General features: G+C 41.7%; 2 protein-coding genes across 5 annotated transcripts; one reads left to right on the top strand and one right to left on the bottom strand.

The window, feature by feature from the left end:
- Positions 1–23,834: 23,834 nt before the first annotated feature.
- Positions 23,835–71,932, bottom strand: Wasf1 (WASP family member 1). Of its 4 annotated transcripts, none has more exons than XM_076916982.1 (9): positions 71,816–71,932; positions 41,959–42,119; positions 35,748–35,882; positions 31,617–31,770; positions 30,412–30,529; positions 29,014–29,183; positions 27,641–27,820; positions 25,869–26,497; positions 23,835–24,842 (listed from the first exon to the last, which is right to left on the bottom strand). In XM_076916982.1, the coding sequence occupies exons 2-9, from the start codon at positions 42,089–42,091 to the stop codon at positions 24,685–24,687; spliced, it is 1,677 nt and encodes a 558-aa protein (XP_076773097.1). In that variant the 5' UTR covers positions 42,092–42,119; positions 71,816–71,932; the 3' UTR covers positions 23,835–24,684. The 4 variants fall into 4 exon arrangements, with proteins under 4 accessions (XP_076773097.1, XP_034380727.1, XP_034380728.1 ...); XM_034524836.2 differs by lacking the exon at positions 71,816–71,932 and adding an exon at positions 71,354–71,490 and having other exon boundaries at positions 29,014–29,186; XM_034524837.2 differs by having other exon boundaries at positions 24,544–24,842; positions 29,014–29,186.
- A 318-nt stretch (positions 71,933–72,250) lies between these two features.
- Cdc40 (cell division cycle 40) lies at positions 72,251–121,354 on the top strand. The gene is made up of 15 exons (XM_034524713.2): positions 72,251–72,543; positions 87,088–87,174; positions 93,451–93,580; positions 97,624–97,707; positions 99,082–99,221; positions 100,302–100,398; positions 102,340–102,479; positions 103,156–103,230; positions 105,140–105,185; positions 107,016–107,117; positions 107,788–107,903; positions 108,137–108,270; positions 116,671–116,747; positions 118,666–118,810; positions 119,630–121,354. The coding sequence occupies exons 1-15, from the start codon at positions 72,355–72,357 to the stop codon at positions 119,805–119,807; spliced, it is 1,740 nt and encodes a 579-aa protein (XP_034380604.1). The 5' UTR covers positions 72,251–72,354; the 3' UTR covers positions 119,808–121,354.
- Positions 121,355–131,268: the final 9,914 nt, after the last annotated feature.

The following is a 131,268-nucleotide window of genomic DNA, read 5'->3' on the forward strand; positions in this document are numbered from 1 at the left end:
ATCTTGGAGATTTTGGATGGGAGGAAGCCAGATTAGATTACACTAGAATTATAATGCCTCGATATTGTGCTTTTAAGTTGCAAATAAATTTTGGTCTCTCTGTGTCATTACTGAGGAACTAAAATAAAGAAAATCAGCCTCTGCACTAATTTACAGCACATATTTATAATATTATTCATTGTTACGACTGTATTGGCTACCATAACTTCCTTAGAACGAGTAGAGATATGTGGGTGTTTATGAATTTTACTTCCTGCGCAACTAATCAAAAGCCTTCTATTTTTTTCCGTAAAGGTGTTATTCTGACCTCGTATTAAAGCTAAGATATGACAGAATCATACATTGCTTGCCTTTTTACATGTGAGGTTTTGGCAAGGGGCTGAGGAAGCTGGGCTCTGCAACCTGACACCCACTTTACTCCCTATCACAGGAAGCTGCAATCACAATTAAAACCAGCTCTCTTCATTCTCTCTCTTTTTTTTTTTGAATTTATTTATTTATTTTTGTGTAAGTACACTGTAGCTGTCTTCAGACACCCATATGAGGGCATCAGATCTCATTATGGATGGTTGTGAGCCACCATGTGGTTGCTGGGATTTGAACTCATGACCTCTGGAAGAGCAGTCAGTGCTCTTAACCACTGAGCCATCTCACCAGCCCTCTTCATTCTCTTAAAATGAACTGTGGAGTTAATGTAGATCTGAGGCAAAGTCTCTAACCTAGTTCAAGTAAAAGGGCTACAGTCTCTGTTCATCTCTGTTTGGTTTCACTGTTATAAATTATGATTGGACCACAGTAAAAATTGTACTTTAGTCAAGTATAAAACATTTAGAGGATACCTTCTGCCTTCACTACTTGTCATTATTAGAGCAGTACAAAGCCCAACTACACAGAATTTAGATAATTAGAAAATTAATGCTTTATCTTCTTTTTTTAAAAAAAAGTGGCTTTCACATATTGATACTATCTCTTTACTGTAAGCCATAGCAATTACTATCTGTATTGTTAGCATTTACAGGTATCCATCAAGTGGTGGACCACATGGGTGATCATCCAGCTCCCAATGAAAACATGTATTACTGTGCCAGTTTGAATGGCTTCCAGAGGCTGGTCTACTTGGATGCTTAGTTACCAGGGTCTGGAACTGTTTGAAAGGATTAGAAGGATTGGGAAGTATAACCTCATTGGAGGAAGTGTGTTACTGTGAGTAGGCTTTGAGGTTGCAAAATGCCCAGTATCTGTCCCCCTCTGTCTGTTTCTGTCTCTGTCTCTCTCTCTTGTCTCTGTCTGTGTGTGTCCTTAGATCAGGATGTAAAGCTCTCAGCTACCACTCTAGCACCATGCCTGCCTGCCTGCCTGCCTGCCTGCCTGCCTGCCTGCCTGCCGCCATTCTCTTTGCCTTGATGATAATGGACTAAATCTCTAAACTGAAAGCAAGCCCCACAATTAAGTGTTTTCCCTTATGAGAGTTGCCTTGGTCGTGGTGTCTCTTCACAGTAACAGAACAGTGACTAGGGCAATGACCAACATATGTAAAATCCTTTCAAACAATTTTTTTCCAACTAACAGCAGAAGCCAGGAAACTTTATTATATCATAAACCAGGGAAGGAGCAAAATCATATAATTTTAACTGTATCTCTAATAACTGTGCTCTGGAGATAGTCATGTCCTATATTCATGTGGAGTCATGATATAAAATATCATTATTCCCATGTGATGATACAGTCATTTCCTTAGAAAAATATTATGTACTCAAACTCTCAGCTATCAAGTGCCTTAAATCCCAATAGGCCTTCTCAGTACACATACCTCCAGGCTAATGATATTCACAGCAGAATGGGATTTGGGAAAAGGCGGAGCTCAATGCAAGCTATGCCTAAGAACAATGCCTGAATGTTTGACAAAATGTACACATGTAGGGCTGGCAAAATGGCCCCTCAGGTAAAGTGCCTGCCAGAGCTTGAACAGGAGTTCAGATCCTCAGTGGGTTAGATTCCCAGTGCCACATATATGCTGGATGGAAATACCGGCCTGCTTGTAATCCCAGCGTAAGGAGACAGTGAATCTCCACAGCAAGGTGACTAGCCAGACCTCTGATAAAGGTGGAGAGCATCAAAGGGAGACACTGACAGACATCCACCTCAGGTCTATACACATGAATATGTACATGAACGTGCTTGCACACAAGCACACACACTCCACACTTATACATACACACATGCACATCACACAACCACATACACAAGGAGATGCATGCACACAGGCACACACCATATACACAAATACACATACAAACATACATGCACATCACACAACCACATATACAAGGAGATGCATGCACACAGGCACACACCATATATACACATACACACACACATACACACATGCATATATACATGCATATCACACAACCATATACACAAGGATATGCATGCACACAGGCACACACCACACATACACAGATACACACACATGCATGCATACATGCACATCACACAACCACATACACAAGGAGATGCATGAACACAGGCACACACCATATATACACATACACGCACACACAGATACACATACATGCATATATACATGCATATCACACAACCACATACACAAGGATATACATGCACACAGGCACACACCACACACACAGATACACACACATGCATGCATACATGCACATCACACAACCACACACTCAAGGAGATGCATGCACACAGGCACACACCATATATACACATACATGCACACACATACACACACGTGCATATATACATGCATATCACACAACCACATACACAAGGATATGCATGCACACAGGCACACATCACACACACAGATACACATACATGCATGCATACATGCACATCACACAACCACATACACAAGGAGATGCATGCACACAGGCACACACCATATATACACATACATGCACACACATACACACACGTGCATATATACATGCATATCACACAACCACATACACAAGGAGATGCATGCACACAGGCACACACCACACACACAGATACACATACATGCATACATGCACATCATACAACCACATACACAAGGAGATGCATGCACACAGGCACACACCATATATACACATACACGCACACACATACACACATGCATATATACATGCGTATCACACAACCACATACACAAGGATATGCATGCACACAGGCACACACCACACACACACACAGATACACACACATGCATGCATACATGCACATCACACAACCACATACACAAGGAGATGCATACACACAGGCACACACCATATACACACATACACACATAATATACATATACATATACACACATACACACATAATGCATACATGCCCACCACACATGACCACCCGAACACAGATATGCATGTACATATGTGCTACAGACACGCATCCATATTAAAAATAATTTAAAAGTGCAGATGAAGAATAGCATAAGCTCTGGGTAATAAGTGATACAAGGCAAAAAGCTACTGAGATATTTGAGACAGCTTGGCTCAGTGTCTTTTCATCTATCCTGGGAACTTTTCTGTAAGTCTGAAATTATTCCCAAGGAACATTAAGAAACAAAGTCAGTGCCGAGTGTTTGGAACTGATGGGAAGGGAGACGGCAGAGCATCGAAGCTACAGAAGCTAAATTCCTTAGCCAAGTGCACAGGAGCTTCCTGGGGTCTAGGACAAGTTTCAGTTCTGATATTGGTTGTCCTCTTACATTAACGGTAGGAGGAAAGATTTTATGTGGCCAGTGCATCCAGAGCAGAAAGTGCCACTGTGTTTAGAGACTAGACTTTGGTTCTGAGAGCAAGGCTTCCTACTAATGCACACACAGTATCCAGAGTGCAATGCTACAGAGAGGCTGGGAGCCAAAGGGAGAAGTTGATCCTATCAGATAAATACAGTGCCGGGCAGACCTCAGACAACCGGATCAATGGGATGGCCATAGTTAGATGCAGTCTGTTTAAACGAGCTCCAAAGGCTGAATTCCATGGAGCTGAGAGAAGTCGTGGGACACCTGGGAAGCAAAGGGCTACTTCCACCCAAGCAGCAGCTAGAGTGTCAGATGTTTGTGATGGTGCCCGGAGCTCCAGTAGCTCTACAGGTGGGTGGACAGATACAGATGTGCACATCAGTGTGCTGTGCGCATCAGCAGGCAGTGTCAGAAGAGTGGGGCTCAGGGTCCCTGCTGCTTAGAGCAGGAGATGAGCCAAGTCTTTGCTGAGGCTGGAGGTCTCATCTCTCTCTCCCTCAGGCTACTCACTGTAAAAACATCATTGAAAAGTGACCAGGATGGACAGTGGTCAAGACCCTAAGTCACGGAGGACTCTCTCAGTGAGTCCTTGGTAATGCACGGCTAGCGAGCTGTACCGTGTGGGCCACCAATCATAACCGAAATACTTTTGGGCATGTACCTAACGTGGGCGGGTCACATAGGAAGCAGCAGTTAGGAACAGATGCATGGCTACGCAACATGGCCTCATCAAGGTCTCATTGCTTAAACAGCAGAGGATGCAGGAACAAAGCATCCCTCCCTGAGGAACGTGGGGAGGGCCCTCTTGACTGTTGTCTGCTTTTGTCCCTTCTTCCTTCAAAGTTCTTCCTTTTTTTCTTTTCTTTATCTTTTCTTTTGTGTCCTTTCCAGTAGCGTGCTCCTGGCTGGCTGGGCTGCTGTCTCCTCTCCTTTACATGTTTTCCTGTGCTAAAGTGTGGCCGTTTGCATCTTGCCCTTACTCTTCCATGTGAAGCTTTACCGATAGTTCCAACTTCACATGAAACTTCACGTTCTCAAAAACACAAAGACCCCTTTAAAACACAAGATTAAAAAAGCCAAGCCACATGTTTGAACATAAACGATTCTATTGCATGTCTGTCTGTCTGTCTATCTACCTATCTATCTACTTATCTCCATCCATCCATCCACTGAGTGAGTGCACATGTGTGCAGATCAGAGGATAATCTGGAGGACTCAGCTCTCTCCTCCCATCATATGAGGCCTGGGGATTACACTTAGGTCTTCAGGCTTGGTAGCAGGCACCTTCACCCCCACAACAATTGCACCCAACCAATCTTAACTATTCTGAGTTCTTTATTTGTCCAAACAAATTTTAGGGTCAATCTAACAAACACCATGAATAAAAAATCCTTTCTTAGGATTTTTTTTTTTTTACTGGACTTGCATATGCTGGTTTCTATCTATGCACAGGTTCCACACATAGGGTAAAGCAGCACTGTCTTAGGGAAACATGATGCTGCTATAGAAGTAACCCACCCCAGTGCACACCACGCGAGGGAATGTGACCTGTGGTAGAGGTGATATTGTAATTCAGTGTCGATGAGACAGCTTTTATTCACAAGCTACGAAATTCTATACAGTTAAAGTCTTAACAGACTTGATATGCAAAGCTAAGTTTTAAAGCTTCTCAGAGAAACTGGTTGAAAGCGTCTTTATGACCTGAGGGTAGAAGAGATGCCAAGCACAGGCCTTAAAAAAAAATAACAGTAAATCTGACGATTAGAACTTAATGACAACTCGTCACACTCCAAGTGAAAAGGCTGCAGGCCAGGAGACCACATTTACAGTTTATATCAATGTGCACTATAAATACGGACAAGAAACGCTCTGTAAGAAGACGGCAAAGGATGCTAACAGACAAACACACAGGAAAACTTAGGGGACCAGCAAACATATGGGAAAATGATAACTAAAGAGATGTTATTTCACAGTCAACAAATTTGTAAACATTACCACCAGGCACTGCCTGTATTTATGGGAACTATGATAAAATACATTTAAAGAGAAACGGTCATTTAAAGATATAGTAGAAAAGATAACTGACATGCATGAAGAGAAAGAATCCCAGCAGAGAGAATGAATGAAACACAAACTCTATGAGTGATAAGTCACTCTGTTCAGAGTGAGCAGACTTCTGAACATAGACTTGCTACAGCCGAAAACCAAACAAGTGCAAAGTCTGCAGTAAACTTCAGGGACAGAGTGGAAGACATTATCCCCAACTGAAACAGACAGGCAGACCAGAGCGTCTATGCCTACGACAGCACCAGACTTCAGAGCACACAGACAACTGGGATCCCAGAGGAAAGAAGAGGTTACAAAGGGTCCCACAGGGACCAGGGACCAGAGATTGGATAAGCACTGGGGTAACAGATGGGTGATTCCTCCTCACTCCATAACAATGAAAGCAAACTGAAGCCTGGAGACAGGCCAGTCACTGTACGGAAGGATGAGCTGTAGAGAGGCCAACAGAGATAGGATGCAAAGAAGAGACTGTGTTCAGCGCCAGCAAGCTTCCTCCAGCAACCTTGCAAAAGAGGCACTGCTACACACACTTCGTGAGAAAACATAAGAGACATTATCTCCCGGTCAACAACTCTGTAAAGATTATAATTTGCAAGGAGCTATTTCAGCTCTGCATTCGTTATGTCTGCAGGCATTCTTCTGTCTAGTGTGTTACTAAACACTAGTCGGATGATGGGAAAAGTGAACAAGAAAGCAACATTCAGGCAAAAGGATGGTCAACACCTTCTCATTAATGTCATGCACCGTAATAAGCCACATCTCTTCCTGTTTCTGTATTTTCAGTATCTCCCAGGATTCTGATAACAGCGACACTCATTCATGCATTAAAAAGTTATTTTAGCAGCCAGTTACTGACGGTTTCCTATAACTTCCACCTAGACTGAAGGCCGAGGATACACAAGTTAGTAAGATGTAGCTCCGAAGGTTCTGGGCTGGGGAGATGGCTCAGCTGGTAAGATGGCTGCTGTACATATGTGAAGATTGGATATGGTAGTGTGTATCTGTAGTCCTAGGGCTCTTCCAGGAAGGAAAGGAGGTGGAGACAGGAGAATCCTCCAAATCTGTAGTCCTAGGACTCTTCCAGGAAGGAAAGGAGGTGGAGACAGGAGAATCCTCCAAAGCTTGTGGGCCAGGTAGCCTCATTCACACAGCAGACACACAAGAGACCCTGCCTTACAGAGAATGCCAAGGATGAACACCTAAAGTTGTCCCCTGACTGCCCTGCATGCACGGTGGCACCAATGGCACCAATGGCAGATGCCTGCACTTACATGTACACATATGCAAATTTGTACATGACACACACACACACACACACACACACACACAGATTCTTAGAGTCTACCAGAAAGAGGATAATAAGCAAGTAATTATAAAACAGTCTGACAAATGATACACTAGTATTATTTGAAATGGAAATGAGGTCCACATTACTCCTTAAAAGGTAAACCTACAGTAGCTTCCAGTAATGACAACGATTTTAGACAAGCGGTAGAGTTGGGTGGAGCTGAGTGCAAATCTTGTCCTTAGACCATATGAACAGTAATAAGACCCAGGCCAGAGCAGCTCTGGGCCTGAGCTCCTTCATCCAGGAAATGAGGGGAGGACAATACATGCCCATCTTGTTCTATTATTAGCAAAATCAAGTGAAAGAAATCACACAAACTGTTCAGGACAGTGCCTGCTGCCAAAATAACAGGCAGGAGATGACAGCAGTTATGGCAGTTCACACTTCTTTGTAGAATGTATAATTTTTTAACCCTTTGGAATCTGAAAGGGAGCCATATCTTGAATGGTCTTTTAAAAAAATCTAGAAAACTAATACTTTAACAAATATTTACTAGACCAAGAAGTAGGAGGAGAAGGATAAGGAAGACATGGTTTACCCTGTAGCAGAACTTTGACCAGAGACATCTGTGAGGAGGGCATCTGTAACCAACAAAGACTCCACAGTTATTCAAAGTTAAAATAGCATTGAACTTCAAAACAGGTATCCTACAGACAAGTGCCTCCAGGAACTGATTTATGACAAAGCTGTACAACTCCAGCTGGTGCCCTGTAAAACCTAGACAATCAACTGGCCATCTAAAAGGACCACACAGTCCATTACTTCATTTTTCTCAGCCCTCAAAATATTCCTGGACACACTATCTCCCCCTCTCACGTAAGCTTCTGTATCCATGCTTCTGAACATTTCCCCTTTGCTAGTTAAAAATAGCCTGGAGTATTCACAGTCTCTTTTTTGTTGTTGTTGCTGTTGTTTTGACAGGACTTAAAACACAGCTGCATGTAACAAACAGTTTAATTGCAAGTTTTAAAAACTCGGTTAAAATGTGAAAACTGCGTTTTGGGTTACTCACTCAAGATGAAAAAAGATGGCTATTCATTTTTTGCCTTTGTAAGTAACAGAAATGGACTTTATGTTAATTTTGAGTTTGATTAACTGAGCGGACCCATGTTTTCTGACAATGGAGGGATGGGGACTGCTAATCTCTTGCTATGAACAACTAGAAAAGGTGGACACAAAATTAGAAGCCTATGTGTGAAGTCACCTGGGAGGTAAGATATTGATGAATTATCAGGTCAAGATTTTGGGGTGGAGAGTTGATAACTAATGTTTAAACTCGCCCAGGGGAAGAGTCACTCTATTGTTTCTAGAGGAAACTCTTGAGAAACAAAGCAGATACTTCTGCCAGCCTTGTGGTGCTAGGAGGCCAGGAGCTAGGCTGAGGGAGAAGTCAAGTCAACTTCCTTATTTTAGGACGTGACTCTAAGGGCTGAACCATGGAAATGCCGCTGAACCAAAAGACAGGCCTTGGAAAGACAGCAATTCAACCTTACTGAGTATGGGCCCCAGACAGGGACATGATAAGGCGCACGCTGTAACGTAGCTAGTTTTACAACATTCAACAAAATAAAAAGGAACATTAAAAATGTTGACAGGGAACTGAGACCTTTTAAAAAAAAGATGTATTATACAAACGATAAGCATGGTTGCAGGCTCAAGGAGTCACTGAATTCTGAAGCAGGCAGAAAACCATCTTAAGACAGAACGGGCCAGAGTACAGAAGCTACAGAAGGATGGGCAAGAGAGGAGACAGTGAGAACTTCCAACATGGAGGAAGGTGCCTGCAATTCTGGAGGGACAGAAAGAAAACCAGGCAGAGAATGTTCCAAACTGATTAAAGATACCACAGCATGGATTCAAGTTGCCCTTGGATGCCAAGGACCATAAATGAGATGCAAGTATAATATTAAACAGACTCTGCATTCAAAGATAGTAAGTACATACTAGGATTGATTTATGTCAATAGGTTCAACAGTTTAGGTCAAAAGGACACAACTGAAATATAAATACACAGGGGAGGAAGTGGGATAGCCTGTTTGCAGAGGGGAAACCGGGAAGGGTGATAACATTTGAAATGTAAATAAATAAAATAATCAATAAAAATCAAAATATAAACCAAATTAAAAAAAAAAAGAAATCTAAACAAACAACCTATGTCTATTAACTAAATCAAATCTCTTAGTTACTTTGTTTAAAAATAAAACCCCATGGGAGGTGGGGGAATGTATCAACCCAAGTAAGTTCAAACACATAAAAAAAGGATACAATGCCAATCTTACACACCTTGGGAAAACAGAAGCAAGAACATGCTTAAGAGGACCGTGTAAAACAACAACAACAAAAAAATTGAAAACGAGATATTTTGAAAGGGGGACTAGTATTTTTCCTGATCAGTGGTACAATAATCTCTTAATAAAATGCTAACAAATCAACTCCAACAGCTCATAAAGGAATGCTTATTAAGCAGCTACTTCTAGACAGGCACATTTCATGTTATTAAAATAAAGAGAAAACTACGTCATTGGCTTCAGAGAAAAACTGACACAATTGAAAGTCGTGTCAGGATAAAAACATAGCAAGCAGAGACTGAACGAATAGTCCCTCTGTGGTCACGGGCAGCCATGAAAGCCCTGCAGGCTATACCCTGAGAGGGAAATACGGCTGCTTTCCCACCAGTGACAAGGCCAAAGCATGGACAAACACGTGTGGGTCCTTACCACTCTTCCTCAACAATGCATGGAAGGTCCTCCCTAGGATAACAGAAACAGATACAGATCAAAAGAACTGTAACTGCACCCAGGCAACTGAAGACCTGCTCATTAGAGGCACAGACTTCTTGAGACTGTGTGTTTTAAGGCATGGTCTTGCTACGTAGTCTTGGTACTTGCTTGTGGACCAGCTTGACACAATCTCTGGTCAGTCCTCCTGTTTCAGACTCCGTAGGCTGAGGGTTACAGGTGTGCATGTGCCATCACGCCCAGATCCTAGAAATGAGTGACTGAGCCACTTCTGCAATACCAGAGGCCAACACACAGCACAGAAGGCAGAAACAAAGGCTGCACAATGATCTGGCTATACTGCTTCTGAATGTCTTATCTGTCACCCACTCACTCAACTAAATTTATATAGAAAAGCAAAGCACCAAGATTAGTAAGCACCACCTCACAGAAAAACGAGGGAACTGGGCTTGCATTCTGGTTACTGATCATTAAGTCTGTAATGAAGACTGGTACAGCTCTGAGCCTGTGGGCTATACGTACATAGGTATTCATATGTCTACACTGTCAGCACTACCGTCTATACAGCAGTCAATCTCACAGACCAGAACCTCCATGTGAAATACAAAAATGAACTCTGAAGTGAGCACAGGACAAATACACGGAGTGATAAATTAAGCTTCACTCAAACGAGTAACTTTCCCCCAACAGGCACCACTAAGAATGAGATATACCACAAAAGGAAGACAGTATGGTGAATAGCCACATAAAATCACACGGAGTCATATGGGAAATCAGAGAAAGGAAAGGTAATGAGAATTACAAACACAGTCACAGGTTCCATCCGGTCTGGGCCCAGGAACTGAACAGATCCAAGATGGCAGCTCTGCCCCCAATCACACAGAACCCAGAGGAAGCAGGGCTCCCAGGAACTCTAACCCAGGCAGTATCTTAGGTAAGCAAACAGCAATGTTCACCCCAAACAGGGAGTAACTGGGACCCACAAGGACCCAGGAAGTCACTCCTGGCCTGGAGCACTGGTTCCCTTTGGTCTGGGCCAGAGCACTGAGCAGACTTTTGGTGGCAGCTCTGCCCCCAATCTCTAAGAACCCAGAGGAAACAGGGCTCCCAGGGCTCTAACCTGGGCAGTATCCTGTCTGCACTTGAGCACTGAGCAGATTTTGGGCCCCAGCACTTACCCCAGTAGTTACACCCACCCCACAAAGTTCTGATACAACCAAGATAATAGGAAAGACAGGCTCCAGTCAGGGACAGGGCAGGTAGCACTAAGGAGATACAGATGGCAAAAGGCAAGCGCAAGAACATAAGAATCAGTAACCCAGGGTACTTGGCATCATTAGAACCTAGTTCTCCCACACAAGGAAGTCCTGAATTCCCCATATCACCAGCAAAGCAAGATTCACTTCTTTATGATTTCTTATGATTTAAGATTCACTTAAAATCACTTCTAATGATGATGATAGAGGACTTTAAGAAGGACATAAATAACACTCTCAAAGAATTTGAGGAGAACACAGGTAAACAGGTAGAAGCCCTTAAAGAGGAAACACAAAAATCCCTTAAAGAGTTACAAGAGAACACAACCAAACAGGTGAAGGAATTGAACAAAACCATCCAGGACATAAAAATGGAAGTAGAAACAATAACGAAATCACAAAGGGAGACCACCCTGGAGATAGAAAACCTAGGAAAGAAATCGGGAGTCATAGACATAAGCATCACCAACAGAATACAAGAGATAGAAGAGAGAATCTCAGGTGCAGAAGATACCATAGAAAATATCAACACAACTGTCAAAGAAAATGCAAAATGCAAAAAGTTCTTAACACAAAATATCCAGGAAATCCAGGACACTATAAGGAGACCAAACCTAAAGATAATAGGTATAGATGAGAGTGAAGATTCCCAACTTAAAGGGCCAATAAATATCTTCAACAAAATTATAGAAGAAAACTTCCCTAATCTAAAGAAAGGGATGCCCATAAATACACAAGAAACCTATAGAACACCAAATAGACTAGACCAGAAAAGAAATACCTCCCGTCACATAATAATCAAAACACCAAGTGCACAAAACAAAGAAAGAATATTAAATGCAGTAAGGGAGAAAGGCCAAGTAACATATAAAGGCAGACCTATCAGAATTACACCAGACTTCTCACCAGATACTATAAAAGCAAGAAGATGTTGGACAGATGTCATACAGACCCTAAGAGAACACAAATGCCAGCCCAGGCTACTATACCCAGCAAAACTCTCAATTACCATAGATGGAGAAATCAAGATATTCCATGACAAAACCAAATTTACACAATATCTTTCTACAAACCCGTATTACAAAGGATAATAGCAGGAAAGCTTCAATACAAGGAGGGAAATTATACCCTAGGAAGAGCAAGAAAGTAACCCTCTTCCAACAAATCCAAAAGAAGATAGCCACACAAAGAAAACTTCACCTCTAATAACAAAATAACAGGAGACAACAATCACTGTTCCTTAATATCTCTTAACATCAATAGACTCAGTTCCCCAATTAAAAGACATAGGCTAACGGATTGGACACATAAACAGGACCCAGCATTTTGCTGCATACAGGAAACCCACCTCAGTGCAAAGACAGACTCTACCTTAGAGTAAAAGGCTGGAAAACAATTTTTCAAGCAAATGGTCCTAAGAAACAAGCTGGAATAGCCATTCTAAAATCTGCAGCCCGAGAACACAAAAGGGGGGAGGGGGCTCATGGCTCCACCTGTACAGGTAGTTGAGGGTGGCCTTGCCAGGCATCAGTGGAAGTGGACAGCCTTGGTACCTGAAAGTTTGGATTCCCTAGTGTTGGGGAATTTCAAGACCAGGGAGGTGGGAATGAGAGGATGGTGGGAGCACACCCTCATAGTAATTGGAGGTGGGGAATGGGGTAAGGGGTTAGGCATCAGTGGAAGTGGAGGGCCTTGGTGCCTGAAAGTTTGGATTCCCTGATGTTGGGAAATTTGAGAGCAGGTGGGGGCACACCCTAATAGAAACTCCCAGAATTATATGGATTAGACAGGACAGAGGCAGGCCGCCAGAAGACTAGATTCCAGAATTCAAACAAACAATTATCTTGATACTAAAATTTGTTTTGAGAATTGTATATTGCAGAATACATAGCCTTGGTGTATCTACTCATCAGGCAAGCTGAGCAGACCTGCTCAAACCTCTGATGTCCTGGAATTCCAGCTGGATGCAGTGAAGACACAGTGTCAGAGGCTTATCAATTTACTCTTCCCCCAATCCCTCTTCTAATATCTCAACACCCATAATCAGCTTGAAGAAATTAATGAAGAGTCAGCGCCCCTATTCCCTGGGCTTGGGGACTGAGATGGTTAATATTGGGCTGTCTTTCTAGGGAAAAGTAGTGGTTTTGTTGGAACAGGGAGGATTAGCTAGGATTTATTGCATAGCCATAACCTACTGGTAGAAATATGTATAATTGTTATTAAGATGAAGTTATAATTTCTTAAATGGTACAAAATTTACTTTGATTTCAAATTTAAGGTTTTCATTGGTATGAGCTTCTTATTAATATAAAAGTGAGATGAATATTGTTACTATCATAGGCATTGTGCTTATATAACACATTTAGGAATACAAGTCTTAGACCCAGTCCTTCTTTAACTTTTTTAACTGATTTGAGATGGTTAGCCTGTGAGTTAAGGGCCTATAGCAAATTCATGGCTTTGAGTTTATTGTTAGAGTGTTTTCTATATTTTCTTTAGAAATAGCTGAGAGGAGTTAACAGACAACAGTCCAGATTGCCTTACATAAATAGTTGGTTTTCAAAACATCAGAAATCCACAGAATTGATGTTACAAACATTTCTGTATTAATGTTCATTTTGATTAGAGATCTGTTTGCTCCTGACAGCTTCCTGTCTTGGATTCTAAGAAGAAATTGAGCATCTTTGGCGTTATTCCAATTGTGGTGAGTCAGCCACTAGGCAAGAATTGCCTCTTTCCATCTACAGACAAATCACTGTCCAGAAAAGGACACACTTGCAGAATAGTCGATTGACTATATCTGCCAAGACAGAGTAATTAGCCCTTAATAATTCTGCATCACTAGGTCTGTCAGATGATCCTGGGCCAAAAGGCTGAAGATCAGATGCTCCAACGTTCTGTAGTATAGGGACTGTCCAGGTGTTCAGCGGTCTCTATAAATTGGCTATGTTTTAGAAGCTATGCTTTGTGCTTCCCATAATTTCAGTTAACTCAGTCATTCTGGATTTCTGATGGGGTTGAAAACTTATAGTCTCATAGCCAATCCTTGCTATTTACTTTCAGAGAAAAGAGTTGAGAGGATGGTTTTCAGCTGACGTTCATTCTAAAGCCAAGAAAAAAAAAAAAAAAAAAGCCAGGTTCAGAACTAAGTCTTTTATTTAGGAGAGATGACAGAGGTTCTGCTTAGTCAACAAAATGATGGACTGGGTATTAGGTCTATCTTGTACCTTACTGACATAAATTGGTATAGTTATGCTCTAACTGTATTTTGAGAGAAAAGTTTTATTTTAACAGGAAGGGTGATATGTAGGAGGAGCTAAAGTGGGAGGAGTAAGGAGAGGAGGAGTAAGGAGAGGAGGAGGAGAAGGAGAGGAGAAGCTAGGTGATGAGAGAGGGGGTGGTGCCAGACATGGAGGCAGATGTTCACGTCTCCGCCAGTCAAAGATAGTTGATGTATCTAGGTTGGGTATTGGGTTACACTTCTGATTGATATTGAGCACTACCAAATTTATAAAGCCACTGGTTAACATTAAAAAATGTATAAAAGCAAAAAGGAGAAGGGGGTATGGGATAGGGGTTTTCTAGGGAGGGGAAATGGGATGGCATCTGAAATGTAAATAAAATATCCAATAAAAAAAAAAAGAAAAGAAAAAGCAAACAATAAAACAACAACAACAACAACAAAAAAAACAAACCAAACCAAACCAAACAAACAAAAAAACCCAAGCACAGTCACAGCCACACAAGTAACTAAAATGAAACTATATAATCCTCAAGGCCGAGCAAGGGAATGAAGGGACAGACCCAGGACTGTGGGAGAAGTCAGACCTGTCAGCTGTTCTGGAGAGACTAAAGGGTAAGTGTCCTGTGATGTCCTTCCTCGGATCTGTGGTTCCCAGCATGAGGTTATCAAGAGTAGTGTGGATCAACTGTGACATTTATATGAGGAACTACCATACAGACACAAAACACAGTTACATCTGTTTTAAGATGTCACACACAGCATAACTGTGTGAAACACATGTGCAAATAAATGAAGAGTTCATTTATTTATGTGTGCCTCAAAATTTAGACAACAGAATTTTCATGATTAAATTTTCCTACTGGAAAGGTTTCTAATGTCGATGAAGTTCGCCTTATCACTGTGTGTGTTGTTTACAGGTTTCCCAGGCTAAGGTCAGAGTGGCTGTCCTAGGTCGCCTTCCAGAGGCTGCTGCTTTCATCTCTGACAGCTAACTGTAATCTGATAATCTGAGGCTGGAGTTTGGGAAAAGGTTGCCGTTAGGAGGCATCCTGAATGGCCTTTGGAGTAATGGTAATATTCTACTCTGTGGCCTAATGGGGTGGGGGTGTGGTGGGGGTGGGGTTACTGACAGGTTGTGGAGCTGAAATGTATGTGATTTCCTACAAGTGTTTCTCACAATAAAGTCAAGCACCAAACAGTTAAGGGAGAGACAGCCTTGGGCATCAGAAGGGAGAGAGCCTTGGGCATCAGAAGGGAGAGACAGCCTTGGGCATCAGAAGGGAGAGTCCAGCCTTGGGTATCAGAAGGGAGAGTCCAGCCTTGGGTATCAGAAGGGAGAGTCCAGCCTTGGGTATCAGAAGGGAGAGTCCAGCCTTGGGTATCAGAAGGGAGAGTCCAGCCTTGGGCATCAGAAGGGAGAGTCCAGCCTTGGGCATCAGAAGGCAGGCTTGCTACTGGCCCTGGCTCTGAGCTGTTTTTTTAAGTACTGCTGAGCAGTTTACATGTTCGGCTGCTGCGACTACACCTGACGTTTCCGAAAAGCCTTGCTAGGGTAGAAAGTTTATTGCCAAAGAACTGGAAAAATCAATCAATCCAATAATAAAACTTTGGTCTCATCTCAACATGGTCTAAGAGGTAAAATTAATAGGACCACACATAGTTATTACCTGAGCTAAGGAGTGTGTCTTCAAGGTAAAATAGATTCCTGCCGACAGAGTAAATTGGGTAGACAAGATAACTCAGACACGAAAGAGGTCAAAAGTCAAACCCCAAATGGCTTCCCTTTGCTCCTTCTTTCTTCTGAGTTACATCATCATCCTAGCAGAATCATCTCTGACAGGATGCTTAGAAGGGGGGGATTCTAGACTGGAAAGATGTCCATGGAAGGGGCAGCTATGGTTGTTAATCTGGAAATGAGGGAAATTCTGCAGGAGAGACAGAAAAAGAGGGTCTGCATCACAAATGCAGGTGAGCGGACTTGGGGTGATGACAAATGCGGAGAAGCGTGGTGACGTCTTGCGATGGAAGGTTGATTTACTTGCATGAGCTGACAATTCAGAAGGGCCTGTGGATGTACTGAATGAGAAAAGGAGATCAAACCAGCTGTGTGTGTATGAGTTTCAACTTAGAAATTGAATCATGAAAGTGGGTCAGGCTGCTGGAAAACAAGCAAACCAACTCCTATACAGATTGCATTCCAGAGACATTGTAAGCTCATGGGCGCCAACTCTGATAATTTCTATAAAGCTTATTCGTTCACTCCCAGCCTTAGCGAGTCGTCCTCCCTCCAGCCACACCCTGAGCTACCTGAAACTCCACCCACCACACATCTCTCCAAGCCTGCCTCCCGCTCAATAGTCTGCTATAGCCTGTACCCTAGCAGACATCTTTGACTTGGTTAATAACGCAGTCTAGTTTGTTCACTGCAGCGCTGAAAGCCTAAGTCAGTTGCCTGCATCATGACGTTTAGTGACTGCAATAAAAAGGTAACTAAGACGGAAGCTGGTACCAGGAGTGGGCTATTGCTGTGAGTGGCCTATGTGTGGTTTTTTTTTTTTTTTTTTTTTTGAAAGAACCTGGAAGGCTTTATTCTAGGAAAGCAGTTGAATGCTGAAAGGGGAGGCTCAAAGGGCCATTTTAGTAGAAGCTTGGAAGACAGCAGTGCTCAGGTCAACGTGGACGATGGAGGCCCAGCTCGAGCTGTCGGACAGGAACACCAACAGCAACTGGGCCAGAAACCATTCTTGCTATATTTGGGCAAAGAATGAGGCTACTTTTTGCCTTTGTCCTAAGAACCTGGTTGAGGCTCAATTCAAGAGTTTTAAACTTAGTTGGCAGAAAAGATTTCAAGATAGCTTGATATTGATCCTGTCATTTGGTTATCAGCAATGATCCTCAGGTAGGTGAAAAAGACCAAGCAGGACACAAAGAAGCACAAAATGCACAGCCTGAAGAAAGAACACTGGCAGCTTTAATGCTAAGCTGAGGCTTGTGCTGTAAGAGGAAAGGAGACTTGGGATACAGAAGTGGTGCCTTCAGTGCAAACTCCCATCCAGCTGTTTCCAATGTGCAGAAAGGAAAGCTTTACGCACCAAAGGAAAGCAACAGCAAATCAAAGTTTATGAAACGTAATGCGCAGAAGGTGGGCAGTTTCTACCCCAAGCCAGCAGCCAAACTTGGCACCATCTGCCACGTGGTTCTGACTTTAGACTCATGAAGGGTACAGGAGAAAGGGGGTTGTGAAATCCTCTTCCATTAAGGAACGCCTCTGATGCCAGGCATGTGGCAGGGGAGTCTCTGAGAGGCCATTGCTCAAGCTTTGAGAGAAGCCTGGGTTGCACTGGAGATGTTGGTGATGCCAGAGGTGGGATGCCTGCCAAGAGGAGCTACAGTCCTGACTGCATCCCTGAAGAGGATGCAGCCCGAGAGAAAAGTGTGGAGCAGTCAGCAAACCTGGAAGAGTGGAACCACCCATAACCTGACATCAGACAGAGCGAGAGCATCTGGAGGCTGCCGGCTGGGCTCTGGTCTTGCTTAGGTCCAGTATTTCCTTCCTATGTTCCATTTCTTTCCTTTTGGAATGGTAATGTGTATTCTGTGCCATCGGATGTTGGAAACACGCAATCTGCCTTTTGATTGTACAGGGGGTTACAATTAAGAGACTGCCTCAAGACTCTGAAGAGGCTTTGGATTTTTTTTTTAAACTATATTGAGACAGTGAAAGACTGGGAACTCTGAAGTTGGACTGAGTGCATTTTTGCATTATATGATCATGAGCCTGTAAGGGTCCAGGGAGCGGGATATGATAGTTTGAATGAGAATGCTCATATGAGCCCTTGGGCTCATAAGTGTGGATCTCGGCTTCCCCTTGGTGGAACTGTTTGGGAAGATTAGGTGTGTCTTTGTTGGAGGCGGTGTGTCTCTGGGAATGGGCATTGAGGTTTCAAAAACCCACAACATTGCCTGGCTGCCTGCCTGCCTGCCTGCCTGCCTGCCTCCCTGCCTGCCTGTCTGATGCTTGTTTATCAGGATGTAAGTCCAGCACCACACCCTCTTTACTCCTTTCATGCTCACTGCTATGATGGTCACGGTCTCACCCAAGACTGGAGCCCCCAATAAACTCCTTTGTCTATAAACTGTCTTGATCGTGGTGTTTTGTCACTGCCACAAAATGAAGACAGTCTCTGTACTGTAAACTTCCCTAACATACTGGTCATTATGCTTTGTTAGTTTATCTGTATACTCAGAAAGGAGAGCTCTGTCTATTCACTGTCAGGGCCCCAATACTCAGCACCATCTCAATCTTGAAGGCACTACAAAAAAGCGGCATTCAATAAATAGAATAAAAATAAGTATAAAAATAAAGACAAACCATCTATAATAGATGTACCCCTTTAGAATGGTCCAAGTATTTCCTATATATTTTCATTAAAGTTAGAAATATACTTCATGGCCTTCATGATTACAAATAAAATATACACTAAGGAATACTGGAAGATATTAACATAAAAACATATTGAGATTAAATAACTCTTGTGTCTTTTTTATTGTTTCAGGTCAGAGAGGTAGATGGGGATAGCCACAAAAATATCTGTGTTCCATATCAAAGAAGTAGTATTAAAAAAGTTAGCCTAGAGGCAGGATAGATAAACAAGAAAATTATCAAAAATTCTTTAGGTATAACACACACAGTATCCCACAAGGATATTCATGTTCACACAATAAAATATTTAAAATCATCCAGTTTATAGCAGAGAAGGCATATTCTGGGGGAGAGAGGGGAAGACCTTAATACATGTTCAGCTGTCTATGTGTGGTTTTTCCCCTTATAGGAAAAAAAAGCCAGAACAGCTGGCCTTACAATAATGAGAAAAGGTATTGATAACGAGCCTTAAAAAAAAAAGGGTCTCAAATGCTCATTCAAGGCTGGCATTCATTCTTCACTCAGAGCCTGCCTGTCAGGCTTGAAAAGCAACATAGATTACTAGCACTTTCTACAGTCCAGTCATGGAGAACATAAATAAATGTATTCTTCACACAGCAATGAGTAAATGGGGGAGCATTTTGTGTATTACAAGGGCCCATACACTCTGCTTGGCTTCAGTAAGTTGCCTTTAATTAACTACAACTATTTATATCCAACTTAGAAATTCCCTAATTTGACATTTCATTACATAGAAAACGCTATCTTTAAATCCTGATTTACACAATGAGTTTCTTTTTACTGGTTTATATGCAGTTCTTATTAAGTTTAATAGATAATTGACTCAAAAAGGAGTTTCTTTAACTATTTAGAAGCTTGAAATAATTTATTTTATATTTCACTTTAGGGAGAGTTTTTTTTTGTTGTTGTTGTTTTGTTTTTTTTTGTTGTTTTTTTAAACAACTGATAATAAGAGGAAAATGTAGTGGGGGTTTGAAATGTAGTGGGATGGATGCATGGCTTAGCAGTTTTCGTTACAGACAGCACATGAAGCTTCTTGCAGAAGATTCGAGTTCAGTTCCGAGCACACATAGAGCAGCTCACAACTGTCTGTAACCAGTTCCATGGGATCCGACGACCTCTTCTGGCCTTTGTAGACACCTTGCATGCAAGTCGTGCGTATACAGAACTGCAAGTAGGATACCCATATACATAAAAAAAAAAAATCTTAAAGTAAAATGTAGTGGACTGGAAATAAAAAATATAATCAGCAGTGTCATGTTTACTGAGGGTAAAGTTAAAAGTTCTACTTTGAAAGTAACTCATGAGAATTCCCACTAAAACACAACTAAGTTTGCTTTCTACCCTAAAAAAAAATGACTTCAGAAATATCAATGACTGCCAGCTTTTAGTCAGAAGCCACTCCTATACTTTCCATTTACTGGAACACACACGGACACACACAGGCGCCAGCACACGCACCCCTCCAATGCAAGCACATGAACATGTACCCAGTGATGATACCCAGACTTGTTTCCCATCAACTGTTACTGAGATTAACAGAGAGACATTTTAACAGGAAGGAGTGTTTTAAGAGTCCCAGATGACAGAACAAAAGGGGGGGGCATTTCTGAAATTGTTTATTATAATCATTTGGGAGTTGCTTATTAATGCCTGGCTGTCCTGTGAGTAACCTACTTGGCAAGCTCAAAGAGGTCACAAGTGCAATGCACTGTAGGATGGGTATTTGCTGAGGAAAGCCTGCACTGAAAGAATCAGGAGCTGGGTGGGCAGTGGTGGTGCACGCCTTTAATCCCAGCACTTGGGAGGCAAAGGCAGGCGGATTTCTGAGTTCGAGGCCAGCCTGGTCTACAGAGTGAGTTCCAGGACAGCCAGGGCTATACAGAGAAACCCTGTCTCGGAAAGAAAAAAAAGAAAGAAAGAAAGGAAGGAAGGAAGGAAGGAAGGAAGGATGAATGAATCAGGAAACTGAAAGAGGAATCTAGTTCTAGTTGTGGCACCAGAGAGACTTCATGGGCCTATGATGTAGATGTGCAATTGCAAGAGAGGGAAGGGCTTTCTAAGGTCAGATCACAGGGGGCACGCAGTAACTTATATGCACAACCTACACTAGCACCATTTTGTCTTTTGGATTCATCTCATCTGCTCACATTACTATAAGTGATGGGGAACCACAGTTTAGCATGCCTTACAAGCCTGAAGCTAGCAGATACCCCACACTTAGGGGTAGACATGGAGGAACAACCTCTCCCTCTACAGGCAAAGGCAGCACGTCATCCCAACATCTCTGCTGCAAGGAAATACTTCTTGCCACCTTCTGACGCAGCACTGCTGGAAAGAGGAAGGAGACCACAGACTCAGAAGTGGTGATGAAGGCTTGAAGCAGGTAGAATAAACATAGAAACGGGCCAAGCAACTAACTAAAGTCTGTTTGCTGGCCCACACTCATTCTGATTCTTCTGCTGTGGATGGCCCCGTTGGACATGGAGGAGGCCAAATATCCTACACTAAAAGGTTATTTTGACTCTACATTGAAAATCTGGCTTCTTCAGTCATGTTTTTACCTTCCACAAATATTCTCAAAACCAAAACCAAAAGACTCTATGAACTATGATAATAAACACCTCTGGGATTTACTGATAAACAGATCTACCTTATTATGAGAAAATCTTAACCAGTTTTCTTCTGTGTTTCCCTTAACTGTTCAAACCCCACACCATTAGACTTTGGTTACTTGGTTATAGTTAATTTTTATTTAAACACACACACACACACACACACACACACACACACAGAGAGAGAGAGAGAGAGAGAGAGAGAGAGAGAGAGAGAGAGAGAGAGAGAGGCCTCAGTGGACAATGTGCCTGCCTCATACATCTAAGGACCTGAGTTTGGGGACCAAGAATCCGTATAAACCTCAGTGCAGTGGTGCACATCTGTGATCTTACCACTCCTACATTCAGCTGGGAGGTAGAGGAGAAACTCTGGAAGCTGACAAGCCAGTGAGCCTGGAGCATGCAGTGAGTGGCAAGCAGTAAGTGCAAAACAGGGTGAAAGATGAGGACGGACACCAGAAGCTGTCTTCTGGCCTCCACATGTATACATGGCAGGTGTGCCCCACCCCATACACACATCACATGCACAAACACATATAAAGACTTCTTTAAAAAATGCAGGCTACAAACTTTTTAATTATAAGTACACTGACAGACTTTTTTTTTTTTTTTTTTGGTTTTTCGAGACAGGGTTTCTCTGTGTAGCCCTGGCTGTCCTGGAACTCACTCTGTAGACCAGGCTGGCCTCGAACTCAGAAATCCGCCTGCCTCTGCCTCCCAAGTGCTGGGATTAAAGGCGTGCGCCACCACCGCCCGGCAAGAAGACAGACTTTAAACTGTCATATTTTAAGTCAAATTTGTTACTCTATTTTTCTAAGGCTGGAAAGGAACCTTGAATGGTTATTTAAACTTTTGTTCTAAACCAGTGGTTCTCAACCTGTGGATCAAACAACCCTTTTACAGGGTTGCATATCAGATATTTGCATGATTCCTAAGTTACAAAATTACAGTTTGAAGTATCAATGAAAATAATTTTATGGTTGGGGCCACCAGAACATGAGGAACTGTACGAAAGGATCACAGCATTAGCAAGGATGAGAAACACTGTCCTAAACCAAGCTACCCAAAAGTGAATCAAATCATTTTTGTTAAGCCATTAGGAATTTTTTATACAAAAATTGAATTGCTATGGTTGAACTTAGTTCATTATTTCTACTGTACAGAGATCATAGGTTATCTGCTTAAATTCCTCCCATATTATCGTGTTAGTAGTGACCTTATGAATCAAGCACTCATTTCCCCAACAATGCTTCATGAAATAGCTCACCTCAAACTTAGATGCAAGACAATAAGCACTCATTTTTTTGTTCATGAGCTCATGTGTCTGGGGTCAGGTTTGCTTGTCTGTTTACTATGTCAGGAAGCAGGTGAACCTGGGTTTGGTTGCTTTAACATGCACAGTCTCTTCTTGGTGCCATTCTCAATGAGGGTTCTGATCTGTAGGCCGGCCTGGAGATGTGAAGCGGAGAGGGGAGGGACATCCAGGAGAAGGCCCCCATGTGAGAACTGGTACAACTTCACTTCAGCCACATGCATCAGGTCAAAGGAAATCTTAAAAAGCTCCCAGCTACATGGCTGTGGGAACACAGCACAAATCTTGATCGTGAGAACTGGCAACTGAACTGCAAGCTGTGGGTAAGGACAGGGCTGAGAGTAAGGCCACTCAAAAAAAAACAAAGCAAAACCAACCAGCCAGCCAGCCACCAGTCAGCCAAGCAACCAACCAAGCAACCAGCTAGCTAGCCAGCCACCAGTCAGCCAGTCAACCAAGCAACCAACCAAGCAACCAGCCAGCCAGCCAAGCAACCAACCAACCAACCAGCCAGCCAAGCAAGCAACCAGGGAGCTGCCAGCCAGCCAGGCAGGCAGGCAGGCAGGCAGCCTAACTCCATTTAGTTTAGTTTTTGCTTTGTTCTACTGAAAGCAGACCTTACCATGCACCCCAGACGGACCTCCCAGTCTCCTCCTTGTCAGCCTTCCAAGTGCTGGACTGCACTGCAGGCAAGCCAGTCAAGACTGGCTCCATAGCATCTTTAACACAAGTAATCTGACATTAACGGTGTCTCCCTGTCACCTTGCACCAACGCAACACCAACCACTCGTCATCACACAAGGCCGCAGGAGTGGTGTCCCACTGACATCACGGCAGGTGGAGGGAAAGGGCAAGCTGGAATGTTAAGACCATAGGAATGGAGACATAGAATTTGGTAGCTGCAGAAAAGCATGGCATAAAAGTTCCCTTACATAAGAGACCGTTTGTATTTTAAAACTAAGGAACTGATATAGCTAAAGTCGCTCCCTGGGATCTCTCACACGCTTCCTTATACCAACAGATTCATCCAAAGAGCGACACCCAAGAGCCTTTAAAATGAACCGTTTATTACATCAGATTGTAGTTCTCACATTATGTAAGTTACACATATGCTTATTCTGAGTATTTCACATGGAAAATTTAAACTTCTATAGGCAAGCAAAACCGTACCACACAATATATTGGGAAAGGGGATCTGCTAAACGTTCAAATAAGGCAAGTATTTAAAAACAATAAAATGGTAACAAAAGCTAACCATTCCTTTAAGAGAAGTCAACACTACAAGCTACATGTTCTTTCTGAGTGTATTCATATAATCGAGGCAGTGTTTCTTCATTTAAAACCTCAAGAAACGGAATAAGAGTCACTCACGGACAGAGCTGCCTTCAAGATTCCATTCTCAGCTGCGTTCTTCAAATTTAAAAAAAAAAAAAAAAAACAAAAAAATCACAAAGTGCACAATGAAGGTCTATCAAAAACTGAATCTGCTACCCTAATAACGGCTGTCCATGCTTAATACTTAGTAGTTTATTGGACCAAATTATATTTTTCCTGGGGGGGGGGGGGAAATTAAGATAAGCCACTGTAAAATATTTAGTTTGAAATATATGCTAATACCTTTCATAGAAATCAAAGATTATGGAGGGAAGGGTTATTCATTATGAGGAATAGGAAGCAAACACTAGAATGACCGAACATTTTCAGAGAACAAGCGCCACGGGGGACATGTGCATTCAGCCTTGCAATACAGCGCGATGCGGCCTTCCTATTCCAGCCAGTCTACTTCATCGAACTCCGAGTCATCCTTGCAGTACAGAGCCATGCGGCTTTCCTACTCCAGCCAGTCTACTTCATCGAACTCCGAGTCATCCTTGCAGTACAGAGCCATGCGGCTTTCCTACTCCAGCCAGTCTACTTCATCGAACTCCGAGTCATCTTCCGAGTCACTGTACTCCACAGCAATGCGGCGAGACAGGATGGTGGCAACGTCATTTTCAATCCGCTCATGCTTCGCTTCCTGTTCACGCTGCTCTTCCACTTTGCGAAGCTGAATACCTGATAGAGCAAAGCCAGACCAATCGCTTTAAATCAGATCCCCAAACTGGACACGATCCTGGATTAAAACCAAAAGCATCTGAGTGCCACTAATAGGAAAATAAAGAGCAAACTCCCCTACAAACAGATGTGAGTTATTAGGTCTTCTGTTACGAGGTCATCTGCAGACTGGATACTGACCCCACCCCGCTGAGACAGTCCTATGAATATCTGTACTTACTCACCATGCTCCACCCCAGCTCCCCCAAAGAAGTTAACCAGATGACCCCCGTCTATCTCCTCTGGGGCCAAATAAACACTGATGAATATATAATCCGTGGTCTTCATGTCTTTCTGAACCTGAAGGAAAGGCACTGCTAATTCTCTACACTCTTGACTCCCGCTTAGGAAATGTTGAATTAAGAAACAAATAAACATGGCCGTTCTTGTTTCTAGGAGAAGAAAGAACCTTAATCCTTTAGAGGCATCTGGCAAAACGAAGGTCAGTAATACCCCGAATAAATAGCTTCTACACCGGGAATACCATTTTAAGGAGGTTAATATGGGTATTAGAGAGAATTTTTATTAAATTTTCTGTATTGTAGAAGTCCAACGCTTTAAATTTGTTTTCCAGACAGACTCATGTAGCCTAGGCTGGCATGGGACTGAGCGTAGCCAAGGATCGCCTAGAGCTTCTGATGCCCCTACTGCCTCGACTTCCCCAGGGCTGGGACTACAGTGTTCAGTCTTACGTAGCACTTGGGATCCAGCCCAGGGCCCTGCACATGCTGAGCAGGCACTCTTAACCACTGAGCCACACCCCCAGCCCAGGGCTGTCAACTTCTTATTCATTTTAAGAAGCTCTCCTGCTTAAACATGTTGTTGTTGTTGTCCCCAAAAGTCATTTAAGATGTAAGTTCTCCATAGCCCTGTTTCCTAAACACCACTTGTGCAAACACATGACCACCTAAAAGCTTGTAGGTGTGGACCATGGCACTCTCTTAGGAATTCGGGAGGTTCCCAGCAGGACACTAACAGCGCTCTTACCTTTCCGAATGGCTTCCAGCAGCACGCTCCTTGCGTCACTGATTACAGGCAGGGTGGATGGATGGCGCTTTGGCTCAGAGGCAGGTAGAACTTGTGATGGAGGAGATGGAGGCATTAAGGGGGCATGGGGACCTGGGGCAGGAGATGGAGTTGGATGGAGCCCAGAGGGAGGATGAGCAAGAGCTGCAACTGTGACTGGCGAAGATGGCCGAATGCCAGGGGGAGGTAGAGGAGGTGGAGGTGGGGGTGGAGGCAGCCCCTGCACTTCACCTTGTGGGAGTGGATGAACTGGTACAGTCTCACATACTGGGGCAGCTCGAGCTACTGGGGGAGAGGGCTGTACTAGAGGAGGAGCAATTGGAGGGGGAGCTGGGTGAAGAACCCCAGGGGCGATCTGGAGAGGAGCTGGAGGTGGGGGCACTGCTGGGGCCTGCAAACCAGTGGCGGGAGGAGGAGGCGGGGGAGGGACTGGGGGGGGAGGAGTTGAGGTCATCGAAGCTCTTAGTGAAGAAGTTGACAAGGCAGATGGAAGAGGTGGTGGAGGAGGTGGGGGAGTGGGGCTCACAAACACGGGTGTTCTGCCTGCAGCTGGGGACTGGGGGCGATTCTCTGTCAAACCTGTAGCAGAACTGAAATGATACAGACATCCTAGGCGTTATTAATCAGAAAGCTGAAAAAGGACACGAGTGTAGAAACTGTAAACGACTCTACCACTAGCTCCATGAAAACAAACCCACTGTCATATTCCTATAGAAGCTGGAAACCACTTAACATTATTCCAAAGAATAGGAGCTAAAAAGTGTACAAGCAAATTAATAGGTGATGCTTTGGTTTATAATAATCTAACTTTCTGAACAGTCTCAACTTTGGATGCAACTCTCCCGTCGTCTCCTCAGGAGAATGCTTACTTCAGTAAACAGTGCTCAGCTCTACGCTGTGACGGGGAGGCTGTGGTGACCCCCACCCCCACCCCTACCGCACTGTAGTGTCTGCAGTCACAGAACACCACTTGGCTAACACGATGGTGTTTGTGTAACGAAGCAGTTAAGGCTCATCCTATGTCATGTCAGTGAAGCCAGTGGCAGCTCATTAAAAACCACAAAAGGACATTTACGCCGCTTTCTTCCTAAGGCTGCTACACCAAATAAGCCAGGGGTATGGGGCTTTTGTGGTTTGTCCTATCTTAAACTACAAATGGTAAAGCCAGTCTGTATTTCTCTACTAGAAAACCTCTTTAATATGCTTATGTTAAAAATTTCTAAGTTGGATCACATAACATTTTAAAATAGCCTTACTGAAATACTGCTACAAGCAACTTTCTATTATCTTGAAGTTGCTAATGTATTTTTCTTAATATCAGACTGACATCGTTGACCTCCGTATTTTAGAACTTTGCTAGATTGTAAAAACTCATTTTTTCTTAATAACTGTATATGATAATGCTAGTTAACAAAGCTGTAATTACATACATGAAAACACTAATCCTTAAAGCAATTAGCTAAATGTGCCCAGGAGAATATGCCAGCTCTAATCAGAGGAAAGGAAATACATTTCGTGGCTAACGGTGACTGGCTCCTGCTTCTGTAACCCAAGTTTTACTCTAAGTAGGCATTTATGGACAATCTCCGGCTGCTTCCACACAGAGATGGTAGACTAGAGCCCTTGAGACAGAAAGTATTTATCCAGAAAGCCTAAAATGTTCATTACTGATCCTTCAAAGAAAAAGGTCCCCGACCCCCAAGATAAAGCATTATGACACCGTCCCCATGTACCTGATACAGGTGGGTGTGGGCTTCACATCTCCTGCTCCATGCATTGGTGGAGGTGGAGGTGGCTCATGGGGTCTGACTAAGACCCTTTCCTCAGCTCTGGTTAGAAGTTCACTCATCTGACTGAATGGCAAGGCAGAGAGCGAGTACGACCCATCCATATGATCCACGTATGTCTGTGGCCTTAAAGAAATACAGAGCATCAGTGTATCCGTTGGAACCACTACATCGAGAGTCAATCTTGTGAATGCAGTTGTGTATCTCTGTGTGACTTGTTTTAACCAATGATTGGTAAGTATAATGACCACATGGACATTTTGTTTTCTTAAACTAATGGCTTCCAAAAGTCTTGTAATAAGAGCAAACTCTCCCTGCTTCTACAGCCAGAGAGAGGCAAGAGAGCTCAGAATACAGCCGAGTAACACAGCAACATGAGGTTTAGATAAAGTAAGATTTTGTGTGATCATGTGAAGATTTGTGTTTACTGACTGCAGCACATTCTGGGAGCAGAGCTGGTTTAACAGATGTGTAGAGCATGTCATAAGCTAACCAACTTACACTGCAAACAGGCCAGACTGCACCTATGTCTAACTAACAGAAATGCTTAATACAGTTTGTTTTTTCAATTTCCATTCTTTCAGTTTCTGTAAGTCAGTAGCTAAATAGCACCTCTTAGATATGTACTCTCTTAAAATAGGCCACAATACTTTAGCTGTGCATCCAATACTTTCTATGTGCTTTCAAAAGAAAAAAATTAAGCTATTTTCCAATAAAATCAGTATGATAACATATACATAGATTTTTCCACAGAAGCTTGAAAGGATATCTGTTATGGTAGCAGGGTACTTAGATAGGGCTCCTGGCCACTGAGAAAGGAAGAGGATCTAGCCCACATGTCTGTAAAAGAAAGTAATTCTGTTTGAAATCCCTGACATATCTGAATTTAGGGATGTGGAAAAGAAAGGAAGTCAGGGGACAGAGAAAGAACAGTCAAACCTCAACTCTTGCTTCATATGCAATAAAAATCAATACCTTAAAAATATTCCAGACACACTCTAATATGACATTCTAAAACACTCTACCTGAAATACTAGGAGGTACCTAAGCCTTCTGATAAAAGCTAAAACAAGTCAGAAAAGTATACACTTCAAACTTCTTTTTCTACAAATGACAACACAAAGTTCAAATACGAAAATGACCTGCCCAAGGAAGTTAGAATTCAGCAGGTTCAGTGGTCAGGGCTGAAACAATTTCTGTTGTTAGAGAGCCTTCCAATTCAACACTTCAAAAGGCAAGACTTGGAAGTATAGAGCAGTATTACAGGTAAATCCAATGTTTACCATTCATTAAACAAACAAACAAACAAACAAACAAACCTCGTCTCAAAATGCGAGGCTGGGCCGTTAGCAACTTCAATGTGCTTGTGCAGGAGGTCAGCATCATCCTCGGCCAGCTCTGGACCCTGGGCCAGCTTCTGCCATTCCCGCCGCCTGTCGTGAGGTGCTCTTGGCACTTTCTCTGGTTCATGAGGACGGTCTAGATTTTTCTGCTATAACAGATGTAATAAAACAAAGCCAGGTGGTGAAATGCTAAATCCTCAAAAGGAGGTTATAACAATCAAAATAAAACTCTCAGATCAATACTGAAAATGACAATGTCATCATAATATAGCAAAACAGAGAACCATTTTACTATACATTCAGAGTTAAAATGGATCCAAGGTCGCTGCAATCCCAGTTTTTCACCATGGTTTGGTAACTCAATTTCAAACCGAGAGATTAGATACAAAATAGTGTGCTCCTAGATTTAAGGCAGAAAGTCCTCTGAATGGAAAAAAGTCACTATCACTTACTCTTAAACCTACTTTTAATAAGTATCAATGTTTTACCACGAATGGAACTGTCAACCCCCAATCAAATAACGAAGACAGTAAATTATCTGTATGGGAAACGGCCAGAGATTAAAATCAGGAGAGACAGTATAGAAAGGCCTGGAGAAGGTACAACAAGTATCAAATGTCCAAAGGGACAAAGCAGGTAACATACATGAACAAAGCCTGTCAGGTATAAGATGGGACATGCTACAAAGTTGACAAGCATGGCCATATAAGGAGTTCTCTTCAAGCACAATTTAAAAACCCTTGTGTGTAGCGACCGAAACCTGTGTTCAGGAGCACTCTGGCCTGCCAGTCCCCACTGCAAACCCCAGCCAGAACACAAGGGCACTGTCCAGCACATAAGCATGCAACAAGAGGGCATGATGGGGACTGAGGAAAGCCGAGATCAACAGAAGCATGGTGAAGACAAACTGCCTCTGCTGTGCCCAAATAAAGCTTATTTCTTCCTTCTTTGTGCTTGTAAAGTCATCAGATTTTAAATATGAAATAAAGCAGATTCCAGAAAGTTGTATCAAAGTGGAGAAGTAAAGTGCCACAGACTGGCAACGAGGATTTGGTGAGAATACAATAACCTGCTGAAGACAGCCAGGCCACGTGGTGTTGCACAAGCACAATGGCTTAACTTACCAACTTCACTCACATCTACACGATACTTTCTTGTGATCTGAGTAGTTATAAGGACTTTAACGCATGGACCCAACAAAGCAAGGCTGCCAAAGTGTAGATTAACGTTTCCCAGAAGTGTAGATTAACGTTTCCCAGAAGTGTAGATTAACAACGTTTCCCAGAAGTGTAGATTAACAACGTTTCCCGGGTGCAACAATACATGAATACATAAAAAATAACTTCAAGTGTTTGACTGACTCTCTTGTAATACCTTCTGCTTTCTCTTTTCCTTCCTCTTATCCTCTGTATCTTGCAACATCTTTTCTTTCCACAGATCAAAGAAATATGAAGGGTTGGTGTAAAACTTCAGCCCTTCCTTTCCATCGTCCCTGGAAAACACCCCCAACACAGAGTATTAGATGAGACAGAGCAACAGAGCAACACTTACCACTGAAGTGTGCTTCCCTCCCGTGACAACACATCAGCACAGCGTGTGCACAGTAGTGCCTTGCCAGGCATGGTGCACATCGGTGATCTCAGCACTCAAGGCAAGAGACTAAAAGGTCACAAGTTTGTGGCCACCCCAGATGACATAAGGACATTGTATCTCAAAATAAATAAATATTGCTAAAATTGAGTATTATAGTAATACATTTTTTTAAAATACAAATCAGAAAGGAAACTATGAAAAATGGAAAAGCAGATGCCTTTCAGAGTTGAGTAATAGTTTAAAGCACTGTTGCTCAACTGTAAGGCCCACTTTGGCTGAATACTAAATTTCCAAGCCCTTTGGAAAGTTCAATTAGAAATACTTCTGCCAAATTCCAAGTCTGAAAGCAGGAGCATCGCTTAGAACAGAGAGCCTTCCGTGTTTCCACTAGTGTTCTGTGAACTCACTATCTTACCAAATCTAAAGGGGTTCCTAACTCTCAGCTCACTTACTCACATGCTGAACTACGGCTTCAAATAATCATTTCAAGATTATTATTTTTTTCCTTTTCAGAATATGAGCTTTACATTTTAAACTATCTATTTAACAAACCCTCTGAAAGAATTCCCAACAAACACTGAGTAATTCCAGACTTCACTAGAGTAAGTGGTGGAAAGTATTAAAAGCTACATATTCATTATGCAGAAAGGGCAGATGTACACACTGAGAACAGACAGATTGTAGCGACGATGTCTGTCAGTACTGGGGAATTTCAAGCTTCACTTTCTTAAGGTTAAAATTTAAATCAGGAAGACAATGGCAACTTCCTCCACACAGTTCCGGGAATAGCATTGCTAGTGTCTGTCCATAATCACCACTCGAACAGGCCCTGGCTTTTGTGTGTCAGAGCCTACAAAGTCATCTGTGAATAAAGGTTTTGTCAAAGCATTAAGTAGGAAGGCCATCCTCTGTTGGCTAGACTCAAAAGCAAATAAAACTGTGTGTGAACGAAGCACTTAGGTCTGGACTTGCACTTCTCTGCTGACCTGTAAGGAGTGAGGATATTGAGAGGCGGCGGCTGCTCACACACATCGTATGTCTCCTGCAGCGGGATAGGCAAGGTCTTACGGTGGAAAAGCTGCTGATCCTGAACCGTAGAGCTCCGGAAAGCCTTTCTCATGGTTATATCCTGCAAGGACACTAAAACAAAACCACAATTCCTAAGACAACTCAGCCGGACCACATATTAACACCGCTTGTTTGTTTCAGAGCTAGTATGCCACAAAGGCTGTGTGCCTTAAGTCAGGAGTCATTCTAAATACGGCATCATTGTATTTACCCTACCGTTCTCTGCCTGGCCTTCTCCGTGAGCTTTAGCACATGCTCTCAAGCATCAGGACACACTGCCCACCAATATTTCCTTTTCTTTACTGGCTATTCTTGCCCACTCCACCTTCTGCCATTTTCCCCATCTACCTTTATTCCTTGTTAGCTTGCAGTCAGGAATGCCTGAAGGGACTAATTACTAGTGTGTTGGCTCCTTGCTGAGGATACTATAAATATTACATATGGGTGATCTATATTAGTTTTGATGTTACTCTTCTGTTTGTATATACCAATTTCAACCTAAGCATACATTTTGGAAGACTGAGACTATCTTGTACATTAGTATCTGCAGTAACTGGGAGAGGTCCACCACACTCGTGATGATTTACAGCTAGCTTCATTTACTTATGAGCTCTCCAGCATATTCAAATAAGGTTTACATCACAATTTATCAAAGCAGTGTACTCTTGACATTAAGAGTGATTTTTTTTTCATATTAAAAAACTGGGCAAAGCCAGTATGATGGCTCCCAGCACTTGGGAGGGGAGGGCAAATTTGCTACAAGTTCCAAGATTAATTTATAGTGTCAAAATAAAACCAAAATCAGAAGAAACTTCCTTGCATACTAAATATATATTTGTATTGTAAGTATACAAATACCACATCAATAGCAATGTCAATAATCACTCAGAGTTTTCAATCATTTTCCCTACAATACCCTAACATTTCTTAAGGACAACTCATGGACATGTGAATCTGTATGTCACAAGGGCAGCCATGGCACGGCTCCACAATCATGGTCACAGAAGAGCTACACTTCAGCAGGTCCACACACTTGACACATATGTACAATCATCAGAATACAGTTTAGAGCTTCCCCAACTATCAGCAGAGAGCAGCTTGGGAGATATGTAATGGGTAAATACTGTATGTGATAGGTGCTTTCTCTAATTTTCATGACATTTAACTTTTCAACATTTCAGTGAAAGGGAAACTGCACCTTTAAATACAGGAAAGTTACAAAATGTACACTAGGTTCAACAAGAGGCTAACAGCCTACCAGGCCAGAAAACTCAGATCTGTTCTTGAGGCTACCAGAAGTAGCCTGCGTTTGGAGAAATGAACATGGATCAGTCATTGCCAACCGCCCTCTCTCCTAATCAACCGTGAACCAAAACAGTGCCTGGTGCCAGATGCCCAAAGCCATTTTGGTAAAGGATATAAAACGTATGCAAGAGAGTAAGAATTTTTCTAGCTTCAGCTCCTCAGTATGTCATCTTAGTGATAAAGCAGACATCGTGACAAAAGTCCCTTCCACTCAACATCTCACATTACCTCAATAGGACTATACGCACAGTAAGTATGCTAGCTCAGTGTGTTTGCAAGCAAATTGAATTAAATATAATTGTATACATTTTTATAACATTTTAACACATTTTCTAAATTACATCGGCAGTTTCATGGTTGCTACCACTTAAAGATAATACAAAATACCTTTATTATACTCTGTAGTTTAATTATATGTTCATGTTCCTTTCTTTGAATTCCCTTTAAATTTCAAAACCCAAATTGAATCACAAATCTCCACAATTCTAAAACAAGTAGTCAGCTTTTAGATTTAGAATTTTTCTCCATGTTTCAGATATTTTAAAGAAATAACAGAAAAAAATAAAGCAAGTTACATATAATTCTAAAATATTCATATCTTTACTCATTTACTGGTAACTATATTTTTACTTTGAAGTTTACTGATGCTGTTAAGACTTTTATTATTTATTAAGACACTTAACAGTATGAGAGTAACCAGAATGCAACATATATACATATATGTATATATATATATGTATATACGTATATATGTACATATATACATACATACATATGTATATATACATATATATGTATATATATATGCATGGAACTGTCAAGGAAGAAAATCAATAAATGTGGTATTTTAAAAGTAATAGCATTTTGAAATTAAATGTTCATATGTATATAGATACGAAACTGAATTATACAAGTACTATTACTGGCATACAATTGTAACTAGATATTAAAAAGAAAATGTTGACATAAATTATATTTGAAAGTATTTATGATTATAATGTATTTCTCAGCAGTAACAATTACAGATGTATTTCATAGATTTTAAGGAACGTGATTAATGTATATAAACATACTTCAAAGGAACCTACAGAGGTGAGACAGATGTGTGGCAAACTGTTTGGGCCTAGAACACAAGAAAACTCTCACAATTACACAATAAAAAGAGAATCCCATCCTAAAATGGGCAAACGCACGGGACTTAGAAGGAAAAGCTAGGGGCAGAGAACTGAATGGGTATTTCATCAAGAAAACATATACAGGGCTCTAATGTCATTAGCCATCAGGATCTCATGAATAAAGTGAAAGACGCCCTGGTCACAAGAGACCACTTACTATGTCATTCACCCACAGGACATGTCCAGAACAAGGCAATCAGTGACAGGGAAGATCAGTGGTAAGACACAGGTGTGGTGAGAGAAGAAATGTAGAGTGGAACCTCTTTATGCTGTGCTTTTAGCACACTGACTGTACTTGGTAAATATGCTAAAGCGATCTCACCGAACTGTATCTCAATTGTAACAGATGCGGTAAGTTAAAGAGTAATAAACACTCGTTACATTATGTCAAAAGGATTTTGTTTAAACATAAAGATATTTATTCTAACATTCTACTCTCTGCTTTAAAAATATTCTTTAATGTTTTCATTGTTTAAATTTAGATCTATAACTTGAATTTGTACTAAAGATATTATTCAGAAAAAAAATTGATAAATATATTATGAAAAGTTCACATGAAACAAGTCCCTATAGCAGTGGTTCTCAAGCCGTGGTTGCAACCCCTTTGGCAAATCTGTCTCCAGATGAATGTTATAATTCATAACAGTAGCAAAATTACTGTAATGAAGTAGCAATAAGAATAAGTATGATCTGGGTCACCATAGCATGAGGAACTGTCCTAAAGGGTCACAGCATCTGGAAGGTTGAGAACCTTGTATAGTATAGAAGTGAACGTTATATTCTTAAGTTTCATTTCTTTTTACAGATTAAAAAAAGGAAAGGAATTTGTGAATCATCAATGTCTCAAGGCATTTTTTAAACAAACAAACATTAACATGCAAGGTATGTACAGAGGCATGGAGTCTGCTTTCACTTCTAAAATTTCTACCCTTACTAAACAGCAAACCAACCAACCAAACAACGAAAATAAAACAAAACCCTGGCATTTCTGCCTTACCCTTAGCATAGAACAATTTTTGGGGAAAATGTTCACTTGAAACTGGTAGTAGCAGTTGAATAACTATCAAGGTAATAGTTTAGCAATACTACACAAAGGCTCAGTCAAAGAAATTACATCCAAACCTTAAGATTTCAGATACTTTTCACAAGACTAAGTGAGAAAGAACTAAAGAGTCTAATTAAAATGTCTTTATGACAAAAAATTAAGAGATAGACAGTATACACAAGGATTTTTTTTCTTTTTTATGGAGAAATGGAAAGCTAGGCTGGCGGCTCTTACAGATAATACACAGACTTATTTCTGCACAGTAAAGAGTTTAATTAAAATGTCTTTATGTCAAAAAATTAAGAGAGACAGTATACACAAGAAGGATTTTTTTTTTAATGGAGAAATGGAAAGCCAGGCTGATGGCGCTTACAGATAATACACACTTATTTCTGCACAGTCACAAAAGCACAAAAGGTCAGGGAGCAAGTGTATGTTCACACTTAACACTGTTGGGAAACACGCTCACTCTCATCTCCTGCCTTGGTGCAACATAAAGGAAACTACAGAAAGAGGAAACTTACCTTCTTCCTCTTTAGGATCAAGCTGTGTGACACTAACAGACAATCGGTCCACACGTTCTTGCAGTGAGTTAACTCTGAAGGAAAAACTATGTGCTTCATTGAATAATTCTCCAAATATGTCTTCAGCATACTTACCTAAGCAAAAAACGAAACACGCCATGAATGTCCATGAATCTGACTGTCATCACCATTCACAACAAGCAGTTTAGCAGTTAAAGGCGCTGTTCTGTTGCATCTGGAACTAACTTAACCTTTAAACCCTATCCTAATGTTATCAGCACCGCAGGGGCACGTCGAGGAAAACTGACTGCAAATCCTGCCTTACTACATCTGCTTGGTGACCCGGGTCTGAAATGGGAAGACTATATGTTTTATACTTACCTTCCAGATGAGGGTAGAGAAGATTTGGATGTCCAAATACATACAAATAACACATGCTTTCATGCCGTAATCAGCATTTACACAGACTCTGCGTGAGCTGAGTTTCAAGCTAGGCACAGCAGAATCAAGATGGGCTACTGTCTCAGAAGACATAGAACTAACACTTAGTAGAGATGCACCACCTCCTCATTATAATTCTTTTAAAATCACCCAGAAGCTAAAATTCTTCCATTTTTTTTCTAGTCATGTACATCCTTATTACCAAAAAAGTATAAGCCAAAAGCAACCAGAAATCTTCTAAGGTTCACAAATCTTAAACAAGAATGATGTTTAAATAAATATGGGAAGCAATTTAGAAAGAAGAATAAGTTCAAATCTTTATTTCGTTCACAAACGAGACACTGGGACCAATGCCCTCAACTGTTAAAAGTATTTATCTCAAAAAGCAGTTTTAAGAAAAGAAGACATAAACAACAAAATGTCTGGTAGCAACCTGGTATAAAGTAAGATTCAGCAATAGGCCGTCTTAGTCTGAGCCCAGAAAAGATGGGGGGTGTGGGACATGCTCAGGGTGTTTCCAGATACAGTTTTGGCAGATAAAAGAAGCGTCCCAGGTGGGAGAACATGCAGTTACAAAGCTACCCACTGATTTAAGAAATGGTCTGGGTATAAATGTTAGGGATACAGAGATGAAGAATAATACTCCTTCACCTCTGAGAGAGCTCAAGTTCAAACAAGGAACCTTTTATGCTTTGCACGTGCCTGAAATCAGGAGCAGGGTTTTGGATGCTGCTCTGGCTGCTTTTGTGTTACCTTGACACGAGCTAGTCATTTGGGAAGAGGGTGCCTCAATTAAGAAAATGCCCCCTACCAGACTGTCTTGTCTGCTGGGGGGGGGGGGGAGCATTTTCTTTATTGAAGATTAATAATGGAAGGTCCATATTGTGGGTGCGGCCACCCTTGGGCTGGATGGTCTTGGGTGCTATAAGAAAGCAGACTCAGGAAGCAATGGGAAACAATTCTTCCATGGCTTGAGTCATTGACTGCCTACCCCAGATTCCCTCTGCGATGGATCAAGTGTGATATCAGAGTTTAAGTTTGAAAGAAACCCACTCTTTTCCAAAGCTGCTTATGACCAAGGCATTTTATCACAGCAACAGAAAAATGTAATGATGACAGAGACATTTGTATTTTTCTGGAGAGAGGGTCTATAGCTTGTCAACAGGTTTTAAAAGTCCGTGGCAGTCTCCCCAGTCTCCCCAATAAGTTTAAATGGCAGAACACTTTAGGCAATATTTCGTCTATTGTCTTTGAATTCTTTGTACTTCAAACCTACCCCCTCCCTCTCCGGGGAGAGGCAGTAATGATGTTACAATGTGAAACCAATGTGTTTCTATCTGAAGTTCACTGTGCTTACATTAGACCACCTCTCTCCACTGTCACTGTGAAAGTGAGCATAAAGCCTCTCATCTAACACTCTGTCCTCCACAGCCAGGCCTCGCTGGTGACCAACGCCAAGCCACTCGGTTCTCCTAGTGAACACACCAGTTTTGCTTCCATAACTAGCAAGCATGCCTCAAGTCACAGTCCACCCGTGATTACCTTTTAAGAACAGTTCGTGCAATCTACAGTTCATTCGGATGTTAACTATGTGCCGCATCATTCCTTTCACAATGGTTTCTATACTCATCCTATCGGTGATTCTCCAACTAGGCGATGTGTCATTACAAGAGCCACAAACCTTTAACATTACACAGAATATTCAGCCTCAGCCGTCCAATGCTTGCCTTCTAACTTTTGTCTTGTAAAGCTAGTCCACCTATCCTATCCCTCTCCTACCCGCTACCCTGTCACCTCCCTGGAGGCTATGGATTAGACAGACGGCTCCCCAGGTTTCTGTGCTCAAGTCTGGTCTTCGGTGCAGTGGCACTGAGATGCTGGGGTGCAGTACAAGGTGACTACGTCATGGCGACGTCTCTCAGAGGGCTCTAGTACTGTTCTCACAGACAGATGAGCTAAGCGAGCAGTTATGATAAAGCCACCCTGTGCCATCGACCTCCTCCTCAGCTGCTTCCCTCTGCTTCCCCATCAGACTGTGACCTCATCGATGGCTGTGCAGATAAGGCTGCTCAGACCTAACTGCCAACTTCAAAAGGTATGACCTAAATAGATCTTCTCTCTATAGGAATCCAGCTTCAGGTGCTTTGTTAAACAGGAAATGAAATAATATACTATCCATCAAATGATATACATGTGGGAGGAAAAACTAAACTTTATTAGTTTCTTTCAGCAGTACAAACTGTATTCAACAAGTGAAAAGCACATGAAGAACAGAAAAAGACAATCATTAGGTGGTTAGAACCACGATGGTTAAGAGACAATGAAACAGATAAAATTTACAGAGTGTGAATCTTGTTTTCATCAGTTGTCTCTTAGAAAGCAGAATTATTTTCTAACAGGGAACGCTTGTAAGATGTTTGACTGGGTTATGTTTTTATTAAGAAGCCGCAGGAGACACTGCCCTTTACTTCTCCTGCTGTGCTCACAAGCAGTGTGTGCTCTCAGCGCCTTCAACAGAAAACCCACAAGTGTCCAGAGCTTTTCTACTTGTTTCTTGTTTGGTTGTTTTTTTTTGTTTGTTTTTTTTTTTTTTTTTTTTTTTTTTTTTGCGACAGCCTTAGTCTGTAGCCCAGGCTAGCACCCAAATTGCAGCAACCACCTAGTCTCCTGAATACTGGGATTACAAATGTGAGGCCCAGGACCTGACTATTACACAATCATCTTAGACAGTGCAGTTTTGTAAGAAACTTAAAAATTGTGTTTCAGTTGTTATTTTAATTGCTTTGAGTGGAAACTGGTGTGAAATGTACTCTAAGGCTTCCTTGCCACCTTAAATGGAATATAAAACACCCCACAATGTAAACTTTCTTGCAGCCTTAGCACCGGGAATTAATTCTGAAAGTCAGTGAATTGTCCTAAGCTATAAAAGGCCTTAGAATATATAAGGATATCTGCATTGCCACAGACGGTCTCTAAAGTTTCCGTGTTACGTGCTCAGCCTATCCTTGGTTGTAAGTTATTCATTCTAACTGAACTTCAGTGAGGCCTCTTCTGTCAACCCTTCAAAACATAAACATTTAAGAACTGAAACCATCGAATACACCAACATTATTACAGTAAAAGCAAGCAGGTTCTGAGAGGGGTCAACTGGTCTTCTGTGTGTCTGGTTCTTTAATGTATGGGATTCTTTAAAAGGCCAAGAAGCCATTTAAATTTGGCTTAATTCTAGGTTTTTAATTAGCCAAGTAGGTAAACATGAAAGGTTAATTTCAGGGCAATAAAGTGTTGCTACACCTTGAATCCATGGGATTTTCTCTGATTTACAGTCTCTATGGGTACCTTAGAAATTATCTATCTGGTCTGAATACAAACATTAATTGTAATTATATCTTATGGTGTTTCTATGACTTGGTGCTATAATACAAATTACAATACAATACAGTTAAACCACGTGTTTGTGGTATTTGTGACGGTATTTGTCCTTTCCCAGACTCAAAGATTCTTTACACTCTCATCTTTAGATTATGTAAAAAGTGTTAGTATTTCACCCAAATCATATTAATGCTAAATTCTGTATTTGCCACATACATACCTAAAATACTATGTCTGTTATTAGAGTCAAATTTACTTAAATTTAAGACTGTTTCCCCAAAGTTACTGATGTCATTTCTAAGCTTTCAGCATGCATCTCAGTATTAGTATATGGGTTAGTATTAATATACTAGCACATGCATAAAGTAGATTTGAATATGAAGGTTTATAATATTAAATCAACTAATTTTAGGCCACAGAAAGTCAGTAAATCTTTTAAAAACATGGCTAAATCTATCTGAGACCTTTAAGACTTGTTTTGACTAGTGTTAAAAAAACTCAGATGGGCTTTCCTGTGGAAGAAACAGGTAAACTATGTAATTTTAGTGGTTTCAATAACTGACCTGAGAAAATAGCCACCAACAGGAATAAAGAGTAGAATTAAATTAATTTCAAATAAACAGCCATTTATTTACTCTCACAGCTACTTCAAAGGTGATGTAAGGATTTTATAGTCTCACAAAGAACACTCAAATATAAGATTCTTCAACTTAACAGAAGTCATACTTGGCAACGTGCACCTTGATCTTTTCATGGGCTCTCTTATGATGCTGGGCTGGCAGAGTAGCAAGCAAAGGCAGACTCTTGGCTAACTATGTGACCCTGAGGGTGCAGTCAATAGGCCACTGTGCACTGGGCTGCTAAGCACTGATGCTTAGTGGGTGAGGTGCTTGTATTTATGATGGGTTTGCTGAAAAACAGAAATATGAAAAGTGAGGGTCATCTGTGTAACTTCCAATGCTACCCTAGCTACAGGGGTAAAGACCAAGCTTTTCTACTAAATAAATAAAAATAAAAATTAGATTAACAATTTCTTGAGCCACATGGGGATAGATCTTGTAGTTTTGTATTAGTGAGTTCTGTATTTGTGGATTTAATCTAATTCAATCAATTCTGGTAAGTAACACAGTTAACAATTATGCCGACAGCTCCTAAAGAGAACCAAGAGGAGTCATGAGGAAAGGAGCCAAACCCAACCACTAAGAGAATCTTGGATGATACCCTGATGACAGGGAAAAACCTAGTAGAAACACACTCGGGAATACATCTAGTCAAGAATACCTAATTCACACTTAAAATGAAATACAGATATCTGAATAAAAAGCTCACCCCTTCCATTAAAAGATACACGGTATTTTTAAACTTTAAACTTAAAAAAAAGCTGTATTTTTAAACTTTGTATTATTTAAATGTATTTTTTTTTTAAAGTTAATAATACAAAATAATTTGTGTAATTCCTCAACAAAGCATCTGCATCCTGTTATCTCTCAGGGATGTGTTACTACATGCTCCCTTCTCCTCTATGTGCCCACCCCTGTGTACCATGTGTGTGAGTACATGCATATGCCTGTGAGTATACACGCGCTTGTGTGTGTGTGTGTGTGTGTGTGTGTGTGTGTGTGTATATACATGCCGCATGTGAGACAGGGTTTCTCACTGAACTGGAACTTAGCTGTTTCAGCTAAGGTGCCTGGCCAGTAAGCCACTGGGATCTGCTATCTTTGATCCCCAATACTGGAGTCAGAGGCACATGCAGATATACCCAGCTTTTTATGTAGGTGCTGGGGATTTGAACTTTTGTACCATGGTGACTCACTGTGTCTCTAGGCCTCCTAATTAATGCCTTGTCTCTAGCTGATCTTGCCTGCCAGAAGCTGCGTTCTCTTGCTCTTTTACGGTACAGCGAGTTTCAGACTCCTGGTCCCATGCTCTCACGTCACACAAACTCAGTTAATCCCATCACTAGTGCTGGCCTTACCTTGATCTATACACCTTTGATAATATGAAAATATTCCCTGATAGTAATAAAATATATTTTAAAGAGAACCTAAAGTTCCCAAATACAAAAATAGTTGAATCACGCAAAAAAATAGAAAATGGAGATAACAACCAAGCATCATCCAGCTCTGGCTCTATCCTTTGCAGATCAAATCACATCTTCACATCAGTTTTACTACTTCCAATCAGTGTGATACTGTTGAGAGGTTCTGTTATTTCCTTAATAGGAAGAAATTACTGTTATAACTCATTGATTTGACTTAGTGACTAAATTTTCATAATAACGTTATAATCTTTAGATGAAACATCCCTCCTAAATTAATAACAAGTACATTTTTAAACACTGTAACTCCAAAGCAAATTCTGGTCTGCAATATTTAAAAGTGATATAAATTCTTACTCAGGCTACTCAGCTGTCTAATTATATTTGCCAGGGAAATGTTGGTTACACATTCCAGCTCGTTCTTAATGCCCCTGGGCAGCGCTGTGTGGCACAAGTGCCGAGGGTCAATGTTTCTTTTCACCAACGGCATCTTGAGCTCCGCGGCTGTACCAGCTCACCTGCGAGAAACAGAAAGAGAAACCGCCATTGGTCAGAGAATGACACACCGAAGAAAAAAGGTACATACTGTATGAAGACAAGGCAGAGCCACGTGACCCAAAGAAGCCAACTCCTCTGTTAATTATTTCTTTGCAGTTATTACAACTACACTATTCTTTTAAGCAACTGACCTGTGGAGAATCCGCACCAGTGCTGTTTACATGTGTAGAGATGTGGACTAGCTGGCGTACAAGGGGAATCTGAAGCAGCTGGGGAAGGAGCAGCACACATATTTCTATATGTACCAGCAGTGCCCGAGAGCAACACCCTAGATCTCATCACATGTCTAGTTATCAACAAGTCCTGCCTCTTTGCACTCCAGCCTGTCCTCATCTGGGTGATTCCCGTGTGCACAAACTCAGCAAGCAAGGCTTAGGTAAACAACACAAGTCTCTTAGCGCCACGGTTCAACTTTCTGACCACAGAATAGTAACTATTCATGTATAAACTCCAGCGTCATTCCCAGCAGTCAGGGACACAAATCACTGCTCCTATGAGAGGCATGCCAAGAGAGCAGTGTTGCACGGTGTGTATTATTCAGCCACAGGCAGCAAAGCTTTTAACTATGATGCCTCCTTGCCTGTCATCCTAAACCCACCCAAAGTTTGACAAAAATGGGTAGCTGCAAGAGGAGCTGACAAAGACAAAAGAGCAGCAAAGGATAACAAAAAGGAGATAACGCTGAAATTCAGAAATAATCCAAGGGGACTAAGAGAACCGACAGCTGACTGGAAATGTCACTACTGTCACTGCTCGAGAGACTAGCTATGTGATGGGAAGAACTTGGCGAAGGTCAGCATATGGTCACAAACGAGGAATGTTCTGTACAAAGTAAATACATTTCACAGTCAAGGAAACTTAGCGCTGCACTCGGGGAATAGATAATCCGCTGGGGGCTGATTCAGATGCAGCAGAAAGGAGCTGCGCATGTGCCAAGGCACAGGAAAGACGCCCGTGCTGCTGACGCCGTGCTGCTGACTGCACTATTGTATGCTGTACAAGGCAAACTCTGTTCAAGTGCTCTCAAATTCTTCAGTAAGAAAACACAATTCTTATTGCTTCTAACATTCTAAATTATAGTTTACTTACATCCAGTAAATTTTATTTTTAAAAAATGTCCCTGTACATTTTAAACAGCAAAAGAGGTTTTTTTTTAATGTTTTTTTTTTTTTTTTTTTTGGTTGTTTTAAACTGTGTGTTATGATGTGCAGACACGAACTTGTTTGTGAACCTCTCCCCTGAGCAAGGGCTGCAGGGATCAAAGCCAGGTTCTTTAGGCTTGTAGCAAAGCTGGTAGCAAAGCTGACCTGCCGAGTCATCTTGCCTTCAGCTACTACTTTGGAGAAAACAAACCAAAAAACCCAAGGAACGTTAAAACATCACAATTTCTCCCACAGATTAAGATCATTTTCTGTACTCTCAATGATGTGCGCGCGTGCGTGCGCGTTCATTCAGGACTGAGCCTCAACTCTCCTGCTCCCAGACCCCCTCACTCTCATCTGGTCTTCACATGCACTGTCTAGAATGCCTTTCCTCCTTCCCCTCACAGGGAAGACTAATTGTTGAACCTATACTCAGCATCTCTCCTCTGAAACCTCCCCGGGCTCCCCAGGAAGATGCGCCCACCAGCTTTTCATGTCCTCAACTTTGACTCATGTTTACATTTGACAGAATTCTACCAAGTATATGCTATTGTATTGGACTTGTTTACATATTTAGACTTAAATGAAACGTTTGAGAGAACAAAAACTCTTGTCCTATTCAACTTGCTTTTCTAATATCTAAGTAGGTAGTGATCCGATGATCAATACTTAATCAATATGTAAGTGGAAGAAAAAGTCATGGCACATAAGGGCAAAGGGAATAAAGTTCTTTAGGTCACCGAGAAGGCAGACAAACTAGTTATGACTTAAGGAGTTGAGGGTTTTTATTTGCATAGATACATTGTGAAAAATATATCCTCCAGTTGCACTGCAAAACCAACATTTGCTGGTTTCCTGCAGGGATAAAGCAGGAATACTGAGTTGTCTTTCTGGCATCTTTAGGATCTAGCTCAGAGGCTAACACATACCTTCTGATGCAAAGACTGACTTATGAAGTGGTTTTAAACATTATTCTGATCATAAAAGAAAAACAGCTCTCACTGTGTTTAAAACAGTGACTTTATATACAGTGTGGGGTACCTAAAATAAAGTCTGTCCCTTCCTGCCCTGCAGTTCCCGTGCCACTCAATTTTCATTTCCTGTCTTAAATACAATGCCCATCTAATTCAGCTATCAAAATCTTAGCAATAAAAACTTAAATAAAGGCTCTGAAAGTATCACACTCCTAGTTTTAGAAAACGCTTCATCACTTTTAACATAGCACCTTCTGTCAGATTAAAAAGAGAAAAAAGTAAAATACCCATTAAGACGTGTAAATTAATTACCAAGCAAATAGGAAATCAAATTTATTTCATTATTCTTAATATACTATGACATTTTGTTTAAAAGCAATACAAAATTGTACAGAATGAGCCAGTTATAAATATCTTTTAAATTATCAAGGTTTGACTTGATTCTGAAGGAAAACTTGGTAACAAGAAAGCCAGGTTCTATTGTGCTATAATATAACACAACTCATTTCTGAAACTGTTACTCTGTTCATAGCAACCCCTACTTCCCAACCCTTATAAAATCCGCGGAGTTCTAAAAACAATTGAGTCCGCTGAGATAAAAGAACCTAAAACAATTCTCAGTTTTATACGTATATTTTCACTGTTCTTAGCAATTAAATGATCAATTACTGATGCAAAATTATTTATGCAAACACACGATGTATAACTTAGACAAATTCTTAAAATAATTTTTAAGAAGAATCTTAGCTAAAATTCAAGTAATGTTTTAATTAAAAAAAAAAAAAACCCTTTTGATAGGTATATTTCTAAGTCCTGATGCAGGTTTTAAAACGTTAAATTAGCTACAATAATGTTGAAGATGACAGGTTTACTAAACAAGTAGACTGTGTGTTTCCTTTTAGGAGATCAAAGAAAATATGACTGAAACCCAACTGCAGCAAAACGTCTGACAGCATCCGAAGCTAAAGCTGCACTTTGGTGACTATAGTAACAGTTGTGTAAGTTCTCAAGTGTGTTTTTTGTTGATTTTTAATGAAGCCACCTATGTATAAAAGCATAAAGCAATATATAAGTGTCAAACTATCCCAAGATCAGATGCCACAATGATGTTGAATATTTAGGAGAAAAAAAAAAAATCACAGAAACAAGTTACACAAACTCTCATTTTCAAAACTCAAAGACTAACCTATAAAAATTATCTAAAAATGTTAAAGTACATGTAAATAACACACAAAAAAACCCCACTTTAAGAGATGATAGACAAATAACTGCAGTTTTAGACAGAGAGGGAACCAAATAGAGAGTTTAGACTCAGGGTTTTTATCTTCCCTCCTCTTTGCTTTCTTCTTCTTTCTTTCTTAGATAAAGGGAAGGGGGTTGAAAAGAAAAAAAGGAGATATAGTAATATAAGAAGTTAGACAAATACGAATGGATTATTAAATCTACTTTTAAACAAAGACATATTATAGCCATACTCTTACACTGGTGGAGATCTTCATTTTTTGTTACTCTTGGGTAGGCACTGTGCCTATACAACTCATTTAAGAACACAAGGCTCAGACGCAGTCCTTTGAATAGCTGCTATTACAAACTTTAGAATTAAGTAATGCAAGTTAAGAGTCGGATAGTCAAACTCATAGTCATAATAGAGTCTAAGTTAGCTTATGACAATGCAATGTTTTCAAAGTTATTCAAATAGTAAATAGCTAAAAACCAATCAATGTTTAACAAGTCAGTTATGCTATATCTAGATAGATGGTCTTCAAAAGCATCAGAGATCCAGAGAATATGGCATTTAAGATTATTTCATTATTAAAAGGTCTTTTGACTATGAGACATGTCTGTTCCTAACAGTACCCTCATCCCACTTGAAAGGTAAGGAGCTTCAATACCTCCATGTGAAGATGCTTCAACTGTGGGAAGCGAGCCACTGGGCAAGAAATGCCCTGATTTACCTGCAGGCAGGCAGAATGCTGTCTGAAAAGGACAAACTGATGTAGGATAGTCGACTGTTAAAGTTATCCTGCCACAGCAGGATAAACTAGTCCTTCATAATTCCTCCTTCACTTAGGTCTGTCTGTTCTGGGCCAGAAGGCTGAAGATGGTGCTCCAACATTATAAGAAATGCTGGGAACTGTCCAGACAGTAGCTGTCTCTGCCACTGTTTCAATTTTGGAAGCTGTGTTTCTGTACTTCCTGCATACGCAAATATTTATTCCTTCTTAAATCTCTGACAGGACTGAAGGCTAGATAGTCTCACAATTAAACTGAAGTTGTTTAACACTGAAGATGTTATAGATTTGAAAAGATGATTTTAGGATGGTAATACAAGTTAAAATAAAAGATGATTTAGGTACAAAACTATAAACTCATTAAATTAGGGTAGATGATAAAATACTTTATCTAAATTACCAAATATAATGAACTAGACATTATAAATGTGTATATTTTATAATTTTAATAATTGTTATAACTGTATTCAATTTATATCTGAGAAAAAGGAGCCTTTTATTGGACTAAAAAGGGGAATTGTTGAGGTTTGGTCTTACTGCCTATTGTAATGTTAAGTGTAGGCTCCCAAGACCTAGAGTATGCACATATCCCCAAGTGACCCAAGTTATTTCTGATTGGTCAATAAAAATGCCAACAGCCAATAGCTGGGCAGAAGAGACAATGGGTGGGGTTTAGGATTCCTGGGCTAGGGGTCAAAGGAGAACCATGGAGAAGAAGGTGCAGAAGGAAGAAGGAGAAGCTGCCATGAGTGAGGTAGCCATAAAAACATGGCTCTGAGGGCTGGCCAACTGGAGTTAAGGCAGCCCAGATGAAACACAGTAAGTAATAACTCCGGGTTATCAATAAGAAAGTAGAATCTAATAATAGAGGGTAGGTATCTATCTGCCCAGCTCGTGTGCTTTTTAAGGCTTATTGTAAATATAAAAGTTGAGTGTGTCTTTTATCTGGGAACTAGATGGTTAAAGATGGGCTAAAAACCCCAGGTCGGGAATAAAAATTTCTGTAACAGCTTATAGACTATAAAATAATTATAATCAATATCTATGTTTTAGTTTAAATGTAAAATGTCATCCACACAGTCATGTATTTAAAGGGTCCCTAGCTGATGACAGTATTTGGGAAGCTATAGAACACAACAGGCCCTGCTGGCAGAGGAGGGTCTACTAAGAGTGGGATTTAGAAGGATGTAGCCTGCTTTGTTGTGGTCCTCTCTGCTTCTTAGTCTAGCTGTCATATGAAGCTCTCCACTACATGTCCCTGTAGCCACAAAACTGCTGTCTGTCATCCCTTCTCCATCAGTCACGTAACAACAATGGCAACAAAATAAACAACCAGCCAAACACCTTCTGTAAGTTACTTTGGCCACTACTTTGTCAGAGCAATGAGAAAAGTCACTAATACAACCTGGGGAAAACAATTTCTGAAGGGGCATAAGAATTACTAATACCTTATTATGAGGTCGGCAATAAGTGACTAACTCTTACGACTCATGTCAGTCAAACCATCTATGTTCATTACAAATGGTTTCTTAGTTAAAGGACTTATTTTCACTACTGGATATTTAGTTATTCAATCTAGAGATGTATTATATGATCGATGGAAACAGATTAGTATGAAACAATTATTCAAATAAAAAGTCCCAGTACTTTAAAATTTTTAGGAATTTTGACAGAAAAGTTTTGTGTATGTGGTATACATATGTGTGTGCAGGTGGCCCATGTGTGTGCATACGTGTGCAGAGGCCAACTTTGGGTATCTTCCTATATTGCTTTTCCATTTGCTATTACTATTACTATGTTATTTTTTGTGATTGGGTTGTACATTGAACCTGGAACTTGTCACTGCAGCTAGAATGCTGGTTAGTGACCCCCTAGATCTGCCTATTTCTGCTCTCAGCACTGAGGTGACAGGTGTTTGACAGATGCCACACCCACCTTTTACGGGTGCAGATTTCAACTCAGGTCCCCAAACCCATGCATGCCCATTCACTTACCTGCTGAGCCATCTCCCTGCTTAAGAAAACTACTGTTGAAAGAAATGTCACTACCTTAAGGTTAGAACTGACTTAATTACATGCAATAAACTAATTAAATAATTGGATCATGAAAATTACTCATGAAAATAGCTTTCTTAAAACACAGTATAAACAAGATGTTTTACAGTTATAAAAGGCAAAACTGATTAAGAAAATATAAAAGATTTTAAAAATCATTATATATAACCAATCTAATTTTGAAACACAAATTCAAAATTACGTAAAATCACAGGCCTTCCAACAATAAATTGCTATAAAATATATTATAAAATACACCATTTTAAAAGAGTAATAGAACAGGGTCTTATAGCTTGCTTCTCTTTAAGCCTCAAGTGTTCATATTCTAGACTTTCATTATTGTATATGAAAGACTGGAAGAAAAAAGAAAGCTTAAAAGTGTAATAAAAGAAGCTTGTAGCAAACCATCTCAGGATTATACAAAAATAACACGTTTCCTCTTTGTTGTGAATAGTAAGCTACTCCCTATTCACAAATCTTTAAAATTCTGCATTCAAGATTTAAAAACCCAATATATGAGTATGAAGAGCCTTGAATCACGCTGGGTAACTCCAGGCACCAAACTGCATTGAGATGTGCCGGCCTTTGCTCCAAGAAATTGTTCCAAGAATAATGTTACCTTTACAAAAAAAAAAAACAAAACAAAACCAGGCAATTCTATTTTGTACCTCATGTGACAATACTGAAGTGTTACATTTTGATAGGCTGAGACTGAGAAGGACAAACGGTTATATGAACTAAAGTGAAAGCAAATGAAATAAGCTACAGTAATCCTAACACTGACGCTATTGGCCAACTCAAAGAGGGGTAAAAGACACAGTGTGGACAAGCAGTATCTGATCCATCAGACACCAGCTTATTATGTGATCCCATGTTACTCTTCAAGAAAGCATGTCTTTCTCGGGTTAATAAACCAGCACTGAAACTTCACAAAGCCATTGTATTAGCATACCATTACAGTGCTGTTCTTTTCAATACTCTAAGAGATGCTATTTTGAACTCTGGTGACATTAATCTCTCACTACTTTTGAACAGCTTGGGCTGAGGTGGTCACTCAGTGGGGGAAGCACTTGCTGTGGAGTGTAAGGGCCTGAGTTCCAACCTCCAGAAACCACTTAGAGCTGGTGCTTCTGCAATCCCAGTGCTCCCAAAGTGAGAGAAGGTGAAGGCAGGAGAATGCCCAGAAGCTTGCTGCCTATGTAGAAGCCTCTACAACAAGGCCCTGTGTCAAAGTGGGAGGTGAGGATTGACATCTGAAGCCCTCTGACCTACATGCACACACACAAAGTGCACACACACACACAGTGCACACACCAGTGAGGCCCTCTGACCTACATGTACACACACATATAGAATACACATACCAGTGAGGCCCTCTGTTCTACATGTACACACACACATAAAGTGCACACACCAGTGAGGCCCTCTGACCTACATATACACACTCATTTAAAGTGCATACACCAGTGAGGCCCTCTGACCTATTTGCACACACATACACAGTACACACCAGTGAAACCCTCTGACCTATTTGCACACAAACAGTACACTCACCAGTGAGGCCCTCTGTTCTACATACACACACACACACACACACACACACACACACACACACACACACAGTACACATACCAGTGAGGTCCTCTGACCTACTTGCACACACACCAAAACTTTACTGAAATTTATATTCTCATTCCCTTCACAAACACTGGAAAAACACATTTTAATTCCCACTTTAGAGTCTGTAGGATATATTGTAATTTAACTTTCCTCTAGTGTGGACATTTTTATGACTTTCAAAATCTTTGTAATAATTAAAACTAGGCCAAGTTTTCACTGCAGCCCAGCTGCTATTGGCTTAACTATGAAAAACTCAAGACTTCTGAAACATTTTCAAAATATGTCTCACAGGATAATCAAATTTTCTGTCAGGAGGGGGCATGCGAGAGGAACAGCAAGCAGCCCACAAGTTAGCATAATCATGGCGAGTGTGCCTCAGAGAGGCACAGCCCCAAAGACTACATGCTCTGAAGGCCCATGCCGTAATGGAGCATCGCTTGGCTTCACACAGTGGGAAACAGAAGTGGAAGCCTCTTTGACTTTTTTTTAAAGTGAGAAAATGTGTGGATACTTATCACAGGGCAAAGATGGCTTCCAAACATAACACAAGTGGGTGCCCTCATGGTCAGCAGGTCCCTCGTAATCTATGAGCTGTATGAAAAGTCTATGGAGGTTTCCAGCCCCTCACTGGACAGTGTCACTGGTACTTAAAATAGTGACTCATCTTTTTCATAAATTGCTGCTGAAGCAGATTAATGATTCAACCACCATCATTAGAAAGAATTTAGAGATGTTTTGTTAGTAAAGTTATGTTAAGATGTTTTTGTTAGTGGCTTTGATGAAGAAAAGCCTGAGGAACAATGTAAAGTTCAGAAAGGCACAGTTTTGATAGCTGAGTGAAGAGCTCCTTGAGGGCAGGGAACAAGACCGATGGCAGCCTGGTTACTGCTGGCTGATGATGTGCCTTTCTGGCTAATGATGGGTTGGTAATCAAGGGCAATGATTACTTTCCTGTACCCATGTATGCCCTCAGCTTCCTGGTTCTACGATTTAAGTGTCAATGAGTAGCTGTGGACCCTGAAGATTTAAAGTAGAAATGGCTGACTGTTCTTTATACATAAAAGTTTAGATTTGTGATTCTTTTAAGATTTTTTGTAAGATTACTTTTTGAGATAAACAATAAAATGATTGCTCCTTTCTTTCTAACTACAAAATGCAGCCTGCCAGTAAGAGAACTAGCTGAGAAAATATCTCGCCTCCTTATACTTTGTTAACCTACAACAAGCTTCTTGGAAACAAATGCTGTGTGAGTCCTTGGGAATAACTGGTTTTCACCTGTAATACATATAATGCTTAATTATGTAAGGGTGTTGGGGAACATGCTGTTTTTTTTACTAGTTTCATTGTAATCATTCATTTGAAGAAAAACAATGAAACCACATTGTAATTTTTATATTGCTTGAAAGGTTTCCTTGGGGGATATAAACTGTAGGGGAAAAAACAAAGAAGGATTTGAGCATGCTTCAACAATAACAAGAGGGGTGTGTGTGTCCCCCTTTTGCCAGCCCCAGAGAATTCAGCTTTGCTCCCTCAGAGAAGAAGTCTGCTGTGTGATTAACTGCCGCATCGAAACATCCTCTTCAGTTCCTGATCTGCTGGAGCTGGATTCTGGCCATCTTCAGCCCTCATATGAGGGCATTTTACTATTTTCTCAGCTCTCTAAGAAATCAGGACAGGTTAACTTCTTTGTGCCCCAGTTTCTTATCTTTAAAATGAGGAAAACATTATCTACCTCAAGATATTTGATATGGCAGCTAAAGAGGTTACCCCATGTACAGATTTTAGAAAAGTCCTTAATGCACAATAGGAACACAATAAACAACACTGCTAATTTCTTACCACACTGAACTGGAGATAGAACTGGCAGCTTCAGACTTTTTTTTTTTTAAGTGAGAAAATGTGTGGATAGTTACGTATCACAGGGCAAAGATGGCTTCCAAACATAACACAAGTGGGATGTATATATGGACATAATTCACACTCTTGTATAAGAAGGCACAGATAAAATGGACTTTGAGGACAAATTCCAGGCATGGCAAGGAGACAGAAGGCTAAAATTTGGGGAAAAGGTTGAAAATAACTACATGTTAGGGATATTTGCTGGTCACAGGCAGAAAAGTCTCAAGAATATAGGAAAGAGATTTGGGAAGGCTGGAGAGATCAGTCAAGTAAGGAGTGTTCAAAGGATGGAGCACTCATGAGTGCAGGATAAAGACAAAGGCTGGCTGACTCACAGACAGTGAGATGAGTCACAAGAGAGTTACTTCCAGATCCGTTGAAGCAAAGCAAAAGGATGCTCTGTGTTCCTGTTGGGTCTAAAGGTACAATGAAAGCACACTGAAGTAAGAGCCTTTCTAACTTTACCACATATAAATTATATATTTAATGACTGGCGTTACAGGGGTAGTGTCTGTTACAATCTCCAACTCCGTGTTTACTTCATTTCATTACATCACATTCGCTTTCTCTTAATTCGTGTTTCTGGGTTTGCTAATTACTGGGAATACATAATCACTTAATGTGGTTTATTATTCCTTAGCTTTATTTAGTGCTCAAAGAAACTCTTGCTATTTTCTCAGCTATTTTAAATTCTTGACATAATTTGTCATCTTGGCAGTTTACTGTAAGCACAGAACTCTTTTCTCATTTTAAACCTGGGCACTTCTACATATACTTTCTCTTCCTGGACATCTCCAAAGGAAACACAGAAAGAAAGAAAGAAAGAAAGAAAGAAAGAAAGAAAGAAAGAAAGAAAGAAAGGAAGGAAGGAAGGAAGGAAGGAAGGAAGGAAGGAAGGAAGGAAGGAAGGAAGGACCAAAAACCAAAACAAAGCAAGAACAAAAACACAAACAAACAAAAACCAACGATCAACTATAATCCTCATATTTAATAGCTTTTTAACTCAGAAAAGGCTGTTACTTTCAAGACAAGAAAAAACTAGTCTTTTAAACAAGACTAGTGATTCTCAACCTTCCTAATGCTGTGACCCTTTAATACAGTCTCTCATGTTGTGGTGGTCCCCAACCACAAAATTATTTTTGTACCTACTTCATAGCTGTAATTTTATACTTTTATGAATTATAATATAAATATTTGATATGCAGGATATCTGATATGAAACCCTGGTGAGTCATATGACTCCCCCCAAAGGGGTCTCAACCCATAGGCTGATAACCGCTGAGCTACATAATTACAGCTCATGACTAGATAACTGGTCATGGCTGAAAGAGTTAGCACACTTGCCAAAGTTCATAAAAGGTCCAGCAAGGCTGAGACCAGCTCTCAGGGTTTCACAGTTTACATACACTGCTTATTCTGCTCCTAATCTGCTACTGTTTCAAGTCCACTTTGTATGTCTGACAAAGCCACACACCCTTCCCAATATCATACAACGTTTCATGGTATTCTGAGGATGTAAATAATGCTTTCCAATTTTCAGATGACTACTCCTTTCAATAAATAGCTGCAGATTACACACTAGGATTAAAATATAAATAGTGAAGATGCGAAATAATTAAAATAGCTTTGCCACCTAGAAGCTCACACAACAGGAACAAAGATGTAAAGCTCCACTTTACAAACAGTCAGAACTAACACTTAGCCAAGGTCTAAAGTCGGTCAGACAGAAGTAGCTGAGAAAATGAAATCAAAACCAGTGAGCGGTTAAGGAACCTATTAAATAGACATGTGCTGTTCAAAATATCAACTATTAGTCACGTGACATGTGGCTGAATTTAGATTTAAAGTAATGTCGAGCTCTATTCCACAGCCATACCGATCACCTAGAGCGCTCAATGGCCACCTATGGCTTGTGGCTGCTACTTGTACAGGCTACTGACAGAGCTGTAGAAAGCTCCATGGGACACCACTGATGTGTCCTGACAGATAAAACGGCACAGGTGAAGACATTTCAAATCAAGTATGAGAAAGGTACAACACAGAAACTTGTTTGAAAGAAGCATAGAAGCAGAAGGGAAAATAATGTACTGAAACTATAGACTGCGGACATTAGTTTTCAAGGAAGAACAAATAATCTATAGAAGCGTAAGGTGACAGACATTTGATTTAAAGAGCGTGTCTTATGGAATCAGTGCACAATGAGGAGTCACTGATGTGTCTTATGGAATCCGTGCAGAATGAGGCATGACTCACTGGATCACAGGCTCCGGACACACACACATGCACAGCTCCAGTAAAAACTGCCGGTTTCCCAATTGCTTGAGCTGGCTTATGTCCCTACCAGCACCTCAACAAGTCCACTGACATCCTTGCTAACACCTGATGTTGTATATTAGCAGTCTAGGCAGTCAAGTGTGACCAACGATGCTTTATTATGAAATTTTATCTAGTCTAATTTTAATTTCAGGGAGATGGTTCAGTGATTAAGCAAATGCTTGGATCCCCAGGACACACATAAATAAATGCGGGGTGAGCACTGCTACCTACTCGCAATCCTAGCTTCAGAAGGAAGAGAAAGAGGATCTCCTTAGCAAGAATTAGCCAGAAGAGCAATCAAGGTGGCAGAGGAGAAATGGACAGACAGACACACAGAGTGGGGGCAGGCAGAGACGGACAGAATATGCACAAATTAGGCTGCCAGATCTGACTCTCTCTAATCTTGTCACTGTACTTGGCAGAGCTGCCCAATGAAGATGAGTTCCACTGACACGGGGACAGCTGCAGGACACTGCCACCGGCACGGGGACAGCCACAGGACACTGACACAGGCACGGGGACAGCCGCAGGACACTGACACAGGCACGGGGACAGCCGCAGGACACTGCCAGATCCCAAGGAAAAGACGGCTATCAGTACAGTGCAGCGACATTGCAAGATCCTCTCCACATCTTCAGTTCTGCTGGCACTTGATGAGGGTCTTCAAATATCAATTCCTACTGACACCAGATGGTACCTAGTAGAGCCTGGTATTGGGCCACTGCCAGCAAAGTGAATAAATACCATTATTCATAAGGACACAGACACTTTCGGAAACATCTTTCTCTTTAAATGGCTCACAAATATGGCTTTAGTCATTTAAAAAAAAAAAACTGTTAAAATGTTAACACTGAATTTAAAAATACTATCTTGTCAGTTTTACCTATTTAGAATGCTAAGTTCAATTTAAACATGTCTGTCATGAGAATAACTCCATTTGAAACTAAACATTCTATTGGCTATATTATAGTACTTATGAAATAACAATATTGTAAGAAGAAACATCAATTCGAATCAAGTATATAAGAAAAACTAAAAGCGAAAGAATAAAATAATTTATTATAAGATGAACTAAAGGAAGACTGGATAAAAGACTCTCTTAGGGGCATTTATATTTTATCACTAATAAATTGCTGAGGATATATTAATACTGCCCTTGCACACTTAATTTAATAAAATTCTTTTATTAAAATGCAGTTTTTAAAGTAGAGATTGTGTGGTTTTAAGTTGACACCTGCTTATTACCTGAAGTTTCTAACAGCTACAGTAATTTACTACATAATTTTATCTTGAAAATGTAAAACTGCCCAGCTAGCTTCTAATACAGCTTCATCCCAACAGCAACCCTCAATGTAAGAACAAAAAGAAAAAAAGAAAAAAAAAACCCAGAATGTTACTTTTTTTATTTTCTACTTAGGAATTAAAATACTCTTTGAAAGGATTCTTTGATCTAAAAAAAAAAAAAATATTTGTTTTGTGTGTGTAGTCACACTGGAAAGAGTTCTGGGTACTGAACTCAAGTTGGCAGGCTTGTTCTGCTGTCGCTTGGCCTTCTGAGCCATCTCCTCAGCCTGGTGCTTGACTTTAAAGCTAGTACCGTCTCAGGCATAGATTTCCTTAGCAGTGGTAGCTTCATGTTTCCCTAGCAAAAAAATCTTTAAACTTATGATTTAGTAAGAACAGCATCTATCTAGTCGAGATGGTTTCAGTTTCACCATTAGTTGAACATGATTAAACAGGATTTTATTATATTGATCTTCTAGTTTTCTATTATAATTAAAAGTAGTTACTTGAGCTTAAATTTAGGCTTCATGTTTTATTATTCTGGTTACTCAAAGTGGTGATCACACCACTGAAGAAAACAGCTCCTCCTGCCCCAGCAATCACTAACCACCAACACCCCCCTCAGCCCTTCTCCCATTCGGGATGGAATGTGACAAGTTCAATCCTCTGCAAGTCTTTGTGTAGATGAATCCGGCTGCAGCAACTTCCTGAGAGCAGCAGCCATGTCACGCCCAGGAGACAGTGCTCCCCAGCACTCTTCCCTAGTCTCCAGTTCTAACAAACCATCACACCCACATACAACATTTCAGTCACTATTCAGGTGTTCTCAGCTCCAATCCTTTACCACCTTCTCCCAGAACATATGCCCTCCTTGTTGGTACTACCAAGTAACTCAAGTTAAATTCTTGTAATGATCTATAGGTAACTGCATCATTACTTACATGATTTGCACATGTGTTGAGTGTATCCCTCCATGGTTCATGTGAGACTCAAGGAGGACTGAAACAATGTAGTCACTACATTTAGACCTGGAGTCTTCGAGAGCTGAGTAGGGTTAAGGTCACACCATGTTACTTCTCGTGATCCGTGTAGATGGCCTATGTTATCTTATGACTGTCAGCAAGGGGGCTGTCATCAGATGCAGACTCTCAATAATGGAACAGACCCATGAGCCATTGTTTCCAAGTTTCTTAGCCTAACATATTTATTTATGGTAACAACAAAAAGACCAATCAAACTATTCATTAAAATTGTACAACTTAAAAAGTAAAGTGCCTTAGAAACTCTGATAATTAAAATAGTCACAAATTCTTAGCAAACCTTTAAAAAACTTAAGTTTTTGTGTATGTTCTGCCCTACACCCTCTATGTTAGTCAGTCTTCTATTCTTCTGTTACTGAACTGTATCCAGCATGGACCCTGATTTTATCAGTTCTTATTGTTATGCTACAACACTACAAAATTCATAGTGCAGAATAACAATTGATTTTATGGGCTGGACTAGGTTGGACTCAGTATGACCAGCTGCCAAGTAGCTGATTCATCTACAATGGCCTAGGCAGGATGGCTTCCATCCATTCTCCATGACTGCACATCATCTATTTGGCTGAGACTTGAAACATGTAGAAACATGTAAGGCATAATGCTCACACTAAGAGTCAAAACATAACTTCGACCGAGTCTGCTGGCCAAAGTCCGGTGACAAGGAGGACAGAGACTTAAAAGGACGGAGAAGCAGCGCCATCAAGCTGCTCACTGTGGTTCACAATCTACCACAGACCACTTTATCAAGTACTCTCTACGACATCCCAGTCAGTCTAAGTACTATATTATATATACTATATACACACAGTTATATAATTTTATATATTTAATTATCATACTACATTTATTCATTACACAAAGTTCTCAGGAAAGAAAGACTTCTTTCTTTACATGTAGGGCAATGAAAGTTCCTTTCTCTCCTCTCCCCTCTCTTTTCCTTTCCTCCCCTCTCCTCCCATCCTTTCCTTTCCAATAGAGTTTCTCTGCGTAACAGCCCTGGCTGTCCTGGAACTTGCTATGTAGACCAGGTTGGACTGGAACTCACAGAGATCAGCCTGCCTCTTCATCCCAAGTGCTAGGATGTGGGTCGCTAGGCTGTAAGAAGCAGCTAGGTGCTTGGTCAAGCATAAGCCTGGAACCCCGGACCCTTATTGGACAGCAGGAGTTTGGCCGGGCCCTGGTTCTTTTCATTTAGCTTCAGCCCTTCACAGCCCCTCCCACAGAGAGGTCTATGGCCATCAGTCAGAGGAACAGGCCTCAGGCCCTAGAGAGATTTACATACTAATGAGATTCCTGAAGGCCTGAGGGCGGAGCCAATTATGCATTCTTCCCCAGCCCCTCCCCCTTCTCTCCCTCCCTATTTAACTCAGTTCTGCCCCAAGTTTCAGGGGGGTGTACATACACTCAACTACCATCCGTCATGAAAATAAAGCCTGTAAAACTCATGGACTTTCTTGTGTCATTATGGCTGTGCCGTGAGAAACCGTAGAGAAGGCCTTTAATGAGCCCCTGTGCCTAACTTCCCATCTGGAGGAACTTTCAGCGTTCCCAGTCACCTTACCCACACTAGGACACAAGGTGTGAGCCACTACACCAGGCTGGAAAAAAGACTGCCTGTATAAGATCAGGCTGTAGGCAGGCAAGCCCATAGAGCATTTTTTAAATTACAGACTGAAGAGGGAGTGCCACCTCATTGTGAGTGGTGCCATCCCTGAGATGCTTGTCCTGAGTGCTACAAAGAAAGCAAGCTGAGCAAGCAAGAAGAAGGAAGTCAGTAAGCAGCACTCCTCCATGGCTTCTGTATCAGCTCATGCCTCCAAGTTTACACCCTGGCTTCCCTCAATAGACAATGATTCAAGGTATCTAAGCCACAAACAAACCCCTTCCTCACCAAGTTGCTTCTGTCTCATGTTGTTTTCTTACAGTAAGGGCAAGCCTAGCTAAGATGCCTGTTTAAAAAAAAATCAGTATGGCAGCTTTGGACTGTATGTGTGAATGTAATCCTTTGTTGTTTGTCTTTGTTGTTCCATCTCTAGAGTATAAGTTCTATAAGGGTAGAAACCAAGTTTCATTCATGACTATCCCAACATAGTTAGCAGTGTGTGTGTGTGTGTGTGTGTGTGTGTGTGTGTGTGTGTGAGAGAGAGAGAGAGAGAGAGAGAGAGAGAGAGAGAGAGAGAGAGGCCTTTACCTTCTGTGCAGCACCACATGGTTCATTCTCTAAGAACAGCACAGAGTAAAAGAAAAGAAAACTAAATACCCCAGAGGAAATGGAAAGGAAAGATTTAGATCAAATCCCAACCGAGAAGATATTTATTACCTAAAAGAAAGTACCTGCAGCTGTCAGCTTGGACAATGACTCACTCACCTCAAGCCTTCAGCTTCTACAAGTGGCAGTTTGACCTGAGAAACAAAGGGCTCATCCTATCACTGCCAGTGTGACTTTTCTCACCCTACTTTTCTACAAGACATTAACAGTTAGTTCCAAATCACAGAAATGGGATCAATGCATTCATTAGAAACATAGGACATGGGGGTTCAAGGAGAGAAGCACATCCCATTTCTAGCACAAAAGCAGTAACTATACTCAAACAAAAATTTTAACAATGATTATTACCAGGCAGTAAAAAAGAAGGAAATTTTAAGGTCTATGAAAGACTAGCAAGTCTTTATGACATGAAACTAGTATAATAAAACAAAATAACTAATTCTAAAAATTTACCAAATAGTAATTAGCACAAAACATGGTATTTTTCCTAACTTTATTCAGAAATGATACCTTTTAATCTTAGGGAATATTGACTGCTGTGCATTACATAATCTCTTTTTGGAAATATACATCCACATGTAATAAAAGTAAAAGTCCTCTAATTCCTAGCAACTGGGAGAATAACAGTATACATTTTAGCCAACAAATAAGTGTTTTAAATTGGCTATATTACTATTTAAATATACTTATTTTGTAGGAATCTTGGGGGTTGTTTTAGAGTCTTTTTAACCTTTGATAATTTTATACTGGTATACAACGTATCTTGATGGACATAATGAACTGATTGGATGAGTTTTTAACTTGGAGACTCACGTAGGAAGCTGTCCTGATAGCTAAGACACCATCAGAATTTTGCTACCCCAAACTTCAACCTCTCACCAATCCCACACCTCCCCAACACATCCTACAAATACTTTTTGTGTTTTGTTTTCTTTCAAAGGTATGGTCTCATGTCACCCACAATGGCCTTAAGTTCCTAATTAGACCAGACTGGGCTTGAACTGTGCCCTGTGCAGGCCCCAAGTGCCTCAGTCCTGGGATTACAGTCATATGCTACCATTCCAGGCTACACACAGTGTGAAAGAGCCCAAACTCTCTGAACCCGCCCTGTACCCACTACCAAACCCCAGTATTCTGTTCAGGCTAGTCACCTTTTCATAGAATGAATACGACTCTCACCTCACTTATCCTTAGAGTTGTCGGTTAGAAACTAGTCAGCTGCTTCACTGTAAGATTTCTGTAGGCATTTAATAAAGCCCATTCACAGTCTAGCATATTAGGTGATACGCAAAAAGGCATCATAGGGTTTTGTTTGCTTCAGTGTTAGCATGAGGAGACATGAGAGCATGTGTCCAAAAATAACTTGTATAGGAAAACTAAAAGCAAAAGTCAAAACCTGAAAAAAAATCCAAAGGCCCATAAACAAGTGACTGAATAACAAGAGATATTATTCATTAGAATGGACATGATACAATGGAAGAGTATTCGGCAATATGATAAACTAGTGACATGTAATAACACAGAAACTCTTCCAACTCCCTTAAATGTATGCATACCATTTACGTAAAGCTTTTAAAACGCAATTTAACAGGGAGCAGCAGGAGGGAGTGGGATTGGTGGAAAGTTCAGGGAGAACACAAGGGCTGCAAAATTCTGATGGTGCCTTAGCTTATCAGGACAGCGCCCTGCGTGAATCTCCAAGTTAAAACTCATCCAATCTCATCCAATCAGATCAGTATGTCCATTACATTTCAGTAGAACCCTTAAGACTTCTAACCAAATATAGCCAATCACTATGAGATATTTACTGTTTTCTATTACTTACAAACAAAAACATAAATGATCTAAGATTATCAATATTAGACATCAACTTGACAGTGGATAAGTAGGCATAAGAGTTTCAAAAAATCTCCTAGAAACATGCAGGCAGAACTCTTGGACATAAACAGACTAAAGCAGATCCAGACAAGCACAGAGCAACCAGGGACTCTGCTTTCTACCCTGTGGACATATGACAATCATGTCTCACTTGAAAACATGCGTGGCTGTACAATGGAAAACTGACGTGGCTATGCTAAAGCCTCCGGCACCATCACTAGAGATAATCTACATATAACGTACTAGACACGTTGCCGGGTCTTTCATAATATACTTACACCAAAGTAAAAGCTGCCTCCCTTAGACACCACTTCAGTGGTGAGTCAATCCCAGGACAGTCCCCTAAGCCACTGAAGCAGGAGGGATCTCCTCTGCACCATTCCCCTTTACTGAATCACTGCCATCAGCAAAATGCTAGGTTGTAATTTCCTCCATCTTTAAAAAAAAAAAAAAAAAAAAGGAAAAGAAAGAAAACAAGGTTTCTTCTGGTTTCACACTTCTCCTTAGCCACCTCTCCCCTCTGGTCTCCTTAAACAAGCCACATGACTTCTCCAGCTCTCACTTAATCTGCTCCATTCACTTTCAACCACGGCACCCGGATCAGCTCTGACCAAGTGGATTCAGCTTCTTCTCATTCAGGATACGAGTGGTGGCTCACTACCTCAGAACACATAGTCTGGCTTTCAGGACACTGCACGGTCACAGCTGTCCACCTACCCCAGGCTCCATTCCCATACATAATCTAGGTCGTTATCTTGAGCTATATTCACTTCCTCGGCTTTCTGACAACTAGATACACTTCCGCTAACATTAAAAACTGTCATGCTTCATTCTCAAAAAGCACTTAAAGGTCATTTTAGTAGTATTTGTGAAGCAGATGAAGATGAAAATCAGATACAAACAGAAAAATCAAATTAAGTGTCTTAATTTTCAATGAACCACTGTGGCCTTTAAAGTTTAGCAGGAGGAGTGTGGAGACAGACTTAATACAGCTGTGCTAATGAAATGCAAAGCAAATGCTCTTTACTGGATATTTCATAAAAATATAAGTCTTGCCTGTGGTCCTATTCTGTGGACTTAAAATATAGCAACGGTACCTACTGGATATTGCAAATGTCTTTCTATAACTTTCTCTTTACCACCACAGAATTCTAACGATAGAAACATAAGTAAGTAGTTTTTAAACCAACAGTTTCTGGACCTGACAATTTCTCATAGTATACTAACTGGTTTTGTTGTTTTCAAACAGCGCCCCCTCACACTGTAGTCCAAGCTGGCCCTAAACTTACAGTGACATGCCTGACTGAGCCTCCTCAGTGCTGGGATTACAAGTGCTACATTCACAGGTATGAGGTAGCACAGCAGCCTACAGCAGGCTTTCAGGGAGTGAGTTTACGGAGTGGGCACAGTGGCACACACACACGTGCACCAGCTCAGGGAGCTGAGGGGAGGAGTCAAGGGTGCAGTGCTGGGCTGGCCATACAGCAAGACTTGCAAGTAAAGTTAGGGGACGGGAGAGACGAAGGCACTGGCTGTGCAAGCTCAAGATCATCTTTCTATACTTAACAACACATTTTTTTTTAAAGATTTATTTTAAAAAGTATATGACCTGTAGGAATACGTGCACATGAGTGCAGATGCCCGAGGCTGGAGGCATCGGATCCCACTGGATCTATGGATGCTGGGAGCTCAACTCATGAACTCAGGTCCTCTGCAAGACCTGTACTGCATCACCTTTCCAGCTTGTACAGTTTCTTTTGAATGCTAAGAAGGAACCTAAAGTCTTTAGAAATCTATTGAGAGACATACTCTGGCTCACTTCCTTCTATGACAATAAAATGGTGACTTTTATGATATTTGATTACTGTATATGAAGCACAAGATGGTTAACTATCATAATCAAAGTCTTATTTTTACAAGCAAAGAGAATGTCTTTCTAACAGAGCCTTCGGTAGTGGCACACGATGCATGGCTCGTCTCATGCCTTCGGGGTTCTCATACTTCAACGTGGTTTGCATTATTCACGACTAAAGCACGTCAGAAGCACATGGCCAAGAACAAGTGTGACCCTTATTCCTAGCACTCTAACACTGCAGTTCTACAGACAGAACCAGTGCCCTCCCTCCACTGAGCATGCCAAGAGCCGGAGGACATTCTACAGACAGAACCAGTGCCACCCCCTCCACTGAGCATGCCAAGAGCCGGAGGACATTCCTGAACATTTGTACTTCCACGACTGCATCTTGGGACTCGCCCCTTCTTACCTATAAACACTATGCCTTTATCGTTAAGGATCTGTCTTCCCTATACTCCTTTCATTCTCGTCTCAAAACAGCACAGAGGTGACCTTGCCTCTCCACACTCACTAAGCTTTTTGGGATTTTCTTCAAAAACACAGAGTTGTGGCCTTGGTCTGTGTTTATTGAGAGAGGATCAAAGGTAACATATCATATCCTCTGGAGATTCTCTTCTCTCCTGTTCTTCCCACTCTCTAAACATAAGTCAGAGGCAAATTCTCTTACATGCCAGGTCTTTAAACTCCCCCCTTCTCTTCATAAACCCATCTGTTCCCAGACCTTGAACTACCAACTCTCCATTATTTGTAGAAACCCAAGCGGCTCAAAAAAAGGACATGTCAAGCCAGGCGGTGGTGGCGCACGCCTTTAATCCCAGCACTTGGGAGGCAGAGGCAGGCGGATTTCTGAGTTCGAGGCCAGCCTGGTCTACCAAGTGAGTTCCAGGACAGCCAAGGCTACACAGAGAAACCCTGTCTCGAAAAACAAAACAAAACAAAAAACAAAACAAAAACAAACAAACAAACAAACAAACAAAAAAGGACATGTCACACATCCAAATCAGTCCCCAAATCAACATCCATGACTTTCCACTCTCTCCCCAAAGGGAATTTATTCATTCATTCATTCATTCATTCATTTGAATGAACTATTTCTAGAAACAACACACTATCATTTAGGTTTATGGTTATCTTTAAATTAAAGCGAGTCACTGATTCTCTATTAATCAGTTCACTCAAGCTTTCTGCATATGAAGTGTATGTGAGAGAAATACTGCTGGTGTGTGGAAGTGGGTTCTCTCCTCCCAGTGTAGATTCCATGGATCCGGTCCACGTTGACAGGCTCACAGGCAATCACTTTTACCTACAGAACCATCCCACAGCCAACTCCTGACTGTGGGCAAACTATTGGTACAACAGTTGCACTGTGTTTTTGTGACAATATTTCCTCTAACTATGAAAGGATTACAGCCATCACAAATCAGAGCTGCTCTGATGATGGACAGAACAACTTGGCCCCCAGTCGGGCAACAAAGTAAGAACAATACAGTGATGGCCCATGTGTGCTATGATAAAGACGATGTCACCAGTTGGAGGTGAGGAGGAGAAGCTCAGGAGACCCTCACCTGAGAGATGCCAGTCACCACCTCTTTCTTTCCTAACTGTGTATGTGGTCTTGGTTGTGTGAGTATACAGGAAGTGGAAATCTGACTGGGAGTTGGGACAGTAGATTTCACGACCTGTCATCCACTCTCCAGTAAGTAACTCCAAACAATCAATTTGAACTCTGGAACTAATTCCTCCTAACAACCATCTCCAATATTGCAACTGAGTAAGCAAATTAAAATAATTCTGTTTTCTTCTCAGTATCTACAAAAGGCCTGAGTTAGAAATAGAGATAAGGCCGGGTGGTGGTGTCGCACACCTTTAATCCCAGCACTTGGGAGGCAGAGGCAGGCGGATTACTGAGTTCGAGGCCAGCCTGGTCTACAGAGTGAGTTCCAGGACAGCCAGGGCTATACAGAGAAACCCTGTCTCGGGAAAAAAAAAAAATAGAGATAAGGCATTAATATTTGGCTAGAATTATAAAAATTATGTTATGCGATTTAATTATTTAAAATTTAGCTCTTGCCTGGAAAAGGCATTATACCTTTATCAAAAAGAATTTCAACCAAAATTGAACAGAATTATCCCTTTACACAAAGTCCCTGTGAGGATTATACACACAGCACACATGAAAAAGTCCAAGTCAGTGACACAAAGTTGCTGTGAGGATTACATACAGCAGCACACATGAAAAGTTTCTAAAGTCAGTGATACAAAGTCGCTGAGGATTACATTAACTATGTAAGATAGGCAACACACATGAAAAGTCTCTAAAGTCAATGACAGAAACCAAAGGACAGACCCACAAAGAGCTCCAGACACCAGAAACTTTACTCCTAAGCAGATTATACTCAAACTACAAAAGACAACAGTCAGTTGGGAATGCAGCTCCGTGCTAGAGAACTTACCTACCATGGACAAGGCTTCAGGTGGGATCCCTAGCACTGATTAGCTAATAAAATTACATTACATCTGAAAGGCATGGGGAAAATTCCTTAGAGGAAAACTGTCTCCTTAGAGGAAAAACTTATATAGAGATGGACAAGAATTATACTGAACTCTCATTGGCAGCTGCTAAAATACTGTAGAGTGAGGTACTGCAAGTTTTGAAAGAACAAAGCCACCAACTTAAGACTTTGGATTCAATCATTCTAAACTGTGAACAAATTGCCTTCTCAAACAAATAGAAACCAAGGGAACTTGTCACCAGTAAATATGCCTGTCCAGAAATGACAAAACACTTCTGCAGAGGGAAAGAAAATATTAAAACATGCCAGATCTACATAGAAATATGAAGGACATCAGAGACTAAATAAAGGTGAAATAAAATCTTTATTTAGATAATGTTCATTTAAAATAATACATCAAAGTATTGTGTGATATAATTTTAAAAAATCAATGGCAACAATATTACAAAGGATGGGACATGGGAACATTGTTACAGATATCTAAACTACATGTTAAGTGGCATTAGTATATTTATAGAGATACTGAGATTACCCATAAATGTATCCCAAAAAATCTGGGTAGCCATTAAAAGAAACTGTCAAAATACATAACTGATACGCTAAAAATGGAGAGAAAATGGAGCCATATAAAATATTCAATTAATGTCAGAGAAGATAAAGATTTTTTTAAAAAGCAAAGTATGAAAGCAATGAACATAAGTTAAAAATATGATAGCAATCAATCCAACTATCATAAATTATTTTAAATGTGAATGGATCAAATACACCAATTAAAAGACAGAGAGATATTCAGGAAGTAAAAAGATCCAACTGCATACTATCTATGAGAAATCTATTTTAGAAAGACAGAGTTAAAATAACAGGATGGAGAAAATCTTGGAAGAACAAACATTAACCTAAAGTTTTGTGTTAGACTTTCAGATAACTGGAAATCAGGGGAATTGGTCACTTGTTCTCAAGTGACAGAACAAGTTCTTCAGAAAGAAAGAAACTACAAATGTTAACTATGTCAATATGAACTTAAAGAATGTTTGCCATTTTTTAAAAAAATGTATAAATGCAAAAAGGAAAAGGGGGCATGGGATAGGGGTTTTCTAAGGGGGGGAATGGGGAAAGGGGATGGCATCTGAAGTGTAAATGAAAGATCTAATAAAAAAAATATATATATATAAAAAAAAGAAACTCAAAAAAAAAACAAAAAAAATTTCTTATGAAGGCAATTAATGATATGGAAAAAAAAATGTTTGCAGTAGCCAGTTTTAACAATGGAAACTTCTGCACACAGGGAATTAATGTATGGAATGTAAAAATATACTATAATAAGAAAAAGGGACCTTAACTAAAACAATACAACAATCTCTTTTAATGTACACATTCTTCAGAATAGAACATCAAAATATGTGTGGTAAGACTTGACAAAATGGCAAGAAGCAGCTGCATACACTCACACAGTTGGAGGCTTCAAAATTCCTCATTAGTATTAACAGATCCAATAGGCAGAAAAGAAAGATGTAGTTAAACTGAAGAACACCATCAACCAACTAGATCTAAATGACAGGTATAAAGTACTTTAATCCCAAAACAGACTATATTCTTCTCTACTTCGCATGGACCATTCACTAAGACAGACTACATTTCAGGTCATGAAATACATTGGTGAAAAATGATCAGGAACTATACGATGCATATTCTCAGAGGATAACAGACAATACCAAAATATTAGGAGATTGAATACTATACTTCAAAAGTCTCAAAAGAAATTTTTTGAATATTCAGAACTAAAGGAAAAGTATGTTCTCAAATCTGTGAGGTATCTCAAAACTCAATGATTATTATGGAGAAATAAAAGGAGTCAAGCTTACACCTTTAATTCCAACACCTTAGAAGTGGAGAAAAGAAAACGCCGTCTTCAGGGTTATCCTCAGCTAAAAAGCAGGACTGAAGCTACCCTGAGGTCCATGAAACTCTATCTCAAAATCTGGAAGGAGACGTGATCTTAGCAGAAAGATCTATCTTTTTCGATTCAGCTAACTTCATTTATTCTTCCATAAAATCCTAATGAGACTTGGTACCAATGGTACCGATTTGCTAAAATAAATGTAAGAGATCCTATGAAGTGATCTGCATTTAAAGCAAACATTTAATAGTACTTCCTTTCCTTTTAGAAGAACATGTTATATGCCGTCTCTGAATATCATCAATCTCCGATAAGTCCATTAAAAACCTCCAACATAAGTGACAAACAGCTGTTTCATGAGTCATTTTCTCACAACATGTTCTCCTAGCAGAACTCGCCTGCTATTCTGTACCAACTGCATCCACCCAAAACCCACTTAGCTTAAGCTAAAAATCAGGCACTGGAACATAAAAATGGGGGTGGAAGGACAGACATCCAAAACGCCTCTCTCCTTGAAGCATTTATAATTCATTTTTCACCTGCCTCCAATCCTGCCACACCCAATTGAAGCTACCATACTATTATAATACCATTTACTTGTGCTGAGAGCTTATTTTAAAAACTGTTAAAATTCACAACAACATAAGAACCAAACACCTTGCTTCCAAAAGGAGACATAAGAAAAGTTTAGAACACTCTTTTTGTAAGTACAACTAAAAGGAAAAAGTCTCTGACAAATACATAGGCAGAAATTAGAAAGTATATTATGGATTAAATAGGTTTTTAGTAGGCTGAGTCTAATCATGAAGTATATAGTTTCTGAGAAAATAAGTTCTAAGTCTATGGTGGTTAGTCTTCACTGGAAACTCCAGTGGATGTAGAACCACCCAGGAGACAGCCCTCTGAAGGTTTCCAGATAACTGAGGCCACCCTGAATGCTGATGACTCCATTCTATACACCAGATCCTGGCTAAATAAAACATTTAAATAAAGCATTTATCTCTCTCATTCCTAACTGCAGATGTTTGCAGTCAGTTGCCTCATGGTCTTGCCACTATGCCCCGCCCCGACCCTTTGATGGACAGTATCCCTTCAAACACTAAGTAAACTGAATCATTCTTCCTGTAAGCACTTTTCATTAAATTTTTTAAAATTCTATCTCAGCAATGAGAAAAAGAACTACTGCAAAGTCATACAGCATGATATGATTTTCAAATGTAATAAATAAGTTAAGACCACCAACTTATAAAAATTCAATATTCAAAGTTAAGGGCAGAAAATATAGTGGTAGAGTGTATGGCACACACAAGGCCCTGTATTTTATTCCCAGCATTAAGAAGGAAAGAGAGAGAGAGAGAGAGAGAGACAGAGAGACAGAGAAATTTAAAACTATAGTCTGCATATAGTAAATAAATAAACCACAATTCTTAATTTTACAAAGTTCTACCTTGAGGTGAGTTATTTTTAAAACCTGTTACACAAACAAGCACAAGACTTCATTTAAATACATCGTTTTTATTAAGATCTCACTGGAAAAGTGACGTCACAAAGAAAGATAACTTTGGAAACAGAAGCATTCATGTCTACATTAATGTCCTTCCATTTAGGCTGCCAACGTCTCCTTCCTTCACTGTCCCAGGCTAGCTCAGTAACGTGCGGTGAAAGGATTAAAAGCAGAGGTTCTAAAAACAATCCAAACAGAGCTTTCTCTTTAGAGACGAAGCTGCTCTACTAAATAAAATGTTTGCTGCATCTTGCCTTCGGACCCACTCCTTCTTCACTCCTCTTGTTTGCGGCACACAGATGAACCCTTTGCTATTTATTCAAGGCAATGCCACCATCTTTGGATTTGTGACAGTAAGCCACAGGATAGTTCCTGTCTTCACAGAGCTCAAGAAAAACCAGACATTTTCTTTACACAATTAAAAACAAAAACAAAAAAGGTTAAATTTTAGCTCTTTATATTTAAGAAAACATGATAAAATATACTCAAGATGATTCTTTAAAAAATCAGCTAATCAATGAATTATAAACCCACTTGTAGAGACTTTTCAGCTATATGACTTCCTCCCACAAAATAACCAAAAGTCTAATACTGTAGTAAAGCCTGTAATAACATGCTCTTTCAATAGTAGTTTTTGCTTTGAAAGTAAAGGAGTTAATCTCTTACTAAGAAACCAAATATACTCTCTACTGAAGATCAAGCTTTTGGAAAAGATATTTTAAATTATTCTTAAAATTAAGCAAAAAATTGATATTATACTATACCAATGCTCTGTCTCTCAATATATGGCCATTTAGAAACCCAAGAGATAAAAGCTGACCTACAGTGTATCTTACACGTGATCAGTTATAAATCTATTAACGAAAATTTTTAAATTAAGAGATCTTCAACATTTTCTAGACTTTTCACAAATTTAACTCAATATTCTACTTGTTACCAATTGTATTCATCAGTATTAACTATATAATTACTATATGTAGGCATTAAGTCTAAAATTAAAAAATGAGAAATAAATTCAAGCTAAAGCCGTCTGGCCAAAGCGAACTCAAAGGTAAACCAGCCATTCCCAGGTGCTGTGGAAAGGCATACTGAAGCATCTTCATGATCCATCAATTAAAATGCTTAACGTTAGTTTAAAAGTGCTGCGAAAATATCTTCTCTAGTTTAATGCATACTATCTGTGGCATAAGAGCATTGTTTCCATTTACACGTTAGGAAATCAAGGCAAGAAGGATGTCCATTTTGTAAACTGCAAGGTCTTTCCTAGTCAAATAAATGATTCTACACTATCAACTTATATGTATGCCGGTTACAAATTAAATGATCAATGCACTCTTGCATTGTCTGTGTGCAATTCTGTTCGTATCAAAATGGTTAACAAAACAAGCTTAAACACATAAAGAGAGAAAAGCCAGTACAAAGGAAAAGATGTTTCTAGCGGCTAATATGTTGTTCTTAAATGATATCATTTAAAAACTAAGTAGCTATGTTTGTTTCTTAAGTTTTCAAAATATATTCCATCCTTAAGGTATTCAAAAATGGACCTATTCATCCATGTAGATAAGTTAAGAAAAAAAAAACTATAGCCAACAATAAAATATACTGAAAAATAGCTAAGTGAAAATTAAATCCAAATTAAGTTAGGGAGTTAAGATTCTCCTCTCATATCAAATCCTTCCTTTCATTCAAATGAAAGATGATTAGTAATCAAATATTCAAATATTCTACAAATACAAAGTACAAAACTTTTCTTATTAAAAACGGAAAATTTTGTATTAGATACTTTATTCAAATATTCAAAATAAATAAAAATACTTTCCCTAACAGAAACTTAGATCAAGGATAAACTATTCTCGTGAATTCCAAATGGGACTGCATCTGTAATTGTGTTATGCCGCTCCCAACAATTAGAAAAACGAAAGTTTACCAATTAAAATTTACAAATGTCAATGGATGTTTGTACAACTGAACAACTAGTAAACTAATCACAGCTATTACTGAACATAAAGACTTAGCTACTGTGAACATCAAGAAAAAATGTAAACAGAATCTCGAGCACATTTTGTATAGTAAAGGATAAGGTCAGAATGAGTCGAATTAAAAAATACCTCTTCTAGCGAGGTATTAATTAGTCAGTCACAGGGCAGGTCGTGAATGTTCGGATCGGATGAGCTTTCTTTTGACCATTAATTCTAGCTCATCATCCGCAAGTGCAAGAGAAGGTGTCAGAGTACGGAAGCTAGGGGGCATGCTGTAGCTAGGGGAAAAGAAAAATGGGAAAGGTGCAATGGATGCTGCATAGTTGAATAATTATCTGGGTGGCACAATGGGCGAGTCCTGCCGACATCAGAGCCCAGCGAGCGTCTCCCTAACTCTGCCCGAGGAACCTCCCCATTCCCAGGCATCAGAAGAACCGGCACCCTCTCTGCCTTCTCTTCCAAACGGGAATATAAAGGGATGCCCGCACTCGCTTTACCATTGTCGTGCAGAGGGAGCCGCGGCGCAAACGCAAAGACCGGCGGCCAGAGCTCGCTTTTCAGAGCCGCTGGCACGCCGGACGAGCCGGGGGCTCGGCGACTGGCTGCAGCCTTCGCCGGCGCCGAGGCACGAGGGCGGAGCGGCGGGATCGGAGCCCCGAACCCCGCGCCGCAGGTGAGAGCCGCCGCTGCTGCACCCGGAGCAGCCACGGGCCGGTCCCCGCGCCCGAGATCCCGCGCCCCGTCCTCCACGCGCAGCCCGGGCTGCTGGGCGGCGGGCGCGGGGGAGCCCGGGATGGGGGCGGGGGCGGCGCGCCCATCCATCGCCGCCGCCGCCGCCGCTGCAGACCGGGGCTCGTCTACACGCCCCTCTCGGCCGGCCGGTGGCGAACAGTTCCCCCGTCAGGACCCCGGGAAGAAAAAAAAAAGGACAAAATCCTGAGAGACTCGTGCTCACCGCGAAACCGTGGGGGGCTCGCGCCGTACCCCTTCTACATGCTTCGGCGGCTGCCGCCGGTCCAGCTCGGCGCAGGGACGCCACCAGGAGCCCCTCGGGAGCGTCCGGCTGCGGGATGGAAGCCGCGCCGGGCACTGGCTGAGGCGCCGGGCCGCCGGGAATGCCGCCGGGGGCGCCCACTGCTCGCCCGAGCCGCGGTGCGCCCGACGCGCGAGCGAACAACACCGCGAGCCGCCGCTGCCCTGCGCCGCCCCCTCCCCGCGCGACGCTCCACAACCGGGCGCGGGGACCCGCGCCTGCAGCAGGGGGAGCCGCGGGGCGCTCTCCGCCTGGCCTCACGACCTTCCTCCGGAGCTGCCCCAGACGGGTCCCGGGTCTCTGAACTTAGGATTCGCACTCTCCCCTCGAACCCTTGCAGGGCGTACGGCGGCGTGGTGCGAGAGTGAGCATCCACCCACTTACCGGTCCGTGGGCAAGAGGACGGCGCTTCCCCCTGTCCCGAGGCTCTGTGGTATTGCCCAATCCGCACTTTGGGGGAGGGGGCCGGGGAGAACGGTGCCGGGCTAGGGAATGAGGGAAGATGACATCCAATTGAATGAAGCATCCTTTTGGGGGCGGGGTCGAAGGCAGACCTCTCTGCCCGGCTCCGCCTCCTCGCTCCAAACTACATTTCCCATGGTGCCGCGAGCTCCTCGCCGCGCTGTACGCCGGGAGTGAAGGACCTCGAGGCTTCAAACACTTCTCAGGACTGGGTCTTTAATCAACGAGGTCCTGAAAGTTACAAATAGTTGTAATCCCTTGTGCGTCTTTAGATAAATGTTTGTGAATCTCAAGTTCGGATACAGTTATCGAAATAATAATTAAGGTTTTTTTTTGAGAAGTTATAAATGATTTGTTTCCAAAGGAGGTAAATAACGTGTTCCATGACAATCTGTCAGGACCTGGGAGACGCTTCTTCTTCCGCCCTGGCCTGGCCATAGCAGAGAGTATCTGTTGCAGTCATGTCGGCTGCGATTGCAGCTCTAGCTGCTTCTTATGGCTCGGGTTCGGGGTCCGAATCGGACTCGGACAGTGAGGGCAGTCGGTGTCCGCTGCCAGCCGCGGACTCTCTCATGCACTTAACCAAATCGCCTTCAGCCAAGTCCTCTCTGACCGTGGCGGTGGACTCGGCTCCGGAGGTGGCAGTTAAGGTAAGTGTTTTGGACACTGATGAGTTCAGGCATTGCTTTCAGATCGTCTCCGGTTAGATGCGGGTCTACCTCGGCGCTTGAGAAATAAGTAACTAGCTTTTACATCTCTTCCTACATCCCCCTTGACGATTGGAAGTACGGAGCAGCTCTCCACTACACCGTGTCCTTCGTGTCTCAGTCGGATAAAAGTAGTTCAAAAGAGGAGGAAAGTTTGGATTTGTAGACTAGGATGTAGCCTTCTTAGAGCAGATGTAAGTTCCGAACGTAGATAATATTGGATCGAGACTTTCAAAGTAGAATTTGTGCCTTCACTAGAAGTGAGCCATGGCCAGGCACTGTTTGGGTTTTTGAGGATCTCGTCACGAATTCTGGCTTCACCACTTGGAACGTTCTTTTGTACAGTTGTGCAATGAAGGTAGCTGTATAAAAACATATTTATCGGAGGTTATTGTAACGATTTAGTGAAATTATATGGTAAAGGTTATAGCACAGAGCCTAATATCGAGTGAAAGGGCGATATGTGTTGATATTGTGATTCTCTGTGGGAAAAGGACATAAATTTTAGGAAGTAGCAAGCACAAACCGGACCAAGGAAGCTGATAAAGGGGAAAACCCAGCTACATAGTTCTCTATGGAGCATGTATCATTTTACAGTAACAACAGGATTAAAGCCACAAGGGCCAACAAACCCAGAACATCTTTGCTATTATAGTGTGTAGTGGAATCATAATAGTCGGTGAAGCAACCAATTAAATGTGGACAAATAAAGTATAGATTGGATTGAGCACTGGGAGGGGAAAAATAACTTCGATAAAGAATAATGTAGAAGTTTGGGGGTTTTGTTTGTTTGTTTGTTGTAGATCACTCAGACAAGTGCTCTCTTCAAAAAAAAAAAAAAAAAAAAAAAGCCGGTTCAAGGAAAGAGGCCACTTAAGCTAAATCCAAGAGTTTCCAAACTTAGGAGAAGACTTGGTGTGCTGAGTGAGGCTGGTGTGTCTCGAGCCCTTTGAGAGCATCCATCTGTAGTTAAGCCTTGTGTGAGTGATCAGCTTGAAGAGTGTGAAGAGGGAAACTACAAAGATTTCTAACTAAGATCTCCCTGGGTTTTGTGTCTTAAGTCATGTACAGGTTTGATGAGCCATTTACGAAATTTAACTTTTTTATAAGGACATCTTCTGGCATGAAAGAACACTGGGAAGTTTATCTTTAGAACAAAACAGAGCTCATCCTAGGACTTTTCAGCAGCCTTGTCAGTGTGTTCCTTCGACATCTCAACTTTCAGTGCTCTGCATTATTCCCAATTTTGTCACAGGCTCCCCCGCCCCCTGCCCCAGCTCAGTGCAGTCTAGCCTCGGCTTCTTGATTAACTACTTGGCAGAAATGCTGTCCTAGGCCTTTTGCAGTCATGAGGTGGTTCTGTCATCTGAGTAAAGTCTCTGCATCAAATAGCTCTGTTATAATTCCCTTTTCTCTATTCATTTTTTTTTTTTTTTTTCTGCAACGTCTACTGAGTTATCCTCAGTCTCTGGGTTCCCTGTTCCTCTGCCAGCCCCATCAGCACTAGGTTTCCCAGGTCCAGGTTATTTCAAGTTTCCCTCCACGTATTCTCACATGTTTTTAACTGCAGTATATACTTGGGGTGGCTCACAGGTGACCACCGTGAAGAGGATAACATAAGCATGAATCAAGATTTCAGTATTATTCATAGCTCCCTCCAGCACTTAGCCACATGGCCCCCTTGGATACGCTGAGCTTAAGAGCTCAGAGCCCATCATTACTCATCTTTCAAGTACGTTTAGCTACCAGTTTTCAAAACTTCAAATTTGGCTGTTACAAGTGCATACTGATTAAATGCCAGCTGTCCTAGTAAACCTAAACTTAAACTCTTAAACTCCAGCTTAAATCTTAATTTAAAAAATCTCATTCAGGTTGGCTCTCAGGCCCCTTTTGTATGGTGCATTAAAAGCTGCAGTATCTTTGTTTCTACTGCATGTTCGTATTCCCCATTTTGATTGTCCTATATCCTGTACATTAGCCCAAGCCACAAAACAGAAGGCTCACCATTGTTCTTTTCCTCAGCCCCCGAACCTAGTTAGGTGTTCAGCTGGTACATCCCGTGTGTGTGTGTGTGTGTGTGTGTGTGTGTGTGTGTGTGTGTGTTTGGTTGGTTTTGATTTTTTTTTCCCCAACTCACTTTCTTCCTCTCTGTTTTCCTTAGCACAGCCTTCCTAGCACCCCTCTTTCCCCTGGGAATTTTGCTTGACTTCTCCAGCCTTTGCTTTTGAGTGACAGCTACTTTTCCCACTGTGACCGAGTGATGTTTATCAAATGTCTCTTTCTTCTTCGGTTGCCACTGTTTAGTTCGGATTCTCATTTCTTTTAAAACAAGAATAGCTTTCTGTGTACTTCTTTCTTCCTGCCACATACCCACGTCTTTCCTACACAGTACATCGAGATTGTTCATTTCTCAAGTCAGAACTTGTGTCACATCCCCGTCCAAAAGCATTATGTTGTCTATTAGATAAGCACTACATTCTTTATACAGCTTGTGAGGCCTGCCATCCTCCCATGCTGAAGGATCTATAAAGCCCTACAAGTATAATAGTTTTCTTCTCAAGATTCCCTTGTCTCCCTCATAGATCCAAACCTGTGGTCCTCCAGCCCTAGGACCCTTGTTTCTTCTGTATCTGTTTCTCTTTGTCATAGCCCAGGGGCATCACTTAAACCACATTTCCAAGTTTGATTCTGGAGCCCAGAGAGTGTTCTATCTCCAATGCCTTGTACACAAAAGAAAACTAAAAGCAAAGGTCTTGACCAAGTGTGGACATTGAGAGTCAGATTTGGAGTTGAGCAGGCACTGACTGGGAAGAAGCTGTCTTGCAAGCTTGTTTACTTCAGTCTCTAAGGAATAGTTCAGTAAGAAAAGAAAATGAGGTGGAATCAAGCTTTAAGATACCAGAGGTTTATTCAGAGCTGGGCCGGATTCCCCAGCTGTGTGGGTTCTGTCACAGGTGATGAGCAGTGTGCACCAGAGGAGAACAGAGCCTATGTAGTAAAGGTTATCAAGGAAAGAGTTATGAAGCATGCAAATACATGTGTCTATTTGACTGATTTTCTTGTGACTGAGGAGAGTATTTGGCCAAAAATAAATGTATGCCCTATTGCCCCCTTTTTTTTGGGGGGGGGGGCTAGGGATACAGATCATAGCACCCGTGTGGAGGTCAGTGGACAACTTACTCCTTGGCTCCCCAACTCACCAGGATAGCTGAGTCAGTGAGCTCCAGGGTCGGCGAGAAACCTGTCTCAGAAGGAAAGTGACGAATGACGGAGAAAGACACTTGACATCAACCACAGATGTGTGCACATGCACCTACCCCCCTCCCCCCCACACACACACACACGCACGCACACACAGAGAGAGAGAGAGAGAGAGAGAGAGAGAGAGAGAGAGAGAGAGAGAGTTAAAGGTTTAAAAAACAACTGACCGTGCACGTGGAGATTAGCGAACATCAATAAAGGACCAGATTCCAAGTTCCTTACACCGCTGGCCTCAGATCCCGTCAAGTCTTTTTGGTTGATGTTCATTTCTTTTTAATCAACACTTGAAAACTGTAAATACCATTATTATTAGTACAAAATACCATCTGGGCTAAATTTTGCCTGTATTCTGGAGTTTGCCAACCCCTCTGCCAGACCACAAAATAACACTCAGTAACCCAGGTCCCGTGACACAACAGTCCCTGAACTTAATGAATCTACATTAAAAACTAGACACAAAAAGATAAGATTTACATATAACTATAAACTTGCCTTTGAGCCAAAGTCAAGGACAAGATATTTTGGGTTGTTTGTTTGCAGACAGGACTTCAGGTATCCCAGACTGACCACACACTCACTAGGAAGCCAAGGATGACCTTGAACCTCTGTTCCCAAGTGCTGAGATTATAGAGTTTGTGTATGCTGAGGAAACAATGAGCTAAGGAAACACCTGAGTTACATCCTCTGCCAATAATAATAATAATAATATGTACATACGTATACATTAAACAAAGAAATAAAGAAGATAATATAAAACCAGCAAGGTGAGCCATACAGTTTTTAAAGTATGCTTTTATACATATAAGACTGTAAATGTCCTGCTATAGGTATAGCAGACCAAAGGCAGAAAGCATGTCAGACACCCGTGCTTCTAGAGTTTTTCTTTTTAGTCAGTGTTCTCTTATCTGCTGTCATGTACAAATGATGCACTCAGTTTCCTGACGCGGTTACCTTAGAAACCATATGTCTCCGTCACTCAATGCCTTCAGCTTCTAAGCAGTGCAAGCCCTACCTCAGTCCCACTCCCGTCCCCACCTTTTTAGGATAGTGTTGTTTGGAATGTGTGCACACGCACACACAAGACAGACATGAATGTCGGGCTTTCTTGCATCTTTCTGCGCAGATGCCTGCTTTCTGTCACGGTGCTTTCTTTAGGCTGTCCTTTAATAGGGCGGCTGGTGATTACACTTCTAGTTTGTCTCCACAGCATTTGTTTTCAAATGCTCGCTCTTGAGGGATATTTTACTGGGCTTAGTTTATTAACTTAAGATATTTTGTCTTACTCAGTTGTTACTGATAAGGGACTGTCTTTTTCTACTGAATCTAGTTTTCCTTGAAAGTAATTTCTCTCTCTCTCTCTCTCTCTCTCTCTCTCTCTCTCTCTCCCTCTCTTGGCAGCTTATAGGCTTTGTTGTTTTTCCTATGAAATAAATTTGTGGATTTCTTTTCATTTTCCACTTAGAATTGTGCTGAGTTTCTTTAGCAGCAGATAGATTTCTTTGGCATGTGGATGGGAAGTTCAGAGTAATGATTGCACATTGTGTTGTTGTTGTTGAACTTTTATACAAAATTGTCTGATTTGCACATTAGAAATCACTACCGTATGTTACGATGGGCTAGGTATCATGGCATGCATCTGTAATTCCCACACCTGAAGCCAAGGTAGCAGGATCCTGAGCTAAGGGTCAGCCTGGACTTTACAGCCAGACAAAGACAAAACAAAGGGTCTGAGAAGCCTTACAGGATTGCAAGAATTATGTATGCCTGCATACTGGCTCACTCGGGAGGCATAGGCAGCTCTCAAATAACAACAAAAAATATTTATTAACTTACTCTATAGTAAGTTTAAATAAATAAATTAAATTAAAAACAGTCATTTCAGACAGTGACTGTTACTTTCTCCCAGTGAATTCTGTGTCTGGCATAGCCACCTTGAGTAAAATGCAAATTCTGCTTCTTACATCTGTAGCATAACTTGGATTTTTTTTTTTTTTTTTTTTTTTTTTTTTTTTTTTTTTTTTTTTTTTTTTTTTGAGACAGGGTTTCTCTGTGTAGCCCTGGCTGTCCTGGAACTCACTCTGTAGACCAGGCTGGCCTCAAACTCAGAAATCCGCCTGCCTCTGCCTCCCAAGTGCTGGGATTACAGGAGTGCGCCACCACTGCCCGGCATAACTTTGATTTCTTTTTGGGTGAGATTTCTTATATTCATGAACTTCTGTTAAATTACTTCTTTCTTTTATATTTATTAAGGGCCTACCTCGGAGATTCACATATCCAAATTTGTATTCTTCTACTTCATCACCCATCCAATCACTTAATTACCAGTGCTGCTAACATCTCTGCCATATAAAGTGCACTGAGGAGATAGGATGCAGCATTAGATTCTTTGAGGTAGTGGCTTCTAGGGTTTGACTATTAAGAGGTAATAGTATTTAGTTTTGGTTTTGTTCAGCTTATGCAATGTCTTTTCCTTTACAGTAATGAGTTTGACATTGTGTCAAGGCTCCAATGTTAGCTTTGATACACAGGACCAAAAGCAACTTTGGGAGGAAAGGGTTTATTTTGCTCACAGTTCTATAAACAATTCATTACAAAGAACAGTGAAGGCAGGAACTCACACAGGGCAGGAGCCTGGAGGCAGGAGCTGATGCAGAGGCCATGGAGGGGTGCTGCTTACTGGCTTGTTCTTTGGCTTGCTCAGCCTGCTTTCGTACAGCACCCAGGACTACCCACCCAGGAATGGCGCCACCCATAATGGGCGGGGCCTTCCCCATTGATCCCTAATTAAGAAAATGCCTTACAGCCTGATCCTCTGGAGGCATTAGCTCAACTGAGGCTTCCTTCTCTTTGATGACATTAGCTTGTGTCAAGTTGACATAAATCAGCACAGGTATTAAATGATTTTATCCTTAGTTCTCCTAGCTTTTCAGCTCCCTCCCCTGAGAGTCTTGCTGTAAAGAGTGTCCCCTCTCAACATCCACCATCAGAAAGTGAAACTCTAGTTTCCCATCCACCAGGCTCCCTTTCTGGCCAGCACTTTGATAAGGGCTTAGTCAGAGGTACCCATATGAGCGCCCCCTCCCCCTCTTCCTCTATTAATCGACAGTGCTCTGCAACGTTGTTACATTGTTACATTGTTACATTGTTACTCCATTGATTGCCTGGGTTGATTCTGCTGATCTGACTGGCTAGGCATCTGCCCTTCTCAAAGCTGTGCACTGGGAGGGACCATCCCAGAATAGACCCGTCTTGGATCAAGGACAGAAGGGTAGCATCGAGAACTTCCAAACAAGTTCTCAAGGGCCACCTGAACTTCCTGCCCTGTGTGAGCTCATCCACAGCAAAGCGAGGAATGAGGATTTTGGGTGGCAGTGGTGTGGTAGTGGTGTGGTAGTGGTGTGGCAGTGGTGGCCACCGCATAGTCTCTCAGACCAGCAGTTCCAACACGCCATGACAGCAACAGCTGTTCAGTAGTGACGGTCAGTCACAAAGTGTCATGCACACGGGATTGGTCCTGTAATTTGATTGGCTCTGGATTATGATTCCATCTGCCCGCTTCTCAAAGCTGCATCCCTAACCTTCCTGGAAACTCTAAAAGAAACTCATAAGAATTCAGTCTGTTTCATCTATCTGTGAAGACTTCTGTCACTTGCAGCTAAGAACCCTGACTAACACACCCAGTTCGTGTGCAGCAATTTGTTTTTAAGTGGGAGCTGATTTCCTACTTTGGTCTCGTTTCTATTATTGTTGTTGTTGTTTTTATTTACCTTTTTTGCTGTTTGTGTTTGTTGTGTATATTTGTTGCACAGGTTGTGCACATTTAGAAGTTACAGGACAACTGTGGGGAATGGTTCTCCTACCTCACAGCTTCTTAGGGTCAGACTCAGGTCATCAGGCTTTTTCTCCCTCTGAGCCATGAGGCTGCTCTGTCACAGGCTTGCTTTAAACTCTTCCCTGTGCCTCAGTTAGGGCTTCCATTGCTGTGAGGAGATAATGACCAAGGCAGCTCTTATGAAGGACAGCATTCACTTGGGGTGGCTTACAGGTTCAGAGGTTCAGTCCATTATCATGGTGGGAACATGACCATGTCCAGGCATTCATGGTGCTAGAGGAGCTGAGAGTTCTCCATGTTGATCCACAGACAGCAGAAGGGGACCACGTGTCACACTGCGCATAGAAAACCTCCAAGCCCACCCCCACAGCGACACACTTCCTCCAACAAGGTCATACCTCCTAATAGTGCCACTCTCTGGGTCTGTGGAGGCCAATTACATTCACACTGCCACACCCTGTTATCATTAGTTCTGTCAGCATTAGTTCACTGGCATGAGTGACTTAATCTTGCTTAGAACTTAACTCACAGGAATGATGGGAAGATCACATGAAAGGGTGGGAAAAGGCCCCCCATAAATACAGAGAAGCCAGGTATAGTGGTAAGCACTTAAAATCAAGCACAGGGCTGGGGAAGGAAAGACAGGAGGACCCCTGGGGCTCACTGGTTGGCCGCCCTAGCCTGTTGGCAAGTTCTGGGCCAGTGTGAGACTCTTTCTCCAAATGACAAAAACATGAGCAAGTGGTGGGAAGTGAAACTGAAGTTGCAGTCTGCCTCCCACCCCAAAGGTCCCATACACTGTTTGTCTACTGCCCCCGCACTGTTGCTGAGTTCCTTAAAGGCAGGCAGCTTTGTCTATTTCTATAGGCCCAGGACAGTGCCTGACACCGGGCAGGCCCAGGGCCAACATCTGCTGAACGGTTGCTGTTGTACCTGTCTTACCACCCTAACTGCACACCGGCATCTCACCATTATCCATACATTGTTATCTCTAAGAGCCCTCTTCAGAAGACACCAGTGCTTCCACCTGGGTCCTGGGTTCTGTCCCCTGACAATGGTTATCCCCTCATTCTTTTTCCTTGGCCTGAACTCATAATCCTTCCACCCAGCGTCCCTGGTGGTGGGATTCCAGAAGTGTGCTGGCCGCTGCCCACTGCCTTTCTCCTGTTGTCCTGTGGTCCTTGCCACCTCTCTCCCTCTAGTACTAGGACTGTTTTTGGTCCAAATTTTTCTTAAAGGGGAAGAAAATCAATGTGTTCTGGAGCTCCTTCCAACTGACACCTCCTCCCCTGAGGTTTTATTGTTGTGTGTTTGGTGGGGGCTGGGGGGCGTGTTTTCTTTTCTTTTTTCTTTTTTTTCCTTTTTTTTTTTGAACTCTTGCTGTGCGGTTTTACACATCCTCATGCACATCAGTGCTGTCTGTGTCTGGCTTCCGTGGTCCATCTCAGTGCTGTCTGTGTCTGGCTTCCGTGGTCCATCTCAGTGCTAGGATCACTCTGGCAGAGGTTGTGCCAAATCCAGTGCTGTCAGTCAGCCTTACTCTGCATAGCTTCTGTAGATTCACATTCTCCTTCATCTTTCTAATTTAACAAATACTTATTGACATGTGCTGCCTGCCCAGCATTCTGCAAGGCAGTAAGGGTATAAAATGTAAAAGCCATGTGCAATAAATAATATACCACAAATTCTGTGAAAAATAAAACATTCAATAAGACTTCAGGCTGAAAAAGACTGTTTTCTTTCCTGGAGCGAGAGGAGGGAATGGGTCAAGGGAAATGAGAAAGTGACTTATCACATTGCAAAGGCAATGCTCGAGATAAGGGGCAGTAACAGTGCAGGATGCCCATGATGTGGGGCAGTCACAGTGCGAGAGGCCCTCGATGCGGGGCAGTCACAGTGTGGGATGCCTGAGAGAAGGGGCAGTAACAGTTCGGGATGGCCGTGATGCGGGGCAGCCGCAGTGCAGGATGCCCATGTTGCGGGGCAGCCACAGTGCGGGAGGCAGTGTTTGTTTTTGTAAAAAGCATCCATTAGTGTAATATGGCAGCAATGAGGTGTGTGGTCCTCAGATCTTCTCAACCCACTGAAATCCACACTGTCTCATAGAGAACAGACATCTAAAATAATAATAATAGCAACAACAACAATAGTAGCATGAGATAAAATAATAAGAATAATATAAAAACAAGACAGAATAAGACAAAGCAATCAGGAAAGGGCGGAAAAAGCACAGGAAACATACAGACCTAGAGACACACCTTTACACACACAGAAATCTCATAAAAATAAGATCAGAAACAATATATACAATAAGACCTGTAAGGGTTTTTTTTGTTTTGTTTTTGTTTTTGTTTTTGTTTTTGTTTTTAAAAAGCCCAGACAAAGCATTATGAGACAAGGGACCTTCAAAAATGCTATTGAGTTCATTCTGTGGGGCATGGTGCCTGCCCTTAAGACTGGTTTGTATGCCTAGTGAGATTCCATTGGATAAAACTGTGTTTTCTGTGTAGGTGGTTGTCAGTTGGAAATACCGTCTTGGTAGAGATGGGTGCTTACGTCCATATCTCCCCTCAGCACCGGGACCTCATCTGCCGTCGACTTTGCAGGCCCTGTGCACACTGCCAGGTCTTTATGAGTTCACATGTGTATCAGTCCTGTTGTGTCTAAGGCCTTATTTCCTTGATGTTCTCCATCCTCACTGGCTCTTACTATCTCTGTCTTTCTACATACACTTCCTCAGAATGCCCTGAGCCCTGAGGGGAGGGATTTTATGAAGACGTCCCATTTAGGATTGAGTGTTCCAAGGTCTCCCACTCTCTGTGCAGCTGTGGGTCTCTATTTGTTCCCATCTACTCCCAAAGAAAGCATCTCTGATGATGGCCAAGCAAGACACTGACCCATGAGCATAGCAGAACAGTATTTCAGGTCCATGGCCTATCTAGTCTCAGGTTCTTGACCATCCAAGCAGTGTCAGGCATGGATGCCATCTCAGAGAGGGCCTTAATACCCGGCAGATAGTGTGGTTGGTTACACCTCAGCGTGTGTGCCACTGTTTCACAGTTGGATCAGACAGGTCACCATTGTAAATGGAAGGGTTCATGGCTAGACTGGCATGGACCTTTCTCCACTGGTAGCATGCACTGCTCCTCTCAGTACCATGAATGTTAGTCATTAGTAGTGAAAGCTCTTCTTGGCACCAGCTTTGACTTCTCCCTGTCCAGTGAGTTATGTAGGTGTTGTCTTTAGCAGTAGGGCCTTACCATCTGTTTGTGGAGAACAACCAGTAAATAACCTTGGCAATGATAGTTGTGTGGAGGTTTCCATGAGGCCCGTTTCACCAACAGCTTGATTAGATGTGACTCATTCCTGGCACTGGAGGCTTCATTTGGAAGCTAGAGATGTCTCTATTTTTATTTATAGCTACATCCATTTACCTGTGAATTTCATGGTTTTACCTTTTTGACAGCTGAGTAATATTCTATTGTGTAAATGTACCATTTTTTTTAAAATTCATTTATCTATTATCAGTCATTTAGTCTGTTCCCAATTTCTGGTTATTATAAATAGAGAGCAGCAATTAACATGGTTGAGCAGGGGTCTCTGTAATAGGTTGTAGAGTCCTGGGAATATATGTCCAGGAGTGGTACTGCTGGACCTTGAGTAGATAGATCCCCAGCCTCCCAAGGAACCACCACACCGATTGCTATGGTGTTTGCACTCGCACCAGCAATGAGTAAGTATTCATATTGCCAGCAAGAGCTATTTGTTGTATTGATCTTGGCCATTCTGGCTGGTGTAAGATAAAATCTCAGAGTAGTTTTGATTTGCATTTCCCCGATGACTAAGGATATTTCTTTAAGTATGTCTTACCCATTTGTGTTTCCTCTTTTGAGGATTCTCTGTACCCCCATTTTTAATCAGGTTATTTGTTTCCTTGATGCCCTCTATCAGATGTGTGGTTGGTAAGAATCTCTTCCCAGTTTGTAGGCTGCTGCTGTTGAGGATGCCCCAGCCATTCAGAAGCTTTTCAGTTTTATAAAGTCCCATTTATCAATTGTTGTTCTTAGTGCTTGTGCTGATGGTGTTCTGTTCCCTGCTTTTTCTTCTATCAGCTTCAGTGGGTCTGGTCTTACATTGAAGTCTTTGATCAATTTGGAGTCCAGTTTTGTGCAGGATGATGCGTATGGATTTATTTATATTCGTGTGCCAGCAGCCATCCAGTTTGACCAGTTGTTGAAGATGCTGCCTCTCCCCCTCCCTCCCAAGTGTGTATTTCTGGCTTCTTTATTAAAACAAACAAACAAGTGTGGACAGGTGTCTTGGTATTCAGTTTGGTTACGTTGATCGACATGTTTCTGTGTTTCTGTCAGTGCTGTTTTTAATACTATAGCTCTGTAGTATGATTTGAAATCAAGGATGGTGACACCTCCAACAGTTCTTTTATTATTCATAATTGTTTTTAGCTATCCTGGGTTATTTTGAGCTGAAGTTGTCAATTTCTGTGAAGAATTGTTGGAATTTTGATGGGGAGTCCCTTGAACCTGTAGATTGCTTCTGGTCGGATGGCCATTTTTTACTATATTAGTGCTACTGCCCCATGAGTATGGGGTCTTTCCATTCTCTGAATCTTAAATGTCTTAAAATTTTATTGTATGTTCACTGGCTAGGTTAGAGTTACCCCAAGATTTTTACTGAGGCTATTGTGAAAGGTATTGTTTCCCGGTCTGTGTCATTTGTACACAGAAGGGCTGACTGGTTTTTGTGCTAATTTTACATCTTGCTACTTTGCTGAAAGCATTTATCAGCTAAAGAAATTTCCTCATACATTTTTTAGTCACTTACGTATGCAATTATATTATCTGCAACTAAAGGCACATTGACTTCTTCCCTTCCTGTCCCTTGATCTGCTTCAGTTGTCTCACCGCTCTAGCTAAGACTTCAGCACTGGATTGAACAGGTTTAGATGGTTCACAGCCTTGTCTTATTCCTGATGTTAGTGGAATTGCTCTGAGTTTCTCTCCATTTAGGTTGATGTTGGCTATGGGCTGGCTGTAAATTGTCTTTATTACGTTGAGGCATGTCCCTTGCCTCCCTAATCTCTCCAGGACTTTGGTCATGAGTGGATGTTGGACTTTGTCAAAGGCCTTTTCCGCACTGAATGAGATGATGCAGCTTTTGTCTTCCAGTCTGTTTATGTGGTAAATCACATCTATTGATTTACATGTGTTGAACCATCTTGCATCTCTGGGATGAAGCCTACTTAATCATGGTATATGTTCTTATACTTGGTTTGCAAGTACTTTATTGAGAATTTTTGCATGTGTTCATAGGAGAAATTAGTCTGTTAATTCCTTTCTTTGTTAGGTCTTTATGTGGTTTAGGTATCAGAGTAATTGTAGCCTCCTAAAAAGAAAATGGATTACTACGTGTCTTGGGGAGTTTCTTATCTGGTCCAGTCTATCTGGTATTCTGTATGCTTTGAATGACTTAATAGGTACCTCCTCCTTCAGCTTAAGGGAATTTTCTCTGGTTTTGTTGAAAAGATTGCCTGTGCCTCTGACCTGGGTTTCTTTTCTTCCCTCTGTTCCTATTATTCATAATTTAGTCTTTCAGTGTTCCAGATTTCCTGGAAGTTTTGTGCCTGGATTTTTTTTTTTTTAATTTAACATTTTCTCTGACCAAGGTGTCCCTTTTTTTTCTCGTCTTCAGTAACTGAGATGCTCCCATCTCCTGTCTTCCGTTGGTGAGGCTTACCTACCTCTGAGGTTTGTGTTTGACTTCCTAAATTTTCCATTTCCAGTTTTACCTCCATCAAGGTTTTCCTTAGTGATTATATTTCTACTTTCATGTCTTCACCTGTTTTCTTCGTTTCATTCACTATTTGCTTGTATTTTTATATACTAGTGGATTTAATTTCCTTTTTAAGGACCTCAAACATATCCCTAAGAGCTGTTCTGGCGTTCTTGTCTTGTGCTTCAGCAATATCGAATTTCTTAGGCCTGTGTGGTGCTGTTGCTGGTTTCTGGCGCAGACATATTTTCCTGGCTGGTTTTGATTGTGTTTTTACTCTGTGTCTACTCATCTGGGTTTGGAATGATTGTGAACCTAGGCGTTGATGGTGGCATATAATGATCAACACAACAAGTATACAGAACAAAGAAAGACTAGTAAGAGCTGCAAGGGAAGGAGACCATGTACTTACGAGCCAGGCCTACTGGAATTCACCTGACTTGCCTTATTTTCTGGGTTTTAGGAGAGTGTGGTGACTGTGGGATGCCTGGTAGGGAGTGTTCCTGAGTCCCTCTCTAGCAGCCACTGTGGGTCCTGGGTACAAGGCCTCTCTAGATATTGAGGGCTAACAAGACGGAATGAGGATGGGTTAGCAGTGAGGGCTGAGAGGGTACACTGGACAGGAAGGGGAGCTAAGAGGGAGCACTGGAGGAGGGGAGCTGAGGGGGAGCACTCACTGGAGGTGGGGAGCTGAGGGGGAGCACTCACTGGAGGAGGGGAGCTGAGAGGGAGCACTCACTGGAGGTGGGGAGCTGAGAGGGAGCACTCACTGGAGAAGGGGAGCTGAGAGGGAGCACTCACTGGAGGAGGGGAGCTGAGGGGGAACACTCACTGGAGGTGGGGAGCTGAGAGGGAGCACTCACTGGAGAAGGGGAGCTGAGAGGGAGCACTCACTGGAGGAGGGGAGCTGAGGGGGAACACTCACTGGAGGAGGGGAGCTGAGAGGGAGCACTCACTGGAGGAGGGGAGCTGAGGGGGAGCACTCACTGGAGGAGGGGAGCTGAGGGGGAGCACTCACTGGAGGTGGGGAGCTGAGAGGGAGCACTGGAGAAGGGGAACTGAGAGGGAGCACTGGAGAAGAGCTGGATCTCCCAGCAAGTTCAACAGAGCCCCCATGAGGTAGAGGTGAAGCAGGAGGAGGGGCCACAGCAGGTGTTCTGCTATGGGACTGAGATGAGACATAGAAATGGAGGTTAGGAAGGGGTGTGAACATAGTCTACCTGATCCCCAGGCTTCAGAGGATAGTGTGTTACTAGCGAGTGCCCCGGGTGTTGGCATCTGACACACAGTGATGGTGTGAAGAAGCTAGAACTTCTTATGTGAAGCGTTTGGGCAGTGTTAACTTATTTAGTTAATAAAGTTAGTATATTGAAAAAGGAAATTATATATTTTTATGCCTAAAATGGTATATATCATATATATATATATACATACATATATGTATATATATACATATATATATATGTTCTTTTACTCTCTGATTCTTATAATTATTACCGCTGTGATACTACAGTAGTAATTGTGAAGTCAGTGTTGGGTGTCTACAGTGCTGACGCTGCTCCTAAATACAGCAAATGTGTGACGCTCGCTTGCCTTTCTTTTAGGAAGATCTGGAGACTGGAGTTCACCTCGACCCTGCTGTCAGAGAAGTTCAGTACAATCCCACCTATGAGACCATGTTTGCTCCTGAGGTAAGACAGCGCACCACGGGCTCTCCCTTAGGCTGAGCATTTAAATTATACACAGGTAGATAAATGGACGTTTGTTATGGCTATTCTCTGTTGTCAGCTTGACGATATATGGAATGAACTACAGTCCAGAAATGCAGAGGGTTCCCACTGGGACCAGGTACCAAAGCAGGAAGACACAGGGTTTTGATCTGGATCCACAAACCCTTTAATGTAGATCTTGAGGCACACCTTTAATCTGGGCCGTACCTTTAGTATCACAGTGGTAATGATAAGACTCAGAGAGTAAAGGAACATATATGTAATAGATACAGTTTGAAACAGAAAATGTGCGTGTGCGCGCATGCGTGCATGCATGCGTGTTTAGAGATTGAGAAGAGATTCATTCCGTAAGTTTTGTGACTCTAGAGAGCCCTGACAGGGTTACATTTTTTAAATACTTTCTCAAGAAACTATACTACTATAAATTTTAGGAAATGTATCCTTCTAGTCTCTAAAACCTAAACAGGTTTTATGAGAATCCTTTTAAACATCTACTGGCTACATGTCTGCCTGCATGCAAGTGGCTGGTTGTACTGCAGTGTCTTTTGGGGAAAAAAGGAATCTGGAAATATAATCCTTCACTGTGAACTTGGTATCCTTCTCAGCATTGATATGGGAATATTATAATTAACCACAGAGAAAAATGGCATATTAACATTAGTACATAGATGTTCTGAAACAGCCACGGATGTCTCTCCAGCATCATTCTCACACGCTGCTGGCGCCGTGGTGTGGGCACCAGAGCCCTCCAGCTGTCTGTGGGAGCCTGCTTCACTGGGTGCTCGGAGACTTGTGCATGCTACACCTCACTCCATCCGCTCTGCCCTCCTAAGCTCTGTAAGCTGTCTGCTCTCCCTGAGTAACACCTCAGCTGGCCCCTTAAGGAGAGCACTGCATGGATGCTTCATGGTTTCTGCAAATGAAAGGGTCTTCGGTAAAATAGCGCTTGTTTGCATTCAGAGGATGCGAAAACTCAAAAGCAGTGTAGCATATAACATTCTGATGTTAGCTTATTTTCTACAAGATCTGCTTTTTCTGAGTTCTTACTATAATATATACTATAATTATTTTTTTTAACTTTCAATAAAAAGACTAAATGTGAATTAATTGATTTTGTGATGATACTGGGAAGTCAGTCATCTAGTCATCATGTCTGTCCTTTCCTCTAGGGGGCCTCCACTGACCTGTAAGCTCAGTCACGCTTACTCACACTGGGAACACCACTCAGGTTAGGGTTTACGAAAGGGGTGATACGGGGGAGCAGAACTAGAATCTGTCCTAATTACCAAGGAAACGGTCATCTGTGCCATAACAGGTGTGAGCTTTGTGTTTTATGACTAGAATTCAAATCGCTGGGCAGAATCCGGAAAGCTGTCACCAGGACTTTTGCCAGGTTCAATTTAAGTCCCTAAATGTTGAGGATCCACTGTTAGAAACGATATATAATCCCTCTCTTCAACCTTGTATTTGACAGAGGATGTGCTGTGTGTGTCGTAAACAGATACAGAGTAGACTGTCTCCTCTGGCCTCTAAATTACACTTCATATTCACGGGTTTAAGGAGACTCTGCATCTGGTTGGAGAAACAGATATTTCTCTATAAAATTCATATTTGAAGTGAACAATGGACAATAGTTTAGACAGTGAAATTTAGAATGAGACTATGTATTAGCAATTGTAAGACCTTAGGGTTTTTTCTTTCATAGTTAAAATAAAGGTAGTATCTACTGGGCATTTTTCTTGACTAAATTATTTGAGGTGATAAGATCCACCTTGAATCTGGCCCACACCTTCTAGTGGTGACTGTTTGAAGGACACTTGCTCTCTGCCTGCTTGCCCTGCTCCTGTAGCAAGTCCACTCCTCCACCGGCACTGGGACCTGCTCCTTTGGGATTCTGGTGTGTACTGCAGTTGTGACATCGAGTCTGGTGGGATAAACAGCTGCTGGATGCTGGGCTCCTCGTTGTAGACAACCACTGTTACACTAGCTTGACCACAGCCTGTAAACCATTCTAGTAAACACATATAATAAATAATACATCTCAGCTATGTGTTCTAGATGTATTTGCTGTGTTTTGTTCCTCTAGAGAACCCGGCTAATATGCGTGCAGTTTTCAGTCCCACACTGAGATCGCACAGTGCTTGTCTTTGTGGTCCAGGCTTATCCCATCTAACGCAGTTTATCCTCTAGGTTAATCTGTGCTGTCACAAATGACATTTTTTTAAGGTTTCATTGTTTTCTACTCTGCATATGTACATTTTCTTCTCTTCTTTTGTTTGAAGGAGTGGTTATATGGGGATTTCACTAGGTAGCCCTGGCTGGCCAGGAACTTACTACTTAGATCAGAGAGGCTCCAGGTTTGTAATTTTTCTGCCTCCGCCCCGACTGCCTGTCTTACTAGCTTTTCTTTTTACACGTCCTGGTTGATAGACACTTAAGATGAGTCCATACTTTAGCCAATGTACGTAATCCTGCTGTGAGCATAGGAGTATACATGTCATCATTTCCTTTAGTACAAACCCTGAAATAGCCTTGCTAGATCGCATGACAGTTCTGGGGTCCAACTTGAGGACCTCCATGCTGTGCTTCATGGAATCCTGTGCTGATGTACACCCCCTTCCACAATGGGCATGCATGAGTTACTGTCTCCATCTTTACCAAGGCTCATTGGTTTCTTGTCTTTTTGATAAACAAAGGGCTGTTCTAACAGAGATGAAGTGCTTCTTCATTGAGATTTTAATTTAGGTTTCTCTGATTACTGATGATGAACATTTTTTTCATCTACCTACTGGTTATGTCTCCATTTTAAAAATGGCCGCTATGGTCCTTTGTCTGTTTTCATTACTCACTTGTTTTCTTGCTATTGATCTGTTTGAAATCTCTCTATATTTGGGGTAGTAACCCCTCATCAGTATATGGTTGGCAATTATGAGTACTTTCTTGCTTACATTTAAATGTTATATAGGTAGATTACAATTGCAGCTAACTGTAGTTTACTCCAATATGATTTTAACTGAAAACTTAATTCTCGTAGTTAATTAACTTGATGTGTGAATATATTATATATTCGTGTACAGATGCTGGCTGTGCTTTCACTAGCATATTGGTATAAATTGCAATAAGTCACTTGAATATGTTAACTTTTTGTTGTTGTTGTTGTTTGGTTTTTTGTTTTGTTTTGTTTTGTTTTCCAAGACAGGGTTTCTCTGTGTAGCCCTGGCTGTCCTGGAACTTACTCTGTAGACCAGGCTGGGCTCGAACTCAGAAATCCGCCTGCCTCTGCCTCCCAAGTGCTGGGATTAAAGGCGTGCGCCACCACCACCCTGCCAATATGTTAACTCTTAAATACAGCATATAGGTTTGCTTTTCATCCGTGTGACCAAAATTTCTGATATAAGCAGCATAAGGGAGGGATTTTTTGTTTTTTGGGTTTTTTATTTTTATGGGTATTTTGCCTGCATGTATGTTAGTGCACCCACTTACATATGTGGTACCAGTGAGGGTCAGAAGAGGGCATTGGGTTCCCTAGAATGGGAGTTAAAGATGGTTGTGAGTCACCATGTGGGTGCTGGGAATCGAGTGCTCTTAACCACTGAGTCATCTCTCCAGCCCTCGAAATATATATATTTTTACTCATGATTTTAACTGAGTCGATGGTCATTTGGCACTGTGAACTGGAACAGAACTTCTGGCCACAGGATTGTGTGGCAGAGAAGCTTCCTCATGTCAGTGGCCATGGCAGGGAGGGGACCCGAGCAGGATGCCAAGGCCAAAATACCCTCTAGGATCTACCTGTGCCCAATAACATTCTGCAGCTTGGTCTCACCAGAGGAAGTTTCCAGAGCCCCCTAAGAGCACTGCCAGCTGGGTGCCAACTCCCCAACACAGGAGTCTCTGTTGGGGGAAGCCTGACACTTCATATCCAAACCTTAACACTCAGCTATTAAAATTTGAAAAGAACATTTGAAATTGCTTTCTGTACTTTTATATACTTTTAAAAATGGCTACTCCAGAATTAAACGAGTTGCATACTCACAGAGACTAGGACATCTGGGAAGCTTTTTCAGTAACTAGTAGAACAGTTACTACGTAACAGCACTCACTCTCTGCCTCCTGTTGTCGGTGTGTGTGTGTGTGTGTGTGTGTGTGTGTGTCTTTAATGTCAGCTTCAATTGTTGCCTAAAGTGGATAGACCCTCCTCCACCCCAGCTTCATCATTACTAGAAGATTTTGTTGTTGTCTCCTCCCCCCCCTCCCCCCCGGACATTTAGATTTTAAGGCTGCTGCAGGCACAGTACCATAGGTAAAATACACATAGCTTTAGTAAATATGTTTCTGTATAGAAATGAATATTCTTGATACTGAGGATGGCCTATGGAGCTGTCCCCTTCTTGTGAAGTAGATGTTCCTTTTCTAAGTGCATAACCTCTGAAAGCACTGGGGTAGTCTCCTGCACGCACGAGGAGACGGAAAGGCAGAGGAGAGTCTGTCACTGTAGATTCCCTCTGGGCTCCCCACTCAGAAGCACCGGGTAATGCATTGAGGTGGTGTGTGAGCGCACAGGTCATGCGTCTTAGAAGCTTTTAGCCATTTTCACATCTAATTTTACGGCTGTCTCTGTTTTTTATAGTAACATTCATGAGTAAATACATTGTTTACGTTGCTTTTTTCTCTGTGTTCTACCCATCAGCAGATGTGAGCTGCAAAGTTGTGCTGTGTCCTTTATAATTTGGAATGAGTAGCAATTAAAAACTTTGTAGAAAATTGAGTGTTTTAAGCACAAATGCGAATTATCAGTCTACAGCAATCTTGTAGTGGTTTATTTTTTTCTAATGCAAAAATATATTAGGTAAATAATCTGACAGCTACATTTGTAATTTCCCATGCACAATAAAATGAATCTAGAGAAGACACAGTGGTGGTTAAGAACAGGAATTTACATTTGTGGCTTTGGAATTGTACCATAGTAAAAATGGTCCTAAAATAGTAATCTGAGTTGTTCTGACATCAACATATGTCATCAGGAACAATGGGTGTTCCCGTGTTCAAATAAATACCATTATGTGCCGGGTGTAATGGTGTGTGCCTATAGTTCCCGCACTCAGGATGTGAAGGCAGGAGGATTGCTAACTTCAGGCCAGAGTGGGCTCCTTAGCAAGTTCTAAGCCACCCTGGGCTATATTGTGAGACAAAAAGAAATAACAATAAAGAAAGAGAAAAATACTGAGTTCATTCTTTGCTAAATGTGAGCACTCACTGTACTCTTCAGAAAAACAAATATGAAATCAAGAAAGAAAGGCTCCAGGAGTCCAAGGGCAGCTTGAGTTAAAGACTGGAGCCCTGACTCAGAGTGGTTTTTCCAGGGTCTGTTCTAATAGCACTATTTAGTAGGGCTAACATAGCATAGTGTGGCACTTCTTAATCAAGTGTCTTGTAAATCAGACTTTATGCTGCGCATTTAGGGAGTGGTTTAAGGTACTAAGACTCAGGTTTGTTGTAGCTTTGGTTTTTCTAAGTGGTACCACTTGGCCCTAGCTCAGGTAAAATGGCTCCTTATGCGTGGCTTTGTCATGTGTGGTGGGGCAATCACCTGTCTAACTGTACAGTAAGCCACTGTGTTATAAACCAGTAGGTAATAGTGCCACTGTTTAGTTTGTGAATGTGAGTTCTCAGAGTAGATAAGTTTTATTTACGCTTATGGTCTGTCTTCTTTGAGTATGTGTCAAACACTTATTTTTTAGTTTGTTTCCTGTCCTGTACCTCCACTAGGATTCGGATTGGGTTTTGATTAATGATGTCTGTATTTTCTGTTTGCCTTGCACTGTGGTGATGTAAAGGACTCTGAGTGTCCACCTTTGAGGAACTCATAAGTAGCAGATGAAAACGTGGCTTTTAAAACAGAAGGTGTATTTCAGTGCTGTCATTGAGAAAAGATCACCCCAAGTCATGAGTCTCTAGTAATTCTCAGTTATCCAGAGAAGTGCCTTCAGACAAGACTTCCTGCAGTACGAGTGAATATGTAACTCTTGAAATACATATCCACTGGTGGACTTTATGTGAGCTGCTGTCTCCTCCTGTCCCAGGGGCTGCCGAACAGCACTGATCAGCCATTGCCTGGTTACACTGAACCATGTGCAGCTGGCGTGATCCCAAATAGGTCAGTCTGCCCTGGTGGATTAGAGTTGAAAATACATTGTAATTTCAGCAACCGTCTTTTCCTTCCTTATAACATTGCAGTTTGGACCAGAAAATCCCTTTCGAACACAGCAAATGGCTGCCCCTAGAAATATGCTTTCGGGGTACGCAGAGCCGGCGCACATCAACGACTTCATGTTTGAACAGCAGAGAAGGACATTTGCCACATACGGTAAGACGGTGACAAAAACGTAAACAGTTCTAAGTTTGCCTTTATTAATAGAATGTATGCCATCACTGATTTTGTCTTCTAGCTTTTTAAATTTATTCATCTTTCATCAGAGAGACTGTGTGCCTTCTTATGCTCACCTATAAATACTGAGTGGGAAGTGATCTCAGACATTGAGCTCTTATTTTAAATCCTCTATGATTTTCTCAGTACTGAAAATAATCTGTAGTCCTAAAACCAGAATGTTCCTTGTTATTGTACTTGGTAATGAACATTTGTAATTAGATCTCCATCACATGCAGATTATTATTGAGCTGTTAATGAAAATATAATATGAAAAAATTACATTCATTATCTTATATAACTTTCTTCTGTTTCTCAAATTTTTTTTTTTTTTTTTTTGGTTTTTCGAGACAGGGTTTCTCTGTATAGTCCTGGCTGTCCTGGAACTCACTCTGTAGACCAGGCTGGCCTCGAACTCAGAAATCCTCCTGCCTCTGCCTCCCAAGTGCTGGGATTAAAGGCGTGCGCCACCACCGCCCGGCCTGTTTCTCAAATCTTATTTCTTAAGTATTTTCTCTTAATTACTAAAGGACATTAGCCAGTACAGTAGTAACAAGTTCATTGTATAAAATAGCTGTATTCCCTCAGTGGTGATATTTTATTAAGTTAACCAGAATACAAAGTGCCTCTGTTAAGGACTCATATTTTTATTTATGTGTGTGTATGTATGTATATATATATATATATATATATATATATATATATATATATATATGTGTGTGTGTATATATATGTGTGTATATATATATATATGTGTATATATATATATATATGTATTATATATATGTTAGGTTATAGATTACCATGGCAAGTCACAGTCACAGTGAACTCTTCATCCCAGCCGGGAGTGTGGCTCAGTTGACAGACTGCTGGCCCAGCAGATACAAGCCCTGGGTTCAGTCATCAGTGTAGCATATCTTGGGTAATATGGTGACATATGCCTGTAATCAAGTATTCCAAAATTACAGGCCTGAGAACTGCAGTTCAGGGTCATCCTTGGTACATAGAGAGTTAGGCCAACCTGGACTATGTGAACTCCTGTCTCAAAAACAAACAACAACCAAAAGGACTGCATATTATTAAAATAACCCTAAAAGATTTCATTGACACCTAGTACAATAAAATGGTTACAAATTCACTTTGTACCCATTGCTTCTAGAAAGAATCCATTGTAAGCCTACAGTGATATTAAAAACTAAGCTATAGAGACTCTGTCTTAAAAAAATAAAATTAAATTAAAAAAACAAAACAAAACCAGGAGCCATTGAGTCTTGTCTGTGCTGGTTAGCAGCAGAGGGCTAGGGCAAAGGGTGGCTCAGCCAAGAACACTAACTACTCCTGCAGGAGACCTGAGTTCACTTCTCAGCCCCCTCATGGTGACTCACAACTGTGTGTAACTCTACTTCCAGGGGACCCAGAGCCCTCCTCGTCCTTCTGTGGCATTAGGCACTCGCATGGCTCATAGACACTCATGCGGACGGAACACCCTCACACGAAAACTGTAAACAAGAACTTAGCTCATGAATTTATATGTTCTAGCCTATACTAAGGCAGACTTAAAGTTTTTGTTTTCATAGATTTTTGGAGGCCATGTGTAATAATTTAGATAGCTTAAGTCTCCTTAAAACAAAGCAAGATTTAATAATAATAATAAATTGTATTGACATCCACTTTTCAAATTAAAAAAGGTTTGCCCTTAGCTTCCTGATATGATTTATTACGAAGTGCTCATGAGTAGGTGTGCATTTTGAGGGTTTAAGGTAGCTATGACTGATTTTTATATAGAAGTTTAGATTTGTGATTCTTTTAAGATTCTTACAAGATCACTTTTAAAGATAAATAGTAAAATTATTACCTCTTTCTTTGTAACCACAAATTGCTGCCTGCCAGTAAGAGAAACTGGCTGAGAAAACCCCCCTGCTGGCCTACACTTTATTAATCTATAACAAGTTGCTTGGTTATGTATGTACATGGGTTTTTGAGGATAATTTGTTTTCTTTACCTACACTGTGTAATGTTATTTTCTTATATAGGTATTGGAAAGCATATTGTTTTTTCATAACCATTTACTAGAAGAAAATTAGCACATAATCACACTGTAGTTATATACTGCTTGAAAGATTTTGCTGGGATATGTAAGCTATGGAGAAAGAATAAAATATGGTATGGCATAGTGTGGTAAGGTGTGGTGTGGTATGGTAAGGTTTGGTGTGGTGTGGTGTGGTAAGGTTTGGTGTGGTAAGGTTTGGTGTGGTAAGGTGTGGTATGGTAAGGTTTGGTGTGGTGTGGTTTGGTAAGGTTTGGTGTGGTGTGGTGAGGTTTGGTGTGGTGTGGTGAGGTTTGGTAAGGTGAGGAGTGGTGTGATATGGCTGGAATGTTGTCTCTCCCATCCATCAACTATGCGTATGTGTAAAGTTTCTGTGAATGGGGGTTGGAACATGGTTCCTTCCATCCACCAATTGTATGTATTTATGTATGTAAGTGTGGAATACCTACAGCCTGCTTGCTGGAGCTTTGCTCTAGCCATTCTATGTGTGAATATGTATATGTCTGTAAGTTTGTATACATATGTGTGTGTGTGTGTGTGTGTGTGTGTGTGTATGCATGTATATTTGTGTGTATGAAGATATTGGACTCTACCTTTTGTTTCATCGTGTGTGTGTGTGTGTGTGTGTGTGTGTGTGTGTGTGTGTGTGTCTGGGTGTGTCTGTGCATGTGAATTTTCTCTCTTTCCTTCTTTCTCACTGGACCCAAGGAGTTAAAAGAGTCCACTGGCCACAGAGAGTGCCAGCCCCAGTAAATTCAACTGTTCCCTCAGAACAGAAAGTCTGCTGAACAGCTTCTCTAATCACTGGCTGCTTTTGGCAGCAGCCCCTGTAGATACCTGGATCTACCCCAGTGAGCCGTTCTAAGCATTGAACCCCAATAGCTGCCTGCCTCAGTTTACCCATTACACAGACTCAAAGCAGAGTCATTGGCAATCGAGATCTGTCCTCTGGCTAAGAACATATTTTAAAGGAGGAAAAAAGAGAAAACTATATGCAAACGAGCTAATATCCAGCTGTTGGTTCTAATCTGGTATTGTAAGGGTGATTTGGACTCCGACATTCTTGGCCTGTTTTAAAGGTATACCTTACACCAAATCTTTTTGTTTCCCCAAAGAAATTCATTTCAATCTTCAACTGAAAAAACTAAATGTTAAATCTGTCCTCTAAGAAGTATGTCCCTTTAAGAAGTGCAGGGGTGGTCTTCATGGCTATTGGCATGGGGCTATAGGACAGGCTGGTCATCTGGCTCGCTCATATGAATATGCTGCTTTATTATGAAGACTTATTTACCAAAACTTTATTGTAAAAGCACATCCACTTGAGAAATCTGAGTGTGCGTATTCTTTCTTTTCCTTGGTTCCCTTTGGCTAATGAAGACCACTAATACATGCAGCTATGTACTGTGTGACTGGCTGAAGGACTGTATTCGTGTGCCAGCAGATAGCCTTTCTTCTCTTATTACAGAAACATAGAAGACTACCCTTACTGAGAAGGGTATTTCCCAATTAATAGCTGTATCTTATTTATAATTTCTCATTTGATTTCTTTTTCAGTTTAATAATTAACTATAATATTTATTAACAAGAAGGACAAGAAAATAGCTTCTAGCTTTCTGAACACATAATGCACCTATATTTTTAAGCTCTGGGATGATTTGAAACTGAACTTTAAATTCACAGCTGGAAAGGCCCTTAGTGCTGCAGTGGTTATTTGTGAGATTCATCCTAAGAAATGCTGCTTCCTCTTCTCCAGTCTTTCGTGGTCCAGCCTGACATGTGGGTTAAGCATTGTAATTGAAAACGGAATCCAGAAAGAAAGGCCCCATCCTTAGAGACACTCTGTTATCTGGAAAGGAAAATATGAAACGGGTGTTTGCGGGCAGCAATAGAGGGAGCTGTAAAAGGGGGTCAGTCATTTGTACCTTTTTGCTTTCAGGCTACGCACTGGACCCTTCGTTAGATAATCACCAAGTGTCTGCTAAATACATTGGCTCTGTGGAAGAGGCTGAGAAGAATCAAGGTAATGACCTTGGAGGAAGCGATTACAGTGTCCTGCAGGCATCAGTCGGTGGGGAAAACTAGCATTTGGTTTAGCGCCTGTATTTCTTTAAGTTGAAGAAATGGAGTGATCTAGGCCAGAGCAGTAGAGCTTAGAACAGTCACTGTGTACAGCTCACTGTGGCCACTCATCTTTACGTGATTTTGAGTACTTGGCACCACCCCAGCCTCTACAGATCAGTCTGTTACAATTAATACATAGGTAAATCTGGCAATTGGCCTTTCTTACTGAGAAATTCTATACTATGTGTGTGTTAACAATAATTGTGACAAGTTGCTGTAATAGCAGATGTTCAGTGTCGTTTAAAGCATACTCACGTTCATGTTCACTTAGTACTTGGGCTCCTGAGACAAACCGTCATAGCCTAAGTGCCACCTTTGTTCCAAGATCATCAGAATATTTACTTATAAGATGCCACTAAAATAAAATGTAGTAATTGTACAAGGATAACCTTTATTATGAAACTGTCTTACAAATATGCATGAAGTGGTATTGAAATGGAACTTTAATTGCTTTGTTGTAACATAGAGCCCAGTGAACACTGCTTTGAGTTTATATAAATGGGCTTTTTCTCTCCATTACTGTTTTTCATCCTTAGCTTGTGGTTACGATGCTCAAATACGTCTTTGAATTTAATGGATGCAAACAGTATGCAGCCTTCACCTAATGACGAAATCAAAATCAAAACCATCATCCTTTGTCACTTCCTTTTAAAGCTGATGCCACCGGAGGCCACATTTAGGTTGACATCCTGTGGAAGTAATATCAGATTCTATGAAACCCTGTTTGATTTGTATTGTTGTATGCACATGAAGTAAGAATAAATTAGTAAGCATTTGCTGTAGTTTAATTCCATTTTTAAATGATAAATTAGTTTATTTTGTTTTCAGAGTTGCTATATCTTGCTAGGCATGATAGTACATGCCAATTATCCCAGCTAAGGCTATCCTAGGCTACATGAGACTGTATCTCTGAAAACAAAACAAAAAGTCCACCAACACTGGTTTTTGATTCATTAAGAAGGCGCCTGGACTGAGCAGTTCTTCCCCTCCCCCAGCTTCTGTCATGAGTCTTTAAGAGGCCTAGACTAGCAAACTGGTGATGCCTTACTTCCTGTGTCTCCTGACAAGCAGCAGCTGTTCTCCTTCTTAAGCTAATAATAATAACTTTAATAATAATCATAAGTTTCTTTTTGTCAGCACACGTGGGTCTGTGACAGAGTCAGATCTTTGGGGTTGATTGCTTAGCCCTGCTGTAACCATATAAAATCATATGTGCTGGTATTTCTAAAGAGAATGGGCCTGCTCACTCCCTTTATGTTTGTTGTTAATGCAGGCTTAACTGTATTTGAAACCGGTCAGAAGAAAACAGAAAAGAGGAAAAAGTTCAAAGAAAACGATGCATCTAATATTGATGGTTTCTTGGGACCGTGGGCAAAATATGTGGATGAAAAAGATGTGGCCAAGCCTTCAGAAGTAAGCTTTGATGTTTTCCTTGTCAGTTCCAATGTGTGCTTCTCTACCAGTCTTGTCTGTGTTGATAAATGTGAGATTTCCCTTGAGAACCCATGACTCATCAGAATTTCTCAGCCTTAACTGACTGAGAAAATATAATAAAATTTCTTTGCTTTTCTTTGCAATATTTGAATTTGCCTTTTTTTTCTGTCATATTGTCTCCTATGCTCTTTTGACTTATGTAGACTGTGGAGCCATTTTTTAGTGTAATTACCATTACTAACACTCAGAGGTCCCCTACCTGCTGTCCTTCCCGATCCCTGACCTTGTTACTAGAGTCAGCCTTGCTCTCACGCTGGGATTGGTAGTGACTTCACTTACTAAGTTATTTTTAAAATCTTATAAGTTTTATCTATGTTATTTTTTAAAAGATCCTTGTGGAGTTTTTTAAAATAAAAGTACAGACTTTTTGCCCACCTGTAACGCACTGTCTCTGAGAGCCAGGGACTGTGTCGGGTTCTGAAGCACAGTGCTTGACAAGATGAAGACCACTTTGTCCGTATGACAGTGGTGTTCCAGCTGTTGCTACATCTGTTTAACTTTGTAGCATGTATATGCTGCTGTCTGCCTTGAGATAACATACCTGGACCTGTTTATTATAGATAAAATTTGCTGTTTCCCTGTCTTCCCTTCCCAGATCTCCCCAAAATAGTTAGTCTCAAATCCATAATTGCTCTTTATTTTGTTGTCTTGACAACGTAAAAGCAACTCAGTAAAAACAGGATTGTGCCCTAAACTCAGTGTCCGCCGACACCAGGCTTTCAGAAGGCTTGTCGTTTGCATAATTAGCACAACATGATAAATGTATTTCTAGGCATTCCAGAAGTGTGTGTGTGTTAATTTTAAAATATTGTCGAGCATGTGTTTAATACCATCTTGTGATCTGTATAAGAGGTGATCGTCTCTGGTTGTGGCAGAGTTGCCATTGCTGTCCTAGGAGACATGTTTGTGAACCGCAGTATAAAGGGTGGATATCCGCCTGCAGTGGGCATGATGGGATTTCAGGCGCTCATTTTAAAGTTCACTGCTTTGTTTTCTTAGGAAGAACAAAAGGAATTGGATGAAATCACAGCAAAGAGGCAGAAAAAAGGCAAACAGGAAGAAGAGAAACCTGGGGAGGAGAAGACAATCTTACATGGTAGTATGGTTTTCAATCATCTGTATTTTCATGAAAATCTGTTGTGTTTTTTCTCACTCCATATTATACCAATTGCTTGTACTGTTGGCTGCTGTTATGTTATATTATAAATATAAAGCATTTATAATTTATATATTATAATATAAAGCATTATATTAAGAACACTTTGCATCTGAAAGAAATCACCATAGACCTTTTATACTACTAAAAGGGAAAATGTAACATAATTAATGATAAGCCCAGAAATTTTTGTTTTTAAGTATCAGTGGGCCGGGCAGTGGTGGCGCACGCCTTTAATCCCAGCACTTGGGAGGCAGAGGCAGGAGGATTTCTGAGTTCGAGGCCAGCCTGGTCTATAGAGTGAGTTCTGGGACAGCCAGAGCTACACAGAGAAACCCTGTCTCAAAAAAAACAAAAAAACAAACAAACAAACAAAAAAAGTATCAGTGGAATTTTAAAAACATGTAAAGAAGAAACTCCAATAGTCCATAAGTTATTTCCTAAAATAAAGTAGATTCCTTATGTGTATCAGTTATTTCATGTTTAATCCAAGCCAAATGCTCATGGCTCATCATCTAGTACAGTCACTCTTAAAGAAGAAGCTGTTTCCATATGAATAGATTAGAGATCACAGACTTACAAACGGACTGTGATGTACACGTTCATTGAGAACTGTTACAGTTAGGAAATTACGTGCTGATGACCAGAAGCTTAGACAATGAATGGCTAACGATGGCTCAGTACTGACATGGAACTTTGTCACTTCAAGTCCTGAGGCTTCAGGAGACCAACTGGTTTCACAAACTTCAGTTTTATTTCTAAGGCATCTGGTTAGTGCTGTGGTGCTTAAAACTGTAGGCCCCATAAGCAGAGACTAACAAAGATGAAAATGAATTTTCATACTAATGAAATCAGTGAACGTTCTTATTGACTTTGACATAAGAACTAAATCTTGGTTGAATATTTGATACTGTGGGAGGTGGAGAGCATTTTAGTGTTTTTCAGACTTGATCAATATTTTGATTTTACGGTCATCACTTCTAAGAACACCATTTTGCATGAACACATAGTACAAAATAGTAGACGAATATTTAGGACCATTTGAGAAGTTGTTGGAAAATCTGTCCAAATTCCAAGCCAGAACTGATTTAGTAATTTTTAATGAATCTTCAACCAACCACTCAAATAGCAGCTTTTTAAACCAAACAAACACAATCCAAAGGTAGACTGCACAGATGAGTACACGCTAAGGAATTTGGTAGGAAAATTGAAAGTCTTTGTTTTCCAAAATGAAACCATTATGTGTCTAGAACAACATAAAGTGTACAGCACGAGCACTGCAATGTGCAGTGTATGATGATAGTGTAAACTGTGAGCGGAGGCTTCTGTGAGCAGGGTTGATGTTACAGGAGTCACAGACAGAGTGCCGTGCCACCCGGTAACGGTAACGTTTCCTGTAAGGTTTGCCCTGCAAACAAGAAAGGCAGACAGATGTAAAGGAAGCCGATGGGCAAAGTGGAGAAAGGAGTGCTGACACTTGGTGGAGAATAATAAGGTGGAGAAAGGAGTGCTGACACTTGGCTTTGTGAAGTCTAAAACAGGGACTCTGAGGCCTAAGTGTGATCTTCTCTTCCCTCGTAACCGTATTGCAGTGAAGTCGTTGTCACCAGAGCCTGTGGCCGACTGAGAGAACCATAGATCTTATGTAAGGTCTCTTACCTCTTGAGTATTAGAAAGTCTAAACCACGACCTTCCAGTGTAGTGATAGAGAGAACTCCAAGGCCTACTTCAGCCGACTCATGGTGCTGACATTTAACCCCATCAGCGTGCCCTTACCTAAGTCTCAACATGGACAGTAGACCAGAGAATTTGTTACTGTTTTAAGATTTAATGACTATGCTTTATGTTTATTTATGGCTTTCTTTCGACCTTTTGTTGTAGTTAAAGAAATGTATGACTATCAAGGCAGGTCCTACCTTCACATACCTCAGGATGTTGGCGTTAACCTGCGGTCGTCTGTGCCACCTGAAAAATGTTACCTTCCCAAAAAACAAATTCATGTGTGGTCTGGACACACAAAGGTAAGGCAGTTGAATGTTGTCATTGCATGACCCAAGGAGAAGCCAGTGCAAAGCTTCAGCTGCTGATACAGGGCAGGCAGACAGAGTAGGGACATCAGAGTCAAGGTAGATGTGAGACGGGCTCTGGAGGTTCCAGCCTTCCAGGCCGTCCAGGTTGGCCATGACGTAAGCTTTATGGGTCAGTGTCCACCCCCATATTGTTTCTTGTCCCTTTCCCCACAAGTTCCTGCTGCCGTCTGCTTTCTCTTGGCACCACACAGTGAATAACGGGCAGATGGTACCAAGTCTGCTGCTTGGCCTCGGTTAGGTTGCTTTGGTTCCTGGGTTATTACATGTCAGCGAGTAGACCTTCCTTGCCATCAGATCCAAGGTCAAGTTTAAAATAGTGCCAAGTGAGATACTAGCAAACGTTAGAGGCTCATATTTTTTGTCATCTGCACCGTGGCAGCTGTCAATTTCCAGATCTTTGCCAAGAACAGGGGACTACAGAAAGGGAAAGAAATGGCCTGGAGCCATTTGCCTGGCTCAGCATGAGGAAGTGCGGATAAGAAGCCTTCAGTGGCTTAGTGTCCAGTGAGGCCTCTCAGAACACTGATGAAGGCTAGTCTAGAACATGAGGGTCGGAATAAAGAAAAGTAGCCAATTGTCTCTTGTGCTTCGTGCTGTCTTTTTCTAGGGTGTCAGTGCCGTCAGGCTCTTTCCTCTCTCCGGACATTTGCTGTTGTCTTGCTCCATGGACTGTAAAATTAAGGTGAGTCTTCATTCACCTGAGCGTGCCGCAGAGCCAGTGCTTGGTTAATCATAAGCAAGTCTGTGGTTGTTAGGCAACTAGAGGCGAATTATTCTCTCCTCAGCCCTATGGTGTCGCTATTTACGGGCTGCTTCCACACTGTAGACTCAGGCATGGCTCTGTGGGCCGACTGGCTGGACTCTCTTTACTGCTTAGACAGCTGATTAGGGTGGAATGCAATCACGTTGGCATTGGGCACATAAATATTGAATCAGGAATAATGCATTTTTTATGGAGGTTATGGATATGTAACTGAGTTTGTTCCTCAGACTGGCTGAGGGAGAAGAGACATGATGGAAACCCCACATCTAGAGAGTAAACAGTATAACTTTTTTTATCCTTCCCTTTTGAACACTGGGACACCAACCAGCAGTGCCCTCTGCTATCTCTGCTCTCGGTGCTCACAGGAAACAAGCGCCATCTGAACCTTCCTCCCAGATGGAGTGAGGCGGGGAAGCGAGCTGTCGCTCTTGTCAACTCCATATGAACAGAGCGGTTTTGAAACCTTAGGTTTTAAAGAATAGTTGGTATCTTTGTGTCTCTTCTGCATCCAGATCATTGCTCAATAAATACCAGCCCTACAGTATTCTGGTGGCTTGGAGAGTCCGATTGTTAAGGCTTTATCCTTTTTAAATATTGATGACTGCTATCAGTGTATAGAGCCACTGCTTTTCACGGGAGCAGCCACTCAGGCATTCGTGAGAGAAACAGTTTGTCTCTGATTAAAACGGTTTCTCAGAAAATCTCCAATTTTCTTTAACTTTCACTTTATCCATTGAGATTACAATCTTCCCTTGGATCAGGGAACAAAACAGAAAGTTGAATGTAGCTGACATCTATAGACTTCAATTAGGAAACTGTTACATGCAGAGGGATTATAATATCAAAGGCTTGAAATTAGGGCTGTTCTGGGAATGGTCATTGCATCTTGATGTAAATAACCACAACACAGGCAGCACAGAGCAAGTTCCAGCCTTAGAGGATGCTTGCCGACAGGAAGGCCAAGGAAGGGGAGTGGGGCAGGGAGAGGAGAGTCTGCTGGGGAGAGTGAAGAGATCCAAGCGGCCAAACTGTGTGCTGCAACTGCTGCAGCTTAGTGGTTGGCCGAGCATAAGACATAAGAGGAAAAAACAGTCCCGAGCAAGGGAGCAGGTCTTGCCTGTCATGGGCAGGACCTGAGGCTTCTATCTGGTTAGCATTAGGTGCTCAGAAATGTTTTCTGTCTGAGAGTGCGAGCAACACCATCAGGGATGAATGTGAGGGAAACAAGCATGGCATAGCTTTGAAACCTTTGTATTTATCTGCTTTAGATATGATTAGAATTGTGAGCCGTAGATAATTTTTATAGAGATTCTATACATATTACCCAGAAAATATTTTTAAAGACACTTTTCAATATTAAAGTAGTACATAGCAGCAGTCCTAGTAGCATTTAATTCCTTTAAAATTAGTTTTTACAAAGGTAAAACTGTTTCTCATAGAAAAATACGTAAAATACAGGGGAAAAAAACAGTAAGAAAATGAAAATCCCCAGATAAACTTTATGTGCAGCTAAATCCTCTTGATGCTTTGGTGTGAAAACCTCCTCAAGTGTAAAGAATGCTGGTATATACCTGTGTCCAAGCTGTAGGACACAGACTGGTAAACAAGGCAATATTTAGTAATTAAATCCATTGTGCCCACAAAGATGTGTACACACACATAGCTAGCAAATGACTATTGGTGTTTGATAAAAACTTGTATTAAGCTTGATCTCCCCGGGGCTGGAGCTTTGCTCGGTGGCAGAGTACGTTCTTAGTATACATGAGGTCCAGTTTCTGACGCCATAAAGAAAACATTAATATTTTCATGTGTTTTTTATTTTCTCCAGCTATGGGAAGTTTATGGAGACCGGCGCTGTCTGAGAACATTTATTGGTAATATTTCTTTTTCTTGCTGCCTATAAATCTGTTTAGGAATGCTTTCACAAGAAAGACAGCATCATCAGCAATCATTTTACTGCCCTGATATGAAGGAAAGTCTGCCCAGGCAGAGCTGAGCCGTGAAGGAGTAAATCTCTCTAGGTAGGCAAGGAGGACGAGGAAAGGAGAGTGGTGGAGGCCAAGAAAGTGCGCTCTGCCTTAGGGACGGTGGCGTGTGGTAAGGATCTGCCAGGGTAGAGGAGAGGGATAGTGTGGATAGCGATAGAAGGCAGTCAGTGCGGAGAGCCGGCGTGCCGCTAATGAAAGAGGCTGCGTCCTGTAATGGCACTGAAGAGCCATTTAACAGCCCTTACTAGAAAGAAAGTAATGGGATTGGAAGACTACAAAGATTATGTGGCAATCTGGGGGACACTCTCTGATAGGCAAGCCTAGAAGGAAGAAAAGAGACAACACAACTATTTTGTTAGTCTCCGTTGAAAAATGGTAAGAAGAGAAAACGTAATGAGATCCAGTAACAGGATGTGAGTGACACAGGGCAGAAACCCTCCACGACTCCTGGGCGGGGCAGCTGATGAACGAACACTTGTGTAAACGGTTTAGTAAGGGTGGGGATTTAGTAAGGGTGGGGACGTAAGGTTGGGCTTGTTGAGTCTGAGCATCTAGTGAAGCTGTCCAGTAGCCGTGGGCGGAGCTTTAAAACAGGGTCGGGAACTAGCAGCTGAAGCCTCAGAAACGTGACTGAGAAAGCTCCTTGAAGATGAGAAGTGGACCAAGGAAGGGCAGGCTGTGTGCCGAGTGGCCTTCTGGATGCCTCTGTCCTTGTCGCTTCTTGTTACTTTTTTCAAATTTAAGTGTACCAAATGGAAGGGCTGCAGATCACAGTGGGTCTGTTTTTAGATGATAGTGGGAGTCTGTTCTCCCATGCTGTGCTATCCATGTGTGGGTACTCTGCAAATAGATACCAAGATACCACACCAGCACACAAGACTTCTAGGGAAACCGTTAACTGTCTCCAGGGGCATAAAATGTCCCTCATATACGGGGGATCTGATCTCCATCAGCCTCATCTGTACCGCCAGAACATTCTTCAGGGGGAATCTAGAATTCTCTACAAATAGCTGCTCTGTGGAGGGCCTCCTGGTTGCCACGCTTGTTGCCATGGCGCCTGCTGCGGGGCACCTGCCTGACAGGAGTTCTGTGCTGGGGGTGGTTCTGGGAAACAGCCCATGGTTGACGATTGGAGCAGTGTACATTTTGTGAAATTATCTGTGTCCTGGTTCTAGTGAAAAGATGGGATGTCTGCTTTGGATTAGCTGCAGTTTACAGTTTTCCTCAGAACTGTGAGAAAATGGATTGGTCTGGCTGGTTTGACTTCTAAGTACAGTGTAATCAGTGCCCTGAAATTAATTTAGTTTGAGAATAACATCTTTTAGAAAATACAGCTAACACTGTAGTTTTGAGTCAATTTCTATGAACTTAAGTGGTGATGACCAAAATACACAGTTACTGAAGGAGAGCTACAGCTTCCTGAACTTGGGTTTGGGTCACTTTGCTTTTCCTTCCAACAAGCTGAGGAAACTGAAAGTGAGCCTCCAGGTCTCATCAGAACTGTGGGGCTCAACAAGTCTGTGGCTGGGTGGTCATCAGTGCGTACTGCATATTAAAAAGATGGGAAGCAGCTTTTCTCAGTTCACCCACCTGCAGAGCACCTTGAAGGAATAGCAGCAGCCCCTCCCCAGCCTGTCAGGAAGCCCCTGAGGCCACTGTCTAACTTCCTTGTGATGCTGCTCCTCTCCTCACTGTAGCTTCTGGCTCCACCTCTAGGTCACAGTAAAGCCGTGAGAGACATTTGCTTCAACACTGCGGGGACACAGTTCCTCAGTGCGGCCTACGACAGGTACCTGAAACTCTGGGACACCGAGACAGGTGAGTGTGTCCTGCTCTCCCCAGCACACGTTTCTGTGCAAAGAGTGGTCCCCTGGTGAAATGATGCCTCCTCCAAACACAGCTTGATGTGCTGAGCTGCACACGCTCGTGGCTTGTACCACGAATGCTGTCTGTTCTCAAAATATCCCACTGCAGTGATGTCATCAGAACTTGTCTCTGTAACTGATGGGATGATACATTGCTTTGGGGGAGTGTGTGTGTGTGTGTGTGTCTGTCTGTCTGTCTGTCTCTGTGTGTGTCTACTTTATTGCCTTGAAGTAGGGTTTCTCACTGAATTGAAAGCTTACCAGTTTTGCCACACTGGCCAGCCAGCAAGCTCCCATGATTCATGTGTCTGTCCCCAGTGCTGGGTTTACAGACATGCTCGGCAGTGCCTGGCTATTGATATGATGCTGGGGATTCAAACACAACTCCTCACACTCACACAGAAAACATTCTTACCAACTGAGGCATCTTCTCAGCCCCTGAAAAAAATATTTGTAATCATTTTAAAAACAAATCTATGAAAAGTACCAATGTAGTGGTTTTAAGAGTCAAGCTGCCCATCCTCAAAGTCAGTCAGTAAGGACTACTCATTAGGTCTTCGTGCCACTGTCATCTTCTGGAAGTCACACTTAATGTTTCTGTTTAATTTGACTCTTTGGTCTAGGACAGTGTATATCAAGATTTACAAACCGCAAAGTACCCTACTGTGTCAAGTTCAATCCCGATGAAGATAAGCAAAATCTCTTTGTGGCAGGAATGTCTGATAAAAAGATCGTCCAGGTAAGTCTTTTTCAGTATGTCTGTCAGGGTGTGTGAGCTTTAGACTGTATGAGGAGAGAGAACAAAGCATTCATTTGGTTGAGGTCTGCCACGCCGAGGGTCCCCTCTTGTCGTGCTTAGAAGGCAGCAGTCAGTTCATACACATGGAGTGTGAGGAGTCTTCAGTGCCGAAGTGTATCTGGCTTTTTTCATGAGTCCGCTCACCTCTGTGTGCCTTCCCTTTTGCTGCACAGTGGGACATTCGCAGTGGAGAGATTGTTCAGGAGTACGACCGGCATCTGGGGGCTGTCAACACGATTGTCTTTGTTGATGAAAACCGGAGATTTGTGAGCACATCTGATGATAAAAGCCTGCGAGTGTGGGAATGGTGAGTTTCCGTCTGAAGAAAACCTGACTTATGAGACAAGCAATTAAAAACCATAGCCAAAGCTTGATAATACATCACAGTTTTCATGTCTTCCAGCCGGTGTTTTAATAATGTAAATACTGACAGTTTGGAAATGGAAATCTAAACATGTATAATGATTCTTCGCAATCTGGAGAATCTCCCAAAAGTACATGGATTTGAACTTGGTTTGTTGTTGTTTGTGGTCATGATCATTGTCACACTGTCACATCTCACTTTCTTATTTTTTTTTAACTTTTTTTTTTTTCGTTATTGAATATTTCATTTACATTTCAGATGCCATCCCGTTTCCCCATTTCCACCCCACGCCCCAGAAAACCCCTATCCCATCCCCGCTTCTCCTTTTTGCTTTTATACTATTTTTTTAATGTTAATCAAAGGCTTTGTAAGTTTGGTAATGCTCGATAACAAGATGCCCATACAATCAGAAGTGTAACCCAATACCCAACCTAGATATACCAACTGTCTTTGACTGGCAAAGACATGCAAACATCCGCCTCCATGTTCCCCCCCTCCTGCCTCTTGTCACCTAGCTCCTCCTCTCCTTACTCCTCCCACCTTAGCTCCTCCTACATATCACCCTTCCTGTTAAAATAAAACTTTTCTCTTAAAATACAATTAGAGCACAACTATACCAATCTGTGTCAGTAAGGTGCAAGATAGACTTAATACTCAAGTCCATCATTTTGTTGACTAACCAGAACCTCTGTCATCTCTCCTAACTAAAACACTTAGTTCTGAAGTGGCTTTTTTTCTTGGCTTTAGAATGAACGTCAGCTTGAAAACCATCCTCTCAAATCTTTTCTCTCAAAGTAAATAGCAAGGATTGGCTATGAGACTATAAGTCTTCAACCCCATCAGAAATCCAGAATGACTGAGTTAACTGAAATTATGGGAAGCACAAAGCATAGCTTCTAAAACTTAGCCAAATTATAGAGACCGCTGAACACCTGGACAGTCCCTATACTACAAAACGTTGGAGCATCCAATCTTCAGCCTTCTGGCCCAGGATCATCTGACAGACCTAGTGATGCAGAATTATTAAGGGCTAATTACTCTGTCTTGGCAGATATAATCAGTGGACTATTCTGCAAGTGTGACCTTTTCTGGACAGTGATTTGTCTGTAGATGGAAATAGGCAATTCTTGCCTGGTGGTTGTCTTACCACAACTGGAGTAACTCCAAAGATGCTCAATTTTTTCTTAGAATCTAAGACAGGAAGCTGTCAGGAGCAGACAGGTCTCTAGTCAAAATGAACATTTATACAGAAATGTTTGTAACGTCAATTCTGTGGATTTCTGACGTTTTGAAAACCAACTATCCATGTAAGGCAATCTGGACTGTTGTCTGCTAACTCCTCTCAGCTATTTCTAAATAAAATATAGAAAGCACCCTAACAATAAACTCAGAGCCATGAATTTGCCCTTAACTCACAGGCTAACCATCTTGAATCAGTTAAAAAAGTTAAAGAAGGACTGGGTCTAGCCTTGTATTCCTAAATCTGTTACATAGGCATAATGCCTATGAGAGTAACAAAATTAATCTCACTTTAAGCTCATACCAATGAAAACCTTAAATTTGAAATCAAAGTAAATTTTGTACCATTTAAGAAATTATAACTTCATCTTAATGACAATCATGCATATTTCTACGAATAGGTTATGGCTATGCAATAAATCCTAGCTAATCCTCCCTGTTCCACCAAAACCACTACTTTTCCCTAGAAAGACAGCCCAATATTAACCATCTCAGTCTCCAAGCCCAGGGAATAGGGGCGCTGACTCTTCATTAACTTCTTCAAGCTGATTATGGGCATTGAGATATTAGAAGAGGGGTTGGGGGGAGGAGTAAATTGATAAGCCTCTGACGTCTGTGTCTTTACTTCTTCCAGCTGGAATTCCAGGACATCAGAGGTTCGAGCAGGTCTGCTCAGCTCACTTGATGAGTAGATACACCAAGACTGTGTATTCTGCAATATACAATTCTCAAAACAAATTTTAGTATCAAGATAATTTTTTGTTTGAATTCTGGAATCTAGTCTTCTGGTGGCCTGCCTCTGTCATGTCTAATCCATATATTCTGGTAGTTTCTATGAGGGTGTGCTCCCACCATCCTCCCATTTTCGCCTCCCTGCTCTCAAATTCCCCCAACACTTGGGAGTCCAAACTTTCAGGCACCAAGGCCCTCCACTTCCACTGATGCCTGTCAAGGCCACCCTCAACTACCTATACAGGTGGAGCCATGAGTCCCTCCCTTTGTGTTCTCAGGCTGGAGATTTTAGAATGGCTACTCCAGCTTGTTTCTTAGGGCCATTTGATTGAAAAATTGTTTTCCAGACTTTTACTCTAAGGTAGAGTCTGTCTTTGTCGCTGAGGCGGGTTTCCTGTGTGCAGCAAAATGCTGGGTCCTGTCTATGTATCCAGTCCATTAGCCTATGTCTTTTAATTGGTGGATTGAGTCCATTGATGTTAAGAAATATTAAGGAACAGTGATTGTTGCTTCCTGTTATTTTTGTTATTAGAGGTGAAGTTTTCTTTGTGTGGCTATCTTCTTTTGTATTTGTTGGAAGAGGGTTACTTTCTTGCTCTTTCTAGGGTACAGTTTCCCTCCTTGTATTGGAGCTTTCCTGCTATTATCCTTTGTAATGCTGGGTTTGTAGAAAGATATTGTGTAAATTTGGTTTTGTCATGGAATATCTTGGTTTCTCCATCTATGGTAATTGAGAGTTTTACTGGGTATAGTAGCCAGGGCTGGCATTTGTGTTTTCTTAGGGTCTGTATGACATCTGTCCAGCATCTTCTAGCTTTTATAGTGTCTGGTGAGAAGTCTGGTGTAATTCTGATAGGTCTGCCTTTATATATTACTTGGCCTTTTTCCCTTACTGCATTTAATATTCTTTTTTTGTTTTGTGCACTTGGTGTTTGATTATTATGTGACGGGAGGTATTTCTTTTCTGGTCTCGTCTATTTGTCATTCTATAGGCTTCTTATAAGTTTATGGGCATCTTGTTCTTTAGATTAGGGAAGTTTTCTTCTATAATTTTGTTGAAGATATTTATTGGCCCTTTAAGTTGGGAATCTTCACTCTCATCTATACCTATTATCTTTAGGTTTGGTCTCCTTATAGTGTCCTGGATTTCCTGGATATTTTGGGTTAAGAGCTTTTTGCATTTTGCGTTTTCTTTGACAGTTTTATCAATATTTTCTATGGTATCTTCTGCACCTGAGATTCTCTCTTCTATCTCTTGTATTCTGTTGGTGATGTTTGTGTCTGTGACTCCTGATTTCTTTCCCAGGTTTTCTATCTCCAGCGTAGTCTCCCTTTGTGATTTCGTTATTGTTTCTACTTCCATTTTTATGTCCTGGATGGTTTTGTTCAATTCCTTCACCTGTTTGGTTGTGTTCTCTTGTAACTCTTTAAGGGATTTTTGTGTTTCCACTTTAAGGGCTTCTACGTGTTTACCTGTGTTCTCCTTAAATTCTTTGAGAGTGTTATTTATGTCCTTCTTAAAGTCCTCTATCATCATCATTAGAAGGGATTTTAAATCTGAATCTTGCTTTCCTAGTGATATGGGGAATTCAGGACTTCCTTGTGTGGGAGAACTAAGTTCTAATGATGCCAAGTACCCTGGGTTACTGATTCTTATGTTCTTGCGCTTGCCTTTTGCCATCTGGATCTCCTTAGTGCTACCTGCCCTGTCTCTGACTGGAGCCTGTCTTTCCTATTATCTTGGTTGTATCAGAACTGTGTGGAGTGGATGTTACTACTGGGGTTAGAGCTGGGGCCCAAAATCTGCTTAGTGCTCCAGGCCAGGAGTGACTTCCTGGGTCCCAGTTACTCCCTGTTTGGGGTGGAGTTGCTGTCTGCTTACCTAAGATACTGCCCAGGTTAGAGCTCCTGTGAGCCCCGTTTCCTCTGCGTTCTTTGAGATTGAGGGCAGAGCTGCCGCCTGGGATCTCCTCCGTGTTCAGGCCCAGACCGGAGGGAACCCTCACATTCCTTTTTTTAATAAATTATACATAATTTATTTCATGTGCATTGGTGTAAGGGTGTCAGATCCCCTAAGACTGGAGTATAAGCAGTCGTGGGCTGCCACATGGGTGCTGTGGATTGAACCCGGGTCATCTGGTAGAGCAGCTGCCGCTCTTCACTGAGTCATCTCGGTCCTGCTTTAAGTTTTTATTATTTTCATAGTTATATGTATGTGTGTGTATGTGTGTGTATGTATGTATGTGTATGTATGTGTGTATATGTGTCTATATGTGTGTATATATGTGTGTATGTACGTATGTGTATGTATGTGTGTGTATGTGTGTATGTATTGTGTGTATGTGTATATGTGTCTGTATGAGCGTGCATGTGTGTGTGTGTGTGTGTGTGTGTGTGTGTGAGCTTGGCTTGTGTTTCCAGTGGTGAGTTCTAGAGGTCACACTCAGTCCTGAGGTTTGCAGGCAGCCCTTTCCCCCACTGAGTCTCCTCGCTAGCCTCCTCCTGCTTGCTTTACTAATACCTTATTCATCTTTGCAAAATGGCAGGCAGGGTGTAGGATGTTTGGTTACGTTTGGGTCACACATAGAGATCCTGGCCTCAGAACAAATCCAAGGAAAATTGCAATATAGTTAGGTTAACACTTTTTCTTATGGCCTGCCTTGTACTCATCCATGCTGTAAACCGCCTCATATCATCAGCTTTAAACATTTTGCTTGTTGGATATAATCAGAACATATTGACTACTTTTTTCTTTTATCCAAAAAAAAAATTTGTTTTTCTAAAAGTCAAAAAAAAAAAAAAAATCCTTAATCTGGTTTTGTTAAGTGTCTTGGTATTTTATGATTTAGTTACAAAGAAATAAATGTAATCTTTCTGATTAAAGCCAGTCCTTGGGTGGAGCTCGACTTGTATTTATAGTCGCAAAGAACAACTCAGTGGAGACCACAGCATTCCAGGACTAGAAAGTGCACCTTCCCTCCCACTTCTAGAAGTGACAGTTTAAGAGAAAGCAGGCGGCCTTGAACCTCAGCCAGTGGCTTCCTCCTCAGACTGACTCTCACAGAGAGCAGGCCCTCAGTACTGTCAGAATAATTGAGGTCAATTCAGAATCAGTGCACCTGGCAATTTCTCCGCATCGCTCTACCCTTCTGGATTACCCCAAGGACTCTGACTGGACTTTGTCTCTAATCTTACAAACGTCAGCTCCGCCCTTACTGGTCAGCATTCAGAGCTTCTGTCCTTCTTCATAAAAGGTCCTTCTTAGGCCTAGAGATTTAGCTCAGTGGGAAAGTGCTGGCCAGGAAGAAGGGTGGGGAGGAAGGGAAAAAATAGGAGTGGGGGAAGGGAGAGAGAAAGATTGACTGTTTCTTACAGAGAGTCTGCTGTGGACATTGAGTGTCTTTGTTTGGGTGGTTTGGTTTGGTTTGGTTTGGGTGTGTGCATATGGTGTATGTACACTTGTGAGGGTGTGCACATGACCATCCACACGGATGCAGAGGCAAGGACCAGACAAAGATGTCAGGTATCTTCCTCTATCTCATAGGCATGCCTTGCTATTACATAGGTGATGGGGATTTGAACTCAGGTCGTCACACTTGTACTGCAAGCATTCTTACCCACTGAGCCATCTCCCCAGCCTGACAAGGGGTGTGTTTGTATGTGATACGTTAGTGGTCAGGTGTTTGTGTCTTGAGTTGCTGTTTCCATCACTGAAGGTAGAGTGGTATAAAAGAAAGTGAATATTGAGAAGCTATACCAGTTAGAGAGCTTTCAAACACTTGTGTAGAATTGAATCAATAAGATGCTTTGACTAAATTAAGGCTGCAACATTAGAATCCTCCTTTCCCTTTCAGAAGTCAACACTAGTCTAGTCACTAATGAAGATACAGTTCTGGAGCTAGTGCTTCTGTGTGTCAGTCACTAAGTTAAACATTTGATATGAACTTTTTGCTCTAATGTGCAAAGCAATCTTATATGCAGTGGGCTCTTTCTTTTTTCATATAAGGAAACTAAAATAGTTAGAGTGATGTACCATAGGACATGAAATGGTCAAAATTTAAACTGCAGGTCAGACTGATTGCAGAGCTTTTTGTTTGGATGGTGAATGCAGACAATGTAGGCAGAGAAGGTAACTTGGATCTGCTCAGTGGAGAGCAAACCAACTTGGGACCTCAGATCTCTCCGCTTCTCCTAAGAGTAATTGCTGGTGATTCTGGAGGGATGAAGAAGCCCTAAGCCCAGAGCAGAGTGAGTCCAGGGACAGGAAGTTCCCAGCACTGGGACTTTAAGAGGAGGTTTTCCAAACTCATGTGTCCTCTACCTCATTGTAGCACAGCACCATGACAGAGAAAGAGAACCAGACGTTCGTTCGGTGGTTAAGAGCACCAGGGCCCAGATTCAGTTCCCAGCACCCACATGGCAGCTCAGAGCACTCTATGTAACTCCAGTTCCAGGAATCTGATGCCTTACCAAGTCACCAAGCACACCCACAGCGCACAGACAAGATACTCATACACACTACAGAACACAGCCGAGGGAAGCTGGGCTTTCTGTAACTGTGCTGTGCAAGCAAAGCCCTAACGTCACTGAGAAGAGTTGGAAGTTAGGACAGAAGCCACAGGTGTGCCCTGCAGATCAGCTGAAAGCATGTCGGTGGCCATGGGGGCCCTTGTTCTGACGGTTTTATTTTTGTCTTTTAACCAAAGGTATTTATTTTGGTAAAATACTTTTAAAGGAATTTTACAGAAACTGGTTAACATTACTGTATTTTTTATTTTTATAATGCCACAGGCTGGTTAGATTTGATAAGTTCATTTCCAAACCAGATTATGTGAAATCAGTTCCAACCCTGTTATATTGAATTCCAAGATCTAAGTAGAAAATGACGCTGTTTTTATGAAGTTCAACTATTCCTAGCAGGCATTTTTGCCGGAAATAATGAAGTTCTAAGGGTGGCCCAAATTCAGTTCTTGTTCTAGGGCAGTGGCTCTCAGCCGTCCTCACACTGGGACCCTTTAAAACAGTTCCTCGTGTTGTGGGGACCCCCAACCATAAAATCATTTTTGTTGCCACTTCATAACAATAACTTTGCTGGTGTTGTAAACCATAATGTAAATATCTGACGTGCTACCCCTGTTAAAGGGTCATTTGTCCCCAAAGGGGTCTTGACCCACAGGTAGAGAACTGCTGTTCCAGTCTGGTACCAAGACTTGTTAAAACAGGGCCCTGGAACGCTTCTGCTAGGTTTCCTACAGATGTGAACCTAAAATAGGTGATTCATTTAGAAAGTGCTCTTGCTTCCATCGTGTTATAAGATTCACTGTCTACTAGTGATAAATCCGGGGGAGAGCAGGAATCCTTTTTATAAGGTGAGGCTCCTACACTTGGGTCATTCAGAAAGACCATTCTCACCTCATTCAATGAGTCCTAGGATCTGATAAATGTCACTTCCCTGGGTACAACAGAAGTCTCTTTCCTCTCGACATTTGTTCCTTCTGGATGTTGGATAAATGTATAGAGAAATCCACAAGAGAAGCAAAGTATTGAAACTAAAATCATACCTTTACGTTGAAATAGCTCTTCGCCCCATGGTGTTCATCAGATTACACTTCCCACACATTACCCCACGCAAACAGTGTTGGTCCCCTAGGAAGCAACAGTACCAAAACTCCTTCAGAATTACCAAGTATCTTTTGTTATAAAAAAGAATGAAAACAAAAAGGTACCTAGTACGTTTGGTTCTCAGTTGAGGTGAAGGCTTTTGAATTTTGTTGTCTCTTCAGGCATTTTTATCACAAAGTTTTTGCTGTTCTGTATTTTGCATTTTGCCCTGTACTTTGCACCTTGAAAATGCTTTTCTTGTCAACTGTAAATAGGCGTGGTACCAAGCACCGAATCAGGCACTTACTCTGCAGCCTGGGCCATTGTTTCTGGGCAGATAAAACTAGTAAGCGCAGATCCCCGCAGCTGCGTCCACACTCACTGCGGAGGGGTAGGGCATTTTAACACTCCCAGGTGCTCATGGGGTGATGAGTAAGGGTGGTGGGCCAGTAATAACATCCCTCAGAGGCCTGCTCAAGCACCCTGCTTCTGGCGACCATGCTGCCTTTTAAGATGAGTTCATCATTCATGAGTATTTAGCAATATACGGGCCAGAGTTTAAGTCTAATAGTTAGAAAGCAGAACCACTGACACTATTATAATTTTCATGGAAAGGCATTTTGTAAACTAAAAACTTTTTAGTAATAAAACTCCATCCTGGAAGCTTACTGAAAAGGCAAATTGCTTTTACTTGGGTACATTTGGGTAACTCTCCCAAATGTGCTTGTGAGAGTTACTGGCTCTAATGTGTGTGTTGTTGTCGATTCTTAGGGACATCCCTGTGGACTTCAAGTACATAGCAGAGCCCAGCATGCACTCCATGCCCGCAGTGACCTTGTCTCCAAACGGTAAGTTGGTGCATAGAGCTTGTTTAGAATGAGTGTGTAAGACACAAAGGAACCGCTGGAGCCGCAGAGCAGAGCTCCACACGAGGAGCCGGGGTGTTGCCATCCGCCTATAGGGAAACCTTTTCAGAATGGCGAGTAATTACTGGTTTTCATATGTGAGTCACTTCGCCCACTCTCCTGTTTTGAAAAAATAAAAGAATCAGTGATTTATAGTTAGCATTAAGGATTTCTTACAGTTGTTTTTGTTTCTTAGTTTCAATAATTTTCCTTCCAACACAAATCAGGTTCAGTAAAACATTTAATAAGTGCTTTTCTTTCAAGGGAATAGAAAATTTTGGTCCGATTCTTCAAAATGAGAACATTTTAGCAATTTACATGTAAAAGATCTTTTAGTGAAGCTTTACGTCCCTATTGGACACTGAGAAGATAGTTCCAGTGCACAGTTTCTTTAGACTTTTGCATGGTAACAGGGTCAGGTCACCACAGTGTAGGGCTTGTTGATGAACCCCCATTCTCGTTACACTTTGAGGACCAATATGCCCAGATACCATGTTGCACTTCACTCCTGGCCATACAGCTTGGTTGAACTGGTATTGGTACTCACATCTGGCGTCCTGTCTCCTTCATGGCAAGTTTCTGTCTTTCTTTGAGTGCCAAGGGTCATGCTTGATGCAGCCCACTCACTGCGTTGATGCACTTTAGAGTGTTAATGTCGTGATTTTTTTCTGTGCATAGGTGTTTTGCCTGCACGTATGTCTGTATGAGGGTGTCAGATTCTCTGGAGCTATCATGTGGGTGCCGAGAAATGAACCCTGGTCCTCTGGAAGAGTATCCAGTGCTCTTAACCAGTGCTTGAGCCGCCTCCCCAACCCTAATGGTATATTCTTGATGGCAGAGGCCCTTCTCTTCCCACTTCTCTGTGGGAGCCATTTTGCAGGGCCCAAGTTGAAAAGAAGGGGTGCAGAGGATTGTGAGAGGGAATTACATCTCCAAAAGATTTCCTTCAGCAAGACAAAACAAAAAATCAATAGTTTTCTATTTGATAACCCTTGTAAGTAATAGGTAATTGTGCTACAGGCACACCGATACGATCAGTGTCTTGTGAGCGTGTAAAGTGAATGTTTTCAGAGGTATTCTGAGGGTAGAGGAGGACATGGAGGCAAGGGAGAATCTGCTTCTCCCTCAGCCTTTTTGTGGCAGCTCAGTGGCAGTTGGTAGGAACCCTGTCATCCTTAGAAAAGCATCGAGTAGATACCATCTTGACAGTCACCATAGTATACCCTTTGTCGCCAGGCTTCAAGACTTCATGCTGGATTTTAACCGTCTGGCAGCCCTCTCCTCACTTAGGTGGTGTTGCCTGCGTCATTTTTACCACTCTAGCAGCTATGAGTAAATGCTGTCTGCAGGCAGGGGCTTCGCTGACTCCTGGGTAGATGAAAGCAGTGTGCTTTCTAGGAAACAGTTGGTACGGTCTTGTTGATCCTCATTTTCAGTGCAGTTTTATTTGATAATCCTTCATTTATCATGAAGCTAGTCTTTAAGAGTTGCCACAGTTCTGTTCTGTTCTGTAGTTCTATTGACTGGACTTATTATAAACTTAGCAATTTTTATCAATAGCTTATTTGTATTGACACTAGGCCTGGAAGTTTGTTTTCTTATTTTTGAACAGTGTGAAGCTCTCCTCTGAAGAGTACTCGCTGACAGTAGGGTAACAGCAGCAGAGTCAGTCACGTTAGATAAAAGAATCCCTCTTGCCAATGGCTGACCTAGAACACTCTACAGATGCCACAGGAACTTGCTTTTCTGATCTTATAAAGTACTTTGGAACAAAGGTGTAATGAAAGCTAATCTTTTTTAAATAAACTTTTTAAAAATGTTTAAATCTTCCTCTAAAATATACCGCTTTTGCATTTTACAGGAAAATGGCTAGCATGCCAGTCGATGGATAACCAAATCTTAATTTTTGGAGCACAGAACAGATTCAGATTAAATAAGAAGAAAATTTTTAAGGGCCACATGGTAGCAGGCTATGCTTGTCAGGTAGACTTCTCACCAGACATGAGGTACGTTTAAGTCTTCATATTCACATGTGATGGTGGTGTGTAGAGTCCTTCACAAATCACTGGGACTTGTGTAATTGCATGAGAACTGTGTAATCTTCGAAAATGGCAGACGTAACGGCAAGAATGAGTTATAAAGATTAGATGGGCGCTTCTGTGGTGTCTTCCTCAGTGTGCTTTCTGACACTGCTCAGGCCATGACCTTTAGCCACCTAGTAACCCCTGTCCCCATCACCATGACGGTACTGTCTCTGCTCTCCATCGCTGTGGTGGAGGAGGTCCAGGAGAGCCTGCATCGCTGTTGCACAGAGCTCCGTTTCTCACCTACACAGTTGTCCACACTGGGAACAGAAATGCAGCTTTCGGATATTTCTGGGTCACAGTCAGTGACATTTCTGTGTTCACTTCCCAGCTCTTAGTTAAAAATACACAGGTGCAAAGAATTCAGATAGGCCTGTGGCTTTGTATATTTAGTGTGGTAATTACGCCTCAGCTTCCCATTCTGATTCAGTCTTGAATCAGAGCATATCGAAGCTAAAGATGTGTAAAAGTTCCTTGCTGTACAGCGTGCCTGACATGCTCACTGGCTACATGTGAAGCTGGCGCTTCTGTGCAGTCTGCCTGTCTAGAGATGCGCTGACTCTTAGATTGGCGGCGTATCGGAGGGGAGAGGCTGGAGATGTGCAACTGCAGACCGCTTCAAGCGCTCATTCTTCTGAGTTCCTTACATTCACGTTTCTCGTAGTAAAGGGGGCTGTCTCTCATTCATATCACCAGTTTAAGGTGTCTGAGTAACCAGGATTTGTTTTCATTCTATTACAGCTATGTGATTTCAGGAGATGGAAATGGGAAATTAAACATTTGGGACTGGAAGACCACAAAACTCTACAGTCGCTTTAAAGCCCATGATAAAGTGTGCATAGGTGCAGTGTGGCACCCTCATGAAACATCCAAGGTCATCACGTGTGGTTGGGATGGCCTCATTAAGTTGTGGGATTAATGGGATTAGTCCTTTCACTGTCTGGGATCATTTTTGATCCAGTGTCATATTTAACTATTTAATTATTAAAATGTGTTGGATGACAGCTTGATTTATAGGTAATCTTTTCTTATATGGCCTTATGAAGTTGGCCTGTTGTTTTTAAGAGCTCTGTAAATTTGCCTCAGATAAGTTCAATAGCAGCTTCACTTTGTTCTTTATAGATGTTATTTATATGGAAAATGACAACTGATTATATTTGACAAGTAGTTACTGTTGGCAGGCAGTTGCGTTTGTCCCTATGATGTCACTAAAAGGATCATTTTGTAGTCAAGAAAAAAAATGCCTATTGGATATGGGATCCCATGGGAAATGATGTAGCTAACAACTCAGAAAGGTACCAGACACTCAGCAACCCAACCCGTCCACCGGGACGGCAGGAACAAACGGACACTCAGCAACCCAACCTGTCCACCAGGACAGCAGGAGCAAACGGACACTCAGCAACCCGTCCACCAGGATGGCAGGAGCAAACGGACACTCGGCAACCCATCCACCAGGATGGCAGGAGCAAACGGACACTCAGCAACCCGTCCACCAGGACGGCAGGAGCAAACGGACACTCAGCAACCCGTCCACCGGGACGGCAGGAACAAACAGACACTCAGCAACCCGTCCACCAGGACGGCAGGAACAAAGGCAGAACCACCTTTAATTCCCGCTCATTGAATCAAGTTCTCTTCTTCTTCAAGTTCCATTATTTTTTATGGCCTGTGTTGTTTATTTTTACTTGTAAATTAGTGACTTTCATTGGCTGCTGCTTTCCTCTAACTATGAAGCAATGTAAAATTAAAAGGCAGTCTGCAGTTCCTTTCTTGACTCTTCCTGATCACCAGAGACAGGACTGTGTAGAAAGTGAGGTTGTCTCTGACGCTGGAGCCACGGCTTTGGATGTTACGCGCAATCACTGTCTGGAAGGCCCTCCGCACGCTCAGAAATCAGGGTCTCAGGCTCACCTTCACCACTGGGATGAGTGGTAATGAGTTCCCGCTGGCCAGACTGAAGGCAGAGTCCAAAATACCATTGTAATGTCTTTGAAGTCACAGTTTTGTCCTTAAAATCACTCTGTTTTTGCTTGTGAATATAAACAGTGAAACTTTTGAATGTTAGAAAAATTTAAATTTCTTTTCAGATCTTTGAAAAACTATTGGCACTATATAAGAAAATGCCTGCCCCCCCCCCCCCCCGTTTGATAGGCCGCCACATGCCCAACATCGCACTGCCTAGCCACTGCCGTTTCTGCGACTTCCAGGAAGGGTGGCACATTGGAGGAAAGAATTCACACAAAACCTTTCTGTCGTCCCAACCACTGTCTTAACAAATGTGAGTCACTGGAGTGCAGTGAGACAGACTTCAGCAGCTGTATTGCATGTTAATGAATTATCATTTTGAAATCTCAACTTCTCTTGCTGTGTTTTTGACTGTTTCTAAACAGAGTAACTGTACATAAAAGTTTTCTCTTTTTTGAAAAGATCCTATTTTTGAATAAAGCATTCTTTTTATAGAAAGTGCTGCTGAAATGTCCACTGTGTCCTTTTGTCTTAAGTCTGTGAAGACACCAACACACCACTTTCAGACTTAAATGGGTCACATAAAAAGAAATGCTTTTTATGAGAGGTGAGGGCTGTCCAGTACGTTAATGGCTTTATTCTGACCACATGATGAAACACCAGTCAGCATCCAAGAAGCATTTGGTGTGTGCAGGCAGACAGGCAGGTTCCTTCCCAGCATAGAAACCCTAAGGCGCTCAGTCGCTCACTGAGTGCTTTGCTGCCTTCTCCTCACCACTGCGAGCTGCTGTCACACCAAAGGACAGTTCTTCCCAAAAAGTTAGAAGTTAGAAGATTCATTTAAAGTTGAACTGATGTAAAAATTTCAACTGAATTCACAATAAAACACTGAAACAGAAGCTGGGCTGTTTTGCCCTGAGCAAGAAACCAAGTTTAAGACAAAAGATGGAGGAGGGTACACAAGATTTTTTTCGAGGAGAAACAGGGTATGTTCTGTGTGTTTTGAGACAGTCTCATTTAGAATTGATAATCCTGCCTCTACCTCCCAAATGCTGGTATTATAGGCTTGGACCAGCCACATCTGGCAGGAACTGGTTCTTGAGAACCACTTTATGGGGCTGGCCACTAACTTAAAATGCGTATAAAATGCCTATGAGAGAATAATGGCAGTGAAGCATCAACCTTTGAGTGGCAGCCATGAAGATCCTAATACCAGTAACAATTGCAGAAGCACCTTGGAGCTCGGCTGACTGAACTGCACATTTTGATTGAGTTGTTTGCTGTGATACAGGATGCAGAAGGGGAAAAAAAAAAAACCAGATAGTTGAGGGAGCCAGAGTGTGTTCTGGTGCCAGGAAGGAATGTAAAATACCACCCAGACCTTAAATGTGATGTCAGCCTGAGACCTAGGGAACACAGATGCCATATTTCATCTGATACAGAATGTTCACATGTTAATGTCTCAGGATAAGGCTCTAGTTGAAAGCTGTGCTGTACCATAGACTCACTGGCAGCATCCATTCTTCCTGAGTCATTGAACGGTTGACGTCATAGAGTACAGAGAAAGCCAAGGACAAAGGAGCCAGGGAAGAGGGGAGCTGGTGGGAGGAAGGTGCCTGTCACAAGCACTGGATCGAAAGTCACATCACGAAACACGTGCTCAGTGAGTAAGTAAGCAGAGTGAGCTAGCTTCATTTACAGTAAAAAAAAAAATAAAAAGATTCATTTACAGTAAAAAGTCTAAGGCTTTCCACGCTCTCTTCCATAGTAGTCCCTGAGCCACGCAGGGCAGGCGTGATCCGGTGTCCTCTTTGTGGCTGAGTGCTCCACATTGGCCATTTGTGAATTTCCGAGCTAACCACGTTTTATTGCACAAAGAGACTTCTCTAATGAGGTCTGAGGGCTGCACTGTTTCTATGAGTATAGAGATATACATTTAGAAAGCAATTTGGTACTGTGTCCATTTAGCAAAATCATAGCGGTAGATTCATTCCTGAGGGTTATGGATTCCCCACCCATGAGTTCTTAGCAAGATTTACAGCACTAAACCTTTCTTTTTTTTTTTTTTTTTTTTCTCTTGCAAAGCAGATCTTAAATCCAAGCAGAGTTGGGTGGTCACCCCTACAGCACTAGCACCACTAGTGCACACTGGTCGTTTTTGTAGTTCATGGAGGTTACAGCTGAGTAAGGCTGTTGTTGATGGCTTTTCCCCAGCAAGCTACATAGCACCTCAGCGTACTGTGAAAGCCAATCCCTGTCAGCACCATCTTCAAGTCTCTGTGTCCTATGACCAAAATGTGTGGTGTTTTCAGCAGTGGGGTCTTACCATCAAGTTCTGTTGGCCAACCAAGAACAATGCAGAACTGTATTGGTTTTGGAGGCTCTAGGACACCCCTGGCCAACAAATCAAAGAAAGGTGCTTTAGCCAGCTTTCTCTAGAGCAGTGGTTCTCAACCTTCCTAATGCTGTGACCCCCCCCCCCCTCCCCAATACAGTTCTTCATGTTGTGGTGACCCAACCATAAAATTATCTTTGTTACTACTTCATAACTAATTTTGCTACTGTTATGAATCATAATGTAAATATCTGTGTTTTCCAATGGTGTTCAGCAAACCCTGTGAAAGGGTCATTCAACCCCCAAAAGCGGTTGCACCCCACAGATTGAGAACCACTGCTCTAGAGTCACAGAATCAATAGAACAAATGTATGTGTTAAAAGACTTTAAGTCAGCTTACTTTGAAATCTTTTTTTTATTATTATTTATTTTTTTTTATTGGATATTTTATTTACATTTCAGATGCTACCCCCTTTCCCCATTTCCCCTCCCTAGAAAACCCCTATCCCATGCCCCCTTCTCCTTTTTGCTTTTATACAATTTTTTTTAATGTTAATCAAAGACTTTATAAGTTTGGTAATGCTCAATATCAATCAGAAGTGTAACTCAATACCCAACCTAGATATATCAACTATCTTTGACTGACGGAGACACGAGAATATCCGCCTACATGTTCCCTGCCCCCTCTCTTTCTCTCTCTCATCACCTAGCTCCTCCTCTCCTTTTCCTCCTCTCCTTACTCTTTCTCTTCCTCTCCTTACTCCTCCCACCTTAGCTTCTCCTACATATCACTCTTCCTGTTAAAATAAAACTTTTCTCTTAAAATATAGTTAGAGCATAACTATACCAATTTGTGTCAGTAAGGTACAAGATAGTCCTAATACCCAGTCTATCATTTTGTTGACAAAACAGAACCTCTGTCATCTCTCCTAACTAAAAGACTTAGTTCTGAACCTGGCTTTTTTCTTGGCTTTATAATTAATGTCAGCTGAAAACCATCCACTCAAATCTTTTCTCTCAAAGTAAATAGCCAGGATTGGCTATGAGACTATAAGTTTTCAACCCCATCAGAAATCCAGAATGACTGAGTTAACTGAAATTATGGGAAGCACAAAGCATAGCTTCTAAAACTTAGCCAATTTATAAAGACTGCTGAACACCTGGGCAGTCCCTATACTACAGAACGTTGGAGCATCTGATCTTCAGCCTTCTGGCCCAGGATCATCTGACAGACCTAGTGATGCAGAATTATTAAGGGCTGATTACTCTGTCTTGGCAGATAAAATCAGTCGACTATTCCGCATTACTTTGAAATCTTTTTTTTGTTTGTTTGTTTGTTTGTTTTGTTTTGTTTTTTTGAGACAGGGTTTCTCTGTGTAGTCCTGGCTGTCCTGGAACTCACTCTGTAGACCAGGCTGGCCTCGAACTCAGAAATCTGCCTGCCTCTGCCTCCCAAGTGCTGGGATTAAAGGTGTGCGCCACCACTGCCCGGCCTATTACTTTGAAATCTTAACAACTGAATCACATCCCGGAAACAGAACTGTGTAGTTTCTTGGTCTTTGAGGTTGGGTAGCTCAGCAGTCTAAAGCTCACCTAGAACCTAAAGGGTTTCTGGAGAGATGCTGGTCCTCAGTAACCCAGGGAAGCCAGGCAACAGTCAGTAGCAGTACAAGATAAACTGACTTGGCAGTAAGAGTCAAGGCCAAACCACCAAGAGACAATTAATGCCCCATTGCTAATCCCCCTGTGTATCTGGGCTGCTATTAGATGGTGCTGCCTACATTTGGGGTGAGGAATGTCTTAATTGAGACATTCTCAATTTCCCAGGCTCCCTATACAGGTTCTAATTTTCCAAGCATCCTTAGAGGCAGTTATCCCTTTTCCCACCTCCTCTCTGCCCTACTTGCTCTTCCCTCTCTGAACTTAACCTTCCTTCTACAGTATTTCCTCTTTACCTCACCTGTGTTCTACTCGCGCCTCCCCCCACCACCACCCCATCCCCCCGCCTCAGCCTCCCTTCCTTAAGAGCTTCCCTCCTTACCAGTAGTCTCTTTCTACTTACCTAGATTCTATAGGTATTTCAAGTTAACACAGATCTGAAAATTCAACACTATATAGCATGTGAGTACAGCCCTGTGACGCTAATCCTTCTAGGTCTAGGTTATTTCTCTTGGCTTGTTTTCCAACACTACCTATTTACCTGCAAAGTTCGTAATTTCGTTTTTCTGTAAAGCCGAATAGAATCCTATTGTTTACAGGAACGGCATTTTTGTTCGTCAGCGGAACTGGTCATTTAGGCTATTCTCATGCTCGCGCACCTGTGACTCAGTGATGAACATGGATGATCATGTGTCAGTCAACCGCTTTTTAAGAGCACAATAACAAGTGCATGCCGCACAGTAGGGTCCTAGGACCTTTTTTTTTTTTTTTTTTTTTTTTTTTTTTACATAAGAAGAGTTCAGGTATCCACTGTTACTGCCTCATCTTCTAAAAGATGTTCTAAGGTCCAAATTGCTCATAACAGAGTTCATGGAATGATTTTGATGTTCATACTGTCCTGCCCTGTGTTACATTTAGGGTATTTCCTAAGATCTATGTCCAGATAACTTTAAATTCTCTTCGGTGTGTCTAATCCATTAAGTTTCTCAATTCAGCCACTGGTTTTCTCTTCTGGGAGGACTACTTGATCTTGTATATATGTCTGGTTTTTTTTTTTTTCATAGACTAGTTTTTTAAGTTTTGTGTAGTCTTTTATGACTTAAATCATGAACAGTTTATATTAATTTTTAAGATTTATTTTTATTTGTGTGCATGCTGCATGCATGCAACATGTGCACACGTAGCTATGATCTACCCTATGTATGTGCATGTTTGCATGCATGTGTACAGGTAGCTGTGACCTACCCTATGTGGATGCTTTAAACTGAACTCAGGTTCTCTGGGAGAGCAGCAAATACTCTTAACTGGGAGCCATCTCTCCAACCCCATATTCTACATTCTTTAAAATGTTACAGAAGGATCGGAATCTATGCTCATCCTCAACCACAGTTTAAGGACAGCCTGGGATAGATGATGCTTTGTCCCATCTCTCTGCACTGTTCCCTCCAACAAGGAGTGCATTCAGTCATCTCAAGTACCAAGGCTAAAACTCCCAGTGTGTGTGTACACATGTGTGTGCGTGTGTGCATGCATTCGTGTGTGTTTGGCTCTGCTACATGGTACTCCATTTATTTCCTTATCAGATGTAACTTTTTTTTCTTTTTTTGTTTTTTTTCAAGACAGGGTTTCTCTGTGTAGTCCTGGCTGTCCTGGAACTCACTCTGTAGACCAGGCTGGCCTCGAACTCAGAAATCCACCTGCCTCTGCCTCCCAAGTGCTGGGATTAAAGGTGTGCACCACCACTGCCCGGCCAGATGTAACTCTTTATTATGAATGAGTCTTCTCTGAGGAAATTCTTAGTAGCCTGGATTAAAGAGTCCCTTCAAAGCATTTTGCATCCAGTTTTGCCGTGTCCTGCGGAAGGTGTCACCCCTAGAACCAAGTAATAACCAAATCCCTTCAGCTTACCATTTTGCTCATTTGTGATCAAAATAAATTCCACTACTGCAGTCCTTCCACAAGCTTGAGGTTTATATCTTGTCAGAAGCTTCTGCTGCCCTCAGTCCCAGCACAAAGTAAGCTTCCTGGTGTTGATGGTATGAAGTTGTATGACTTGTTTTTCTTAAAGTTATGCCCCGAGAATCCAATGTCCACCTGCAGGCTCATCTCTACTGCCCTCCACCTCTCCCATCACAGACACTAAAGTCCTAAGGTGTGACTAGTCTGAGGTCCTGCCTGTCTTTCTGCTCTAGGTTTTACATGTTTGTTCTTGGACATCCAGCCACACTCACACCTCCTACACAAATAAACAAATAAACAATGTGTGCTTGTATGCCCATGACAGAATCTTCGGGGCTATTCATAGTTCTGTTTAGCATGCTGCCATGTTACAGGGACAGCCTGAAAACAGTCAACTAGGAGAACCTGTAAAGCCTGAGTTCATATGACCACAAAGGCATTTCTCCCATGAGCTTCCGATTGCTGGAGAGCCCTGAGGGATGGGTTCACCCCTTACCTGGATTCCCTTCTTACCTGGTCTTTTTTTTTTTTTTTTTTTTTTTTTTTTTTTAAGTGAATAAACGTACCCTATAACATCATTTCCTGGCAAGTGTCTGGATCTAGACAAGCTTCTGTAACAAAATGCATTAGGCTGAATAATTCATAAACAACAGATGTATCTCTTGCCATGTTAGAAGCTGAGATGTTTGAGAACAAGCAGGAGCAAGCAAGTGTCTGAGATGGAATCAGTCTGCCTCCCACAGCTCCTGCTTGCTGCATCCTCACATAGTGGAAAGAGGAAGCAGTCTCCCCTGAACCTCTTTTTAAAGTGAAGTGCCCTGATTCCAATCAGGAAGGCTGTACCTTCATAACCTACTCACCTCCCCCATGTCTTGCCCTTAACACCAAGATACAGGTTATTAGCTTTCAGGGTAAGCTTGGAAGGACATTCAGACCCAGCAGGCATATGATCAAGATGTCATTCAACCATGTCTCCTAATCATGGAGTCAAAATAGTGAGACATTCTAGCAAGAAGATAGATGAAGTTAGCAGCAATGTCTGGGCCTTCTCATTCCTTTGACCCTACTGTCCTGCCTCCATACTTTCATGAATGTCTTAAAACTAAGACTTATGTCCAAATCTTTGTGAGTTCATCGTGCTATCTCTGCTCAACAGGTAAGGATACTTAGAACCAAGCCTGAGGACCACTATTGGATCCCATGTTGACCCCACCACATGCTGGGAAGAAAGAAGTAAATGTCCTCTGACCTCCAGATGTTGCCTGTGACACAGGTCTGCACACAGGCACTAAATAAATAAACAACGTATGATTATCCCTCCTTTAGTAAGAGAGCCTGTTTCTAAAGACTTTCTCAGAGCCCCTTATATTAGAGAAGGCCTCCACCAGTTCCTCTGCCCACAGAGAAATATCCTTGGCTTGTACATCAGTCTTGAAAATACATAATGCCTGTCCTACCTTGAATTTTACTCATAACTGCTGTCTTTATTACTCGTTTCATTTATAGAAACTGTGTCTCCTGAGTCATTAAAATTACATAGGTTAAAATGTTACTGAAAGTAAAATTTAAATATTCTCATCTGATACAGAACGGCAAAAGGGAGGACTGGGAGACAATGGGGGAGGTTAGGTTCAGTCATTCCGTCCACAGACCAAAGATTCTCGTACCCAATAAATGCAGATGATTTATTTATTAACTTAAAAGTGAAGCATTCTATGAAATATTTCAAACATTCTTATACAAAATCGAACAAGTAAGCAAACTCCAGTTTCCTAGAGAGCTAACGTGGACAGTACTGCGGCCCTAAATTCCAGGGGGTTTTCTTGTAGTATAAAATGCCTCAGTTTCCTCATCAAGGGGCACTGACAGGTTACCACCCAGTTCCAGCAGGCAGCCTCCAGGACCCGCTTCAACACTGCCGGATAGCTTCTCTTCCATTCGTCTTCTGTCTCACCTGTGACTGAATACTGGTAGATAGCCAGTCCTGGGTGGATATATGTAAGAAATCAGAGTCCAAGTGTATTCTGTAGCCTCAGAGAAACCGCAGTTATGTAGCAATTGAAGTGTTGTTGAGTGCACATGAAAGTATTTCTGAAGGACTGAGGTGGGATGGGGGAAGCACCTACCCCTGGGTAAGATCCCCAGGTTCCTGACTCTATTGACTGCTCTCCTGCCTTTACTCTGCAGGATGATGTCTGTCTTTCCCAGAAGTCTATATGCTCCATGTATGTTCCATGTAAGGGCCACCTCTGCACCCTGGAGCCCCAGCGCCTGCCACGGAGCCTGCTAGGAACCTGCTCAATAGGTATTCGTTGGGTGTAAATGTTAAATGTTTTTCCAAATAGAATTTTCCTATGAAATTATTAAAATTATTTCATAATTTCTTACTGAAGTTTTCTGTCAGTGAAAATAGTTAAAATACTTTTAGAAATTCGTTGAGTTGTTATTCTTTTATCCTGTTGCTTTATGTTTAGACGCAGTTGTCCTTCTGTTGTTTATTATACTGAACTTGTAGTCTTCACTCCTGATTGGAAGACCCTAACCTGGAGACCTTCTTAGCCTTGACCTTGGAGAAGGCTCAGTTATTAGATGACCCATCTGAGTATTGGGACAGATGCCCCGTCTTCCTACTTGCTCCCCACTGTCCTTCTTTGTACTAATTCCCAAGAGCCAATCATTTCCGAGTCAGAATGTCAATTACAGTATAGTGCATTCAATTCAGAGTTGTGCCCAGAACAGTTTACTTATTCAGTGAGAGAAGGAAAGTAAGATGATGTTAGACCCTTTCTATCAAGGATAGGAACTGAGAATATATGTATATATGTGTCTATGTGTGTGTATGTACATGTGTACATCCTTTGTATCAAAGATAGAGACTGATGTGTGTGTATCCATGTATGAGTGAGTAGACATGTGTACAGCCTTTCTATCAAGAATAGGGACTGATATATATGCATATATATATACATATATATGTATGTGTGTCACGCCCCGCTCGACCAGCAAGGAAGACGCGAACAACTGGATCCTTTTCAACAGCCTTTATTGTAGAAGCGCTTCTTCATTCTTGCAGGAGACCCTGAGTGCCCAGGGCAAGCTGCTTATATACCCTCAGCCCTGGGCGGGGGGTTGGGGGGAAGCGCATGGAGGTGCGCGATTGGTCAGAATTGCAGTGCCTCATTAGCATACCCCATTAGCATACCCCTCTCGGGAGGGGGTGATTGGTCAGGATTGTAGTACCTCATTAGCATACCCCGCTCGGGAGGGGGTGATTGCATGCACAGTGCACTTGTTTACCAATATGTCATACCAGAAACCGGCGCCATCTTGACCAGCCAAGTCGGGTTGGTGGCCTACATATGTGTGTATACATGTATACATCCTTTGTATCAAGGATAGGAACGTGTGTGTGTGTGTGTGTGTGTGTGTGTGTGTGTGTGTGTGTGTATGCATGTGTACAGCAGATCTCTTTCACTGGTTCACAGTGATGGGATATCATCCTGTGTACACTAGGACCTCTGTATCATGTATCTGAATTTACGTTTGACCAAATATAATCCCTTATTCTTACAAACCAGCTACTAAGAAACAGAGCGCTCTCTGTAGGATCTGACAGGAACTGTAGATTCACATTGCATCTACCAGGTGGATAACCAGAATACAGGCTTTGTAACCTCTGAGGTTTTTTTAACCCATATACCTGGAAAACTATACTTCCATGTTGGATCGTTCAGAGAAGATGGAATGACTATTGCACGCAGTGTCTCAAGCGCTCACTAAACGATAACGCTGCGTTTTGTTGGTTTGGTTGTTTGATGTATTCTGTCTATGTTGCATCAGGGGAGGTGGCTCTTGTTTTGTCTGTCCCTCACAAACCATTTGTGTTACCCATCCTCTGAAAGCAATCACCAGGGCTACAGTAGCCTGACCTACTTCTCAGTACTTCCACGCATTGGAGGTGAGGGTGTGGGCAGTGGATTGCCCCCTAGTGGACATTTGGAGCTGCAGCCACCTCTGGGTGTGACAACTTGGAGGGTGAGGTTGTTGGTCCTGCCCTCTAGTGGGCAGAGTACAGGGCTGCTGCTAAAAATCCCACAGTGCACGGAACAGTCTTCCCACACTTGAAGGTTTCTCCAGCTCCAATGGCACCACTGCAGGGACCCTGACCAATGTAAGCACAGTAAGGTCTAGAGACAGGGAAGCCATAGCAGCCCTCAAAATATCCATTGTAAATACTTAACTGTCCATTAAGAAAAGTAAGCGTAAATATCATAACCATTACACACAGCCTGCCTGCTAAGTGGGTCTGGGTGGACGTTCTGATTTTGTTTGTTTTGTTTTGTTATATGCAGTGATGGAACCAATGCTGTATATCACTTGTCTGGAACCTTCAATGGCTTAAATGTCCAATTCCATGCACTAAAAATCTTGCTATAGGTGTGCACACATCTAGGAGTTG

Source organism: Arvicanthis niloticus, chromosome 20 (genome assembly GCF_011762505.2).
Source record: "Arvicanthis niloticus isolate mArvNil1 chromosome 20, mArvNil1.pat.X, whole genome shotgun sequence".
Taxonomy (NCBI): domain Eukaryota; kingdom Metazoa; phylum Chordata; class Mammalia; order Rodentia; family Muridae; genus Arvicanthis; species Arvicanthis niloticus.

Excerpts from the sequence above, each read along its gene's own strand:
- Wasf1 (XM_034524836.2), bottom strand. The coding sequence starts at position 42,091 with ATGCCGTTGGTGAAAAGAAACATTGACCCTCGGCACTTGTGCCACACA. Across the intron at positions 35,883-41,958 it reads TAGACAGCTGAGTAGCCTGA|GTAAGTATGCTGAAGACATA; the intron begins GTAAGAATTTAT and ends TTTTTTGCTTAG. Across the intron at positions 31,771-35,747 it reads TGATCCTAAAGAGGAAGAAG|TGTCCTTGCAGGATATAACC; the intron begins GTAAGTTTCCTC and ends GTTTTGTTTTAG.
- Cdc40 (XM_034524713.2), top strand. The coding sequence starts at position 72,355 with ATGTCGGCTGCGATTGCAGCTCTAGCTGCTTCTTATGGCTCGGGTTCG. Across the intron at positions 97,708-99,081 it reads AGAGGCTGAGAAGAATCAAG|GCTTAACTGTATTTGAAACC; the intron begins GTAATGACCTTG and ends TTGTTAATGCAG. Across the intron at positions 118,811-119,629 it reads GACTTCTCACCAGACATGAG|CTATGTGATTTCAGGAGATG; the intron begins GTACGTTTAAGT and ends ATTCTATTACAG.